At 48.1% G+C, this 137,372-nt stretch overlaps 8 protein-coding genes and 1 long non-coding RNA gene across 29 annotated transcripts; 3 read left to right on the forward strand and 6 right to left on the reverse strand.

Annotated features, from left to right (window-relative positions):
• Window positions 1–21,261: 21,261 nt before the first annotated feature.
• Window positions 21,262–29,714, reverse strand: PNPLA1 (patatin like domain 1, omega-hydroxyceramide transacylase). Its single transcript, XM_074893678.1, has 9 exons — window positions 29,431–29,714; window positions 26,333–26,565; window positions 25,176–25,241; window positions 23,620–23,832; window positions 23,186–23,246; window positions 22,960–23,100; window positions 22,559–22,658; window positions 21,959–22,069; window positions 21,262–21,830 (listed from the first exon to the last, which is right to left on the reverse strand). Exons 1-9 carry the CDS (start codon window positions 29,630–29,632, stop codon window positions 21,827–21,829), a joined length of 1,131 nt encoding a protein of 376 aa, XP_074749779.1. The 5' UTR covers window positions 29,633–29,714; the 3' UTR covers window positions 21,262–21,826.
• Window positions 29,715–36,491: 6,777 nt separating this feature from the next.
• Window positions 36,492–45,830, reverse strand: LOC141954314 (uncharacterized). Of its 3 annotated transcripts, none has more exons than XM_074893700.1 (8): window positions 45,621–45,830; window positions 42,665–43,142; window positions 41,055–41,288; window positions 39,177–39,898; window positions 38,340–38,474; window positions 37,901–37,962; window positions 37,358–37,621; window positions 36,492–36,965 (listed from the first exon to the last, which is right to left on the reverse strand). In XM_074893700.1, the coding sequence occupies exons 3-8, from the start codon at window positions 41,084–41,086 to the stop codon at window positions 36,918–36,920; spliced, it is 1,263 nt and encodes a 420-aa protein (XP_074749801.1). In that variant the 5' UTR covers window positions 41,087–41,288; window positions 42,665–43,142; window positions 45,621–45,830; the 3' UTR covers window positions 36,492–36,917. The 3 variants fall into 3 exon arrangements, with proteins under 3 accessions (XP_074749801.1, XP_074749800.1, XP_074749802.1); XM_074893699.1 differs by having other exon boundaries at window positions 38,340–38,477; XM_074893701.1 differs by lacking the exon at window positions 41,055–41,288 and having other exon boundaries at window positions 38,340–38,477.
• A 45-nt stretch (window positions 45,831–45,875) lies between these two features.
• On the reverse strand, window positions 45,876–52,811 carry ETV7 (ETS variant transcription factor 7). Of its 2 annotated transcripts, none has more exons than XM_074893704.1 (8): window positions 52,389–52,811; window positions 50,268–50,385; window positions 49,820–49,984; window positions 49,432–49,539; window positions 48,382–48,573; window positions 47,928–48,070; window positions 47,472–47,572; window positions 45,876–46,857 (listed from the first exon to the last, which is right to left on the reverse strand). In XM_074893704.1, the coding sequence occupies exons 1-8, from the start codon at window positions 52,392–52,394 to the stop codon at window positions 46,746–46,748; spliced, it is 945 nt and encodes a 314-aa protein (XP_074749805.1). In that variant the 5' UTR covers window positions 52,395–52,811; the 3' UTR covers window positions 45,876–46,745. The 2 variants fall into 2 exon arrangements, with proteins under 2 accessions (XP_074749805.1, XP_074749804.1); XM_074893703.1 differs by having other exon boundaries at window positions 49,820–50,035; window positions 52,389–52,808.
• A 236-nt stretch (window positions 52,812–53,047) lies between these two features.
• On the forward strand, window positions 53,048–83,863 carry KCTD20 (potassium channel tetramerization domain containing 20). Of its 9 annotated transcripts, none has more exons than XM_074893733.1 (10): window positions 53,048–53,115; window positions 56,776–56,849; window positions 57,154–57,380; window positions 75,038–75,237; window positions 75,961–76,240; window positions 77,131–77,233; window positions 77,757–77,877; window positions 78,823–79,020; window positions 79,838–79,948; window positions 80,572–83,863. In XM_074893733.1, the coding sequence occupies exons 4-10, from the start codon at window positions 75,087–75,089 to the stop codon at window positions 80,862–80,864; spliced, it is 1,257 nt and encodes a 418-aa protein (XP_074749834.1). In that variant the 5' UTR covers window positions 53,048–53,115; window positions 56,776–56,849; window positions 57,154–57,380; window positions 75,038–75,086; the 3' UTR covers window positions 80,865–83,863. The 9 variants fall into 9 exon arrangements, with proteins under 9 accessions (XP_074749834.1, XP_074749835.1, XP_074749833.1 ...); XM_074893734.1 differs by having other exon boundaries at window positions 57,289–57,380; XM_074893732.1 differs by lacking the exon at window positions 57,154–57,380.
• A 994-nt stretch (window positions 83,864–84,857) lies between these two features.
• Window positions 84,858–101,626, reverse strand: STK38 (serine/threonine kinase 38). Of its 9 annotated transcripts, none has more exons than XM_074893724.1 (16): window positions 101,381–101,473; window positions 100,437–100,761; window positions 99,838–99,996; window positions 99,393–99,525; window positions 97,058–97,109; window positions 96,788–96,910; window positions 96,128–96,211; window positions 94,156–94,279; window positions 93,110–93,264; window positions 91,885–91,987; window positions 90,884–90,945; window positions 90,227–90,344; window positions 89,905–90,028; window positions 89,088–89,183; window positions 88,741–88,835; window positions 84,858–88,117 (listed from the first exon to the last, which is right to left on the reverse strand). In XM_074893724.1, exons 3-16 carry the CDS (start codon window positions 99,878–99,880, stop codon window positions 87,987–87,989), a joined length of 1,443 nt encoding a protein of 480 aa, XP_074749825.1. In that variant the 5' UTR covers window positions 99,881–99,996; window positions 100,437–100,761; window positions 101,381–101,473; the 3' UTR covers window positions 84,858–87,986. The 9 variants fall into 9 exon arrangements, with proteins under 9 accessions (XP_074749825.1, XP_074749824.1, XP_074749822.1 ...); XM_074893723.1 differs by having other exon boundaries at window positions 100,376–100,761; XM_074893721.1 differs by lacking the exon at window positions 99,838–99,996 and having other exon boundaries at window positions 100,710–100,761; window positions 101,381–101,626.
• A 2,390-nt stretch (window positions 101,627–104,016) lies between these two features.
• Window positions 104,017–105,587, reverse strand: LOC141954151 (parathyroid hormone 4-like). The gene is made up of 2 exons (XM_074893393.1): window positions 105,499–105,587; window positions 104,017–104,413 (listed from the first exon to the last, which is right to left on the reverse strand). The coding sequence occupies exons 1-2, from the start codon at window positions 105,585–105,587 to the stop codon at window positions 104,017–104,019; spliced, it is 486 nt and encodes a 161-aa protein (XP_074749494.1).
• Window positions 105,588–107,109: 1,522 nt separating this feature from the next.
• Window positions 107,110–108,867, reverse strand: LOC141954456 (uncharacterized). The gene is made up of 3 exons (XR_012632187.1): window positions 108,569–108,867; window positions 107,342–107,432; window positions 107,110–107,243 (listed from the first exon to the last, which is right to left on the reverse strand). It is a non-coding gene; the product is annotated as an uncharacterized LOC141954456 (long non-coding RNA).
• Window positions 108,868–114,282: 5,415 nt separating this feature from the next.
• On the forward strand, window positions 114,283–120,261 carry SRSF3 (serine and arginine rich splicing factor 3). 2 transcript variants are annotated; one of them, XM_074893602.1, is made up of 6 exons: window positions 114,283–114,412; window positions 115,213–115,420; window positions 115,950–116,084; window positions 118,275–118,313; window positions 119,066–119,152; window positions 119,431–120,261. In XM_074893602.1, the coding sequence occupies exons 2-6, from the start codon at window positions 115,215–115,217 to the stop codon at window positions 119,456–119,458; spliced, it is 495 nt and encodes a 164-aa protein (XP_074749703.1). In that variant the 5' UTR covers window positions 114,283–114,412; window positions 115,213–115,214; the 3' UTR covers window positions 119,459–120,261. The 2 variants fall into 2 exon arrangements, 1 of the variants encoding a protein (XP_074749703.1); XR_012632138.1 differs by lacking the exon at window positions 114,283–114,412 and adding an exon at window positions 116,934–117,390 and having other exon boundaries at window positions 115,338–115,420.
• An 11,154-nt stretch (window positions 120,262–131,415) lies between these two features.
• Window positions 131,416–136,106, forward strand: CDKN1A (cyclin dependent kinase inhibitor 1A). The gene is made up of 3 exons (XM_074893739.1): window positions 131,416–131,487; window positions 133,741–134,142; window positions 134,655–136,106. Exons 2-3 carry the CDS (start codon window positions 133,749–133,751, stop codon window positions 134,732–134,734), a joined length of 474 nt encoding a protein of 157 aa, XP_074749840.1. The 5' UTR covers window positions 131,416–131,487; window positions 133,741–133,748; the 3' UTR covers window positions 134,735–136,106.
• The last annotated feature ends 1,266 nt before the right edge of the window (window positions 136,107–137,372 follow it).

The following is a 137,372-nucleotide window of genomic DNA, read 5'->3' on the forward strand; positions in this document are numbered from 1 at the left end:
CTGTGTAAACCACCTCAAGGCAGAGCTGAGCTCCACCATGCACCACTCGAGACCCTCGCAGAGCGGGGCCTGGGACACGCCCGGGGCAGTTGCGGGCTCATCCCTGAATGCAGCTGGATTATGCGGATTATGGGTCAGCTGAGACTCTGCTTCACGTCTCCCTACGGGTCCTTCAGAAAGGTCCTTGACCAGTTGCTTGCTTGAATCCTTGCTCTGCATCCTCACACCATCTCTCCCAGAGTCCTTTCTGATTGCCTAGATCTGTCCTTTCACAGAACACCAGTACACTGTCCTTGCTGCCTCCGGCAGCGCTCTGCCCTCACCACGGAACGCAGCCAGGCAACACCACCGTCTCTCGCCTCCCGAAGTGCTGTCTGTCACCGCCTGACTTCAATCACTGTCATCCACAACTTGCACTAACGGGGCAGGCTGTGAACCAGGGCAGCGGGCTGCGGACACGTGTGAGCACTAAGCTGTCCCTCTGCAGGAACAGTCACCTCCAGGCAGATGGAAAGGTAGCTCCTTCCAGAGCACCAGCAAGACTCAGCTGAGCTGGGCTGTCAAAGTCTTTAAGCCCTGGAGATCACAGCTGCTCCACATAGGTTCACTGATGTCTCCTTAAACCACCGTGTGCATAACTCACAGGGAAAACTGCAGCATCCTTCCTGGGGGTCACAAACACCCATTGCTTTGGCTGCAAGGAGTTGACTTTGACAGATAGCGAGCGGGGAGGCCGTGCCCGACAGCACATCACTTGGGTCACTGCTCTCCATTTCCATGGCTGCTCTGTCCACCCTCTCCAGCAGCCCCAAAAATGGCTGAGATGTGATTTTAATGACACATTGCTGGCCCCACTCTGTGTCCAACTGCAGGCAAGAGGCAGAGAGCCAAATGTCAGCACTAACAGTCCTTCCAAATGGGAAATTTGGGGTCTTTGTAGTCAAAGAGCAGACGATGGACCCCGTGCAGCATGAAACCCATGAGCAACTTCTGAAGCTGCCGTGCTGGTAACATCCTCCTCCTCTCTCAGCTCCAGCCCCAGGGAGGAGAGCTGCAAAAGGGGGAGCAGAGAGGAGTGCAGGAGCCAAACCAGCTCACAGCAGCTTTGGAGATGAGTATTTGAGTGAGTTTCCCCATTTAACCCCTCAAAAACAGGCTTGCATAGCCAAAGAATGAGGCATAAATCTAATCCCTACTGACAGTTCACACTACACAGTGCTTATGACACCACAGTGCCAGAGATTGCACGAAGAGACAAAAAATAGTCCCTGGCTTAAAACCTCCTTACACAGGTCTCATTCAGGAGCACCTAGAATTGATGGATCCCAAACCTTCTTTCACCAGGCTGGCCAAAACCTTGTATCTGCTTGAGAGAGCACGCGACGCTACACAGTCAGAGAGCCAAAAGCAATACTTCTAATCCTGCATTAACAAACATGACTCACCCATTTATTTTCACTGGTATGTTCATGGTTATTTTAAGCTTTGTCTAAAGAATGCCAGCTACTGTATAATAACTGGATGAAAGATGGCAGTGTTTTTATTTTGCTTTACAACTAAAGATTTATTTTTAGTTCCTTTAAAAAAAAAATAAAACCAAACTGAAGAGTGAAACTGGCCTGTAAATTATTTTAAACACTTTAGTGCTGATTTCCTAAAGCAGATCCACACAAGCAAGTCCCACCTCCAGTCACCACTAGAGAAAACTGGTGGCCCAGGTGCCACCAATCCTGGACCCAGCTCTGCACTTCCCTGGGAGTCAGCCTGGCTGCCAGGACATCCCAGGCAAATCCCACCTCACAGATGAGGGCTTAAGGGTTAAGACTTCGCTTTGCAAAATGTTTAGTTCAAGCCCAGGTCCAAACAGCCCTGCTGCGTTTCCCCAGCCTCTTCCCAGCACTTAAGCAGGGTAAGATTAATTCTTGGCACACTGGATCCGTCCTTGCTCTGCTCCCCGTGGTGCCGGTTTGCAACCTGGAGCACTCCCCACCCAGGGGCTGGCCGGTGCTGCCGTGCGGGGTTACACCATAAGCTGGTTTCGGGCAGCCGTCTGCTCAGCGCGGTTCACCATCTGCTCCCGCGGTGAGTGGGTGGGGGGGTGTTGTCTAGGGGTTGTGGGCGGCGGGGAGGATGCGAGTCAGGACTCCGGGGCTCTATTCCTATACACAAATCAATGGAGGGGAGCGTAAATATCCAAGGTTGTCCTCTCTGCTTCAGAAGTGGGGAAAAAAGGAAACCAACACACAGCACCCATCCCAGCCCTGGAGAAACATTACTGAGTAGTTAAAGCCCAATGTTCAATGAGCTTGTTAGGAAAAGAGCAGGAGTGAAAAGTCAGCACTCCCAGCTTCCTTCTCCTTGTCAAGATTCAGACACTCATTTGATCCCCAGCGCTGGGAGAAGGGCTGCCTGCGGCTCAGCTGGAGTCTGTAGAAAAGGACAAGCTGGGACTGCTGGCTGCTTCTCCCTGTGGTGTCAGACACACGGCTTGTCTCAAAACGCCCTGGATACCCTGACAGGAGCTGGAGAAGTGCGGGTTCAGTGCCTGTTTGCATGGGTGATGACTTTAGTTTTGCACATAGAAATTCTTCTTACAGCTTCCTCGATGCTGGCAAACACAGAGCGCCCTCGGGCCAAGGCCGGTTGCTTGGACCCAGCCACAGCCGGGTTTTCCCTAGGCTAGATCTAAGCAAAGCAAAGAGCAGCTCTGCCCCGAGAGCCACCGTGCACACTCAAGGCGATGGGTCTCCCTGGACATTCCACCATGCATGTCTGGTGATGGTTGGCAGTTTGCACGCTCCAGGGAGAACATGTATCTTCTCCCTCCATCACACCAATTTCCAGGCCAGTGTAAACCATAATTCCTGTTTGGGAACTGCTGGAAACAGGAGAAGCAGTGTGTTTAGGACAAGAGGGATGTAACTTTAGCCATACAACAGTGTCAAACAATCCCTTCTCCAACCTCCCATAACCCTGAGTAAACACCCTTCCATCTCCTCCCATAGCTTCATTTCTCCTTCCCAATTTCCCCATCCCCTTTGCCCTCCGCAGGGGACAGAGGGATGAGGATAGCTGTGACTCTCATATGAAATGCACAACTGTTCACACAGGGTGCTTACGGCAGGGATGCTTCTCTTGTTTTTCCTTTTGCTACATGTTTACGCCAGCTCTCTTGGCAAATCCGCAATATGCTTCTGCCTCAGAGCAGATCAGAGCGTCCCTAAGAATTTTCCATCAGAAAGTCACTGTCAGGCTCCCAGAGTCACACGCGTTTCCGCAGCCGTTTTCTGCCCTCTTGTGAAGCTCTGCAGAAATCCACTAGAGCTCTGCAAACCCATGTTCCCGTGCTACCTTGTTTCCCGGGTGGAGACATGAAGAGATGGTGACTGTCCCCAAATCACATCACTAAAGATTTCCTGAGTGTGAATGAAGGGCTTTACGGACCACCACCTCTCCCCAAAAAAGAGCACTGCTACCAGTTCTGCAACAACTCGCACTGGGCTCAACCCTAATTCATCCTGCGATCGATCTCTTTTTAAAGCCCTGAGCCAGGAGATTCCCCCTTGCACTGCTGGCCTTGGCTGAGACAAAGCTCTCGCTCTCTCCACCCAGCCCAGCTCAGCCCAGGGCTTCCCCAGGATCCCGGGGGAGTAAAGGCTGATCAATCTATTGATTATAAAAAGCCCGAGCGTGTCTGTGTGCTCTTCCTACCAACTGCTCCCCAGATGCACCGGCCAGCATGTTGCAGTGTTCATCTCTCCCTCCCCTTTTCACAACCTTATTTTGGGTATTACCTCCATGGGACACCAGGATTTAGTGGTCTATCCCGTGAGATAATGCTGGGAAAAGGCAGGGATACAGTAGGCAGCCTGGGGCTCAGCATGTTCCTGCCTGATGAAGACAAAAGTTTTTTGTCCAGAAGGAGCAGGAACCTTTGGCTCTAATCCACACTTGGTGCCAGTGTGGACCAGACCAGCATGGCCCAAATTTCCACTTCAATCCCATCTCTCTCTGTTGGCTGTGTGTAGGGACAGAAGGGATGTGACTCATCCAGAAAAGAGACAGACTGGGGACAGAAGGGGAGGTCTGCTGCCTTGCTGTGCACATTGCCCTCCAAGCACACCCCCCTCCACCTGAAACCCCGCCGCCCCACCATCTGATCAACAAGTCATTTTCTTGTTCAGAGAAAACGGTACATCTTGCACCAGCCCAGCCCAGCCAGATGGGTCCCTCTATAAATCCGTAGCTGCAACTCCCCCTGTGCCTACAACCTGCAAAGCCCCTCGTTTACAACAGCAAAACTGAAGCATAAAAAGGGCCGTGACTCAAAAATACCTAGCCCTGTTAGTGACCAGAAGATTCACCCGCACGCCCTGGCTATGAGAGCCACTCCAGGTCAAACTCTGCACAGCAATCAGTATTCTCCTCCTTCCCAAAAGTGACGGTGACAGATGCCAAAGGCTCCCTGGGGTCCCTTTCATCTTCCCAAGACACTTAATGCTCTCCTGTAGATTGTTACTGGTCCCATCAATTACTTGACTTTGGCATGATGACGCAATACAAAATCCATGCTGCACAGCCCGCTGGCTTTTAAACACCATGGACATAAGGAGAACAAACTCCATTTGGTCCTCCAGTCATTTGTCACAGCCATTGCAGGGCTGTTCCCTTAAAATGTAGGGGTTTATTCTGGATTGTGTGATTGCATCCACAGCACACCACCACCACACTGAGCCTTTTTCCTACCAAAAGCAGCTTTCATCACTTGGGCTCTGAATCACGCAGGTGCTGCCAGGGAGCTGCTTGTATTGATGCCGGATCCATCCCAAAAGCTGACAGTCAGCGCGATCCAGCACGTCCGGAGACACACGCCAGATGGCATGGCCACCCCGCTCCGCTCCCAGACAAACACTCAGCGACTCACAGCCCAACCTGCTCTGACAAGTAAGACAGGAGGAAGGTCAAACCATCTGCTTGCCGAGAGCTCAGTGCCATATTTAAGTACAAAGCAGTTAAAGACTGGAAAGCTGATCTTAAGACTTCCCCATTATACAATTGCTTTAGTCTTGCTTCTACCTAGTCCCCGAGAGCTTGCAATCGCTTTGGGTGCTAAAGCTGAACAGCCAGAACAGACACCCAACACCTACAAGAAGCAGCAGGACAGTTGTCCTTCTCAAACTGATGCTCCCTCAGCATCAGCATTGTGCCACAAGACAGTGCCAGACCTGACTGTCTGCCCAGAACAGGGAAAAAAAAAAAAAAAAAAAGACTCAGTTATTTTTCACTATTTGAGTTTCTGAAGCCCTTATTGCTAAAATATTTTGAATTCTCCCTACAGTTTCCATCCCTTCCCAGTGCAAAGCAGCTGGTGCCTTTCATCACAAGCAGCTGCATTTCATGAGACTGTAACTATTGCCAAGTGTTTGGGGGAGCCCTGAGACACATGGCCCATCTACTGAGGCTTATTAATTCCTCCTGCAAACAAGGAGACTTTTTTTTTGAAATCTAGCACTTCTACACACCTAAACCATACCCTGAGTCCCCTGGTTTGAACTCCTGGCTCCTAGTGCTTTGAACAGCACAGCTGGACTGTATTGACTTGCGGAAACACGACCCCACAACCTATGAGGTTATAAAGTAGGGATGTTTATTCAGCGCTGAGGCGCACGGGGGATCGCTCCACCACAAACGTGCGCCCCTCTCATGGCACCTTGTCTTGGCTTTATGCTACAAAGCATCACATATTCATAACACACCTATACATAGGCATGACCTATCCCTGCTTCGTATTATAACGAGCCTGAAAGTCTTTTTCATATGTTCCGCCCCGGTCTCCTCCTAGTCATGTCTGCGCAGTGTGTCCCGGTGGCCGTGGGCTGGGGTCACAGAGATGAAGTAGCTCCTCTTCCTCACTGTTGAACTTTTTATCTCTCCGTTCCTTCCGTAGTCTCTGTCGCCTCCTGGACTCAGGCCGGACCATAGGGTTGGTTTTGACCAGTTTTTAGGGCTATCTTCCTATTCCATCAGGAAGCGTTCCCTCACAGCTTCCATTAATCAATGTTTCCATATTGTTCTGCTCTCTGGCCCATCAACTATGATCTATTACCCTATTCAATCTTAGTTATCTTTTAACTAATGGGCCTCTAGCCCCCAGCCTGATCTCTAAGTCTTCCATCTTTATCTCTAAACTAAGTTATACCTTCATTTCTTGAGTGCCTAATTCCTATATCCTATTTTAATTTCCTAGCTCCTCATCTCAGTATGACCTTCTTCTGTGCCCTCTCAAGTTGAGTTTTCAGGGTATCTAACTCTAAATAGGGAAAACCCAAAGAAGCTGGTTTAAACCCATTAGTCTGTTTGCTCATTTGCCTTCAAGGAAAGCAGCTGTAACACACAGAGAAGGCTCAGGGAAGGTTTCCTTCACTCCCCCAGGCCCTGCAAGCCCCTTGGTGTCCCTGGGACCCTCCAAGGTCTGGTGAACACCCCTGGCCTACAGTTTGCCCTAACAGCACCTGCTGCAGGTGCTTCAGACTATGGATTTCACCCCACCTACAATATCACAGAATCATCTCAGTTGGAAGGGACCTTGAAGATCATCCAGTCCAACCATTAACCCAGCACTGACAGATCCCAACTCCACCAGATCCCTCAGCGCTGGCTCAACCCCACTCTTCAACCCCTCCAGGGATGGGGACTCCCCCCCTGCCCTGGGCAGCCCATTCCAACGCCCAACAACCCCTTCTGCAAAGAAATCCTTCCTAAGAGCCAGTCTGACCCTGCCCTGGCGCAGCTTGAGGCCATTCCCTCTTGTCCTGGCGCTGGTTCCTTGGCTCAAGAGACTCCTCCCCCCTCTCTGCACCCTCCTTTCAGGGAGTTGCAGAGGGCCATGAGGTCTCCCCTCAGCCTCCTCTTCTCCAGACTAAACAACCCCAGTTCCCTGAGCCACTCCTCGTACGACACGTGCTCCAGACCCTACACCAGCTACACAAAGTGGTCTAAGAGTGAAAACTAACGTAGCAAAAAAACAATTAAAGAAAGACGCCGCGCCCAGCCCTCCCTCAGCGAGGCGTGGGGGCCCCCGCCCGGCATTTTATAGCCGCGCGGCGGGGCGGGGCCTCCCGCCCTCACTCTTGCCCTTCTCCAACATGGCGGGCGCGGCAAACGCCGGCCTTGCGCATGCGCGCGCCGGGAGCATTTAAAAATGCGAAGGGAGGCCCTATCGCGGTTCTTGTTTGCCACGAATGGGTTTTTTTGGCGTCATATTTAAATCTCTCTGTGGGTTGATATGGAGTGGGGAAAGGAGGGGGGTGGTGGTTGTGTGACGACAGCGCGGCGGGAGTGAGGCTGGGCGGGCGATGTGTGAGGGAGGGACGGACAGAAGGATGGAGGGAAAGAGGGAGGGAGGGTGGTCCCGTCTCGGCCGCTCCTCGGCAGGGCCGTGGGGCTGCCCAGCCCCTCCTGGGGCAGGCCGGGCCCAGGGCTGGCTCCACACCGGGGCCTCTGTCAGTGGTGCTGAGGGGGGGCCCTCACCCCCACCCGGCTGTGCCGCCGGGCCGCGCCCGAGGGTCCCCTCAGCGGCCTCGGCCATTGGGGGTGGGGGGAACGGTCAGAGTAACCCCTCAGGCAACCCCGGGCTGGTGGTTCTGACGTGCCCGCAGGTGCCAGGCCCTTCCTAGACCTTCCCATGGTCTCAGCTAGACGGTGTCTGAGGCAAAGGTTGGAGCAAACGGAGCCAGTTGTCATGCTCACTATGTGTTGGCGCTCCCAAATAGTGGAGTTCGGGTGTCCTGGTTTTTTGGCTTCTTAAACGGCTGCCATTATTGGTAAAAAAATGTTAAGTGCCCCTGTAAAGATTAGGAGGGTTTTCAGCAAGTTGTGGTTTGTAGAGTGAGAGAGCCCTTTTTGTTATTCTGCCTCAGGGCCTGGAGATTTCTGCATCCTTGCACTGATGAGGGTCTTAAAACTTTTAAGAGGCAAAGTCTACCTTTTCCTTGGATTTTTCTCTTTCTAGAATGTGTTATGTAGCTGTTAACTTGCTGTCCTGGGTGGCAACACCAATCCTACAGCCAAGAGCAGTGAAAAGCTCCTTAGCGGTGTGGGCGAAGTGCAGATGATAAACAACACGTCAGAAAGGTTGAGTGTGACTCTGGCTGCCTTTTGCTGGGGAAGCAGCTCTTCCCAGGGCTTCTCCCTAAAAAGGGGGATGATGTAAATTTGATACCAAAGGTACCTTACTAGTATAACAGGGTGATCTTAAGGGTCTGGTAAAGCTAAAGAATGTCTGCTAGCCTGCAGTGAAGTAGTGCCTGCCCTAACTTCTTCAGATTGGGGGTGGATATCTGCTTCAAACCTCTTGTCCTCAAAGCCCCATGTGTGCGGCTGTCAGCAGGAATGCAGCTATGGCAGAGAGACCCGGTGTCACTGCGGTGGTTTGTGAGCACCGTTTGCTACTTCCTTCACCTGTAAAGTCAGTGGTTTTCATCACCACTGGGACAGTTCATCTGACTGCTGTAGACAGTGACATCATGTCATGTGCCTGGATGAGATACTTGTCACATGAGCAAGGGCAGGGTTTCTCTAATGCTAAACATAGAGACTGGAGGTTTGTATGCCACATTTCTGTTATAAGGAAAAGAAAAAAAGTATGTTGGGACACATTCTGGGAGCTGATAAAGTACAGAAATACCAATTTATAAGGCAAGGTCTAGGATGAATCATTAATCCCCCCCTTTTTTTTTTCTTTCCTACTTATGATAAAGGTTGTCAGTGAAATCAGTGACAAAAATGTTGATCATGTCAGCTCTGTCAAAATCAGTGTTTTGGAAGGAGGGCAGGCAGATGGGAGCATGCTCTCTGGGACTAGTGTCAGCCTTTTCTGGCAGGGAGGTGGTGAGCACTTAGGGATATGGTGGAGTTGAGAACGGTCAGTGTGAGGTTCACGGTTGGACTGGAGGAGCTTCAAGGTCTTTTCCAACCGAGATGATTCTGGGATTTGTGATATAACACTTGAGCTGGCTAAGAGGTTGCACGGGGTGAGCACAGCACACGTTGCCGAGCTGGGAGAGACAGCGTTTCTCCCGGCACAGGCAAGTTCAGACTACTGCCAGAGCCACACCTTTATTCATGCTCCTGTTTCAGTGCACTAAGCTGGGGAGGTGCCAAGGAAACTCCTTGATTAATCACTTTATGAACTGTTTAGACACAAACAAACAAATGTTCAGCTTCCATGAAGGTGAAAGAGACATGAACTGAGTTTTACTAAGATTAGACTCTTACGTGAGAAGATTTCAACCCAAAGTAAAACTCTTATCTTGAATTTCTACAGTGACTTCTTTCTCCCCCCAATCCTTTTTTTTTTTTTCTCTCCTGCTGTAGGGAACGCCTCATTTCCCTGTTTTGGACCTTGCAGCATCACGGGTTGCTTCCAATTATTCGCAGAAGCAGCAGGACAGTGAGGCTTCTATGTGGGGAAACAGGACATGGGCTGATGGCTCCTTCAGTGTTGGGATGGTCTTGCTAACATAAATGTGAAGCCAAATCCAGAACTTGCACCCTTTTGTTCCAGAGTGTGTGGCAGAGGATACAGCCGGAGCTAATCCCTGCTGACCCTGAGAGATGGAAGCAGACTCCTAACAGCAAGGGGTAGTCTGTCCCTGTTCTGAAAATCTCCCAGGAGCTTTGCTTTTCTGGCAAGATGTAAACCCTCTCCATCTTGACATCTTGCAGTCAGTAACTTTTTTTCAAGTGCCTTTTGCATCAGCAGCTTCAGAGTTCAACATTCTTCCTGGTCCTGAATAGGGTTTGTCCCTACCAGGGTTCTTCCAACTGTCATGGAGCTTTTAGATCAGTGTTGGGCACTGCTACAAGTAGAGCTGGATTAGGAAATTCTGGGAGGTGACTCAGCGCACAGCTTGGGTGAGCTCAGCCCCTCCTGACCTCTGCCTCTTGCCCTGGACCTCCTGCCTAGCTAAAAGCTTCCTCATCCAGGGTGATGCATTTAGAGTAGCCAGACGCTGCTGTCTAAGGGGAATGAATTTGTGTTATATGTGGCTGAGTGAAAGTGTGGGCAGCAGGTCGAAGGGGGGGATTCTGTCCCTCTGCTCCACTCTGAGACCCCCCTGCAGTACTGAGTCCAGCTCTGGGGGCACCAACATCAGAAGGACAGGGACCTGCTCGAGTGGGTCCAGAGTGGGTCATGAAGATGCTCGGGGGGCTGGAGCACCCCCCATGTGAGGACAGGCTGAGAGAGTTGGGGGGGTTCAGCTGGAGAAGAGAAGGCTCCGGGGAGGCCTTAGAGCGGCCTCCCAGGACTGAAAGGGGCTACAGGAAAGGGGGGAGGGACTCTTGATCAGGAGGGTAGGGATAGGATGAGGGGTAATGTTTCAAACTGAAAGAGGAGAAATTTAGATCAGATGTAAGGCAGAAATTCTTCCCTGTGAGGGTGATGAGGCCCTGGCACAGGTTGCCCAGAGCAGCTGTGGCTGCCCCCTCCCTGGAAGGGTTCAAGGCCAGGTTGGACAGGGCTTTGGGCAACCTGGGCTAGTGGAAGGTGTCCCTACCCATGGCAGGGGGGTGGACTAGATGGTCCTTAAGGTCCCTTCCAACCCAAATCATTCTATGAAAAAACATTCAGGACATGACTTTCCCTTTTTTTTCTCAGTTGCAGGAGATGATATTTGTGGACATCCAGTGGTCTGCATGGGAAGCAACACACCTGCAGCTCACAGCTAGTTAAATCCTGCAAGGCACAGCAGTACCAGCTCATCCGCTGTACATTTAATGTACTTGTTGAGGTATGTGCTAGTGCTTGAAGTCTGACAAACTGCACAGCTGATTCAAAGTGATGAGGTGATTCATTGTCCCACAGAAATTAATTCCTCAAAGCCTTTCTCTTGAAATGACTTGCACATCAGAAACCATATGTGGGTTAGGAACACCACTGGATTCCCAGAACAGTGCAGCCCTGAGGTCACAGTTTTGTTGTTGCAGAAGATCTGTGAAAGAAACGTCTTGGTCTGGCGTCAGCTCAATGCTAAAATATGCCACCTTGGGGAGCCAAGATACCCTCTTGGCATCTGTCAGCCTGTTCCCTGCTGTGTCCTGACTAGGCTGCTGGGTTAGCTGCTGGTTCATTTTAATGCCGTAGGAGGAAAATCCTATTTTGGGTATTGCCCTGTATTGTCAGTTATTTTGTGAATGTGCATGGATTCCTTTGTTTCATTTGGCTACCTGAAGTGGTGCTTCAAACTGGCCTACCCTGAATGGTCAGTTTGCTCAAGGCCAAGCTTGGCTTTGTCCCCAAAGCTGGCATGAAGAAATGAGAGACAAACGAGCAGGGTCCCTCTGCTAGGAGCTGTTTCAGACCCAGTGATGGAGACATGACACACGCTAAAGAGCATGAGGGTGTTTGACCTGGTTAAACAGACCTAAAACTCAGGGCATCATGCAGGCATACACACAGTCTGTGTCCCATCCTGGTGCAGGGCAGAGAGGGGCCAAAAAACAGCTTCTGCCTTTCCACATCAGGATTTCTCAGTTACTGTTTATGCCATCTGGGTCACTACTATTCAGATGACTTGGATTTCTTCTACATTGCAGGCTCCGCTGTGGAGGCCTGGGTACCTCTCACTCTGACCCAAAGCCCACCCAGCGCTGTGTAAACAGGTTTGCAATTTTATTTTTTCACTCCTTGCTCCTTTTGAAAGACACCAGGGACAGTTCGAGGGTTTGAAAGACAGGGAGAGATGGCAGTACCTGCTAGTGATGAAGTAAGCAGGTGGAGACTTGGCTTCCCTTGATTTTTCCACTATAAACACTATTTACTACTTAGTGCTGCAAGATTGGGTAAGAAGTTAAAACAAATGGATTTACCAACTAGCTCAATAATACAGACATGCGATTAAAACATGGCCTGAGTGGCCTGATCTGTGGGTTTGGATTGCGATTTGAGTAATACAGTTGTCCAGCTGTGTTTGGAAAGCAGTGCAATAATGTGTCACATTTCTAGCTCCCTGCCCATGCTGCTGACTTAGGGGAGGAGGGCTTGCACCCAATGCTTGGAGCAGTGAGAGTGGTGTTGCTTCTGCAAGGCTGGCTCTATTTTCTTGCCCTTGTCCTGGAGTTGGGCATCAAAATTTCCCTTAATCTCAAGAGCCTCCTTTGCATGGCTCACTAGTGGGTTTCAAGTGCCACATCCCTCTTGCACCAATAAAACAGCACTAAGCAGCTTCTGGAATTGACTCTTCTCATTGAAGTTAACTCTTAAGGGTCCTTACACTAAAGAATAGATGGAAAATTATTTCCAGTGCATTTGTTCTCTTGACTAGGCGTGGAAAATATTCCTCTCTTCTTGAGTTTTCTTCAGTTTTTCTTTGCTCTTTTTCCTTTGCAGTTCAGCTGTGGGATCTGCAATGCTCATGCAAGGTGTGTGCAAGGAGCTCAGTGGCTCCTGGATGGGGCACGGGGTGCTCCCATGCAGAATTGGGGCTGGGTTAACACTGTGCTGATAGTGCTTGGACAACAAGAGTTTGGGGTTTAGTGGAGATCACAGCTGCTGTGCTATCACCAGAGTTGCTTTGCAGCCCCCTTGCATAGATCAGGGCTGCATCCAGCCACAAAACTCACCCAGCACTGCCCCAGCACACAGCAAGAGGGAGAGAAGCATCTCCTAAGCAGTTTTGGAAGCTTTTTTACTTGAAGAGACTGGGTGGATTTCCATGTATCTCAGAGAAATATGTCCAAGTTCTTGTTATTGCTTGTGTTGGGCAGCTGCTTCTGCTCCTGCCCAGCTTTCAGCGCTGCTTTTCCCTGTAGGAGTTTCCCAATGTCTTGCCTAGCTGCAAGGCTAAGGAGACTTTGCATTTCTGGATGGATAATCAACACATCACTGTGTTTGTCAGACTTTTCTCACCCCTCTTTACTTCTTTATTGACCTGTTGCTCTGCTGAAACCTCAGCCATTTAGGAGTCAGATTAAGCCAGGAGTTGTTACCTGGACTCTGTGTTTTTACCCTTTTGTAAGCAAACTCCAGCCCTGAAATTGTGAAACTAGGAGAACAACTTGGGTTGTGATTTCTTTAGTAATCCAATCACTTTCTCCAACCTCTCCACTCCCTGGGGTGGGGTTTAGTAACTTGTTACAAATGGGGCAAGACAGTTTTGAGCAGCACCTTGCAAGACTCTTGTATACCAGGGAATATTTGCTGATTCCTACCTCCCAAGAGGCTGAAAACTTAGGCTGGGACCCCAGGGTACCACTAAAGCAATCCACCACCTGGGGGAAGCAGCTTTATTCTCTGGTGGGCTGACTTTTGAGGTCCTACTGACTTCCCCTGGGCTGCTTGCCCAACACATCAGTGTGCCATGTGGCCCTCCACATCGCCTGGGGCTTTCACCCAGCAGCAACGTGCACACCTTAGAAACATATTGCAATGTAGTAATTTTATTTTAATGAGTGGTCTTAGGTATTAAGATGTCACGTCATCCACTTCTGCCCACTGCTATTGTTTCACTGGACATTTGGCTTAAAGATCTACGTCAAACAGAGAGATATAAGACAGGAAGAGTGTGGTCAGATGCAGAAGCAGGTTGGGAAGAGCCACAGCTAAGTATTGGCTGACTGTAGAAAAAAAGCCCAAACCTGTCCTGGGTAGCTGCTTTCTTGTGGCTTGAGTGCTTGGTGTTAGCAGAGGTGATGAAGATAAATGAAAATGAGGGAAGACCTTTCTCTATACTGTTTAGAGGCTGCAGTTTCTTGCTGGCATATCAAGGTGGAGTGTTATCTGCTTTGCGGGAATTGTCACCTGACGTACTGAAATCTGCATCCAGGATCTATGGGGCATCTTCAGGATCAATTGTAGCTACGGCTGCATTGTGTGAGTGCGATATAGGTAAGGGCTATCCCCTTCCATTTATTCTCTGTCTAAAGAGATTGCATTTTGGAGTTGCAAAAGATTATTTTTTTTTTAATTATCCTTGATCAGTGGTTAATTCCTCAGAATTTTACTTCACTGACTTCTTTAAGAGTGGAAAACATGACTAAATTAGCCAGCTCAGAGAAAATAGACTTGATATTGTTATTAAATAAGTCATTGCATCTTACTAATTTGAATTAACAGTAAGCATATCTAATATAAGAAACAGAAGCGCCCTCCCTAATAAGGCATTTGGGGTTGTTGGTAGATTCTCAAAACACAGAGATGACAGAAAATATTGAATATGGAGAGGATCAGTACTGCTGTTGCATGAATAAAAAGCAAGTTGTAGTCACAAAGCTGAGAAATACATTAGGGGGCATAGATGAAGAGCCACCAGGAGGAAATGTTATGCAAAGGCTTCCTGTCAATTTTCTCCCATATCTCAAAAAAAAAATTAAGATGTAATATGGAGGAAATTGAGAGAAATGGGGAAAGAAAACAAAATACTACTTCTTGCAGTATTGGAGGTCCTTGGAAAGTCTGGCTCTACTCATGAGAGCTTCAGCCCCAATGAAAATAATGGCTCTTTATGAGCTTTTACCAGCATGGTAAAATGCCCCCTTACCAGGTGACTGTGCAACCCAGAAAGTACATAAAATAACAATATAAGGCATGTGGAATGATTGCTTTGCTTTGCTTTAGAGGAGCTAAAGCAGTCCTTCCTGAATGCTTTGAAAACCTTTTCCTGGTGGTGTGTTCCTGGAGAAGGCGGCCTTCAAATCTTAAAGAATATCTTAAACAAACATCTGCCTACGAACGCCCACCAGCTGGTCTCTGGGAAGCTGCATATCATCCTCACCCGTCTGCATGACTGGAGGTGTGTGGTGGTTTCTGAGTTTGCCTCGAGGGAGGACATCATTCAGGTGAGAGCAGCCACAGCCAACCTGCGAGGGGATGAGATTTACTGCCTGTCCCTGCCCCACAGCACCCCCGGGGGCAGCCTGGGGCCTCACAGGAGTCCATGACTTCTGCCCTTGCCAGCCTCTGAAGCCAGACAGGGTCACAAGCTGAAAATAATAAAAAATCAGCCCTTTTGAATGCTGGCTGAATTATCTACAGGGCCCTGAGTATACAGGGAGAAAAATGAGGCATTTCACAGGTTGCCTTCCTACTTCTCCAACCCTGGCTGTGGATATCAGACATTGTCTGGTCCGCAGTCGTCAGTGGTGCCCAGTAACCCAGTGAGTCCCCGTTTGGGGGGGATATAGTATACTTCACATTTGCTGGTAGCCATGGTTAATGATTATGCTAGTAGGTATAGTTACCATATGGAAACAATTTCAAGGTCAAGCAAGAAGAACAAACTCCAGTCTCCAAACCCTAGAAAATAGGTAGAACGTCCTGGGCCATAAAGACAATATCTGGGATTGTTCTGAGGATGAATTATTTGACAACTTGGCAAAGTGACTATTCGCTTACTCAACTTGGCAACGAAACTAACTTTTGAGTGTCTTAAAGTGAACTACCTTCATTATAACACTAAAAATCACGCCCACAGGTCAAAAAGACCCCTGCCCAGGTTAAGACCCTTCCCCTGAGCAGGCATAGTAGTAGAAGCATTAGGTAAGCCGTATTATGATTGTATGTTAATTACTCACCAATCAGTATCTAATAGGCAGTTTCTGGAAAAGTACTAATCTCTTGGTTTTGTGTATAAAAAGAGCATGAAAACCTGCTGCTGATGTGCTTAATTTGTGGAAAAGTCCACCGAGCACCCAGGCCTGAAGAAATACAGTATCTCTCCTGAGCGTGTTAAGATTGGGTTATTGCACGCCAGGCACGAATCCGCTCTTCGGGTAACAAGATGAGTTTCCATTCCCAAGGCAACAGGTTTTCGTGGCTCTTTGCTCACCTCTGTACTTTGCATCTCATCTACCCACAGGCTGTAGTATGCAGCTGCTTCGTCCCTGTGTATTTTGGATTTTCATTGCCTGTGTACCATGGGGTGGTAAGTAGCCTTGTGGTCTGGAGATCCCATCCTGGGTCAGGCCAAAGGTCCTTCTAACCTGCATCATTTCTCCAGTCATGGCATTAAGCCTGTGTATACCCGAGTTTGCCACCAAAATTGGTGCTGTGTTCACACAGCGTCTGCAGAGGGAAGAACTCAACTCTGTGCCCCACAGTCTGATCTCACTGCAGATGGAACTGCCCTTCTCACAGCACCATCCACCCTCAGCCATGGGTGTTAACCCCTCCTGGGGTTAGCTCAACTCCTTTTTGCTGTGCTTTCCCCCAGTTTCATTAAGGGCTAATTTTTCAGCTGGGAAGGGAGGAGGTGGTGGGTGTAGACCTGGAGCACATGGGACAGTGGTCAGGGCTGTTCCCTGGAAGGGGATCTCTGTAGCCCCAGTACCTCAGTCTAGTTTGGGACTGGGTAGGGAAGAAACCCCAAATGCATGCACGTGTGACACAGCACTCTTCTCCCTGAAAAGAGCAAGGCTCAGGGTTCCTTGTTTTCTCTCCTAGCGTTACATTGATGGGGAGCTCAGCATGTGGCGGGCCAACTTCGTGACCCGGACCACGATCACCGTGTCTGGTTTCGCCGGCGAATACGACATCTGTCCCAAAGATTGCCCAGCTGCCTTCTTCAATTTCCAAATCTCTGATTGCATTTTACAGATATCAAAAAGAAACATCCACCGCTTACAGAGTATTTTTCTGCTTCCCACACAGCAAGTGAGCTGCTTCTACAGGTACCCAGAGCCATGAGACCCCTATAACTGGCCCATCTGCCCTAACTGCCACCTCCCCCCTGCAGGTTCTGGACCAGCTTTTTACCCATGGCTACCAGGACACAGTCTCCTTCTTAAAAAGACTGAGTAAGTGATTGGGAGTGAGAAGCAGGTAGGTCAGGTGCTTCTCCTACAACGCTGGTTTGCTGACAGAAGGTAAGAGATGGTGCCAGTGCACCTAGAGTGACCGGGTCGGAGAGATCCCTGCAACCCTGGCATTGCCAGGATTACTTCAGTCCCATCCTCTCTGTGGCCTCTCCTGAATCTCCCTTCCCCTCTGATGATGTTAGGTCCCCTCTTCTCTGCCACACTGGGCATGGTAGAACTTTCCAGGGAATGCAAGTCCCCAAGACTTCAACAGGAGAAGTGTAGGCTTGGGTGCCCTGTCTGGTGTTGGACTGATAACCCACTGATGCACAAGCAGCAATGTTTGGTGATCCCTGACCCAGGAACCCAACTCAGATTAGCCAGGCACTGTGGTCACCAGTCCCCCCGTTTTCCAGTCAACCCTGGTCATGCTGGAGATCTGGTAGTTGAGCAACAAGCAGTGAGAGCTGGATTCTCTTCTCACCAGGTGCATTTGGTATAAATTACCTTGATGAGGACTTTATGCTTTCATTGGCATCATGTCATAAAGATGAAGACACTGTGTACTGGAAGCCAGAAACAAGAGTACTTTCCTCCAGAGCCACAGACCCTGAGGATGTCACTGAAGAGAATCCAGGGACCATCATGGCAGAAGATGAAGAGGAAGCCTCACTCCACCTTCACCACCAGAAAGGTAGAGGACCAGCACTTCCTTTACCCCATCAGTTTTCATTTGCTAAGTGACACTTGCCCAGGGCTCTCGCTGCCAAAAGAGTCTGTCGGGGTTTTTGCAGTCTCCAGTAGGTGAGAATGTCAGGAATGGGAGAGAGTCCCCTCTTGGGTCAGTGATTATTAGTGAAGCCTCATGCTGAACTTATTTTGGGTGAGGATTGAGGACTTTGGCTGTGACCAGGTCAGAAGGGCTCTTCAGAGAAGTAGCTCTATGAAGAAAGCCATTTACTCACCTTGCAAGGTAGTAACAGGTTCTGCCCACACATCATTGCATTGAGGGTGAGGGAAGGAGCAGTGTCTCAACAATTAGAGCTGGGTTTGCTGTGCCCATCAAATCAGAATTTCTATTTAGTAACTCTGGTGTGCAGCCATGTGTAAATACTTAAGTGCGAGAAAAGCTTATTAGAGCTGCAGGTAAACCTCTACCTGTATCATTTTTAGGCAACAGAAGGCAGGTTTAAATCCAGAACTTCTAGTTTTCTGCAATCCTAGGCAAAATAATGCCCTCTCCCATTTCAGTTTTGACATGGAAAACCGGTGAACCCTCAGCACTTCAGATTCCAGTTTGTCTTATTGTTATTAGCAGAATACAAAGAAGTATGTGCTGGAGGTGCAACATTTCTTGCAATTTTATTATTTCTTTTCTTTTTCTTTCTGACTCTTTCAACATTTTAGAATTTGTTAGGAAAAATTACACAGCTTTTCCAACATGATGATAATTTAAAATGTTGCCACATAAATAAAAAGTGAAAAAAGATCCAAATATTGTTCTGCTATATCTAGGAGGATCACACCAAATGAGGAATATAAGAGGGAAAAAACAGGACCATTACCATTCCAGATCTAAAAATAAAAGCCTGAAAAACATAAAATGAAAGCAAAGAAGAGATTTCCATTGATAGCAAGACAACTCTACTTATGGGAAGAGACCCACTCTAGGAATGAAGGACACTGTTAGGCTGTACATTTTCCTTCCATACTTGCTTTTTTAAAGGCTTCATCAGTCTGAACTACATGGGGCTTTTGAGAGCAACATAGTAGGAACCAGGTTCCTTTGGAGGTTGGGCAGGCTCTAGGCTATCGGGAGTCTCAGTGTCTGGTTTGCAGCTCGGCTGCAACATGTTTCACCAACCTAAGGTCACCTGTGGAAGGAATCAAGACCCATCTGTTAGGCCAGAGAGCAGCCAAGAGGTAAGCCAGTGCTCTCAGTCTCCAGAGGAGAAGCACATCAAATTTTTCAGTTCTGGGAAGGAAAAGCCTTGATGATTTAGGCCAGGAAAAAGCTATTTTACTGTTTATCTGCACAATACTATAATATCATTGGTGTTACCAAATAAGCAAGGGTATAAAACTGGGAACAACTCGCACCTGTTTTCCTGAATAAGTCAGAATATTTCCAAAGGACTGCTGCTGTGGTAGAACCTGCACACCAGCAAGGCTCAGGCTGGATTAGTAGATTAACCACAAGGTTAATCTTTATCCAGTGCCCACCAGGACGGCTGCACAAGGAGTTGCACCCTCCTTAGTATCTAGACTAGAAGCAGAGTCTGGCATAAAGCACCTGCAGCCAACAGCCAGAGACACAGGCGGGATTGGACAGAGGTTTGTTTTCATTTGGGTTGGTTGTGTGGATCGGGCCCCAGAACTCCCATTCCCGCTGGTGGGATCTAGCTTTAGAGAGGGCTGCTGCTGACTTGGGTTGTCTCCAAACTCTCAGCCCATCCACCTCAGGCTTCACAACTCTGCTGAGTTCAGGGCAGACCAGGGCAAGCAACAGGATAAGGTATGAGGGCAATATTTTAAGGATATCAAAACCTACTTGTCCTATTACCCTCTAGACAACAGGAGGGAGAGAAGCAGCCCTGATCAGATATTTGACTCCAGTTTGTTTCACCAGAACTGCCAGAAGTGTCTGTCAGATTGACCAATATGATTTTACTCCCTTTAGGGCCATGCCAGCCACAGAAGAGCATTTTTGACCCCACTGCTGCCTTTGGCCCCAGTTCACATTTTAAAGAGAGAATGAGCAACTTGCAACCCAGCCTGCAGTCAGACACGGAGAGGCACTGAAGAGCACACTGTGACAGCAGTGTCACCAGCACAGGCAGGGCCACAACCCCCACAGACCCCAGGTGATTCCCATCACCCACCTTTAAAGGAGGCATTTCAGGCTTGAAAACAGCATCTAGTGCAGCTGGTTTGAGCTGGGTGCAGTTGGGTTTCCCAACTTGCTTCTCTAAGGGTGAAACCAGCTCCTGCACAAGGTGATTCAAAGAGGTACCAAACTTTGCCTCTATCCATTGCCTCTGGCAAAGCCTCCTCTTGCCATTAGGTCCAAGTTCATACAGAGGAGACAGCACCAGGGTGCTTGGTTGGAAAGATGGGGGATTAAAAAGGCAAAAGACAGTGATTTGAATGATGGGTCATTAAACACCTATATCTTAGCACACCTCTGCAGGTTTGGAGCAGGAGAGTTTGGTGCTATGACCATTTTGGTTTGGGTGTTCCTTGTAGGCTGTTTTTTGTTAAAAGTTCTCAAAGTTTCACTAGCTTCTAATGATCAAGCACCGTGCCATGTAGGGGCAGGTGGGATGCGCTGGGTAGTTCAAATTATGTTCCTGCTTGTGGTTGAGATTTTCAGGCAAATTTAGTGGATTTGGATGACCAATTCCTGTATGAGAATTTTATTTTGGGGATTTTAATTCCCATTCGAATAGGGATAGCGTAACTGCCTGAGGCTGACTGAGATGGTTATATCCTGCCTGGAGGTGGTGGTGCTTGCTAGGAAGACCAGGAGCCTGGTAGAAGCGCTGTTGCAGAAGTGAGGCTGTCTGCCTGGGAGGGAAAGCAGAGTGCAGCATGAGCAAAAGCAAGTGAGGGCTGACTAGCCCTGCTCCTGCCTGGGGAGTGGTGGGTGTCTCTGCTCTCTCCACTTTGGTCCGTGGCAGGAACATAGTCACGGTTCATGAGCTGGTTTTGGCTGCAGGGGTTGAGATGTGAGTAAATCCATCCAGGGTGGAAGGAAGACAGGGGTAGGTTTTGATAGATCCAATGCAAATAAGCATCCTGGTCTCTCTTAGCAAGCTCATTGCAGAGATAATATTCCCAGGTCACTGATTTCAACCAGAGATAGCAGAACATATTATATTAATCTTTCACCAAGCATTAATAGTTAACTTTGAATCTGTTTACATCAATGCAGCCTTCAGCTATTCCCCACATTCATGCCTGCAGTCTCCAGGGCACTTTGGATGAAACTTTCCTCTGTACCATTTCCCTTTGTGCAGTTATACAAGCTGTTTATTCAAATAAACAGCTTGTGCTGTTGTGATCCATTTGCCCATCGGGAACCAACAAACGGGGGAGACTCAGCTGGGGTAAAGCCAACCCATCAGCCTCTGATGTGCAAAATGCATTTGGGATGGTTAAGAGTGCTGCCGATTCATTCTATGTACAGACCAGCAACACGGGGTGAGTTTGCCTGGACTGTTTGTACACTGGTTTGTAGCAGCGAGTTACAGAAAACTGCATGAAAAGAACTAATGTATTTGTGAAATGTCAGCTCTCTTGGTGCAATAGGAATTGCAGTCTGCAAGACTGTGGTACTTTGGAGGAGGAGGAGGTTAATCTAGGTTTCTCCATCATTCTCCACAGCTGCAATTTCAGAGGGATCCAAGTGTGTACCTACCTCTGCTGGCAGGAGAAGCAGGCCTGCGAGGGTGCAGGAAGCTCAAGAATAGGTAATTGGTAAAATAACTTCAGGGAACTGGACAGAAATTAGTCTCTGCCCACTGTGACGCTCCCTAAGGCTTCTCCCTCTCTCTGTTTTCTGTTTGATGAATCTCTCTGAAAGTTTTTGAGTGGGAGGAAAACACTTAAAATGTGACATTTCCTGGCAAATGCCCGCCATGTAATCTGCATTAAAGCAGGGGGAGGGATGCTGCTGGTGATCAGCAAGTGGGGAAACTGGTGGCTGGGCTGTACACATGTGCAAGTGAAGATGCCCAGTCTCCCCTGGGCAGGCTGGGGTCTGGTCACAGATGCAGCACTGCAGTGCTTTTCCTCGGCCATCATGGTAAAACAGCTCAGGCCTTGGCACGGAGACTGCAGCAGCAGCACTGGAAACAAAATCAGCCGATTTTCCCAAGTGAAAAAAAAAAAAAAAAAAACCACCTCAAAAAAAAACTCCATAAAAAACCAGCAGCCGTGCTGCTGTCTGAAATGAGCTCTGGTGTCACCCACCGCTTCCCGGGGCAGCAGAACCGCTGGTGTCAGAGAGCCCAGGGCCCATCCAGGGTGGTTACCTGAGGGAACAAGCTGGTGGTTAGTTGAGTCAGGGGTGATGAACCAGCAGGGTGAGGTCCCCTGGGGTTTCCCTGCTCTGTACCCTGCCCTCCCTCTGCTGAGGGTTTGCATCCCCCGAGCACCTCACCTCCTGGCCATGGCTTTCTTAAGCAAATCAGGCACCATGGTTTGGAGGAGCTTCTGGAACCGTTCTACCATGGAGCTAATACCTTCCAGCAGCCCCCACAGCTTCTCCAGCCTGCAAAACCAAAATAAACAGGCTGAGTTTAATGACTGGTAAATGCAGTAAAAGCAGGGGGGGTGCTAATGGTGAATGCACACTGTAATACTCTTTCGTAACGGAGCAATCCTCTGGTGTTCCTGCTAGCCATGCCCACTCTCCCCGAGAGCTTGCCTTCAGGGAACACCAAATCCCCCTGCGGAGGAAGGGAATGTCACTAAGCCTATTTATGCAGTAGATGTGCAGCAGCTTGCCCTGGTCTGTAGAAAAGGAGGGACTCGCTGCCAGCCCATGCTGCCCCAGCAGCTCCCCGTGCGTTTCCCACGGACCTGCCGTGTGAAGGATGCTCCAGCCCCTGGCACAACCCGTCGCTGGGCTTGCAGGGACACCTGCATGCCTCCTGCTAAGCTCGTACTGTGTCCCTCCAGCTGTCTCGCCCTGCTGAAGGCGCAACCACTGGTTTCTGTATCACTCTCAGCTTCGATGCCTCTATCAAGATGTTCTTACCCCTTCCTGACAAGAGCTGGCAGCCTGTATGGCTGCAACAGGACCTTTGACAGTGGATTCTGCAGTCCGGTCACCTGCTCCTTCCTCCACAGAGCCAAGCCTGGGCCCATGAATGACAACACAGAAGTAAATAAAGACCAGTAATTAGAAATAACCCAATAAATGCAATAATTCCTCTTGTCCAGCAACTCTTGCTGCAGCTCAGCCTGTAGGTACTGAAGGCCAGGCCAGAATCCAGCCTGAGCTGCTCTTACAAAGCCTCTTTGCAAACAGCTACTGCAGATCTAGAAATATTTACCATAATAAATAACTCAATAATAAATATGATACTACTTCTCTCAGCAGCCCTCAGTGGTCCCAGCCACCCCCAAAACCCAAGATCTGTACCCCAAATCCTCTACCTGGCAGGAAGTAAGGAGTCAGGCGCTGCGGTACCCTTTTGCATAGGCCAGTGCTTCTCCCATTGGATTGTGAAAAGTCATTTTTCCCACACATGCTGGCGAAGCGAAAATTGCCATCGAAGTAGTTAAAGCCAAAGGCATCTGCGAGACATGGAAAGAAAGGGATGATGTTTGCATGTGCATCACGTTTCTCGGCTGCACGTCAGGTCTTGGGGTAACACTTAACTGTTCCTGTACAGGAAAAGGGCAGTGTCCTGGTACCCTTGGGAGAAAATGTCATTCAACACCTGCAAGGAGAAACACTTGAGGTCACTAAAGAGCCCTCCATCCAGGCACTGGCAGGATCTATCCGAGGCTGTTTGACTGTGCAGGGTTGGGGTGGCCCATTTGGGAAGGCAACAAGCACAGGTTGGTTTCCAACCACCAAAGCGCCGATCCGTTGCAGATTGTCAAACCAGGGTGGACCCCATCCCAGATTGGGCCACTCATCAGCAGTGCCCACCAAAAAAAGCACTGCAAAAGCAGTGGGCAATGCCTCCTCGCCTTGAAATCTGATTAATTAATGATGGGATCGAGCTGCACCTTAAAGCTGGGAGGGCAGGTCCAGCATTAATTTGTTTTAACCAAAATAAAGCTGGGAAGAAGACCTGATGTGCTTACCATGGTGCTAGGTGGAAAGAGAGCATAGCTAATCCTGCAGAGGTTTTCTATCGAGATCTGAATGCTGCCGTTGAAGATCTGGTAACAGAAGAAGATAGCAGGGCAATCCCGCGGACAGATATCGAGCTCTCCCGTGAATGGGGACACAGTGATCACGGCTTCCTCCAAGCTGGAAACAGGCTGCAGGCCAGTGAATCCTCCATCAACGTATCGCTGAGGGCGAAGAGCAGAGGGAGAGTTTGTCTTGAGGACTGTTACAGCGTGTGTGCGAGGGCAGCGTCATGGAGAGGAAGGCAAGAAACTGCAAAACCAACATCTCCTGCCATGAACCAGTCCTGGAATGTCCTCTCTTCCCACTTGCAACTGCACCTCTTCCCACCCCTTGCTCTTTATCCTGGCCTTTGCCAGCTCCTTCTGCTGCCCTGCCCATGGCACCCAGCCACCTCCTCAACCAGGTGCTATAATTCACAGCAGTTATTAAAATAGAAATATAATTATTTTAATTCACAAAGCTTTACCAAGTTGTGTAAAGCAGTCATTAGCCAATTCAAACATCACTGAATTTACAGCATCGGATAAATTTCAAGTCCTGAGCTCAAGCAGTAGGGCTCCCGCATTTAATAATTGCCTGCAAATCCCTGGAGGATTATTCACTGGGCAAGGAAAATGTCACTTGCTGTATTCCAAAACGAATCTGAATTTACCACCCACCTCAGTGGGTTTTGAGGTTGCAAGGACTGCAGCTGATCGAATTAAATGCTCGTGAAATAACAGTGCAGAGGAGCTTCATGCAGCAACACTGCTGAGTTCCGGGTTGTGCAAACTTCATGCAAAGCCCTGCAGTCTGGGGTAAGCTGGAGACCTGACCTACCAGCCAGGTACAGGCATCCAAGGACTAAATAGGCTCAATCAGTGCAGCCCAACAAGAGTTAAAGAAAGGTCCTGGCTCTACACCAGCTGCAAATGTGGTATCGGGGCTTTGTGGGCTTTGAAACACCACCAGGTCACGGTGCATCAGCTGCTCTGTGGTCCATCTGCACACACTTCCCCCCCACGCTGCTGTGCTCCTCCTTCACTGAGGGTTAGCCACAAGCCAGCCCAAATTTGTTGACTTCACCACGGTGTTTCGCAGAATATGAGTGTGCACGTGGTTGGGAGAGGATCCTCCCATGAACTTTTGATATTTCAGCCATGCAAGTCTGCACCTGAGCTAATGGAATCATCTGCGCTGCGGACAGGTCCTGCCCAGGGTAACGGGGTTGTCTGTCAAAGTCCCGAGTGTGGGCATCCCCTCATCTCACTTTGGTGATCTGCAAGGCGAGGTTTAGTCATCCAGGCTCTGTCTGTAGGCAAAGCAGGAGAGGGCTCTCCAGATGGAAATTCCGCCCAGCTACCATCTTTGGATGGGGTGAAGAACAAGCTAAAAGGCTTTATCATCCTCCATTAACTAAAGAAGCAGCCTAGACATATCTATCCCTCTCTGCTCAAGGGCATGTAAAGTTCAAACCCAAGAACGTACTGCTGGGAGTATATATTTTATTGGAAATATCACTCACCACACCTCGGTAGGATGGAGGGATGAATCCGCAGTAGATAGGAAGAAAGCAGCTGCAGAGGAGAGCCTGGGGAAGGAGAGGGATTGCAGAAGTAAGTGTTCCCAAAGTTCTCCTGGACAAAAGCTGTTGACTGGGTGCCTGCAAATTCAGCCTTGACAAATCATCTGGAGCCAGGCTGCCAGTACCACCTGGACTTTGCACTCGACTGTGTCAAGAAGAAAGGTTTCAAGAAGGGGGAAACATCTCATTTCAATAAAGTTGAAACACTTCTCCTGAGAAGGACATAGCACTTCATTTTTTATTTTTATAGCTGCCAGCAGCATTAGAGTTGTGTATCTATATATCACTGTCTAAACACTGCCCTTTGATGGTGGCAAGGAGAAGCTTTGGCTTCATTTTTCATATTTGTGGGGTTTTGGACAAAACCAAGACATCCTCCCAATGCATTTTCATTCTGCTGGGTTTTGTCAATGATAAAGCCACTGCTGGGCTGTTTGCAACCATTTTCCACCAATCTCATCAGCTGAGAATGAACATCCAGGCTCCCGGGTTGACCTCGGGCTGGCACCACGGGGTGAACTCCAACATCTCCATGGACTTGTCATCCTCTACTGATTCCCTGGGACAAGCCCATGACCTTATGGGCATCTCTGTTAGGGTTCTACCCTGGGATTTTTTCCCCAGCATCTAATTTACTGGTTAATCAGCTGCTTGTTGTTTGGCAGCACAGACACTTTGTCCAGCTCTTTCCTCCCAGGAAGGTGCTGAGGCAACGAGGAAGATTATTGCCAGTGGGACTTGGCTGAGGAGAGACCTGTCCAGAAAGCTGAGAGGTCATGTCAGCGTTAACACCGCTCTTTGCAAAGAGCCATTAGCACTTATTAGATGTGGACAACATGTCGACATCTGCTTTTTGAGGCTGGAAACAAACCTGCTGCTTTTTTAGCATGATTTATTCCTGCCTGACTCTGGACCTAACATCTTCCTCCCTCCCTCATGGAGCTCACTGTGATGGGACCACGGCTCTGGCAGAGCTTCCTGACACTCTCCCCATCTTGGGTAGAAAACAGTGCGGTTAAAGTCATCAGTGCTTCGGTACCTCCATCCCAAGCAGTAGGTAGAGATCTTCCTACGGCATCAGCGGAAGGTCCCTTTACCTGAATGAGCTCCTCTTTCGAGCTGAACTCAGAGGCTATGACATTTTGGCCGTCCACCACCCGCGTGAGCGAGATGTGCAGCCGCCCTGAAGCCAGCTGGTAGGAGTCCTCTGGTAGTGTCCGCTGCAGAATAGTCTTGATGTTCGCCAGCAAGCTGCACTTGGGAGAGAGAGGGCCCAGGAGGGTTTTCCTGACTTCCTTTGCCATGGCAAATAGAGATTCCTTTATGTCATCTGACACAGAGAGGGGGGGTGAAGACAGAGAGAAAGTCAATATCGCTGCTGCCCTAAGAGTTAGATTTTTAATCCTATTTTTAACACTCCCCAGCATGTGTACAACCCCAGGATGATACCGCTGCTATAACGGGGGATGTGGTGGCAGGGCAGAAAATGGGAAATCACCCCCAGAATGTCCTCAAAGGACAGTGTATTGCTGAGCATGGCCCCACTCGTGAAATCCCTGTCTGTACCGGTGATGGGTGCTCAGGATGTGCCTGGCCAGGGACTAGGGAAAGGCTGCAAAGAGCCCCGGGAAGGGGGTTATCGGTGCCAATGGGACTTGCACAATATGTTCCTGCCTTCCACCTCTGATTTTGCATGTGGGCCACCCCAGGCTTCACGGGGGAGCTGGGATGGCTCAAAGGTGAGGACAAGGGGCAGACCCCCACCTCCTCTGCTTAGGGCTTTCCTGCAAGCCGAGCACCCTGGCTCCACCATCCCGGGACTCCCTGTTCCCCTGAGCTTCCCCAGTGACCCCCCAGCTGGTGTTAATAGTCATTACATGCACCTGCACGTCCCAAAAGCTGGATTAAAGGAGCAGAACTGCAGAGCCCCAGCTGAGGGCTCAGGAGACACTGAGTTTTAGAGTCTGTGCTGTGATGGGAGAGAAGAGGGGTGCAGCAAATTCCACAGTCAGCCTGACCCCAGGGAGGGAGCTTGGTCGTTTTGCTGAAATGGGCAGATAGCTTGGGGGAATACCCCACCCTGGGCAGTTAAACTCTTGCAGCAAAAAACTTATTTGGCTCCCCAGTGCTGCAAAGAACCATCCTTGCGCCCGGGTGGTGTCCCAGCCCTGCACCGGCATGAAGCTGTGGGTTTGCTTTAGCACCATGGCTTTGTAGGGGCAAAGATTTCAAGGCTGCCTTGTGAGATTTCTTTACAAGCATGGACAGACAGATGGTTTAGGTGGAGTGTCCCAGAGGCAACTGGAACAACACAGGTATTAAGAGGAGTTCTAAATGTTTGAGTGGATGTTCAGGCAGTGTGGTGTGATGGTTAATGCTCGGTGGACTCACGCAGGGTCCTCAGGGATCCTGAAAGAGCCAGAGACACCCCAGGCAGGTGATGTATCTACTAGGCACTGACTGCTCTGTGTCCTGGAAATGGGAGAAAGCCTGGGAAAACCGCCCGCAAGCTGCCGGGTAGGAGGCAAGAGCAGACTCCAGCTTTGAGGGCTTTGACTCTGGACAAGGCTTTGACTTGGGATGAGCGAGGGATGGTTCTGGCATGCAATACTCTTACTGTCCCGCCTGCACCAGCTCACTGGTGACAAGCCTGTGCCCAGGAGGTGACCTGTGGGATGGCAGAGGACAGCCTGGCTCAGAGAGCTTCTCACCCAGCTCAGGGCAGGGCAGGGGCAGGGTACACGACCGCAGCCACCCCATGGGACACCCCATCAGGAGCCAAGCACACCTTTAACCCTCTTTTTGCCCCAGTCCTCCCTAGTGTGAATTTGTGACCAAGTTTGTGCCACATTCATTTTCCTTATGAGAAACCCAACCAGAGTCATCACTACCCAAAATGTCTTACCCTGGGCAAGATGTTCTGGGCACAAGATCATCTCAGCACCTCTAAGTGGATGGTGCCTACCACCCCCAGTAAAGCAGACCCCCATTTCAGCACTGGTGTCCACAGCAAGAGCAGTTACCAAACAGATACCAGCTCCATCCAATTACACCAGGATGAGGAATCAGAGAGGAAAATTTTGGGGCCCTTGCTGATTTGTAGAGGAGTTCATTCCCATTTGGGCAGAAAGGTTCCTTTCTGCTTTGTCTAAATGTGTTTGCCAAAGTGTTGAGTTGGTTTTAGCTCCAGCAGAGTGGTTGTAGCATCCACCGGAGGTTTCAGGAACTGCGTGTTTCCTCCCTGCTTCCTCCATCATTATTTGGACCCTAAAACCCCTGCTCCTCCTAAAAGTCCCCATTGCTTGAAGCAGGGCTTGGATCAGCCTTTGAAGATTAAGTCTTGTATACAGTTGTTTACACATGGACACTAATTGGAAATATGGGAGGATGTGATTATTAAAAGTGGATTAACTGCTTTGAATTAATTCTACACATAGATAATCTTATGGCTAGGGGTTCCTGTTTCCACACTGTCTAAAGAGGTTTGGAGTAAAACCTCTTCTGCAGAAGTAAGAGAAGGCCCAGCCCTGGACTGGAGTGGGGACTGCTGTTGCCCCGGGTATGTCCTGCTGACGCGCCCTTGAGCTTTTGCTGGGGCGAAAGGTGCTCTGCTGTCTGGGAACAGGAATCACACCACATCTTCCTTTGTGCTGGGAAGGTTGAGTGGGATAACCCAAAGCAACACGCAGACAGGGATGTCAGCTCTATGGATATGTATGTGACTGCCACTCCTGTCCCTTTGTAGCTAAGGATGACAAGGGACCTGATCCGTAGGGGACAAGGGGGCTTTACATGGGCGTATCTACCCACTGTGGCCACGTAGACTTGCTTTGGGACACATCTCAGAACTCCTTAGACCTCATAGCAGAAGAGAAGGAGATCTGCTCCTTCATCAGGAGCAGGCAAATGAGCCAGTGAAATACAGGTACATCCAGATTTACCTGTGCAGTATCTACATGACCATCTGAAATAATATTCAGACAGTAATAACAGGCTTTTTCAGCTTACACCGCCCAAAATTGCTTCAGGGTGTCTGCCAAAGGTGACAACATCCGCAGGTTTCTTTGATGCCTTGTGAGTGATGTAAGTTACACCAGTATCGCATCCCCAGTGGTGCTTTAAGGCATTAGCTCCTCTATTTCTATTCTGAAATAAAAAAACTATAGTAAGGAAATCTAGGCAATAATTGTCTTACCGAGGCCGACGCCGCACACCACAGCAGCAGCGATGATCGAGCCGGCGGACGACCCATAGACCTTGCACGCAGACTTGAGGAGTTTGGGAGCCAGCTCCAGGAGGGACTGCACCACCCCAACCTGGTACAGGACGAGGAAGCCGCTGCCCGAAAAGGAGAGCGAGAAACGGGTGCTCGAACCCTGGAGATCCTCCTCAGCCATCTCAAGATCAAATCGGCGTATCTGGCTCAATGTCTTGAGTTGTCCTTCTTCACCAGAACCTCAAGCTCTCTTCTCTGCTTTCTCCAGGCTCATCTCTGGCTGCAGAGGAGTCCAGAAGATGGATCTTCTACCTCCTTTTATGACAGCTCCCCGAGGTGTTTAGATTCACGAGCTATTTTAATTGCTGCCTGTGCTAAAAACAGAAATTTTCCCCTGATCAAAACAGCTCTTGTAATCCTCGACCACAGCCAACTCACATGCTCAGTGCTGAATCAAGGCTCCCCTTTTATATCAAGTGATCTGAAGTGCCCCAGGAGCCCTCCTGGAGATGGTCCCCGCATTACTGTGCCCGTCACACTTGGAAACATCCATGCAAAATTTCTTCTTTGCTTTATGCTTTCTTTATCAAGGGTGTTTTCATAAATAGGATTCTCCGTCAATCCCGGCTTAGGCACAGCTCAGTACTGAGTGAGTAAAGGCTTGTGTAAGGCACTTAAAGCCAGAGGGTGTTACACAAGGGGTGGATGCAGGGCGTTACGTTGGGTTAGGTTTGGAAATACTGCTTATATTTGTTCCATATTGGAAGAGATTTGTCCTTGCCTGGTTCTTGGATATCCTCGGGGCAGGGGGAGGGGTGGGGGGGGAGGAAACAGGGAGATGGATTTGCTTTTCTCTGCACCCCGTCTAGCACTGTGCTCTATACGGCCCCAGAAAGATGCCCACAGCAGCACCGTGTTCCCCAAATCTGGGGTTACTGAACCAAAACCAAACTGCCTTTGGGCTGTCTTCACTGGCTGGGTGACAGTTAAAAAAAATAGGGAAAAATTCAGTAGATTTCTAGTGTCTTTTCAGCCTTAATAACCTAATGCTGCTGCCAACATGCAGAATAAAAATTGCCATTTTAAACAGATGTATTTATTAAATATTGCTAAATACTGTGTTGCTTATCTTGTCCAAATGCCGACAGCGTGCACACTATATAATGAATATTACATATGTTACCTTCGAGGTTGTACATACATGCCTCACGTGAGCACGTGTGTAGTAACAGAGAGGCTGAAGGAGGGAGCTTCCATTCCCCGTGTTGGTGCACCAGGGCGCTGGGTTTGTGTGTGGTGGGGTTGGTGGTAGCAGGGGAGGGGGCTACAGCGATGGCCCCTGTGAGAAACCTCTTGAAGCTCCCCCACTCCAAATCAAGGGCCAAGGTCGAGCCAATTGGCGGTGGTGGCTGTGCCTCTGTGATAATGTATTTCAGAAGGGGAATCTGGGAGGGGGGTGGGACTGGTGAGGAGGAGTTACGAGAAGGACACCTGCGAACACCGAGGGCAGCGGAAGGAAGGACGAGGAAGGGTGTGAGAGACGACTTGTGAAAACAGGCCCTGAAAGAAACAGGCCTGCGAGAAATGAGGACTGAGAAAAACCAGCCTGAGAAAGAGATGAAAGTCAGCAGGGGGAGTGGAGGCCCTCCGAGCTAAGGAATGTCTCAAACACTCGCAAGTAACGAAACTACCCTCACGCAGTGGATGGTGTGGAGGTCGAAGCTGATAAGGCTGCCCCAATAACACAGGAGGCAGCTGGAGGGGGGAGCCCTGTGGGGACAGGACAGCTCTGCTCTGGGGCACCTGGTCAAAATTCAAGGGCCATCTGTCCAGTGAATGACCTTTGCTTCATTATCCACGAAAAGCATATTAAAGTTAACACCCCTCAATATGCTAACGAGGACTAACAAGATCATGCTAATTACATCATCCCATGAAACACCTTACCCCTCCCCATCCATGGGGTACGTAGGTAAGTGGGTCAACCCAGGGGATGGAGGACCCAAGGAAAGTGTGTTTAAATTGAGCGGGGGCAAAGGGGAGGGGGGGGCCCGGAGAGTGAAGTGAAGTGAAGAAGACAGATGCCTCCTGGAACCCGCGCTGGCGGGAACGACACAGGAACCCAGACCGGTGATCTCTATTCCCTTCATCTCCCTCCTTTCCTTTTTCCCTTTTTCCTTCACTACCACTAACACAAGGCATACTGTATTGCTTGCCACAACTCATTATATACTCAGCCAATTATCATGTATCCAATTAGTACGTTGTGGGAAGTTAATAAATGTTTGGACTTTGAGACTTCTCTCACCATTGTCCACTCCGTTGGGGATTTACGAATCTGAGTCACTTGTCTCTGTCGTCTGAGCGGGATGTGACAAAGGCGGGGAGGTGCACTGGAGCAGACCCCCCTGTATTCTGTGGTGAGACATCAGGGACACCCCCCTGCCACCCATGGAGGTCCACGGTGGAGCAGAGGCCGACCGGTGGCCTGGGGAGGACCCCACACTGGAGCAGGCAGCTGTGCCTGAAAATGTCCGGGGCTCTGAGGGGAGAAGCAGCCCCTGCTGTTGTAGTTCAGCGCTGGGAGGGCTGCAACATGCGGGGGTGACCCACACCGGAGCAGCCCGGGAATGGCTGCGGCCCGTGGGGAGGACTCATGATGGAAAAAGTTCATGAAGGACTGTCTCCCATGAGAGGGGAACCAAATGGAGCAGAGGGAAGAATGCGGAAGGGTGCTCCCCCCTTGGAGGAAGAAGTGGGAACTGACTGCAACCCCCGATCCCCTGCCCCTGCACCGCTGGGAGGAGGAGGTAGAGATATCGGAAACAAAACTGAGCCCAGGAAGAAGGGAGGGATGGGGGGAGATGTTTTTCAGATGTGGTAACACTTGGGCACGTCAATACGAGAGAGATCTCGAGGGGCTGGAGCGAGGGCAGAGGAGGGCAACGAGGCTGGGGAAGGGCCTGGAGAATAAATCCTGTGAGGAGCCATTGAAGGAGCTGGGACTGTTCAGTGTGAGGAGGAGAAGGTGAGGGGAGACTCATCACTCTCTGCAGCTCCCTGAAAGGACGTTGTGGAGAGGTTGGTGCTGGTCTCTTCTCCCAGGGAATTAGTGACAGAACAAGAGGGAACGGCTTTAAACTGCAACAGGGGAGGTTCAGACTGGACATGAGGAACAAATGTTTCCCAGAAAGAGTGGTCAGAGAGTGGAATAGGCTGCCCAGGGAGGGGGTGGAGTCCCCATCCCTGGGTGTGTTTAAGGGCCATTTGGATGAGCTGTGGGGGGATGTGGGGTAGGGGAGAACTTTGTAGAGTCGGGCTGAGGGTTGGACTCGATGATCCCGAGGGGCTTTTCCAACCTGAGTGATTCTGGGATTCTGTGATTCTCACTGTCCCATTCTGTCTGTTAAGTGTTGTTGTTGTCAGCGTTTTGAATTAAAGTGATGTTCTTTTTCCTCCCTTAACGAGTCTGCCTTTTGCCTGTGACCATAATGGCTGAGACACCCCTCCCTATCCTTATCTCAATTCCCGAGCCTTTTGCTTCATTTTCCCTTCCCAGAGCTGGGGGGCCAAGGGGTGAGTGAACAGCTGCGTGATGCTCAGTTGCCCTCTGGGCTCAAACCACCACAACCAGTCTGGCCAGAACAGTACAAGAAAATAGAGGACGGTGCCAGCATCCTGATGCAACCTTTGCCATGCTGTTTCACCCCAAATTTTCATACCTTTTTCCTTGGCCTCTCCAGCCATCACTGGGTCCCCATGACAAGAGTTGTGTCCTGTGCGATACCTGGGGGCAGAGCCCCCCACCTCGATGGGAAATATGTCCCTGGGTTGGCATTTCACTGGTCGCTGCCCATCAGGTGAACGTGGCCTGCAAACCCCCCAGATAAATGTCACTCAGCGTGGCCAAGGCCGTCCTCGGCAGCCGCTGCCTGGACAACAGGACAAGCAGGAGCAAGTTGTCAGCTCAAAAATATATTGAAACGGGATCTGGACTATCCTGGAGGTGAAAAACTGCTTGAATTAGGGCATTTGCATGTGACCACCTCCTGCTGTAGATATCCTTACTGGATTTGGTCATCTCATTTCTTGTCTTTCCGGTGTTTGATGTTGGTTTTACATTATCCCTTTGCTGGGTGAGTCTCCCACATGTTCCACCCTTTCTACCAGCCTTCTAGTGATACCTGAGCTTGGATCTGTGTGATTCCTGCCACTGTCTCCATTAGCCCTTGGCAAAGCCAATTCCTTCATTTAAAGGACTTTCTTCCAGCACTGGCAAACATCCGCAGGTAGAAGAAAAGTAAAAAGTATCATCTCTCATTGCCACACATCCAAACGTGCAAGTGCATCACAAGTGCGTGAGTTTTTGCACACTGAAAGAAATTGGTTCCGTGTTCTCTGTGCCTTAATTCTGCCAATTATGTGTGTCAGGCCCCGGGGAATTCAACAGACACTGCCTGGAAGAGGCGTAGGATGCTCCTGCTTCACTCAGCACTTGCACCTCCCAGGTGGAGTCCAGCCCCAGTTGCCAAGCTTCAGGAAAGCTGTAAACAATCCACGGGACCTGCGGGAACACACTCCTCCATCCAGTGCAGAGGACGGTTTCCTTGTAGGAGCTGGACTTGCGAGGACTTCACAGCGTGCTCAGGTACCCCAGGCTCCCCTGGGGATCCTCAAAGCCCAAGAGGAGCTGGGCTCTGGGGACACACCTTGGGGGTCTGCCGGCCGAGGGGGTGCACAGCCACATCACAGCATTTCCCACAAATCGCCCTGTCCTGCAGTGAATTAAGGGGGGCTTCTCAAGGCAGGGGGAGATGCAAAATCTGCCCTGCACCCTCACCCACTGCGAACACCGAGGCCCTGGGACAGCATCCCAGGAGACAGCATCCTCCCTGGCCCAGTGCCACACTCCTGTGAGATGAAACCTTGTCATCATCCTCCTAATGACAGAGAATTTTACATTAATTGGCTCATTAAGTGCCAGGCTGATTTTCTAAGCTGCCCTCCCCCACCTGGCATTTGGTAAAACAGGATTAGCAGGGACTAACGACTTCGGAGACACAAGATCACAGAAGCAGCCTGAGATGTTTTCAGGAGATGGCCCCTCGGCTCGCATTGAGCGTGGGGCGGGCAGGGGGCTGTGCAGGCTGCAGCACATTCCCCGGGCAGGATCAGTGCCCAGATGGCTGGTGTCTGTGATCCCAGGGATTTTCAGGCAAGGCAATTGCTTTAGCTGTTTGAAGCCGCAGCAGGGCGTCTAGGGAAGGATGAAGGTAATACCAAAAGTTGGAAACCGTTCAAAACCCTGGGGCTAATAACTTGCCCTTCTTTAATACCTTCTTAATATCTTCAGTGGCCACAGGCAATCAGGGTCTCAATTTTATAACCAGGAGATTAAGCCAAGATGCTGGAGTCGCTCACAAGAAGAGAGCTGGGCTCCGAGAGCCACCAGCCCTGGGGTGCTGCACTAACACCAGCCATGGCCGCTCCCATCCTCATCCCACTGTGCCAGGCTGGAGCAGCATCCGTGCTTCGGGTTAGGTTATTTGGGACCAGGGGCCCATTGTGCAAAGGGTTGTGAAGGTTTTTCTTCTTGTTTCTCCAGCACCGCTGCCCCGATGGGTGGGGAAAGGTCCAGCAACGACAGAAGGAGAATATTTGGTTCAGAAAAAGTGAAGGAGAAGGAAACAGGAGAGATGAGTTGTTTTTCTCACTGGTGTTTTGCCTGGCAGGCATGTTCCAAGTGCGGAGGGAAGATGATGTCCTCTGGGAAGTCAGCGAGGAGACAAAAGCCTTTTCTGCTCCATGCAAATCCCAACCCACACCTGGCACCGCATGAGCTCAGATGCAAAACAAAAGGGCGTCGCGTGATCCTCCCACTGGGTCCCCAGCATGTCCCCAGCATGTCCCCAGCACCAGCTCGCCCTGCCCCAGTCACAGCCCCGGCACAATCCCCCGGGCAGGGGACAGGAACGTTGTGATGGTTGCAAACACGCGACAGTGGTTTCAGTTTCTCCTGCAGTAAAAGTCTCCCAGCTTTGGATCCCGGCCAAAAGGAAACACGGTGCTGGCGCTGTGCTTGTTGCTGGCATTGCTGGGCAGGACACAGGAGCTGAGTTGGATGTTTTTCACAGTCCTAATTACACTGGGCTAAATTAGATGGAGCCCCTGCAAGGTAACCCCGCTCCTTGGGGCTTTTTGGCATCTGGTGATTCAACCCTCTGCAGCTCTATCAAATGTTCCCTTAATGGCTTCGCGAGAGGGGGATGTTGATCTGCGTGGGCAAGGGCTGTTTCCTTCCTACATGGGCTCTGCTTCCCCATTTTGTTTTACTTTGGGTTTTAAAAGGACTGAAACAATCCGATCCTCCAGCAGAGGAGGTGCTGGGCAGACACGAGCTGTCACCGGTGGCCCATGGTGGACTGTCACCCCAGGCACAGCACAGACCCAGACCCGCAGGTTTGTTTGCCACCATCATCACCTTCAACCCACTAGATCATCCCGCCTCTTGCATGCTGCAAACCCCCAAATTTTGTCCCCTTCACCCCAGGCTGGGTCTGACCCTGGCAAGGGAGATGCTCCTGCTGGTACCACCACTCTGAGCGCTGGCAATCCCCCCAGCCCCAGGCTGCCTTAATCCATGGCCCTACTTAGGGGTCTGGGCAAAGATTAGCTGGGAACATTCCCAGTGATTAGGGTTTAACCGCTTTGACATTCCACATCTTCTTAGACCTTGTAGGTGAGACCCTGGCAGCTGTAAATCCCCTCGGCCCTTGAGGGAGCAACAGCAAGGGCAGCTCCTGCACCACAGGAACAAGCTTTACCCAGTTCTTGGTGTCAGATCAAGCTGCTTTGGCTAATAAATCTCCTTCTGATGGAAAGGGAACAGCTATAAATAGTACAAAATGGCAGGGCTGCACCATGTATCTGCTGTAAGACTCCCTTTGTGCCACTTTGCATTAGGCTTGAAAGGAGCAGCCCACAACAGCTGTAGCAAAGCAAACGTTATTCCATGTATAACATCACCCATTAGACAAGCCTGGCTGTCATTTAGGGACCAATTTATTTGAGTTTTAGGGGTTTTTTTTCCTGAACTGGACACTTGGCTAACAGCAGAAGCTACAAAAATTACATTGTACATTCACAGATACATATAGAAAAGCAGGTAAATAAATACACATACACAAACACAAACAGTGAGGTTCAACAATGCACCTGGTGAGAGCTAAAATGCAAATATAAGGTGAAAGTTGGGTGTTGCTTAATTTACAGACTCTTTGCCCCAGCCAGGTGGGTTTTCAGCATTCCACGCTGTTGTGGCTATCGCTGTGGTTTTCCTTAGATTTTAAATCCACAGCTCAGAAAATCACCCCCCAACTGGGTCACCAACAGGGACTGTCCCCCCCCATCAGTAAATCCGCATCCTTGGGTTCCCAGGCAGCACAGGCCCTTCAGAGCAGCTGATGTCAGTCCGGGCTCTCGCAGTTGTCTGTGCTGAACTTTTCTCTGTCCTGCTGAAATAGAAGGAAACATCTGTGAGGTCCCTTCCCAAACGGAGCTGATGCTATTGGTCTTCCAGATGGGTTTAGGAGGAAATTCTCCCCAGGGAAAGCTGCAGTTACACCAGGTTGCAGCAATGCCGTGCGCTACAGGGCATCTCCTGGCTGTGGAGACGCAGCGGGCAGGGAGCAAAGTTCTGCTCCTTGTGGGTACATGGGCCATGCTCATGTTGGAGGAAGGCAAAGGCAGCCCAAACAGGACGGGGCAAGATCCAGCACCCAGTCTCCCCCCCAGTATAAGCCAGCATGACTGCTACCCACCCAGGTCTGTCGATCACCCCAAAATTACACCACTTGCCCTAACTTGCTGCTGGAAGCTCAACCCCAGACTCAGTCCTCCACCCTACCTGGAGAATTTTGCTGTAGGACAAGGGTGCAAACGAATCTTCCAGGTAGCGGGTGCCGAAGCCCATGATCCTGTTCACCGCCTGGTTGCAGATACCCGCCACCTTGGCGGTGAGGTGCACTGCGAAGGCAAACTGGATCTCTTGGGGGTTCACATCAGGTCTACTGGTCGTCATTTCCTTGTGGACGTACGCATCAGCCAAGTTCTTGAAGGAGCTGTAGGACATGTCTCTGAAGAACATCCGTAGCCGGACATCTTCCTTCACCTGGTTAAGAAGCAAGTGAATACACACATTATGAGTGAATAACTCGGTGTGTCATCCTTGTGTTGATGCCTTCACTCCACACTAGGATGGCATCTGAGGGAGGACAGACAGACAGCCGTGATCACACCCAGTCGGGGAATTAAAAGATGCCATTTCCTTGATTTTACTGAGTGTTCCCCTGCACCGGGGAAATCAATGGTGTTGCTGTATTTTAGAGCAGTACAGAGCTTGGCCAAAATTCCCTCGACCCCATCCAGCTGCCCACAACTCTCCTCTCACCTGCCTGTCCAGCTCATCTCCTGCAATCTGGAGCAGGGCGACGATTCTCCTGATGGCTTCATCTGCAGAGAGAGATCCCACATTATCTCCAGCCCTTTCTCCAAGCTTTACACCCAGATGCTCTGTTTAGTCCCCAGGAAAAATTCCCTGAAAAATGTTTATCCACCTCCATCCCTCCAAAACCCATTTCAGCTCATTGTCTTGTTATCCTCAGGAGCAAAACCACCCTCCTGCCTTTGAATTTCTCTCTCCCCAAATCAAGCCCTGATGCTGAAAATCTCCCCCAAAGTCTTCATATGACTTTTCAGGTCATGTAAGCCCCTGGGTCAGGGTTGAAGCAGGTTTGGGTCCCGTGTAGGCTCTTACATGGGGACAAGTCTCGTGCATGTAGGTTTTCTATATGTGCCAGCGATGAAGCACTTGCAAAGGCAACACTCACCAACCCCATCAGTGCTGGCCGGCCGTGGTGGCTCCCCGCATCCACGTGCTCTGCTCCCCTGGCTCTCACTGCCCTGCACGATCAGCCCGATCTCTTCTGAGACTCGTGCGTAGTAACCGTCGGGCTGCTCCGCATCTGCTGGAAGGAAAACGTGTATTCAGAAGTGTGGATTTATTTTTTGTTGGCCATTGATTGAAAAAAAAAAAAAAGCAGCCGCAGCAGTGACTGCATCCACGTGGTGCTCGTGCCCACCCTGGATTAGTGCATACCGCCGGGAAACGATGGGGCTGTGCTCTCTGAACCGTGACCGAGCAGTTGCAACTTGCCTCGAATATGCTGAAGCTTCATAGAAATCCCCTTGCCAGCTTTTCTACAGGGGAAGGGCTGGGGCGTGGACAGGGGTGTCCCATGGGCTCTGGCTGCCGTGCCACGGTGGCTGGCTGCCTGCACCCTTCCCCACAGCAAATCGAAAGCAGCTTAACATTGGCCCTAGAGTGGCTTAAGATTTAATCTCAGGTCTCAAATGCAGGTTTAAACTAAACCACTATATCCCTCATTTGCCAGAGGGGGAAAACCTGTGCCTGGATGGTGCTTGGGGTAACTTGCTGTGCTCAGAAGTCAGAGCAACAATGTGTGCTCAAAGAATGGGCAGATTGACCCTTTCCTGGGGCAGAAGGTTGAGATCACAGTCCCCAAAACCTATCCCAGACCCCAGAAAGCAATGGGAGGGTGATGCGTAGGGTTAGGAACCAGCACTAAGCACTACTGCTTTCCTAAAAGATGCCTAACGGAGGTCCTGTTGGCCGTAAGGTTGGGTTAGGGTGGTGGGGGTCCCACCTGGTGTGGTCGGCGCCCGGACATGCTGCAGCGGGAGGCAGCTGGGTCGCTTGGCCCTTGCCCCGGCTGCCGCCTCTCCCCGCTCCTCCTCCACGTGCTTCTTGAAAGAGAAAACCCTCTTGAGGCTGGATCTCCTCTTCGGGGCTCTGCCCAGCGGCGGGGACGTGCTCGAGTCCCCTCCAGATCTTTTAGCCCCTTCTGGTTTGGAGCTGTGAGGAGCTTTGACATCTTTTTCTTTTGCTTTTTGCCCTGTATTTTCCTTCTGCTCCTCAGGGCTCTTCTTGAAAAGGAAATTTAAGAAACTTTTGAACCAGGTGCGTTGGGTTTTGCCCTGGGAAGAGTTTTTTGTGCTTTTCCTCTTGGGTTCCAACTCCTCTTTAGAGCCCTCCTTGGGAGCTTTGCTCTCATCATCCAGAGCTTTGTCCGGGTCCTGTGCTTTGGGTTCCTCCTCCTGGTCCTTCTTGGGGCTGAATTTGGCACACGAATACTTGCTGAAGTCGCTTTTCGACCGTTGCAGCCCATCTGCCTTCCTCCCTCGCCTTCTGGCTCCCTCCTGAAGCGTCTTCTTGGCCACCAGCGAGTTTTCACAACAGCTTAGCGAGCGCCTGACGTAGATCTCCAGCACTTTCTTGGCCCCTTGCCTGTCCAGTGAGAGAATCTTGCCCGACGGCTGCCTCCCCACGTCCCACTGAGGCTTCTCCACAGCCAGAGCCTGCATGTTGCTGCAGAGAAAAACAACGTTTTCAGCCCGATTTTTGCTTTCCCTGGGATGCTGCGTGGTCAGATTGGGCATGATAGAAATCAGCCCCATTTTGGCACCCAGGGGTGCTGTGGGTGTCCAAGACTGTTTATGTTCCCAGTAAATGATCAACCCCTTTTATAGTTGTTATCTGAGTGCTCCTTATGCAGACTGCACACGCGAGGTTTTACGATGGGCTATCGACACTGCTGATAAAGGAAGTGAAACTGTGGGGAGGAGGGAGACGAACTGGTCCCATCTCAGGGAGAGAGCCTGGTTATTACCCAGAGGGTTTAATCCAGCAAGGGTATCATCCAGGTACCGTGGTGCTGTATCTTCCCATTGCGATGTGTTCCCATACTACGATGAAAAACTATGCACCAGGAGCACCATCCCCCCAATGAATTGCACAACCCAGATTTTTTATTGTCTCCCCTTAAAGTACTGGCTGCTAAAAAAAACCAAAAAACAAAAAACAAACAACATTCCCCAACAAGGCTGGGTCCTTCCAGCCCTTGGAGAGGCCAAGGGCAATGTGGGCACTTGCAAATGTCCTCAGTCACTGACAATATTGGCCGAGCACCTTGCAATGACGTAGCCCCTCTGCGAGCTCTCACCAGTATAGGGCTGTGAACAGAACTCAGAGCACCTGGTGCCTGACTTTCCCATCACCCTTTTTCTCTACATTTACAAGCAAAACTAAACAGAAGATGCTGCTATTGAAAAAACGGAGAGCTGTGCCTGTGCCTCGTGTTGGCTCTGCTTCCAAAACCAATTTCACCCTTCAGAGAACCAGACCCAAACCAGACTTTCTTTACCACTGAACAGTACATGGGAAGCCGACACCAAAATCCGACACGCTCGGCTGTACAACCGCCCTGCAGCCAGGCATCAGCCTCTGCTCAGTCTAGATGAGCCTCATCAGAAGGCATAAGCACACCCACCCACCCCAACCTGGCCTTTTTTTTGGATCAAGAAGGCAAGTTTCCTTCATCCAATCCAACACTAAAGCCACCCGACCACCCAATAATAAATCATTGAACTAGATTTAATCACAGCAAAGCAACAACCCCCATCCTACTTTGATTGATTCCAGTACATTGGCCACATCATTCTTTATTTGCTCTTTTGGTATTTACCTTTCCATTAGTATTTCTGCCCTTCTGGACATCTGTCAAGAGAAGCTCCTCAGCCACGGGCACTAAGGGTTGTCAGGCTCTCCTGAGAGGTGCCTTTTTTATACCCAGGGCTGGCAGCTGGCTGAGTAAGTCCTATTTTTAGCAGCCATTCAGGTAGGAGAGCGGCAAATGCTTCCGCCTGGGATCCCCGCTATCACCTCCCTCGTGGCGGAAAACCAGCGGGCGTGAGTTTCGCTGGAGGAGAAAACAATTTCCTTATGACAAATAGCAGCAGCACAGCATAAAAATCACCTGTCACCTGGTGTAAGCGCTGGCCTTTGAAACCAGCTATCTAACCCATCTGTTTGGCATTTGGTTTTGGTTTGTTGTTTGTTTTTTTTTTTTAATGGGTGTGATGCCATGTATGGGCTTTTCCGAGTTGTTTTTGTAAGAAGAAGTCATAACTTTCTCAGATAAATGGGGTTTCAATGCAATAAGCAGATTATCCCGCTCACATCCCAGGAGCTTCCAGGAAATTGGATGCTGGGGGCTGTTGTGGCACCGCAGACACTCTGGAGCATGGTGCTATCAAACTGCTGCCTAACAGCCAGCATGGCTGGGCTACAACATGTTTGACACCCACCCTGGGGTCCTTCAGACAGCCCGTGCACCCACCCTAAAACATGAACCAGGATGGGCTTCATGACCCGAATCCTTTGCACCCACGTGGCTCCCACTCAGCCTTGCCCAGGGGCAGAGCATCTCCCGGGGCCGAACTCGCAAGACAGATCTGCACATCCCAACATCTACAATCTGCCCCTTGGGCCCAACAAATCCTCATATGCCTTTCTTACACCAAAGGTCCATTTGGCCCCACAAGCCACCTCAGAATCACAGAATTACAGAATCACAGAATCATCCAGGTTGGAAAAGCCCTTGAAGCTCCTCCAGTCCAACCATGAATCTCACATTAACTGTTCCCAACTCCACCAGATCCCTCAGCGCTGGGTCAACCCGACTCTTCAACCCCTCCAGGGATGGGGACTCCCCCCCTGCCCTGGGCAGCCCATTCCAACGCCCAACAACCCCTTCTGCAAAGAAATCCTTCCTAAGAGCCAGTCTGACCCTGCCCTGGTGCAGCTTGAGGCCATTCCCTCTTGTGCTGGCGCTTGTTACTTCGTTAAAGAGACTCATCGCCTTGCACCCCAGTGCTTGTGCAAGTTCCCGCAGGCTGCTGCTCACCATCCTCATTGCTATTTTGCCATCTGATGGCAATATTTCGCACTGCACCTTGCAGGGACGGTGCTGGATGCGGATGCATTTGCTGGGCAGCAGCTGCCGGCACGCCGGCTTTGGAAAACCCCTCGGCAACATTTCCACCTGAGCAATGCTGCATTTTCTCTAGTTTTCAGCTGGGATGATGTGCTGCCCAGGTCCCTCCCAGATAAAAATGGTCTTCTCCTGTTAATGGGTTCAGCTTGCAATTGAAACAATCCAGGATTATTTTCTTTCTGTTTGTACAAACTTTCTGGGTCGTAATTTCCTATAATTAGGAGAGATCCAGCCCATTTCCCTCCACTTCTCCTGAGCCTACACTGATGAATCAGAGTCTGGTATTGATTAAGAATTACCTGGCTTTGTTTTTCAGCATCCCCATCTACTTCTGATAAATAATTAAACCGTCCGTGAGGAGCTCCGTGCTGCTAACTCGCATATGACCATGTCCATTCATAAGCAAGTCGATTCCAGTGGGTGAGAAGAGTTTCACAATCAATTTTGTTGTTTTCTTGATCTGCAACATCCATAAAACAAAAAGCCACATCCCCTCTGGCAATGGGGCACAGTCTGGCCATTTCCAGTTTGGAAATCTTGCTCCCTGAGTCCAAACACCATCCCTGCTCATGGGAGACTTCTCATGATTAAACTGGGAATCAGTGTTGACTTATGACCTCTTGCAGGCTTTTCATCTTTGTAGTAGCATTTCCGGATACAGCCTGAAGACGGGATACCCAAAGTGACTCCAGAAAAAGTCTTGACCTGAATTGTGATTCTGAGTCCAGATCTTTATCCAAGTTCAGATCCTTTCTGGGCTTTGGGACACGTTCAGACCTAATGGGAGAGAGGCATAAGAGAAAGATGTTTGCAAGAGACCCAAGACAAACCAAAAGCCCATTACCAGAGTTGGAAGAAGAGATTTACATCCAAATTTGTCTGCTTTTCTCATCAATACTGGGAGAGAATGAGGAAGCTGCCTGGAAATGTGGTCACATGGAGGGAGCACACAAAGCCAAGGTTGGTATCTTCAGGCCAGCAACATTGGAGGGAAAAGCAGAACTAAAAGCATGGGGACACAGCAGTGGATAACTGGCTTTTTTACAGGAACTTGCTCCAGAAGATGGAAAGAAACAAGGGAAAGGTATTCCCTGCATGGAGCTGTGAGGTGTGGAGGGTTACAATGGGCTCAGGAGAAGGCAGGAGTCAAGTCACCCACATTTCTTGGGAACAAGACAGACAGACCACAGGCTGGTGGCTTTTGGACATCAGAAAAAGCCTCCTCTGCAGAAGGGTAGGTCAACCTCAAATGGGTGTCCAGAGGGGCTGGGGATCACCATCTGTGGAGCTCCTCAAGATTTGGCTAGCCAAAGCCACAGTGAACCTGACTGGGTGTTGGAGGCAGTTGTGTTTTAAGTGGACCAGAAAGGTGCCTCCAAGCCAACACCAGCCACAAAAATACCCGCAGTTTCAGATCTGAACCACATCAGGGGTGTTGAGGGCAACCACTGCTCCCTGCACGGTTTGGACAGACAGCACAGCCAACACATGGCTCGGTGGAAAACTCTTAGCCTGTTTGTGCAGTGCCTCTGATTCAAGATGGTGACGGGCACCAGCCCCCAAAGCAAATCCTCTTTTCTTTCAGCCCTGGGACTGATTTTAGCTGCTTTCCTCAGCAGATGAACAGTGCGAGACAGCCATGGGCACGCATGGGCGTTTGCATTTGCTGCTGTGCAACACCCTGTCCCAACCACCACCAGACCTGGGGCCGCTGAAGCAGGGATGATGACCTCCGGGGAACAAAGCACCTGCAAACCTTCAGGAAAGCCCACATGGGACACCTGCCTGCATGCCACCGCACCTGGACTTCAGCCACGGCAAAAGTCACCAACTGCTGCGTGCTCTCCCTCCCACACACCCACACCAACCACACTGGCACAAGTGGTGGTTACTCGGCTGTTTACCAAAAGGGATGGGTCCCCATTCCAGGAAAGCAGCAGGTTTACAGCCTTCCCGCCTCCGTTTACCACAAGAAAAAGAGACACATCGCTCCAGGAAGGACATGAGGGCTTCCTGGGAGCGTGGAAAGAGCTCGTCATTGCAGCCCATCTTTGTGAAGGTGCCCTTTGACTTTCACCCTCCAAGATCCTCCGGAGACACGGCGGCATAGCACAGCACAAGGAGAGTTGAGTGCTTTTGGCAGCTTCCCAACCAGGAGAGGAAACCCCCGTCCAAGTCCAGCAGGAGCCTTAGTCATCACAAGAAAAAAAAGGTGAAGAGCGGGCATCTCGCACAATCCCTGTGAGCATCGCACGAACACTGGGGTCACCGACTGCCGCCTGCTCCAACAAAACAAACCACGCAGGCTGGAGAAGTGATGGGATGTTCAGGAATCATCGGGGCTGTTTCCATGGCAAGAAAACCAGGGGGATGTCTTGTTAGGAGAAGGTCTGGAAAAATGCACCCATGGGTGTGTATCCCAAGAAGGACACACGGCCAAGATGGGACAGTTGCCGAGGAAGGAGGTCTGCTTTGCCACCAAAGCTGTCCCTCAGGGCTGGGCAGGACTTACACTGACTCTCTGCCAGGTATCACCCCAAGAAAGATCTGGCTTTAGTCTTCTCTGGGACAAAAAGCACCCTTTGTAGAAGGAAGGATGAGGTCTGGGTGCTTCACTGCACCTTCCTGGTATGGTGCATCCCCAGGCTGCAGCTTGGCTGGGAGCTGGGTAACCTCCAGCCCCCTCTCCTAGCAGAGATTTTCGCCTCTCTTCCCAGCTAGGGCCTCCCAAAGGCTGTGGGTGACGTTATGCTCATTTACCCCACCAGAGCTTCTCATTTCCTTCTCCTCCCTCACTTGACTTGTCAAGCACTTGCGTTTTGCCAACAAGCTGATGATTTTTTCTGGAAGTGAAACTTCTCAGCCAGCATTTCCGGAGATGTTGTACTGTTGAGATTTTGCCCACCAGCCACCATGTGTTCCACCACCATCTCTTGCTGGTTAGAGCCCACCAGCATCTCCAGGCTTCAGTTAATGGGTGTAAAGTAGTTTTGGAGGAGCAACACCAGTTACAGTGAAAGGGACTGTAGTTTCAGGTTGGCAACAACCAGTTTTGGTGGAAACAGTCACCAACCCTTGCCAAAGTTTTTCACAAGACTGACAGTTCCCCAGACCCATTCACAGCATTGCTGCCCCAAAAGTGGTGCCGATGCAGCTCTGAGACAACAGCTTGGGCTTGGAAAAGGGTCCGGAGCGAAAATAGGAGACAGCAGGATAATTTCTGCTGTGGAAAAACCCAGGTTGGAAGAAACTCACCTTTTCCTGTCAGCCATGAAACACGAGGCTGCTTCATGACCTGTATCTGTGCTTGCCCACGTAGCTACAAAACACCGTGTGTTTGCACAGCATTCACCCATCAGCTGCTGAGCAGCTTGGACTCTTGCACTCTGGTTTAGGGGCTGCTGAGCTTGGGGACAAGATCTGGGTGCTCACAGGAGCTGGTTTGAAATGAGAAAGGCTTGTATTTCCTAGTTTCAGACCTTCGACCAGCAAGAAGTGAGATTTTCAACCTTACACAGTCACAGGATTTTATTTCCTCAATGAAAAGCAAATGTTAGTGGATATTTTCGGAGTTAAAAAACACACACAGGTTGTTCCTTCCAGGTCACTAACAGTGCCTGGGGTTACACATATTCCTGCTTTGGACTCAAAGCAAATAACCACGTATCTGACTATGAGTGTGGTCATATTCATTACTGGCTTTGTTTCTTTTCACATTATTTAGTCAACTAATTACAAAAAGCATTACATGGAGGGAAAGGAGTTAAAATGAGACCCAGCTTAGGGCATCTGTGCAGCCTGGAGCTCCAGCCAGGCCTGATCCAGGCAGATATTTCAGCACACTCCCACCCTTAAGCACAGGAGCAACCCCACAGGAGACAGTGACATTACAGTGTACAGTATCTCTGCAATATAAGTCCATTCTCAAATGGAGGAAATGGCTCGAATTCAGGGCAGTACGTTTGTGCTCAGGGCCACCGATTGCTGCAAAAGCGCTTCGGTAGATGCTCAGCCTGGAGCATGTGCTCTCTGCACGTCTCACTGTAAGCGCAGAGCCGTCTTTACCAGCAAGTTTGAACCTTAAAGACAAGCATCAAAATCTACAGAGCAAAAATATCACATTCACTCCCTGAGGACAGAAGAGAAGCAAGCAGAAGACCATCCCACACGTTCACCTGTGCTTCTGGGGCTGGGGGGCAGTTTCTGGATGTGTTTTGCTAAGGAAGCCCCAGAGATGTCACAGCTTTGGCTCAGAGCAGGTTTTGAAACCCAGGACCAGTTCTGTGGCCTTCTGTCCAGGAGATGCAAGAGATGCCAGCACTTCCCAGCAGAGCACAAGTCTGTCTACGATGCACTGCAAGTGCCACCTTCAAAGACTTCCTACGGTGAAACCTCCAGTGGGTCTTCTTTCAAATCTTCATGGTCCTCGTTCTCCAGCTGCTCCAGTTTGCTGGATTTCTCATGGATGATCTCCCCAGGAGTCTTCAAAAACCTGCAATACATTTTTAAATGGCTTTAAGGGCATGTCCAAACACAGCCCCAAACCAGGCTGTAAAAGCTGGAGCCCTTGACCTCATCAGCTGAGCCTGGAGCTTGCCAGAGCGTATCTGCCATTCCTGGGCTTTGCTAAGAATCCCAGCTCCTGCTTTGCACCCAGGATGCACCGAGCCTGGGGAGATAAAGCTCAGCACTCATCAGCTGGCATCTGAAGTCCAAACTAGTCCCAAGGAAGCAGCCAGCACTGGAAACAGGAGGCTCCTGACTTATTTCCACCCTTTCCCCTGTCCAGAGGTGGACTTCTGACCTGATGTCACTGGGGAACAGGAGGGACCTGTCCAGCTTGGGCGGGCTCAGAGGCATTTCCTCCAGCACCCACCAGACTCCATGCAGGAGAGGAGATGGATGCTGGCCCCGGGGCAGGTTGCTGGCCCACAGCCCTGGAAAGCACATCGGATGGGACCAGGAGCCTGGACACAAAACCATTGGGGTGTTGCATTTGCTGGAGAGGATCTCGCTGGATGCTGCCAACATCTGGAGCCCACCACCTTCCCATGCTCCATCTGCACTGTCCCAGGCAGCTGGTTTCTCTGATCTGCTTCATCTCACCTGAACAACAGCTTCTGCCCTGGCTCCTTTTTGATGATGTTGAGTTTGTAGTAATGTCTGAGCGCCCGTGACATCTTCTCGTATGTCATGTTCATCCGGTTCTGGAAAGAAAAAAGAAGGGGTGGGGGGGGGAGTAAAAGCAAGCACCAACACCTGGTTTAGGTCCATCTGCAGTGGGACCACGTGCGGGACATTCGAGGTGGTTCTTCAGCGTTGCAGGCTGCAGCGTGGGTGTCTAACCCAGACTTGCTTCTGGGTCCACAGCCATCATGGTTTGCTTTCCAGGGGATGAGAAAGCCTCCCTCTTTAATCACCAGGAGACTGGCACCTCTCAGTAGCCCTGCTCCCACTCTGTCTCACCCTTCCCAGTCCCTGTGCCATCAGCTCTGGGGAACAGGTCATGAAGCCGACGTGCAGAAGCCCAGGAATGAGAAATTTGTTCTCAACTGCGTTTACCTTGTGGTTCCCCCAGAGCTGGGCAAGTCCATTTGGGTTAACGACCCGGAAGACCTTGGCTTCCTTGTCTTCCCACTTGATGTAAGGCTCATAGCGGCTGTCGGAGAGGAGCTGGTACACATAATCCCACAGCAACCTGCAGTCTGAGCATTGGTGGATGATAAATATTCACAGAGCTCCCACTAAGGCACCTATGCTCCAGTGAGGGTCAATCAGCAACAGGATTGCTCATGTTAGCAACGATAATAAATATAAGAAGAGCCCAGAGCTCATGCACAGCACTTTTATTGCTAGACCTCAAAACACTAGAAGGAACTACAGTTTTTCAGATGGGGAAACTGAGGCGAGGAAGCACACACTGATGCATGGAATAAATGGAAGGGAGACAGATGGGCAGACAGGACAAGGCACAGTCTCATTTCCCCAAGGAACCAGGCTATAAATTCATAGTTACCCGCAATTTTCCCATCCACTGGGGCTGATGGGGTCGTAGGAAAAGAGCAGATGGCATCTACCCTGCAGCTGCCCTCCAAGCTATGATGGGAGAGGTTCAGTGGCTCTGCACGGCTGCGGGACACAGGCTGTTCTGCACAACCCAAGCAGGAAGAAACAGCAACTGGGGCAGCCTCAGCACTACAGTCTGTCCCTGAGAAAGAAAAAAAAACAAAACCAAAGCCTGTGGTGTATTATGACAGGTCCCAGGAGATGTTCCAAAGTCCTGAAACAGGTGGGGAGGGACAGCTGAGGTTGGTTAAGAGCATAGGACTGGCCCAGCCAGAAGAGGCAGGTGCTGAGGAAACCCTGGGACTTTCCTAAGGTAGGAGCAGCAGAAGGTCTAAGGGGGGTTGGAGGAGATGCCAAGTACAGTGAGGATCGGATACAGAAGAACAGCTGGAATAGGAGAATGTAGCAGAGTACAGGCACTCCCTTGTAAATTGTCGTGGGGGCTTAAGATGTTCATCACCCTACAGCTGAGCCAGCAGAAGAGCTCAGGAAAGCACTCCCAGATCCACCTCCACGCAAAGCCAGCCACTGATACCAACCGATTCCCCACCCCCCCCCCAAGTCCTACCTAGGTACCTGAGGGCACTAACGAGCCTCACTGGCCCTGACCTCACCTGGGGCCTCTCCCCACTCCACCCACTGGCCCAGAAGCTTTATTTAAGCACAGCCCTGGCTGCTCTGCCTGGCTATTTTCCCTCCCTGTTCCAGATCTCAATCTGTAGACAGACTTCCTAGTGTGCCCCTAGTCTTGCCTGGTCACCATGGACCCATCTGATGCTGTCTAGGCCTGGTTCTGACCAGACCTGCTTCATCACTACAAGATTCCTTGATGACCTGGGCTTTGTTAGACCTGGCTGCCATCCTCAGGATTGTCCTGCTTGCCTCACTAAGGTAGTGTGGGATGGGTTCAGCTGGTTGAGCTTCAAACACCAGATGTATGCAACCCACTGCAGCTGAGGGCTGGCTCTGCTTGATGGACAGCTGCCATTCTCCATCATACCTTCCTCTGTGCTCCTGGCTTCCCTGAAGGGTGAGTTCAGCAAAGGGCTGCACACCAGAGCTCTTCTTTCAGTCTTAATGTACTGGAGTATTTCATATAACACATCACCTGCAGGGAAGGAAAGTCTGCTCAGATTGTAGTCTCTCTCAGGTGATGGTGTTGCTTAGACTTTGGTGCTAGAGAGTAAAAGGTTATTCCCCATCCCAAAGCATTCGCAGCCCAGATGTTAGGACTAAAGGAAGGAAGGGGGATGATCTTGTCTCCAGCACCCACTGGCCAGAGCTAAAGCCTGGTCTGCTGGGACCCATCCAGCCCCTCTCAGCAGACCAGACCACAGCTTGTGCTGTACTGGAATGGTCCTCGGAAACACCCTTGCACTCGGTCTAACCTGAGCTCGGAGCTCGGTATCTGAAGTCATCCTTGGTGAGGATGCACAGGGCTTTGCCGTTCATTTCAAACTTGCTTTCATCAGTTTGCCGAAGGGAATACTCTCTCTCAGCCCATCTTAGCCAGTGGATCACGTCGTCCTTGCTCCACAGTGAGGGCTGGATTCCTGAAACCAGGGGCAGCCTCTGAAACAACTCAGTCTCCATCTTCAACGCTGCTGAAGGGCAGGGTGGGATACTAGTCTCCTCCATCACCAAATTTTCCCTCTATATTAAGCACTCACAGGTCAAAATGCCCCAAAGAGAGAAAATTAACCCTAATGACTGGTCCAGCTTGTCCCACTTGACAGCAGGGAATGGTCCCTGGGTGGGACACCACAGTACCCACCATGTCCCACCCTGTGGCAGCTCCTTTTTTAAGCAGCATTGACTTGCTTAACATCTACTCACTCAGCCTGCCTGGAAGCTTGAAGATGTCCCCCTCGCTGCTGGGTGTGTGTCTGGCCTGGGATGGGGGCGGTAACAAAGCTGTGACAAGGGAGCTGGAAGAGCTGACTGCCACTTTACCCTGGGGAAAAGAGATCAAACACATCAGTGGGGGAAAATTCCCAGCTCTGGTTCTGCCTTTGCTTTGGAGACACCTCCACTGCAGTAAACACTGCTCAAATATTTTCTAAGTGGCTTCTCATAGCAGCAGGATATGCTGTCGGATGTTCTTCCACACTGGCTCTAGGTCCTTTAACACCCCCTGGATGAATCTCTGGTTGCCCAAGACAGCATTAGTAGCCAGAGATCCCCCTCTCTTTCTTCAGCTCTTTTCCTTAGCAGAGGTACCTGCCCCCATGCAGGCTCTGGGTGTGGGTTATCCATCCCCACTGCCCCATGACTCCAGGGAAGTAGAAGATGGACCCAAGATTGGCAGAGCCTGCAGTGCCTATGCTGGCTCCTGCTTCCTGCAGGATCCTCAGATGCTCGTTGGATGCCCAGGGTTTTAGGCCAGTCCTTCAATTCTTTAGAGCTGTGAAAATACAGCTGGCAATAGTGCTGAGATTTTGTCTTAAAAACACTGTATGAAGAGATCTCTCTAACTTTTTCCCTAGTGATCATTCGGACAGAAGTGGAAATAGCCATCCCACGGTTTAGGGAGGTGTCCACTCATCTTGCTCACCTGCCATTAAGTCCCAGCCCCTCAAGAACTACTCCTCCCCCTCACCAAATGGGTGAGATGGTCAGTGCTGGGAGGAGAGGCAGCCCCAGCACCTCTGCTGGGCTGGGGGGTCAGCATGCCCCCCCCTCTGCCTCTGGGCTCCCATCCTGAGCACGTGAGCCAGGAGGGAGCTCAGATCCTGCTTTCAGCCCCATCGAGATCTTGAAATATTACTGGCAGCCAAGCAGATAACATTCCCCTTAAAAATCTATTAACTTGAATCCCAGCAATTTCTCAGCTTCATTCTCTGGAAAATTAACAATTTTGCCTACAAATAGTATTTTCCTAAGCGGTTGTCAACCCTGGGTGCTTCAATACACCCTCAGGCGGATTTTCAGAGGTGGTTAGAGCAGCCAGCACTCCTCAACTGCGTGTGGGGGTAGAGGAGCTGAGCCCCCACTGAAAATCAGCAGTGAAGAAAATCACAGCGTGCACTGACAGAGCAGGTGGTGGCTGGACACATTTTAAATTAAAAGCTGGTGTCCCCAAAACCAGGAGGGTGGGAGATGGGAGCAAAGCGCTTCATCCCTCCTGGAGCAAATGCTTCCCTGTGATCCAGGGGAGTTAGAGCAGGAGAACGGCAGCAGTGTGGGGAGGGGTGAGGGGTTTTCTTTCTTCAGCAGAAGCATGAGTGGTAACAATTTGCCTGCTAGTGGTGTCATGATTGCTGGTGGTCTTGGGGTCGTTGGTTTTAGCAAAACAAGCAGCTGCATAATATTGCATGAGTAAACCAGAGAAACTCCAGTATAAACCCTGAACAGGCTTGGTAGCAATGCAATCTGTCTTTCAGATTCATTCTAAGCAATAAGCTACAGAAAAAATAAAAGTGAAAGAAATTAGCAGCGTATTTTGTCTCCTCTAAAAAAGGTATTTCAGTTTTTTCTCATTGGTATGAGATTTCTCCCAACGAGATTTACAGTAAAAACAGACCAAAGGTTTGATTATTTTTCTTGCTCCTAAAGATTTCTAGGGCACGAGAGACATTCTGAATTTTTATTACTTTGTACCGATTTTATGGGTTTGTTTTTTTTTTTTTTTTCCCTGCTTAGCTGCTTTCACACACGTTTCTGAGATGGCATTTCCTTGCTCCAAGAAGAAATACCGTCCGTGGAGGGGTTCGAGTGGGACAACGAGAAAAGGGGGATGAAAATGAAAGCCCGGATATGTGAGAGCAGCTTTCGGCTCAGTCCCAAGTGGGGGGGGACGGAGCCCCCCGGCTGCTCCGTGAGGCCGTTTGGAGGTGGATGGGGGGGTCACACCCCCAAAACTCCCCCTGCGGAGAATCAAATTCCGGCTCCTCATCGAGGGGGGGGACGAGCAGGGACGGGGGGGACGGGGCCAGGCTGGGGGCGGGCGGCTCTTACCTGCATCCCCAGTGGCGGTGGGGGGCCGCTCTCCGCAGCGGTACGGCCCAGTGCCCGGCGCGGGCGGGTCCCGTCCCCGCGACCGCTGCGGCTTCGGCGCGATCCTTCTGGGAAACGAAACCGAAACAAGCCGGAGCCCCGGGAGGCCGGAGAGCGGCGGGAGGGGCGGGGGGGTCAGCGCCCAGGCCCGTGCCGCGACCTGTCCCGTCCCTCCCCTCCCCGTGCCGTGGCCGCCGCCCGCTGCCGACACCGGGACAGCGCCCTGTTCTCCCTGGGGGCACCGTCCCGCCGCGGACTGGAGCACGGCCCCGGGGGCGGACACGCTGCCGAAGGAGGGAGAGATCCTGGGACACACCGGGGGCGGGAGGGGGGCGGACACCACAGCTCGAATAACTGGTTTTGTCCTTTTTTTTCTCCGCCGGGTGCGGCCGGGACAGGACGGCGCTGCTGCAAGCGGGGCCGGGGGAGCCCGGGAGAGCCCGGGGTAGGGGGGTGCGGGGGGAGCCCGGAGCCCCGGCGGAGCGGGGGAGGGCACTCGCCGGGACGCACCGGGACGCACACACCGACCCACGCGCGCGCCGCGCCCCGCCCCTCCCGCTCCCTCGCTCCCCATTGGCCAACCGGCTCTGAGCGCGGGGCCAATCGGGTAGCGGCGCGGACGGGGCGGGGCTTAGCGGCGGGACCCCGCCCACCGCCCGCCTGAGGGAGCGGCCTCGGCGGGGACGCGGTGAGTGAGGCCTAAGGGCGGCGGGGGGACGGCCGGGGGCCCCTCCTCGCCTTTCGTGGGGTCTGGGATGGCCTGTGGGGCCTTCCCGGCCCTTCGTGGGGCTTGAGGAGGTTGTGGGGACCCTTTCCGGCCCTCCTGGAGCCATGGCGGGGCTTTAGGGGCCTTCCCGGCCCTCTCTGTGCTTTAAGGGCGACTCACGGGCCTGGGGGCGCCCGTTGTACGCTGTGTGCTCGAGCAAGGGGCGGCGTTCGGCGTTCGGGGGAGGCCTTCCCTGCTCCCTGCGGGCACTGAGGAGGGTGTCTGTGGGGTCACAGTAGGCTCCGTTGTTGTGTGTGGGCGTTGGGGGGGCCGCCCTTCTCCTGTGGGCGCCTGGGGAGGTGCGCCTGGGGCCGCCTTTGTGTGCACTGAGGGAGGGCCAGCTCTGGGGCTGGCAGAGCCTCCACCTGGCCCGTGTTTACTTGGCGAGGGGGCCTTTGGGGCCTCTCCTACACTCTGTGTTTGGCAGGGAGCTGGGACTGTTGTCCCTTGTGTTAGTGCTGCATCCCTACATCTTTGACATGCTGCCCCTTTCCCCTGTAACATGTGGGAGGCCTCGGGGCTGGACTGTGCCCAGTGCCCTTTGGTGAGGCTGCTGCTTGTGACCACCACCTCGGAGCAGGAAACATCCTCTTGTGCTGGTGCTGGTTGGTCACACTGTCCTCCTACGCATGTTCTGGGGTTGTAGGCTGGTGCATTATTATTCTTAAGCATGTTTTAGGCTTGATTCTACCTTTCCTCCCTCTTTTCTGTCCCCACTGTGCTTTGAAAGGGAGCAGGAGTTTCTAAGCAGGATTTTCCTGTAAACGGGTGCAGGAGGTGAGACCTCAGCCTGCCTCTGTTTGTCGGAACCTTTTTGTGTCATGACTTTCCCCATCTTCAATCCTGCTCTCTCTATTTCTGTACTGCCTTCTCAGTGACCTTAGGCTTTTCGGGGAAGGTTATATTGCTAACAATCTTGGGTATAAACCTGGGAGGCTGAGAACACACCTCTGTAGGGAGAGTGTTTTGAATTACTTTGCCAGGGTTACTGCAAACCTGAATCCTGTTGTAGTAGTAGGTTATGGCTTTCAGGCAGAAAATTCACCTGTGCTCCCTGTGCCTGCCTTATCCTCACCACAAGGTCACAGTCCTTCCTGCTGGCATTAGCAGAAAACGGGAATTCTTAATTGGAAGGAAGTTGTGTCTGGACAGTCAACAGAAAGGCTCAGCTCTCCCTTTTGAGGTGTGTCCTTGTTTACCCCAGTGCCTGGGAGGCTGCACTGCTGACAGTCACCTGGATTTAAGGGTTATAAATACTTCTGCCCTCAGTTCACAGAAGCATTTTCAGTGCTGTAAACATCAAAACAGTGAGTTACTGGGCCCAAAAATTGTGGGCTACTCTGTAGGCAAAGCTGCTTGTAAGAGTTGTTATTATTCTTCAGACTGGATTTGCACATGCCTTTATTACAGTGGAGCAATTTTATTTAGGCAAACAGTCACCTTTTACTGAAATAAATACACTGATACTGTTTACAACCTCTGTGTACTTAAGTCACTAAAAAAAATGCTCTTTTGCCAAACAGCCTGTACAACAATTGCTTTTACTGGCACAACTGTCTCTATTTTCTACAATAACATCCACGTTAGAGGGTCTTCTGTGGTCTGATCTTATGGTTGAAATAGAGCAAGTTCATGTAGACTAATCCTAAGTGAAACCTGTGCAGAAGACTGTCCAGACTTTTTTCAGCTTGTCTTAAAGCAATTAAGAACAGGTTAAAGTAATCTGTGCTGTTATGGAAATAGGTGTGTACTGAGCTAAATTGGTGTTTGTTTCAAGACAGGCTTATTTGCAGCACCTGAAATGCTTTTTGATCTCTTTCAGTGCTGTGTTTTGCTGCTAGAGTTGAAGGGGATGAGTTTTCGGTTTGATTTGGGCTTAAAAGGAGTGATCTTTCTGGTAGGAGTTCATCACATAATTTTATTTTTTGGGAGCTTTCTGTTTTGTAGTTACTCTGTATAAAGTTGAGTGGATTTCAGTGAGCCCAGTCAAGCTGTGGGTGTCTGCCTGGAAGAAGTTGTTGTAGTGGAAAGGACCAAACTGCTGATTTATATGCTTTTCAACAGTGGTGAGAGACAAGTTATAGCAAAGACAGTTGAGCTGTTTGATGTAGATTGCATGTACCTGTACGCAGAGAGAGTGGTTGGGTTTTCTGGGGGTTGTGTTTTTTTCTGGAAAGGTTTTGTGACAGGTAAGATAGTAATTCCAGGGCCTCAAAAACAGGAACCCTCGTCGCTGGTCATAATTGTGCAAACAGGAATGTATCATCTAAGATCCTTCCCCAAAGTATTTTTAACCATCAGAATTGAGAAACCCTCTTACTTTAGCTGTTTTGATATAAATCTGATCTTACCTCAGTCTTTTTGAGGTGCCTTCATATCTTGGCATGTTCAGTCTTGCCTTCTCAGAATCCAGGAGGTTTCATAACCACCCGCTTAGAGTTTTCTGTTCAGGATATTGTAACTTTTTTTTGTGTGGTGATTCAGTCTGTCTTTACAGGTCATGAGAAGTAAGAATCATGCCTCGTTTTATTAGTTGTTGCTTTCAGCACAGTTTGGGGCATGCTAGGATATGTTTGTCACTTGACCTGATCTTGAACTCATTCCATGTGCCCATGACAAGGCAGCCAAGTGTTAAGCTCACAGTTCAGCAGCATAGTCAAAGGAAGCGGAGTATAATATTGTTTACAAGTAATGCTATTAACTCCACTTTAAATACCTGAAAACCCATAAGTAGAAAATTTGTGTGTAGAGAAAGGTAAATAATACTTCACCCTTTGTAATGAGTTTGCTGTAAGACTTCAGTGCTGTATAGCAATTAACAACACCTTTGTCTCCTTTTGCCAAAAGCTATGATCATAAAGGAATACTGGCCAAGCAGTAGGTTGTAGTGGTACTGTATTAATAATTGCATCACAAAGTTGCAGTCCTGTTACGAAAGTCACTGTGTGATGACAGGCCAACTCAGCAGCCAAATAACTTATGAAAGGAGCCTTGCGGAGCTCCCTGAAATAGCACGTACCTGTGCAAGTCTCTCTTAGTTACATGTTCTTGCCAAAGCTGATGTCAGAAACTCTTCCTCCTACTAGAAAGTAAAATCCTGTTTAATAAATGCAAAGTGAGCCTCCCTAATACATTAGCTTGGGAACGGACTCTGGAACTGCTGCATTCTGCGTAGAGATCCCCGAGGAGTATGTGGATAATGAGCTCTTTCTTTACAGGAAAAATGCTGAATTGGTGCCTGCTGATAAAGGCCACTTCAGCTGTCTAAAGGATCTCCTGATTTTTAAATGAATTGCTTAATAGAAAGTAAATTTAGGGGATGGGTTCATTACTGGGTAATTTAACCCATATCCAGACAAGCAGCATAATAAATACTTTTTCTGTGGGGAAATGTAAAGAGATGGGGAGCCACCACCATTTTTTCTTCCACTTTATTCATAAATAGTGTAACCAGAGCTAATGATGAGTTCAGAAAACACCAATTTGGTAAAATTAACATTTTCTGTAGAAGCAATGTGATTGCAATATCTGGTTTTTGGGGGGACTTGGCCAGACTGCTGATGACAGCCCCTCTGATTTCAGGTTCCTGATCCCAGCATCCCCTCAGATTCCAACATGACAGTCAGCTAGAGTGTGTTGGACCATCTTTTGCCAAGGTTAGTACAATTTTGGGTCCCTGGCTTTTGAATGGCCTTGCCATGTGAATTGTTGTCTACTGAACAGCCTCCCAGTTCTGAAAAATTCCCAAATTTCATCTTCTGCCCTGTAACCCAGCCCGATCCCATCTGCGTTCTGGGGAGCTAAATCACCTTCCAGTGCTTGTTTCTTACTCGTGTCTGTGTAGGAAAGCTGGGACTCGTGCTCTAGGCAGCTCGGGTGGGATGAATCCAACCCCTTGTGCTCCAGGGTGAACAGGGAGTGCTGAAGATTATTCTTCCCCCCCCCCCCCCGCCCGTGCAGCCCTGCTTTATCCTGGGGAGAAGGAAGGCGACCACTGCTGCATATGAGGGGGACCCGCAGGAGGGACTCCAGCCAGACTGCGGCAGGGAGGAAGGCAGGTTAGCAGGGTGAATATCAAAACTGTTGTTTTCTGAGGTGAGACTGGCAACTGGCTGATCTCTGCTACCGAGTCTGCCATCCTGAGTTTGCTGCCGCACGTTCCCCAGAGAGGCCCGGGCAGCTCACAGGTAAGATGGAGCCCTGGATCTGTCTGTGCATGGCAGGAGGAGAGGCCAAGGGTGAGTGGTTTTGAGGGTCAAAGGACATCCTGCTTTCCAGAGAAGGGGGTTATAACACGAGGGCAGAGATGAGGAATATGTCCTGTAATCTCAGGTCTAGAAGTACTGGGAGATTTTTTTTTTATCAAGACCTTGTTAGCACATACCCATGGAACTGGTGATTGGAATTCCTTTGCAGCAGACTGGTGACCAAACCTGGCTGGGTTGTAATGTAGCAGAACCCCAAAGGCAAAGTGGGCTTTCACATGGGTGTGTTTCAGAAGTCTATTACAGGGAAATAATTACAGATGCTGTAAGTAACTGAAGTCCTGGGACTTGCCTTCCTTATGTCTCATTTCATCAGCTTTTGTGGCTGTTTCTCCTCCTGTCGCTTGTTCCAGTTCTAATTTGTGGTCATTATGTGTCCTCTGACCTGAGCAGAGACTGTATGCTGGCCTGTGTGGTCTTTGGCTCCACTTGTCAGAGCAGAAAAGAGAGCTGGGACTTCTGAAGGGCAGCTGTTTCATGAGCACAGAAATTGAGAAGTAAAATCAATGGCTGTTAGTCTTAGAAGAAACATTGAACATGGGCTGTAGTCGCTGAAGTTCAACATTCAGTAATTTTGTCTGCAATGGCTGGAATTGTTTTTTCCCTGGCTTTTGCCCTCAGAACAACCTCAAATGTGTTACGTACAGCTATCAAAAATGGTGTAAATCCTTTGATTGCTTCTGAGCGTGGGAATGTTCAGTCCCTGCTTCAGTTTTGCTACTGAACACGCCGATATAGTAATACCCTTGTGAACTGTAAATTGGAACAGGTTGTACGTATCCCACTGTCAGAGTGACTAGAGAACTAGTCAGCAGTTTACTCTGAGAATAAAAAAACTGCCTGGGATCCAATACTGAAATAGCTAAAAGAAGCAAAAAAAGGGGCGAGAGAAATTGAATAAAGATAGAGGAATGAGAGCATAGCTCTGTGTGTGTCAGGTCTGCCTCTGCAATTTGTGGACAAATAATATGGATTAAAATTTATTAGTCATACTTTCAGTGGCACAAGCGTGTATTACAAGAACTGGGAAACGAATGCAGCTACTAACTAGCTCTCATAAAACAGTGCTACGTCCCTGACCCGTGTGTTGGGATGTTGTAGTTTAGCTCATTGATTCAGAGTTTTCAGAAGGAAGTAGAGCTTGGCAGCCATAAAAGTGACAGAACTGAACCTTGTGCCTAATGCTCATCTCCACGGAGTGGCGCGAGAACGTGCAAGTCTAGTGGCAGTTGCTGTTGTGACAGCAATAAAAAACGGTGTGTAATAATTAGTAATCACTGCTGCCAGGTAATGTTTCTTGTATGTAAAGTTTGGGTAATGTAGCTTTGAAAAACAGATTAGGCAGACAAAAATAGTGAGGCCATATTTAGTAAAAGAAGGGTTTCCTCAATAAATATAATTCTGGGTCTAGAAAGTGTAGCTGGATCTCTTAGAGCCCAGCCCAGTGGCTCACTCTGCTGGACAACAGCTGGTCAAGTTTCCTGAAATTCGTCTGTGAGTCCACATGATGCTGTAGGATGTCCTGTTGATTAAGCATATGCCCCAACTTTAGTGATTTTCTCAGTTTAATAATGATTGACATTATTTGGTATTTGTTTTATAACTTGAATGACTGCAGTTCTCGCTCGGTGTGTTCTGACAGCTTGGAGAAACTGAGTGAAGGGTCCACAGAGGAGGTGAGTAGGGAAAAGCAGGAAGAGAGAAACCCTTCCCAGCCACTGTGTTGCAGCAGCTGAAGGAACAGTTTCTAGTAGGACTGGAAATGAGCTGAGTGGATTTTGCAAATCCCCCAGTTCATGTACGGTTGATGTCATCTGCTAGTTCATCATAACTGGTACAAATAACGGAGGAAAACAGAATAAGGAAGCTTTAGCCCATGTGAAAGATGGCTAATTTCTTCTTCATCTGGGTGACTGGATTAAAAATCATGGCGTTGCATAACCTCTAGCCATGGAAAAGGTTACGTCTGTCTGGAATGTTATCTGCTGCAGCACTTGGTAGTTATGAATGAGTTCCCTAATCCCTTGACATAAATGTTCTGGCAGGCACTTGCAAACCTTCTTGTGATCTAATGCTTTTTGAGAAGACTGCCCTTCATCGGGTGTTAGTGACTGGTACAGGCTTGGGAGATGGACATTTACACTAGCAAAGGCCTTTTCTACAAATACAGCTTTTAGAAAAAGACTTTACTGCATGTGTTGAGGAGGAGTCTTTGGGGATTTAAAAAAAATTTGCTTTATTTCTTGTAGTTGTTCAGGAGGCCAACTAAGGAATACAAAAGAAATAAAGATTCTTTAAATTTCAGGAAGCGCTGACTTGCTGTTATGATTTGATATGATGGAGTTTCTCATATATATATAAGCACAATCTTTTTTCTTCAGGCTGTTTTCTATAGGATCTACTTTGCTCTTTTTCCTTTCAGACTAAGTTGCAAGTATGAAATATCATAAGAATTCAATGATCTTCAAATCAGATGATTCAGGTATATTTGTGAAATGGTTTAGCTTTAATATAAAGAACCTCAAAACCTCAAGTTTTTGCTCATATCCACAGTTTCTGAGATCCATTCTTACGGTGTGTAAATTATCTAATGTTTGAGTCATTTTGGACTAGATGGGTTTTAGCTTTTACCCTTAATGCTGCTTATCTCTGGATTAAGCTGTACTGCACAGCAATTTAAACCCTTCTTTTTGAGTATGATCAAAAGCCATTGACTGGGATGCTCCACTAAAGGAGGAAAATACTGATCATGTGCATTTCTTGGACGTGTGGGAGAGGAGCTTTCTCATGATCGCCTCCCAGAACAGTCCCGCCTTTTTGGATCCTGTAACGGGGCCTGAGCCTGTGTGTGCCCCCCTCCCTGCAGCAACCTGTCCGTGTTCAAATGCACACGTGAGGCTGGGGTCAGACGTGCTGTTCTGGCTGCTGGTGAGTGGTATGAAAAGGTTGCTGTGACTCAGCTCTGTGGCGCTGCTCGCAGCCTGCAGGAGATGGCAGTTCCCCTCGCAGGGCTGTATGATGTGGCACTCTCAGAAAGACCTAAATGAACGTGTTTGATAGCGAGGAAATGTGGTTACGTGCAGTTTTGCTGTCAGACTTGAGGAGCAGTGATAAACAGCTGGTTTTGAGATGGTTAGCTTTGAACGTGCTGCACAAGATACTGAAGTGAAACCAGTCGAATAATGTCTGTTTCCTAGTTTTGGATGAGCAAGGGGAAACTGGATTTCTGTTTACTGGTAATTATAAAGCCATGGAGAGCTCAGTGCATTAGGGCTGTGCTATATTTAAATGGTACCCTGTCTGTCAGATGTTCCTATTACAAAATGTTCTTTGCCAAGATCATGGGGTGAGCCTCTCCTTTTAAAAGGTGTTTTTGAAACTCTTAGTTGTTTTCAGAAAATTGGTAAATGTGCCATGGCTGTGACATCTGTATCTGTCTTCACTTTGTGCTATTAAGTCATTCCAAGACCATTTTAAAGGTGTTGTAGACAACTACGGGAAATGCCATTTCACCACTTGTACAGTGGATTTATTGCATTTCTGAAAGATGAAACTATTATTAATGCAAAAAATAGACTCTTCTCCAGTCTCTCACCCCGTGCGTCGCAGTCACTTAGTGCTATCTTTAATTAGGAGACTGTCACAGCTGAATTAAAAATAACAATTCAAAAAAAACCCAACCCCCTGTGAACTCGGGCCAGTGTGATTGACAGTCATGAGACTTAAAGGTTTTACTTATCCCTAGAGGAGCTGGAGCCCTGACAATGAGCATACCAGCACCCTCGTGCTGCCCCGGCGGTGTCCCGCGCACAGGATGGGAAGAAGCATTCACCCGCTGGTGTGGGGTGTGCTGAGACTTCTGCCCATGTGGGTTTTGGTCAGGGTTTGCCACCAAGAGGTTCACTTAGTGATGGTGGTTTCTTGTAAGTGTCTTGTCTAGTTGACAGTTAGATTGACAATAGCAAAGTCATTTCACGCAGTTCATGTTAAGAGCTCTAAAATGTCACGGTTTTGGTCATGTCTGGGATTGAGTTGAAATCCTAGGGCTAGAGAGAGCTGCTTTGTACATTAATAGACCCTTTAATTAGCAGCCTGCGCAGTAAGACCTATCTTCTTGTTAAGGATTTATTAAAATCATGCATAAGATCTGCTACTGGAATATGCTAATTTATTTGTGAATCTCTTGGATTATTCAGCAGAGGAGTTGAATGTTCCTCACAAGGACAGCCTTTGAAGACTGTTTCCTTTAAATAAATAAATTTTAAAAAATCCTAGCCCTTCATTTGCTTGTCGTCTTTGAGATAAACGCTCATGAAACCAGCTGCAATTTTGACAAGAATATTGATGGGTTTGCTTGCTTGTCAAATTAAAAATGAGCTGGAGTGGACTGTTCTGGAATAGACTTCAATTTTAGAACTTTCCACTTTCAAGAGCGACCTCATTCAGTGCCCAAATGGTCACCTTTCCTCTGCACAAACACCTCATTATGTGTGCTGAAATAGGTATCATCTCTGCTTCTTCAATTTTGTATTTTTTTTTAAGTGGTATTTTCCCTTTTTTAAACTTCCACAAAATATGGCTACAGTTCCTGGCTAATTTTGCTGAAACGTGACACTAGCCAAATATTTTTGTGAAAGAATTATTAGTCATATAAGAAAGAATGTAATGGCATATTCTTAGAAAGTGTTATAACTATGCTTGACATGTAAAATATTTATCCAGACATGTAAACAAAGCAAGAAGTGTCTTGCCAATGTACCATCATAAACCTTAGTTATTTTGAAATCTTGAGCAAGATGTTTTTCAATTCTTGAAAATAAGGTATCAAGTTCTCTGCTGACATAAATTGACAGAGTGCTAATGGTTGGCTTTACCTAGCTGAAATTTTAGCCCCTGCTTTTGCGTCCCTAAAAATAAATCAAGATGTGTTTTCCTGAAGAGCTGCAATTGTGCTAAATAGAACTCCTCTGTTCGTTTTGGGTTTGGATCAGTTTAGTATTACTTGCAGAGTTCACTAATGCGGCTGCGCTCTAAGAGGTAGGCCTTGTGTTTGGTTTGCTTTTTGTTATTGTCTGTATCTTAGTGTGAATTAAACAACTCGTTTGGTTCAGAGAACTCGGTTGTTTCTGCAGACAACGCTGATAGCCTTTGCTTTGCTCATAAGGGGTATGTCAGCCCTTTGGCTGGACGGGGCTGTAGCTGGCTTCCAGCGACTTGCCCTCCTGAAGGTTGTGGCCTCATGGGGATGCCAGGTAGTTACCCTGGCAGGGACCCCATGCCAGCCTGTCTCGTACCAAAGTTAGGTAAAGAACTCCTGTGCTGGGTTTTGACACTCGAGTTTTGCCAAGCCTGGTTCTGCTCTTCCACACTGGACACAAGCTGCTGGTGGACCTTTATTCAGAGCCAGGCCCAGAGCACCAGAGCCCTGTGCTGCGGCTGCAGGGGCTGGCTGCTGGGCTCTGCCCTCTTCCCATTCCCATCCCCCTTGTGCAGCCTCTTCAGGCCCTGAAACGCTGACAGGGGCGTACAGCAGATCAGAGCTTATTCAGGTACATCAGTAGGCACTGAGCTCCTCCTGACTGTAGTACGAATGAACCGCTTTTTCAAGATGGGAATATTTACTTTCAAATTTGATTGCATTTCATGCTGCTTCCCTGGTTTTGGTTTGTTTTCTTTTTTTTGATGCTGTATGCTCTGTTACTCTGAAATCTCTTTGGTGAAGAGCTACTGTAACTGCATTCAGCTTTCAAAAATCTGCCATCTATTGTTTGGTTTTCAAGCTGCTGCCATGTAATTGGTTAAAAATGAATGGCAGTTGGAGTTGTAGCAGATGAGCTGGGAGTGAGTGAGCAGTTACTTGTTGGGATCCCTTCCAGAGAAGGAAGGTGGAGTTTGAAGCTGCTCACAGCCTTTCTAAAATAAGAGTCAAAGCAAGTAGGTGCGTTTTGCCATGGATGAAACAACTAACTTTTTTTGTAGGAAACTAAAAGTTCAGTAAGTGAGGAGAGGGATTTTTAGTCTGAATATTCTTTCTACCAATATTCTGCTGTAAAATAATTCACTCCTATTAAAACTGTTGTGTATTTCAACATACTCTGATTCTTAATACACCGATCCTCATCTCAGGAGGATCCCCACTGGCTAGTTGCTATGCCAAGAGCAAAGAGAGCAGTTTATCTGTTACGGTTCTGCAGGTTGATGTTGGGACCCTGCGCTGCAGGTCAGAATTGCAGGTGGTTGTGGTAGCAACAGCTCCAAGTACTGGGCTTCAGGTGGTGTCTGCAGCTCCTGGCTCTCCTAAGGCCACTGTGGTGAAGGAGACAGGAGGGGGTTATGGTGTGTTCAGCCCGTCAGTTGTGAGCTGGTGTTAATTTGTCCCCTGCTGTTGTCATCTTGCTGATTTGGGGGTGAATGCTCTTCTGCATGCTTTGAAAGTGCAACAAGCTGCATGGCTCTTGAGCATTGTGTGCTCTAGGTGGAGTTTTCACAATCCTGAATGATGGTAACCCACCTCACCTTCTGTGGGACAATATGCCTTAGTGATTAGAGGCTGTTGCTCTTCCTTTACATCCCCCCAATCTCCTTAACAGGCTACAGGTACGTTCTTGCACCTACATCTGGCTAGACTAGATAATTGGGCATTAAAGAATTAAAAGCTTGCACCCAAATCAAAAGTAATAACAAGTGCTTGCAATACCTTGTATGTATGTACAGTAAAAACATGAGTTACTTAGTAAATTAGTGACAACTTGGTTTTATTACATTGGCTTGATTGATTTAAGTGAGATATCTCTTAAGGCATCTTTCATTAATCAGGTGCTATGTAACGATCAGGCTTTAAAACTCATCAGTACACACACGTGCTTTATCATTGGTATGAGTCAGAACAAAAATAGTTTCTTAAGGTTCTATTGCATTAAAAATGATATATTATTGATGACATGTGGCTGATGTCATCTACCTGGACTTGTGCACAGCATTTGACATTGTCCCACACAACATCCTTGTCTCTAAATTGGATAGACATGGATGTGACAGATGGACCACTTAGAGGATAAGGAATTGGCTGGATGGTTGTGCTCAGGATTGTGGTCAATGGCTCGGTGACCAAGTGGAGAGTGGTGACCAGTGACGTTCCTCAGGGGTCAGCACTGGCACTGTTTAACATCTTTGGTGCCATGGAGAGCGGGATCGAGGCCCCCTCAGCAAGCTCCCTGCTGACACCGAGCTGTGTGGTGCGGCTGACGCGCTGGAGGGAAGGGATCCATCCGGAGGGAGCTGGGCGGGCTGGAGAGGGGGGACGTGCAAACCTCATAGAGTTCAACAAGGCCAAGTGCAAGGTCCTGCCATGGGTCGAGGCAATCCCAAGCACAAACACAGGCTGGGCAAGGAGTGGGCTGAGAGCAGCCCTGAGGAGAATCACTTGGGGGTGTTGGTTGACAAGAAGCTCAACATGAGCCAGCAATATGCGCTCACAGCCCAGAAAGCCAACTGTGTCCTGGGCTGCAGGGAGAGAAGTGTGGCCAGCAGGTCGGAGGGGGGGATTCTCCCTCTCTGCTCCGCTCTCGTGAGACCCCCCTGCAGTGCCGTGGCCAGCTCTGGGGGCACCAGCATCAGAAGGACACAGACCTGCTTGAGTGGGTCCAGAGGAGGCCACAAAGATGCTCGGGGGGCTGGAGCACCCCCCTGTGAGGACAAGCTGAGAGAGTTGGGGGGGTTCAGCTGGAGAAGAGAAGGCTCCGGGGAGGCCTTAGAGCGGCCTCCCAGGACTGAAAGGGGCTACAGGAAAGGGGGGAGGGACTCTTGATCAGGGGTGTGGGAATAGGGTAAGGGATAATGGTTTCAAACTGAAAGAGGATAGATTTAGATGAGATGTAAGGAAGAAATTCTTCCCAGTGAGGGTGGTGAGGCCCTGGCACAGGTTGCCAGAGCAGCTGTGGCTGCTCCCTCCCTGGAAGGGTTCAAGGCCAGGTTGGACGGGGCTTTGGGCAACCTGGGCTAGTGGAAGGTGTCCCTGCCTGGGGCAGGGGGGATTTAATTTCCCTTCCAACCCAAACCATTCAGTGATCTTTAATTCTGTTGTTCTGTGAAATTGTGTTTGGAGCAGTCTCTGAGCAATCCAGATATATCTTAGGGGAAAACATTAAGAACAACGGAATAGATTGATTTAATATTTGAACTGGTAGAGGGTAACATTTCCAGGTGACGTAAACGTGTAATGCCTGTGCAATGCTGTGCATAGGCACCCAGGCTCTGGGGGAAGAAGGTACTTACTGGGGCTGGTTAGCAATACATCTTAGGGGGAGTTAATGTATCAAAATATCCTCAGTTACTGTAAATTTGTTTGGGCCCAAGTCCAAGGGCCTCTGGACTCAGGAATCCGTATGCACACGGTTGTGTACGTACTCAGAAATTCTGGTAGTTAATTCCTTTCTGCCTGCATAAGGGATGTGTGGCAGATGAGTGGCAGGAGTGTATTTAACCATATGGCATCAAGGGTTTAATAAAACCTCGCCTTTTCTACCATGTAATTCCTGCAAAAACAGGCTGAACCAGGCATCTGGGGGGCTTTTGCTGAAAATAGGAGGCTTAAAATAAAGCTGTTTGCTACCATACAGTTTTTTCTATTCAAACTTTTCAAGAATCAGCTGGGGGGAGACGGGGACTTTTAAATTGAAATATTTACATGAATCAGACATCTGGGCTTTGGGGGAGTGACCATTGCTGCACAAACAGTTTAAACTCTGAAGCTTTGCTGTGACTTAGTGCTTCCCTCTATTAAAGAAGGATTTCAGGACATTGGTGCTGGTAGCACTGAGAACACATGAGCCGCCAGTAAGTAAGGAGCTGTGTTATTTGAGAGGGGGTGCTTGGCAGAGGGTTTACTCCGGAGTTACAGTAGAAACGTGGGTGATTATTTCTGTTCAGAAGTTCTAGTTGCTGCAAGTATATCGGGCTTGGGGTTAGAGCCTTCTCAGAAATACTGTTGTCCTTATGCTTTTTTGTATAGTTCATAATTGAGAAGCTTGACTTCTCGTAGTGTAGATGTAGGAATTGGTGTGATTTGAAACCAGTTTAAATTTAACTGCCGAAGAAGAAAAACTGAGAAAGAAAATAGCATTTTAAAATCTAAACAGTAGGTCTTGCTTTTATGTTTTGTTAAAACGTGGTTTTTTTTCTGAAAGCTTTGTAAGTAGTTTTGCAGAAAATGGTGGAGCGGAGAGGACAGGGCAAAACTCTGTCTGCTGCTATTGCTCCTGTTCAAGACTTTTACAGAAGTGTATGTGGCTTAACCTAGTACAGGTGAAGACAAAGTGTAACTCATAGGTGTCCCCTGGCTTAAAACTTTATTTAGCTCAGTATTATGTATTTTAGCAGGGGAACATTTGTTTTTCCTGCCTCTAGAGAAGATGATCCTGCTTAGATTTGCAACAGCTCATCTTTCCCCCGGGGTTTTCCCCCTTACCCTGGTCAGATCTGCATACTCCAACCTTCTGTCTAGAATGCAGATACATATTCTGTATTAGCCAGCTTTATTTAAATTGCTGACTGAATTTAATCACATAGCACTAGCACAGCTGCCATTACCATAGCGTTAAGAAGCTCTTTATGAGGGTCGAATACAAGAATTACAATTTTTCAGATGACTGTCTTAAACCCAATAGTGTGAAGAGTGGGAATAGCCTTTATAAGTTGCTTGGTTGCACTCTTTAACGCTAGTACCTTTGAGGCTCACGGGGCAGAAGTAGCCCTAGCAAAGCATTAACCTGTTGCCTTATTCAAAATTGTGTTCCCTTCCGAGACACCCGGTGGTGGGACGTTATTGGATGCACTTCATCTGTTCCAGTTGGTGAGGCTGCCACGGTATGACTTCACTATTTTGGAAAAGCCTGTAAGAGGTTACTTTGAGTTAATAAATCTCAGTGAGTTTTCTGCATGTATTGGTCTTGGTGATTATAGGTTGGCAAAAGAAACGCTGCTGTCGGAGGGGGGCACTGATGGGGGTCAGCGCTGTCAGCAGCAATGTGAACTTTCCGTGTGTAAACCAGGTGCTGGCAGTTACGGGAGGACCTGGTGAACCACAGGTCTTCAGTCAGGGTGTGGATGTGCAGTGTTAAACCATCAAAACCGTATTGCAGACTGGAGTTTTGAATTGCATTTGTAGAAACAGTGGATTTTTGTTAAAGACTCAAGTAAACGAGTAAGTCTGTAAACTTTGCTAACAGTGAAGCACTATGCACAGAATAGGAGAAAACAATCGAGCATTTCATCAGCCTTCTTGCTGTCTCTTGCCAGAATTTGCAGGCTGTCCTGCATTGCATCAGTCCTGCTGGACATTATTTTCCATCTATATTTCAAAGCCAGATGGAAAATGATTCCTCTGTATATTGATAGAGTTATTTCATAACAAGGGAAAAGCCTTTTGTAATGTGCCTGTGCTAGTTCAACCTATAAATCATCCTTTTATTGTCTGGTTATGTTTGTGTCTATAGCAGAAAATGAAACGATCATTAGTAGGTATGAGAAAAGCATGTTAAAGGCTCCAGGTAGATTTTCTATCTGATGCAATCTGGGTGAATGCACCTTTATGTTGTTCTCCTGTGGTACAGGCATATCTACAGGTGCCAGTGAATGGCCAGCCTCGGACCTGCCGAGTCTCACGTTGCCTTGAGCGTCCCTTGTTTGGTTCAGTGCCCAGGGCAGCGCCTGGGGCTCGGACCCTTGTGCTTGTCCAGGGCAGCCTGGTGACAGCAGCTTCCCTGCTTATGTGAGACTTCATGCATGGCCCCTCGCCTTCTGGAATAGGAGAAAAACTGCTCTCCTAGACAAGTCTTATGCTTGAAACAGAAATAGTAAGTGAGGAACCACGTTTGTACTTGACAGCTGGAAAAATGCTTTTTAAAAAACCACCTGCTATGAGAATGAGAGACCCTCTGAATCTTAAAATGTTTAAAGACTGTAAAATTTGGCCGAAAGCAGGGAGTAGGATTTAAAAGCAGGATGTGTCATTGCTTTAGAAGTGCCTTTATATTCTACTGTAACTGCAGTACTGACAACGTGGGCCCATCACTCGCCTTTATTTTTGAGTAGGTAAAGAACTGATAGTCTTGTGTTCACTCCAAGCAACTTGCATTTTAAACTCTAGAGGAGTTTTATACAATTTATACTGAAGATGTGTTTTAACAGGCAGGTTTTGTCCTTATTTTGTCTTTTCCGATTTCCTAACGGTGCTGTTTCCCACTTACTGGGAATGCAGAAGGGAACAAAGCAGAGCATAAGACAGGAGGCTCTGTAGAGGAGGCACAGCCTGGCAGGTTTTTTGCCAGTGCCCTTCTGGGCTGTTTCCTTTTCATACTTTCTCCATTTTATTTTTTAAAGCCTTCGGGGACTCCCAAGTTACAGGTGTGGGAATGAACAGAAGCTGGGGCCAAAATTCCTAGCGTTAGACTCCAGTCACATTCGTTCAAATTCAAACCTGCTGTTTTCAGTGGATTTCCTTCATATTTACAGAATGAGACCCCAGATCTGATCTCAATCTTCAATAGAGCAGAAAGTTTTACTTTTTGCCTTTCTTTCTAATGGTTGGATTTCTCATTCAGCACAGGCCTCTGGAACGCGTCCCTGCGACTGGGGAATTTTTATTGCCACTGAACTGAGCTGACAAGCAGTATGATTATTTTTCTCTTCCTTTCTCTGGGGAAGTATGTAGCTGATGATGAAAAGCAAATAGTTTTTATGAAAATTAGAAAGTTGGATTGCTGCCTAATTGCCAGTGTGATATTTTTTTCATAGCAAGTTTGATTGCTTTTTTTTTTGTTTTTTTACTTAACCCAATTCCAAAATTGTGTAGGGTGCACAAGAGCAGACCAGCTGAGAGAAGATGGATGTGAGTGGTTACTCCATGAGAGAGGCCAGGTTTACAAACTCAGCGTGGTACAGGACTGGCACAGCTGGACTGCATGTGGCCTCCAGCTGAGAAATCCGCACCTTGCGTACTGCCCAGGGAGGCCTTGGCCAGCAGATCTCTCCTGGTTTGGGTATCTCTGTGCTGCACTCCCGTTGGGGGTTAGACATACCCTATACTGATTCGCTAACCCTTATGTACAGGAAATGCTTCTTGTTATTTATCTTAAGCATGTGAGATTTCCCTTTTTTCTTTCCAGAGGAGGAATTCAGTCATTGCGAAGTTGTTTTTCTGCTTTTATGTTTAGAGGAACTTTTGCCATGTTCCAAGGATATCTTTTAAGAAATTAAAGCAAGGCTAAACTTTTTTGAAAGACGTGCAATTGTATTAGAAATACATCTTGTTCTAAAGTAGTAGACTGTAGAATTAGGTCAGGCACACCCTGCATACGCGTGTTTCCTGCTTGCTCATATTTCTGAGAATAATTGTACATGGGAATGTTTTTGTAGATTTAAAGGAGTGTTGTCACCTTAAAAATGAGTTGTTTGGAGTTTTATTTAAGTCATTGTGGTTACGCTGTGGTTTAGGAAGAGTGGAAGATTGCTAACTGTCTGATTCACTTGCTCAATGTGCTGCTGGTCCTTCTTCGCCATTCGCAAATGGAGTGGTGAAGTAAGGTTACTCACTTCTACTATTTTTACTCTCATACAACTTCCTTCTTGTCATGCCAGATGATGGTGAAGCAGTGCATAAGCAGTTGGATGTTAACAGTAAAGGGCTTTACTTTTCAATGGATTTTGACAGCTCAGCTTTTCATTATTTTTCTTTGAAGTTTCTGTGATGTTCTGCGAACTTGATACCTAAAATGTTTTATAATGGCTCTTAAAAAAAAAAAAAAAATCCCAAGGGTAAGGATAAGGAACAAGTAATACAATAAAAAATTAAGAACCAGCAAGTCTGTACTGATCTGTTATCTTTTTGCTTAATAAAATGTCCTGTATCTAAATGGGTTTTCTCTGCTGGACATGTTACTGCGTTTGAGTTTCTTTTCTTTGCACACATCACCTATGTGCTGTTCACATTGGTCTGTACAAGTTAAGCCATTCAGCTCCTTCCGGTAGCTGGATGAGAGCTGTATGCTTTGGGAAGTGGGTTTGGATGTGCCTCAGATCCTTTAGGATGGGGAAGGATAATGTGCTGAAGATCAGCCCAGGCCTTTTTACTTTCCAGTACACTTCCCTTTTTTCTTAATTACATAGAGCAAGGATCAGCCTCTTTATCTCTGCAAAGGGTTTGTAGCATGAATTGTTTGTGCCAAATATGCATTGCTAAATAAAACTGTTTCCAATTTGTGTTTAAAAAAAAAATTAAATATCACTTCCATATTTTTCTGTCAACAGTGTTGGCTCTAAACAAGTTCAGATAAAGAGGACTTCACCGTGACCATCAGCACGTGATGCTTGTTCCGTTGCACGGCTCATTCTTAACACTGTGTTCTGGAGGCAGGAGGGACTTACATGCTCTAAACCAGCAGCTGCAGTCAGATGTGAATTTTGATTTTTTGACTGTGATACCGATTTCCTTTAAAAAAACAAACACAAAACAAAAACCCCAACACAGCCTATTTAGGAGTGTTTTCTCTGATCTTTAGTGCTGGGCTTTTGATATTCATGGATCCCAGCTCCCAGAATCCAGCTGTCCACAAGCTGTGAGTCTTCACCTCCTCTGCAGACTGGTCCCTACCTGGTCCTTCAGGATCTGAACATACAAACAAGTTACTGTGAAGTGAGCTAAGAAGTCAGGGTGCTTGTTTACTGCTCATGATCAATTCTGGGGTACCAGCCAGTTTATGCTTACCAGAGGGTAGGAACGTGCATAGAAACAGACCTCAGAAGAAGATGGTAACCTGTTAGTATTTGTCCTGCTAACCACAGGGTGATTGCTGGTGCAGGGCCAGGGAGCTTGAGTAGTGAACGTGCTAAAAGTCAGCATAACACCTAGTTAGTGGGCCTGAAACTTTGGCTGGTCCTGAAGATTATGTCTCTTTTTCTGTGTCCCTGTTCTCTCATAAAAGACTTCCCTGCAGTGCTTCCCAGGGCTGGTAGGAGGAATGAGCAGTTAATATTTGTAAAAAGCTTTGAAGATGAATAGTGCTAATTATTATTTATAGGTATTCATTCTCACCATGGGTAGTTCACCTTGATCCTGGGCATGAAAGGAAACCAGGACATTTGTAAGCTGGTCAGGCATGAGTATGGCCTTCTGAAGTCTTTATGTACTAGTTTCCCTACTGGGTTGTGTGTGTGATTGCATTATATTTGTCATGTTAAATGACTAGTTTGGCTATTTCTTGTCCCAGGCAGATGTGTTAAAGGAACCTTACTCATTTGCCTCAATTCTGCTGACACATAATGTGTAGGATTTGGGCATGCCAAGAGGGGACAGAAGACAGGAAAATGCCATTAGCCTGGTCCAAGTCGGATTATCAGCAGGGTTGGACATTCAGTTGCCTGTAGATTTAAGGAGGAAAGTCAGATCTGGTGCTTGTAAGAGCCACTGCAATTGTGAAGAGCATCTGTTTCTGAATGTTCCCATCTCTGCAGTTTTTAGCACCTTTCATTGGTGCTAAAGTTGGTGTAATAGGAAAGAATGAGGAGAAGGGTGTCAACAGCTGGGGCTATTTAGTAGATTAAGCAGCGAAGGGTGGGGAAAAGATCAAGGAAAACTAGTGTAATGTAGTTCCTGTGTATCTGATAATATTTCTATAAATAGTTGCTGATATATTGTAGTAGAGGACTCTGCTGAATGGTATGCAGACTCTCTTGAACTGTGTGTGCATAATTCAAAGCTTAAGGTGATGAAAAATGATTGTCAAGTTAGAGATGCTGCATTCATCAAACCCAGTTTGACTGTTGTGAAAATTCAGTCTGTAGGCATTTCATGCTATTTGACATCACTTAAATATGGCTTATAAGGCAGACCTCTTGTGAAGTTATGGAATGTAAGTGTCCCTTGATAAAGCTGCTGTTTGCCTGGATATAAACTGTTTATTGATCTGACTCCCTGCTTAAATTTTCCTCTCTGCTAAGTAATGTATTAAATAATTAAGAGATTGTTCAGACAGTGCAAGGGGAGCTTATTGACAGAACTGCTGCAGTGGAACACTCTTGAAAGAAAGAGGCCTAAGAAGTAAATTTTATGCTTATCAGGTTTTCTTAATAGAGTTCTTGTCAGCTCACAGAGCAAAGTCTGTTCCAAGCAAGTGTGTTAGCATCTCAGTTTTATCAGGGAGCTTGTTTCTATATGGAAGAATTGGGGGGGGAAAAAAAGAGTTCCTGAGACACAGCCCAGTATGTTGTTTGTGTTCCTCCCAGCGATTAGCCAGTCTCAAGAACAACTCCTCTTAAGGGTTTTCCCAAGATGATTGCATATCCTCTCAACAAGGATTTTTATTTTCCCCATCTCAAAACACTTTTGCACAAGTAAATCAAACTACAGTTTTAAAAAATATGTTTTGGCTTTCAGTGCAGGTACCAAGTTTTAAAGCATCTTGGTCAAAAGGTATAAGCATAATTACAATGTATGGAATGCACCGAATATGTTTGAATCAACACTATTAGTTGTATAAATAGTTTAACATTTGCAGTCTAGGAAACTCCATTTCCTCACAATAATTACAATAGGCTGCATGAAATAGAGGAATAATTGACTTTTTATTGTTCCATTTGACATTGTCAGTTGAGGAATTGATTTAAAAGCTTTTTTTTTTCCCCCCTCTAGGGTGTTGTACAGTATGTGGGTTTGCGTAGTTAGGTTTACTTTAAACAGTATTTTCTACATATTCTGTATGTTTACTCATTTATATAGAACATTCCTGGGGTAGTAGATTTGTCCTGAAGTTGTATGAGTAGGGCAGTTGGTATGTTCTGCTTGGGGGGGCTCCCCACACCCATGTCCCACTGCCCAGCAGCCTGCTGGCCTTTCTTACACCCCTTTGCTGGTCTGATGCACGAGAGAAGAGGGCAGAAGATTGCAGAGGTTTATTTACGAGGAGTTTGGGTTGCCCTTTGCTCAGGCAAAAGGGGGTGGATTTGTTCATGTATGACCACAGGGCAGCATTCACGGGGACTGTTGGGTGTCTGGTGGGACTGAGGAGGGGATCTCTCCAGGGTCCAGGCAACCAGTGCAGTGGGTCCTAGAAAACAGCCTGGAAAGTGTCAGGAGAGGGAGTTTCCTGAGCCAACGATGGGTGTCTGGTGAGAGGAGAGGTGGATAGCGATGCACTGTGTGCTGTTAAGTTTGCTGGAACCAAGGTGGCCCTCATAGGCTCCTTGTGTTGCTGTTCCTACCAGCCAGCCAGAGCCCTTAAAAAAAAGAAAAAACACAGTAGCTTTTTACATGGCTTTGCTGTTGCCAAAAATCTTCTTTCTGATTAATATCACATGATGCGTAAGCAACAGATATTCTAAAAATATACAGATATAATAATACTGGCAACTTAGTATTTGTTTTACAGAACAAGAGGAAGGATTTGTTATTCCTTTTCTAAATTTCTAATTAAGAGTGAAATGCTTGCACTGACTGCCGGTAACGATGGGCTTGAAACCCACCACTGAACTGCTCATTAAAGCCTTCATCCTCAGCAGGTCCTGACCAGAAAATTCGCCAACTCTTATTTGGCATTTTGTGGTTTTATTAGTGCTGTATTTTATCTGGTTTGTATCTAGCTGTGTCCATGTTCTGCCATGCTTTATAGATGGCATCCGTGGGCCCTGGAGTCTTAATTCAGCCAAGAAAAAGACACAGGACAATTGTTCTGCAGGGGGGAAACTGGGAAAATTCATTAATGAGGAAATTGGTGTTTTATGTTTGAGTGAAAGGAAAACTCTTCAAGCCAAGAAAGGAGAGCTGTTTCTTGTCCAAGGCAATAGCAGGACAAAATACATGCCAAAGAGAGAAGGAGGGAAAGAGGCAGCAAAAGAGAGCTGTTAGGAGATACAGAGGGGTAAAGTGGGACTTAAAGATAGGAACAGGGAAGAAAAATTTCACTTAAGGGTGAAATCTCCAAACAGGAATAATGGAAGATGTCTCTGTGCGTATGCTGAAAGAACATTGGAGATTTGAATGGCCAGTGGATGCGAGGCTGCTGCAGTCATGGCTATGCTATGTGATACGAGTATTTGTTGTAGGACTATAATAGTGGGGTGAGCACTGTATGACAGGAGGGGGCTAAATCAAGAAAGAGGAAAACTAAAAAAACAATGACTGGGAATAGGGAACCTCCTAGTCAAACCTTGGAGTGATTAAGAGGCAGTGCCTGAGGTGTTAACTGGGAAGATGTTGTGTATGGGGCTATTGCCAGGTTACAGACCTCATTTTGCCAGTGCTGGGAATCCAGAGGTATGTAAACGTTTTTGAAGGGCTCTACTGGTCTAGATCACACATGTGATCCAAAGACATCAGTGGCTTTAGACTTACTTTTAAAAAAGCAAAGGTTTATAGATGAAATAGACCCCTGGTTACTTTAAAACCCTTTTTTCCCCCCAAAGCCCCATATCTGAAGAAATGCCTCTTGAGCCTGAGGGGCTTTGCTTGCAGTATCAAGTAGAGGGATTTGAACTTCACTGCTTGGGAGTTTCTTCCAAAACTAACAACCTGGTATTTTCTCTCCTAGCTCTTCCCTTAGGAAACGCAACCACCTCCTCGCATCACGGAGGCCCAGCATGAATGTTAACTGTGCTGGTGGGACAGACTGGTCAAGAAGTCTGGAGTCCAGTTGCTCTGTGGAAAACATAACTGTAGCAGTCCATGAGTCAGAAGAAAGTAATGTGGTGCTAGGAGGTCACAGCCCTGCTGCAGTTCCCAGGACTGAGGGTAAGGATAATATCTTTACATTATAGTAATCTTTAAGGGAGATTTATTGGTTTTTTTGAGAGGTGTTGTTTTGGAAAAATTCCAGTATCCCAAGGCAGCTTGCCCTGGGGAATATGTACCCTGCCTTTGCCAGGCTGGTCTGAAGAACAACAGTCCACAGCAGAGTTTAGGGTCTTGCTGTCTTGGCAGGATTACCGCATGGGTATGTCCTGGCTGGCCAACTTGCAGCTCCTCCTGAGGTGGTCCTGAGGTTGAACAGATTAACTGAAAGTAGCTGGACAGTCTGATGAGCTGGGTGCCCACCATGGACCGGGCATCAAGCGCTGCTGGCTTAAACCACCTCCAGTGTGGTGTGTGCTTCTGCTCCAGCTTTCCTGTGAGAGTACTGGTCAGTGCTGGCAATCCGTGTCCGTATTTCTGGCCTTGTCTAATTCCTGTGCTCCTGCTCTTAACACACTGAATCTGTCTTGCTTTATCAAGGAGTATTAAGCATTGTGGTTCATTGGAAAATTTTTTATCCAAAATCTGCTGGCTCAGTTTGAAAATACAGTTTAGTTTTATGTCAGATAACATATATCGACATCCTTTGTTATTGTGTGACTCCGTTTTCTCATTACTGTAGGAAGTGTTACTATCAAATGATGTTTTTCAATAAATTATATTTTCAATAAATTATTTTTTCAATAAATTATTTCTTACCCTTGCAATATTTGTGTGTCTCAGGTTTAGATTCTGAATGTCGACACACTGCTTATCCAGTAAGTCCCCAGATCAGTAGCATGTTGTCTGCTCCCGAAGACACGCACAGTTGTCATTTCCAAGATGGAAATAAGAGACAGTCAGAATATTTTAATACCCAGGAACGCCATGGATGCTGCGCTTTGTCTTCAAGCAACAATTCACAAACAGTGGCTCCAGAGAAAGTGACGCTTGTGGTAGATGGCACTCGCTTTGCAGTGAATCCACAGATTTTCACTGCTCACCCTGATACTATGCTGGGAAGGTGGGTGATTTCCACTATTTTCAAGATATCTCAAGGGGGTCAAATGTTTGCTAAAATGGAACAAACTCCTAGTGTTTGTTTTGCAATCTCATCTGTATGCACAAATGAAGCAAGGTTGACCTCATTCAGAGCTTGACTGTGAGGCCTTGAAAACATGACCAGACGTAGAGAGAGTTGGTAGGTCTCTAGATAACATTCTCCCTTTCATCAACTTCCTTCAAACAATGTGCACTTTTAACTAGACATGGTCTCCTTTTGCCTTCTCTCCAAGTGTTTGCCTTGTTTGTAAGTAGTACATCTGTTCAGAGCTGATAACCTCAGTTCCAGAATGAGGAAAATGATAATGCTTCATCCCCCTCCTGCTCTTATCTTTTGATACTCTACTGAAAGAGAAGTTACTCAGCTCCCTGTAACATGGCCCAAAGGTTGGAGCCTATTGGTGCGGCAAGAAGCACTCATGTTTCTGTATTGCCAGCACTTTCACCCATCTCTGACCAAAGGGAGACAGGTTCTGTTGGGTTACTGACCCTTGCACGGGTCATTGTGTAAAACAAGGGGTCACAAGGCGTGCGGCGGTTATCTTGTGTAGCCTCAGCAAAAGGGCTTTATTGCCAGAGTATTTTCTGACCCAGGCTTGAATGATCTGTTCCTTTGAGCTGTGCCTTGCTCCATACAACGCAGCTATAGCGACAGACAGAGTCCAGCTATAGGAGGACTTAGCTGAGACAGCTCTTGTGCTTATTTACTGTGTAAGAGATTTGAGTATAGGTTTCCAGTTACTGTATATAAGTGTCACTGCTGGTTTTGTTTAACCTCAATGCACCTACTGGTCTCTAGAATAAATGCATTTAAATATACTTGTGCACTCACCTGGATTTTTATTTGTTCAGAATGTTTGGACCAGGAAGAGAATATAATTTCACCAGGCCAAATGAAAAGGGAGAATATGAAATCGCAGAAGGAATTAGCTCAGCTGTATTCCGGACTGTGCTGGTAAGGAGATGTTTGAGATTGAAAAGAAACCGATCTGTTTGTCACATGTGCAGAGCTGAGCCATCTCCCAGGCAGCTGCACACCCCCTGGGACATATTCTTTTATTACTGTTTTGCATTGTGATTTTTTTTTTTTTAAAAAAATTATAGTAGACTTTGGTATGAGTCAACATTTCAGCTATTTGCTAATGTTGCCTTTTACCTTTCATGTGTCATGCCGTTGTAGTTCCTGAGCTGTGTCCTGACCTTGTGGTTGCATATAAATGCATATTGCATATGAGATGTTATGAAACCCAATGCCATGGGAAAAGTTTTAACTGGAGCTCACCGTTTATCAGACCCAAGAGGATCTGCAGAGAGACGTAGATTCTCGGACAGGCAGGGCTGGTTTTACTGTTCACAGAGCTATATATAGCCTCTGTAACTCTCAGATGTTGGTTAAGAAAACAAAGAGCTAATTAAAAATTACCAGTGTCCAAGATATTCTTAGTTTTTCTCTCCAAAAACTGTCCTTTTATTTGCAGGATTATTACAAAACCGGAATCATTAACTGTCCTGATGGGATTTCCATCCCAGACCTTCGAGACACATGTGATTACCTCTGCATAAACTTTGATTTCAACACAATCAAATGTCAAGATTTAAGTAAGTATGGAGAGAAATCAGCTCGTAGGAGATCATCTGCATGATGTTGAGCACTCTGGTCCTGATTCGGTGCAGTTCTTAATTGTGTGCTTTAATTTAAGTGTGAAGGTGTGGACCCTGGTAGGACTCACGTATGCGTTGTGTTTGAACAGCTTCCTTTTTTGCTGCATCAATCTGAAGTGATTGAATCTTGCAGAATGCAGACACCTTGCTCAAAAAAGCAAATTGAAATTATAAAAATTCTAGTCTCCTCTTGTAACAGAAGCTGAGAAGAAGAGCTTGCTACTACAGCCAAACAAAATGAAGGCTAAAAACAGGGTTATAACTCCTGTCTAAAATTTACCAGAGATTTAAGAATAATTTAAGCTAAAGGGTGATGGGCAGAGCAGGAACCAAAGATACCAGAGTTGGAAAGTAGTAGAGAGTTCCTAGTCATGAAGGGATCTGATTGGGAGCAGCTTTTTGGTGGGTATGCTGGCAAAAAAGTACTTTTAACATAGGTAAACCTGTGAAAGGCCCTATAATGAAATGGGGTATATGGTATCATAGCACAGCTGTGGGTGGAATTTCCTATCCTGTCCTCTGAGTGATCACAGAGAAGGCAGAAAATGTGCTTTCAAGGACAGAGGTTGTTGCTGAAAATTCAAGTTAAGTATCATAATGAATTAATTATTCAGTCTATTACTGTTTCACTGTATTGATTGGACCTTGGTGGTTTTTTAATGGTAATGGAATGGTTCTACAGTGTAATTTGCATCCCATTTGAAATGCAGTCTCATATATCTGATTTTGCCATTTCTGGAGCTGGAGACTATTGATGTATCTGAACATATGTTAAGGAGTTTGTCTAAAGAATGTGGGCTGTGCTCTTGAATGTATCTGGAAAATGTAGACATATTTTCATACTGTGTAAAAAAGCTCATCCTCTGATTTATGTCTCGTTAGGTGCTCTGTTACATGAGCTCTCCAATGATGGTGCTCACAAGCAGTTTGATAGCTACCTGGAGGAGCTAATTCTGCCTATAATGGTGGATAGCGCAAGGAAAGGCGAACGTGAATGCCACATTGTCGTGCTGACAGACGAAGACACCGTGGACTGGGATGAAGATCATCCACCTCCGATGGGAGAGGAGTACTCACAAAGTAAGGGCTCTACACTGGGGCTCCTGGCTCTGTGTTCAGTGCCCACCCAGACACCTGGCCATTAGGAAAGGACCCGTTGCCCAAACAGCAGTCTTCCTCCAGGAAGAGGTGTTGGCACGTGGAGTCCTGTTTTGTACGTTCCTTCTACAACTCCCTGAAAGGAGGGTGCAGAGAGGGGGGGATGAGTCTCTTGAACCAAGGAACAAGCGCCAGGACAAGAGGGAATGGCCTCAAGCTGCACCAGGGCAGGGTCAGACTGGCTCTTAGGAAGGATTTCTTTGCAGAAGGGGTTGTTGGGCGTTGGAATGGGCTGCCCAGGGCAGGGGGGGAGTCCCCATCCCTGGAGGGGTTGAAGAGTCGGGTTGACCCAGCGCTGAGGGATCTGGTGGAGTTGGGAACGGTCAGGGTGAGGTTCATGGTTGGACTGGAGGAGCTTCAAGGGCTTTTCCAACCGAGATGATTCTGCAATTCTGAACTGGCTGCTGCTAGAGGCAGGATAGCTGGCTAGTTAGAGCTTGCATCGGTAGTGACAGCACACACTGCATCTTTTCCTTTTGTTTGTTGCTTCCCCCTCAGCCTTTTCGTTACTCCCTAGTGAATGAATATTCTGCTTTCCCCACCCATCACCACCCATTCTACCCAGACTGTAATGTGTATCACTGCCCTCTCACCACGGAAGTGCAGCTAACCCCAGTGATGAGAACACACACCTGAAGTAGTTCTTGGAAACCAGACCTGGCACCCCGGCGGCTGAACATGTCAAAACGGGGAGAAGATCCCTCCTTGCAGATTCTAATCACCCTTTTTATTTCTCAAGTCCTTTACAGTTCCAAGCTGTACAGATTCTTCAAGTACATTGAGAACCGTGATGTTGCAAAAGCTGTATTAAAGGAACGGGGCCTGAAAAATATTCGCATTGGCATTGAAGGTAAAATATTTCTTCAACAAAGGAAATTCTAAAACAGGTGACTCCGTAGTCAGTAAAGCCTGGTTTCCTCTGGACTCTAGGCATTTCCTGTTTTGCTCTGGTTTAGTAAGCATTTATTTTCATGAAACTCGTAGAAGCTGGGCATGTTCCTTCACCTCTATCATGTTACACTGAAATTGGCCAGGAGGCCTAGAAGTTAAAGGAAAGTGGAAGATATGTAGCACGTACTAGCAAGTGCCTTGTCTCTTCAGGACTGAGTAAACAGGAAACGGGAGTCAAACACTTCAGCCTGCTGATCTGAGCATTCCCTTAGGGAGCTCAGAGAACGTTGTGCTGGGTCCTGGGAGACTGTTTTATTTTTACAGGAGCTGTGTTTGCTCACAAAATGGCTAACGCTGTGCAGCCACTGATCGTATGACTACACACAATGCTGCACCCTCTTTTCAGGGGAAAAGAGAACAGTCTTTTGCAAGCTAATAATGATAAATGTGGAATGTGAGCATTTGTCTGCTGTCCCCCCAACCCCACAGTCACTCCTACCTGGCTGTTGCTCTGGGATCCTGTTGTCCTTTTGTACAAGTCAGAGGTGTGTAGTGCAACTGACTGGCTGTCTGTGTTTTCAGGATATCCCACCTGTAAAGAGAAGGTGAAGAGGAGGCCTGGTGGCCGGTCAGAAGTGATCTACAACTACGTTCAGCGGCCGTTCATCCAGATGTCGTGGGAGAAGGAAGAGGGCAAAAGCCGTCATGTTGATTTCCAGTGTGTTCGGAGCAAATCTCTAACAAACCTAGTCACTGTGGGGGATGACGTTTCAGAGGACCATGAGGTTATAATGCATCACCCTCCACAAGTAGATGAACTCGACAGGCTAAACTCACCGTTCTCCCAGATGGCTGTTAACGATCTACCAGATTAGTCCTGGCTCAGGGTGGATAGTCCTGCTTGATGTGGGAACCTCTCAGCATAGTTTCATCCCAGGTGATGGAACACAGACTCCTGCAAGGTGCTTTATCCTCATTGATGCTCTTACTACGTTGTCATATTTCAAGCATGTTAATAAAGAGCCACACTCCATAGTCTAATTGTGCAATCAAAAGCAATGTCTCCTCAAACAAAAAGAAATTATGCTGTTTGTTTCTACTACAAAGGCTTCCAGATTGGTGGGTGCTGAATATTTTACCTAACCAACTAAAAGAGGACCAGAAGTATTTAGAAACATCTTGTTTGACATGAGAGAGGAAATTCTGGGCCTGTCAAGACAAAGCTTTCCTTTACCATTAGGCACTTAGCTTTGCTTTTGTGATAATCAGTTACAAAGGACTGAACGCCAAAGCAGGACAGATGATCCTCTTTCATCAACCAGCAGAAATGTAGCACAGTTGTGATAGCAAAACACTGAGTGTGGAGGAATGACAGCAAAATCCTAAGTGTGGAGGAATCTGTTTACACTGCCACCTGGCTTTGCATCCAGCATGTTGTACTGCTGTTCTAGGGAAGGAGGAACTAGCTCAATAGGAAGCATATGCCTGTTCACAGGAATTTCCCATATATATTTCTCTATGAGGTGGAATCACTGTTTTTAGGGATGTTGCCTGTTCAGTAAAACAAGTAGATCATGCTGAAGGAAAAAGCAAAACAGAAGAGACTGTAGTTGATATTTTACCCACAAAGTAAATCTGTTTAGTACCCTAGTAGATGTAAGAAGCTTTCTAGAGGTGACTGTGCATGCTAAAGACTTTCAGTTGTCTCCTCCATCTCCCTGCTAAGACAAAGAAAGCCAGTGGAGGAGCACCCAGTACAGACTGAGTAAAATCCTTGGTCTCATCAACCTTAGTCAGTCAGAATTCCTGTAGACTCTCCAAGGAGCACTCTACTGTTGCAGCTTTAAAAGGTCGGCTACTTTCTTCCCAAATTGGAACTGACTTTACCATTTTGCTGTCAGGCAGGTGAGAAATACCAATAGTAAACCAGCTTTCAGTAGAGAAAAATAGACGTACCTGGGAACAACTCTGCTTTGCTGCTCTGAGTATATTATCCTTGTCTGTGGTTAAGGCACTCTGTTCATTTTGGATCCAGGGCCAACAAAGCTGTGACTGTAAGTATAGACACACTCCGGGCTGGCTTAGCTCGGTTATGTTAGAGCCTAGCTGGTCCTGTTCCTGCTGCATGGACTTACCTGTAGGCTTGCTTAACCCCCTGATTAGCCCAGCGTGAGCTCAGTACTGCCGCAGCCAAGCTGCACGTCAGCCAGAACGGACCTGCCTTACAAAGCCGTCGTTTCTGACAGCTGTGTAGAGGTTTTACAAACCCAAAGCAGAGTTCTTAAACGTGGTGCTGGTGCAAAGAAAAGCTGAAGCCTGTTCAAAAAGAAAGAGAGGGAAATTGTTCCCTTGCAATGTTGTTAAGTTCAGGTCAGTTCTGCTCTTGCAGTTGGCTGCTGTTGAGCCTGTACCACTTACGCATTGAGTTACCTGGTCGTACTTGGCAAAGTAAAGGTATGTATCAGCCTGCCCCTAGAAGGTTTAATCCTTTGTTGTCAGGGTTGCATCATGAAGCAAATTTTTACTATTCTCCATCTGCCTGGTAGACTTAGCATTGAAGATTACTGTTTGCTGCTAAGGATGTTTGGTTTTTTCAGGGTAAGTAATGATGACGATATCAAGCACAAATTTTCCTGAAAGTTTATGAGTGTCATTTTAGTTACGAGTAACAAAATCTCTGCCAAGGCATGTACTTGCTGATATATTTAGCTCCCATTTGTATGGATACAGGTTCCATTCTTTGCAGTATTTCTGTTCTTGGCTTCTTTCCTAAGTGCAGCAAATAGCTTTCTTCTTTTTGTAAGTGCCTATGGGAAGATTTCCAGAAGTGCTTCAGGACCTCCTGAGAGTCCCAGGGGTTCAGATGCCCAGGTCCACCTGACTACTTTTGAAAAATCCTCCCTGTGTGTCATTGGATCAGTATAGAGAAGTGTCCTTCAGCATCTGCACAGAGATGGTGTGCAATCACTTTCCATTATTGCTCTAGATTAATTTCTATTTTTGTAGTAGAGAAAGGAAGACATATGGACCATTAACCTTCCAGCTAAGGGCCAGACCACCCATTACCTGCCTTGGTAACGAGCTGTTCCCACAAGTCAAGCAAAGGTACTGGTGAGACTGTCTCCCTGGCAATGATGAGGCTTGCCCCCAGGCCCTATGCATTTTTTTTTTTAAAATGTGTATTTATTTTTACAGCAGTGTAAGTTTTAAGTAAATGTATATTGGTATTGACCAGCTGGCTTGGAATTGGGAGTTGACACATGTCCTGCTCCAAGGCCCTGAAGTGTTGTGGTGTTGAGTGCTACCCCGCAGGACTGTGTCAGGGCATCAGAGACTGAGCATCTGCCATTGACGGCACCTCATGGGATCTGACAGCTCAGCCAAACCTAACCCCACCAGTGCCTGGCCCTGAGCCCTGTGTTAGCTTGGCCCCTTGAAGGATTCAGCCAGTTTATTAGAAAGGGTGACCGCGGGTACTTAACTGCAACTGGCCCTTGCCTGAGGGTTAGAGACTGTTGGTGCCTTGTAGGAGCTTGTTGGGACTCTGTAATCAATTGGACCTTCAGCATGGGATGGAGATACCCAGCTGCCATGATTTCCATGCAGTTTTTATCACTTTGCAAAGCCTGATGTAGTTTATTGGCTTTCCCAAGTAATTAAAGATTAATTTTGAATTTTATTTTTTTGTGAAGTGAGTTCCACTGGAACTACATCAAATTGAAAAAGTATGCATTTGCTTTTCCTCCATTTCTCATGGTCTCCTACTTCAGGTACAGTGTCAAGTTTTGTCTTATTCTAGTTATACTGAAGTGTTACCTGTGGTGTGTATGAACTACAGATGTGTGGTTTTTTCTGTATTAAAGTATAAATTATATGTGGCTTGTTTGGCTCTTTCAAAAATTGTTTTAAATGTGGAGTAAAAGAATGGGCAGGGGATTTTGTTTCCTTGCATCATAAAGTGTGGCTTGTGACCCCAGTCTTAAAAGTACTTTTGCATCAGACAGAACCTGGTTGTTTTGGCAGGGACCCTCTAGAAGTGTTGCCACCATTTGTGCTGAGAGCACCTCAAAGTTCAGCTCACTGCAGTGATGTTCCAAAAGCATCACAGAGCACAGGTATGAGACAACACTATTTAACACACAAACTGCAGCATCTGTAACAAGCCCTAGGGCTATTTTTGGTTGGTATGCTGTGAAAGATGCTTTCTGCTTATACCTACTTCTGTCTTTTGAAGAAAACAGCTTTGGAATGGGTCTGGCTTTTGTTTCCATCTTCAGTGTTGGATGTATTTAAAGGGTTTTCATGATGAAGCTTGAGAAAGGCATTAAGAGTTTGAACAAGGTAGAATTCAGTAATTCCCCTAAAGTGATAAAAACTTGTACTCACAAGTGGAGCTGTCACAAATCTGAAGCTATGAAATAAGAACTTCAACTTGACTTTGTCCTGTTACAAACTGGTAGTAAAAAAATGAAGGGTCATAGCTTTGCTTCCAATGCCACTTGCTCACTGCTTATTATCCCTTCTAAAAATAGAAAAAGATTAAAAACAACTTGCCCTGAAGTTGGTAAACTGAAGTGACACTTACACAATACAGACTCCTAGGCCTGAGTAAGGCCAGGCTCATCCACCCTTGCCAGGAGGCCAGGCACATTCTGCCAGAAAGGTTTAATTCTTCTGAAGATCAGCCCTGTCTTTCACCTTTAACAGGGTGCTCCTCTCTTCATGGCTGCTCTGTGCCTTTTGGAAATGCAGCCTTCAGCCCCTGAGTTACCACTGCATTCTCATACCCAAGCAACTGATCCTGGAATCACTTTCAAGTCTGGAAAAAAAACCAACCAGTTCATAAAAACAAAACATGCTAGCAAACCTGTGTTTACTAAGAGGATTTTATTTACACAACACAATGCAAAGATCATTCCATAAAAAGTTGGCTCCCCTAGCAACACACAATACACCTGCCAAATTTTACAGTGCAATTTAGTAACAGCTTTTAAATATTTACAGAACACTTTTTCAGCTTACAGGTTAAGGCAGAGTCAGGGCACAGTGATAAGAAACACTTAGTGCAGTTTTGTGCTAGGCATGATACAGAGATGACCTGGCAGCATAACTCATGTTCAGATCCATTGGAAATTCAGTTTGGAATTACTGCTAGAAGTCCAGCAACTGCTTGCAGCTTAAAAAAAAGAGTTAAAAGATACATACAACCTCAATACACAAGCCAGCAGCTAAGAAAACGTGTTTGGCTAACATGGGAGATGGAACAGGCATACAAAAAAAAGATCTTAATCTGTTAGCAGTGAAGTGTGGATCCTGGAAAGAAGACACTGTATTTTTCCTAGTATTGGTGAAGAGCTGTAGTAGAAAGCAGGCTTACAATGCAACTGTGACACGAAAGGTGTGTCCAAGAGGACTTAAAACATCCAACTTCTACCGAAAGACAACAGGAGTGAGGTACCCAGCTGCTCCTTGTGCCTTTGAAAAACTTCACCTTTAACTCAAAAAGTGAACAGTCTGAGGTGTCAGAAGACTTTAAAACACATGCACTAAAAATGCACACTACATATTACTATATAGTTTTTTTCACAGCAAGTTATCACAACTTGTAATTGTTTCAGCTTCTTCATCTTTGGTATTTATAAATAAAAATGCCAGTCCCTTTTGGAAAAGGGTTTATAATGCAGCTACTATCTTAAAATCATTTATTCCTAATCCACAGCAGCTTTAAAGGACTTTGATTTTTTTATTATTATTTTAAGGCAGTAACTAAGCTGTTTGGAATTTAAAAAAAAAAAAAAGTTTTGATATTAATACCTCTTAGTTTTCCACTGGTTTATAAGGCAACATTTTCAAATGGCTAGAAGAAACTGCAGGATAAGGAGATGGAGCATCTGAGAAGTTGGTATCAGTCCTTCATAAAAAGTAAAAAGGGAGCAGAGGGTGATATTGCTGACTAGTTGATGACAAGCCTGATCCTATAAATCATGACTTCAGTTAGCCCTTACTGGTCTGAGTAAGCCCTACTGACTACAGTGATCCTGGTACTTCTAGTTAAGGCTATTTTTGCATTTCAGCTTTGTAGGATCCAACTGGTGTCTAAACTGCTTATGGCAATTCATTAAGTGTCCAGGACACATACAAAAAGCACAAGGGATGGTTAGGGAGAGGATGCTAACGAGTTATCACCCAGTTTTAGCTATATACGGTACTTTCAATCCCCCAATCCTTCACGATGGCACTCAATTCAGAAGACATCTAAGTAAAAATTCCCTAAAAGCACCTATTAAAAAAAAGTTTCACTACAAACCCATTTTGGTTTATTTCCTAATTAGAAAGTTAGGACTAAATATAACTGAAAGCCTTCCTTTTACTTTGGAAACACAGCTCTAACTTTGTTCCTAAACAGCTATTTTTTTGTCTGTGCTATGTAGTTAGTGTTCAGCACCAATAAAAGTTTGCAAGTATCCAAGACAGTTAAAATTGAGACATTATTTTTAGAAACCTCATTAAATTTATATTTTTTTTAAAAATCTAATTGAAGACTGGAACCAGGCAGGCCCAAAGGTTAACACCACCTGCCCCTGAAAGTGCAGAGTTAACTACAAAACAGGTGCGAAGTGGAGCTCATGGTTACAAAAAGGAATTAGCAAAAGCTCAGCCGAGGGAGAATCCTCCTTCCCAAAATGCAGTCATGCTCTGAGAGATGCTTAGGCAAGGAAAGGCACTTTGGGGCTCTCCTGGAGAGCATCCTTGATCATAACTGAATATACTTTTATAAATTACATTAGGCAATAATCAGAGTGGACAGCGTGGGTTCCACTGCCCCAAAAGTGACCCCACGAGGCACTGTCTTTTTGGAAGACTACAGGGACAGATGGTTCAGCCATGACAGCAAGAGGAGCTCTGTAAGGAAAAGCCAGGGAGGCCTCCATCATCAGGACTCACGAATCTGATGCTCTTCTGCTCAAAACCAAAAGCAAAAAGGCCACAGAAGATGGTTTTGTTTTTAAACCGATGAACATGCAGCAGCTCTTAGAAGTGGCCAAAAGATGGCAGCAGCAGGACTGGGAAGCCTCAGGGCTGACCCAGCTGTACACAAGGTGCCCACCGAGGATCAGGTTAAATGAATTTCCCTCCCTCTCTGCCCTAATTCCAGATTCACTTGTGTTACCTGCATTATCATCTTGTTATTATCTGCATTGTTTATAGATCCATCCTTTCATACAGTAACTGAAAACTGTTGGCGCTTGGTGGAGGAAGTGGCCGTTTCTCCTATCGCTGGCTAGAAAAGAAAAAAAAAAAAAAGTGTTGCACAATTTTTTAATTTAGAAAAAATACTAAATGGCTTGAGGGTCACTGTCTTAGTACCAAAAGTAAAGTGCACCGCAACTGGAGGCCACTGCGACAGAGTTGAGAAATGCTATTAAAGAGGCTTCCAAGTAGCATTATAAAAACCAGCACTACAAACTAAGGTTAAGGCAATACAAGTTGTGTCCTTCTACTAGTTTACTGGAGAGTTGTCTATCTCAAGCTTTAATTATTGCTTTGATTCCTCTGTACTGAAGTCCTTAGCCACTGGGAAAACAGTGCTGGCAGAATTGGCAGATTGAGTTTGTCACTTAATGCAGGACTGGCAAAACAGTCCCTATGAACACCACGTGCTTTGCAATGTCAGAGTGAAGGCTTGCTCTCATCTCCTGATGGACTGTACAATCTGGCAAAGAATTTAAAAAGAAAACAAACTCTTGCTCCTGAAGCGGCAAAACGTGCTTCAGCGGGGACGATGCAAACACCTCGTGGAATTTTTCAATGGCGCATAAAGAATAAATCCTTAGTAACAACCAGGGTGTGTAACAAAACAGGGTCCTGAAGTCTTCTCCAAGAGTTGATAGCCCTCGAGTTTTCTTTAAAAAAAGAAAAAAGTTCTTTTATGGGTAGAAACCCGAAGTACAGGAACAGAATTCCACGTCTCAGAAGTAGTCCCAGGTGAAGATTTATTACTTTCCTGCTTTCATATAGGATGGTATTGCTCCTCGGGCTGTCAGACCTTCAAAACGCTTGTAGGTGTAATTGATAAAAACCCAGTCTTTGTTCTTGTAGTCAGTCTCTGGATGGTTGCTTGTTGCCACTGATAAGACACAAAAAACAATAAAATTACCCTCTGAAGACTGAAAAGTTTATTGTCATACAAAACAATGGACGTGGAGCAGGGGAGAATGCTTCTAAAGCAAGAAATACATATCTAGGTTTCATTCTGCAATCCCAGTCAAGAACTGCTGTAATGTTGGTTTTTTTTAAACACACAGAGCAAATGTGTGACTATGCTTTGACACATAAATACAAGGATCCTCTAGAGATTTACACCCAAACATATCATCCCCTTCTGTGCCACCCTCCCCTCTATACTGTGTTAGACACTCTAGCAAGAACTAGCCAGTACCAAGGGGTACTCGCAGTGTTGGGCTCACAGGTCCTGCTGAGATTTGAACCTGCCGGGAGCTCTGCTGCCTCTTAGAGATGCCCTTCCTCAGACAGCTCCTGCATCCTTCACAAGTCTGCATCCCAGCTCCTGAAACCCAAACTACAGCTTGCACACCCCTGCACCACAAGGCTACCAGCTAACAATCTGATCGTGATCAAAAATAACCAACCTTAGCATCTAGCAAGATCCTTTCTTTGATTAACTGGAAAGTTACATTATTCTACTGGAGAAGAGGAAGGGTTGTTTACATGCAGAATCAGAGCATTTACCTGTTGGTTTAAGGATATCAGATTCTGGAAATTCATCAAAGTTTGAGGTGTCATCGATGCTTTTAATTTCTATTGAAATTGCAGCAGGTCTCTCTCTGCCAAGAAGAGCAGTTTCAGCATTAAGATTTCAAAGGCAGAAGAAAGCAGGATTCAGCCACTTTCCATTTCTTAACAGAATCAAAGACTGAAGGTACCTAAACCTTAGCGAGCTTCAGATAAGGAACAAAACACTCTCACCCACACCTAGATATAATAAATGCCAGTCAAGCTGCTCCCTTCTGTTGAACAGGACTAGCTTTAAACAGTCCACAGAGAAGAGCAGCTTGCTTTTCTGCAAAGCATCTTACCTGATATGCTCCCAATCAACCCCTTCAAAGAATGGGTTACTCTTTATTTCCTCCACACCAGATGCACCAATTCTGTGCTCCCATTCACAGCAAAATCTGGGATGGAAGGAAGAATGAAAATGAAGGAAGAATGAAAATGAAAGCGTTCCATGCAGAAATGGAACAGCTTTCTGAACTGATACTACTACAGTTTCTTAACATATAAATGGAGAAGGTTAAGAACTCCCACTGCAAAACCAACACACAAAGTTATGCTTGGGAATGTCATGTCAAATGCTACAATTAAGATGTGGTATTCTTTCACAACAGGATAATGTGCCCTTTCTATTTCAGGACCAGTGTAGAGCAGGAGAACATATAAAGCCTAAAAAGCTAGACATTTATATTTCTGTCCTGAGAATAGATAAGTGATTGAAAATATAAATGAAAGAGGAAGAATCAGCACACACTGGGATACATTTGTATGCTGCAGTGCATACAATGTCAAAACCATTGCTACTGTAAGAAGCTAGCTCTGGCAAAATGATTAAGTTGCTTCCACAAGAAGCTCCCAGACAAAATAAAGAGCAGAAATATTTGTATTTTGCCAGACTAGCAGCACTTACATGGGAGCTCCTTTTTAGCACAGTTCTGTTGGGGCCCCACTAAACGACCTCCGAGAGACAAATGTATTTGACTAGGGAGTTCACTTGATGCGTGTGCCTAAGAGTATGTAGCTGTCACAAGCATCAGGTTTTTTTCATGCGAAGCAAGCTATGAGAGACACATAGTACAGCCTGCAAGTACTATATTAACTGGCAAACCATATGGCTGGCACCTCAATATAAGATCCTTTGCTTTATCAGATATTGGAACTTCTGGAGGAAATGTCAGAGTCTCTTTCCAATTCATTACTTTCTTATATGTTTCTTGAGGAGTCTCAGAACAGAACGGTGGATAACCTGAAAACAAATAAAAATACAATCTTGTATAAAGCAAAAATAGTTCCTGTAGTTACTGAAGTCTACACTGCACCAGAACACACCTCACAAACCATGCAAGGAGTGGATGCTTTGAGAACCTGACCCCAAGCACATCAATACAGCTGATGTCCTACACCACAATTCCTGCGTAAGCCTTGTGCACTGCCCGTTTCTTACCGATCAACATCTCGTACATGATGACCCCAAGAGACCACCAGTCACAAAGCTTGTTGTATCCAGTCTGCATGAAAACTTCAGGAGCAATGTAATCTGGAGTACCCACAGTAGAAAAAGCCTGGAACAAACACCATCAGTTATGTATCTTTAGAGAAAACTGCCTGATATGGAAGTGGGAACTTACGCAACAACGGTTATTTTGAGGAACACACCAGATTGTCTCTAAAATCCTTTAGCAAAGTTGTTTAAAGCCTTTATTTCAAGATATGTAGAGATAAAATCAACATGTTCATGTAAAAGAGTCTTTAAAATATCATCAGGGAAAGGTACCACTGTCTATACACACCTTGGAATGTGTCATTAGCCCTGTGTTATATTAAAAGTGGCAAGAACTGTTAGTTTTAGCTGGGAGGCATCAGATATCAATGTAAGTAATTATGGCAGAGCTATCTCAGGCACATATGTCACCAGCTGTTCAGCAGATGGATGAAGGACAAGCTAGAGTCGTTCCTCTTTTTAGAAGAAAAAGCATGAACCTTTTTATTTCAGCATTGTTCAGAACTCTGAAATGGATTCACGCCTGGCATTTAACTACGTGTGCCATTTGAATGCAACAGCTCAGCACAGAACATTTCCAAGCAGGTGAAACGTACTCACCAACTGCCGCCTGTTTCTCTTCCAAGTCTCTGCTTTCCTTTTGGAATTCATGTTCTGGAAAGCTAAAGGAGATTGGAATATACGTGACCGGTTACCCAACATACACTTTTACCCCAAAACCATTACACTAAAAATCTCCTTTACGACATCAAAAAAGGTAGCCAGGGCCTGGACAGCCACCCACTTTGGATTCAGCTGTCCTGGGAAGAGGTTACAGTCCCCAGGTGCTCATCACTGGCCCCTGTTGCCAAAGTTTACCACCACGGTGAAGCTGGAGCTATTTGTGGAAGCACGCCTTAATTCACCTCGCTGAAGATAAGCCACACCAGCAGAGATGAACTAGTTAACCCGCCTCAGCCTTGCCCTCCTCAGCTTAGCTGACACAGTCTAAGGGGTTGCGATCTGCGATGCAGATCAGAGTGGTCAGCAGCCTCTAGCAGGCAGTGGCAGGCAACAGTCACAGGCAAAGCAGGGGATGTAACCTCTTCCACCGGTACAGATGGCTGCAAAAAGCACATCTGTCAATACCCTAAACCCATCAGCAACTTCCAGACCTATGTAATACTGATAAAATTTTACCAAGCCGTTCATTAGCAATCCATGCTTTCGGGGTTTTTTTAACTCCATGATCAAAGTTATTCCCTTTGAGAAAATTACTGAATATTCAGAGACTGTGTGCTGACTGATTAATTTAAATAACACATGAGATACAGCCAGCATCTACCAAGTCACACTGAGTTTTCATTCAAGGTTCATTACACAGATGAAGAAGGGCTACAGCAGAGTCTATTTCAAAGACAAACTTCTGGAAATGAAGATTTTTGTACATTACAGTAACTGAAGTTACTTTTATTAAGACGTTTTACAGAAAACCAAAATTACACCTCAAGATGAATGTTGATTATTAGACCCCCACCGTGGCCTTCAAGCCTCACATTGGAACAAGTTATGTCAGGCACTGAGAGCGAGTACAGATACCCCTCTGAAACCAAATAACTTACTGAAGTCACTAGGAAGACTGTGGTTCAAATTTCTATAAAATTCTGTTCTGTGAGCTTTCTTTAGTCCAGTACATAGACCAAAATCTGAGAGTTTCACGTGGCCCTAGAAACAAAAAAAAATTTAAAAACCTACTATAAAACCAGTATGAGACATTATCATAGCAAATAAACTTTTCTACTCCTTCCCCTCCCTTTATTTTGTATAAAATAGATGCACTCTTTTTGCATTCCTTTCAGCCTAAGAGTAGATGTGTACACAGAATCAAGCTATTAATACCTCTATCACTACTACACAGAGAAAGACCAGTAGCTATTTACTTCAAGAAAGCTCTCCTCCTGCAAGCTCCTGACCGCTTCAGAGTGAAAGCAAACATCTCCAGAGGGAGCTGTAATCCCTGGAGTGTGCGTTGACTCCAACAGATAAGAAGAAACACCTTAAATTCAGTGATTGGATCTGTCCTAGCGCGTAACACGCGACCACGCTGACTAGGTGCAATTTTTAGATGTGTATCTAAAATGTACATCCTTTGCAAAGTCCTGGATTTGTCTACGTCTAGATGCAGACATACTGAGTCACATTGGAAATTCCAGAAGCGCATTATTAGCTGGCTAGTGGTAAAGTATAATTATTTACCGTTGGCAAACTTTTTCCAGACAAGCTAAATTTTAAGCAAACGTGTAGTGAGCAATAGAATAGTGAAACAATCAAGCTTTCTGCAACCTGCCTGCAATAAGCATCTAGAAGCAATGAGGTAGCCTGGCCAGCCTGCAGAAATACGTCTTGGTTCTGAGGGAGATGCTATCTCCATTTCCAGTCTCGCTAATGGAACAGCTCCATTCTTCACATTTGATACGATCATCTACCCAAGTTTGCAAGCGTGAGCACAACAGATGTGAGAGCAAAAGGAAACATCTTTGACTAAGAGGGGAGAACTGAAACTGTTTTAAATTGCAGCTGAAATAACCAAAAATAGCTTAAACAACTGTCAGGAGAGCTCCTGAGGGAGATATGGATACAGCTGGAGGTGGAGGAGAGGCCCTTCTTGGCTTGTTTTCCTTTCCCTAGCAGTACAGCAGATACGCCCTCAAAGCTAGAAGGAACAGGGCTAAGAAAGAAGCTCCATCTTCTTTCACAATTGTCCCCACTGGTTCAGGTCAATATTAAAAGTGACAGGACTTACTACACCCCCATTTACCCAGCCACGGGCCAGTAGTTAGTGCATACCTTGCTATCCAGAAGCAGGTTGTCTGGTTTTATGTCCCGATGGATAAAACCCAGCTGATGAATAGAATCAATGGCTAGCACGGTCTCGGCTATATAGAACTGTGTCTCTTCTTCTGTGAGAGTGTCTTTTTTCATCAACAGTGTCATCATATCACCTAGAAGCCACCCCGCAAATAACAAAGGTAAATACAAGCGAACCACAACTCCACTCTCACTAATTTTGAGGACATTTACAAAGAAAAAAACTAAGCTATTTAAAACCTCAGGAAATCCATATTGATTTCATATAAAATAATACAGTTCCCCAGCACCTCCGTGCCAAGCTTTTGTATTTTCCCTTGTATCACCGTATGTGGAAAGGCTTGTGCTGTAGTTGCATTAAACTTCCCGAGACAGCTCAATAGCATAAAGATGAGATAGCAGCGTAGAAGCATCCTAAAACGAGACTCAGCTATGGACTGCCACTCTTGCCTACCCATCTGAATCACAGATTAAAATAGATACTTTCAGCTACCGAGCTGTTACAAAAAACAGATTGCATTTGTGCAGTGTCATCTCAGCATTCCTGTGGTTTCATTAGTCACATATATTACAGGCTTTCAGTATAACTTTCTTCTTAGGTGAATTACAGCAGCATTATCATTCAAGGACAAACATCATAAACCTCTGAAAAAAAGGATCTTAAAAGTTACTCTTGCTGCAAGCCAGCAAAAACAAAAGATTAGAAGATCAAAAGCTGGTTCTGTTATGGATCTATAGATAGCCAGGGCACGGTAAGGATAAAAACCAGCAGAACATTAAGGCCAAGTTTCAAACATCTGCAGCTAGAAGGCCCAAGCAGATAACCTCAGTCTGACCCAAAGACCTCTACCCTAACTCCTGAGAGCAGAAAGCTGCACAATGACTTATTTCCTCACCACGTAACGTCCAGCACAAACACCACTGTACACTAACCACGTACACTCTCATCCCAGACTACATTTGTAATGAAGAAGTTAGAAATCCACAAACAAAAGGAAAGCAGCCTTTTGATTTCAGGTAGTTACCTCCAGGCAGGAACTCCATGATAAGGTAGAGGTTTAGCTTGTCCTGAAAACTATAGAACATTTTCACAACCCACAAACTGTCTGCCTCCACTAGAATGTCCCGCTCTGCACGAATATGGCCAACCTGGGGATACACATATGCATCTGATTAATTACAAGTCTTTTATTACGTGTGTTTATTTCACAGACAATTCAAGTATTATATTGAAAAGCATCAGAAAAGCATCAAATATTGCAAAGACAGCAGGCAAGCTTCTGCACAAGGGCAGAAACACCATCAAAATTTCAATAGTTATACCCCTCAATATTTTCAGGTAATAAAATAGCATAACATGTTCTAAATCAAATCCAAAAGTCACACTTCTGACAGCAAAAAGGTGAGAAGCTTTCGTTAAACTGCTATATTTTTCCAGAATGTTTGTTTTTGGGTTTGTTTTTTTTTTTTTCCCCCTTCTTCTATCTGGTAAAGCCCATTGAACACCAACTCCATTTTACTCCTCAGCATGAAGATGTGAAAGACCCTTTTAGATTCGAAAGTTTCCACTGGAAAGTTTATGGGGACTTTTGCCTTTGGACATTTACATTTGAGTAACATTTATACTTAGTGCATGACTTCTGCTGCCATAAACTGAGACATGCATTGGAGGGCACGAGAGCACTAACCTCGTTCTTTTAAGTAAAAACTCAAGCTAGAGAAATTTAAACCACCCTCCTGAACAACAAGGTTCCATACAGAAAGATAACTCACATTTTTATTTTTATTCTTTCAATTTTTATGGCATTTGGTGCGCTTCGAATCAGAACTGTACAAGGGATATGGGACACTATGAAAACACTTATGTTAAAACCACTTCAATAACAGACCACTCCAAAACACAATTTATTACTGTGGGAAGATTCAGGAGGAGAAACATATGGTTGATTATAAGAACAGGTTAATCCTATACACAAAAATTTCTCAATTTTTTACAAAAATATCTAACAATTAGATCCCTACAAACCTAGCTCTTCTCTAAACAGTTAGCACACCCTTCGATATGGCTTCAGCCTAGTCCTGCAGGTTTAGACCAAAGCTCTAATTTAGCAGTGCTGCATAAATCTTGTGCGTGAACACACCACTGTTTGTTTTTTTTAAAAACAAGAACTTTCAGAAATGAAAACCAGTTCCTCATTTTATGAACACACACACATGCACAGCGCTTCCCAGATTTATCCCAGTGCTGAACAAGAAATTATTTTCTCAGACCATTATATTCCCAGAAGTCCCAGCAGAGAAAAGCCTTAAAAATGTTTAACGCTGCTACTTTATGTCTTTCCAAGTCAGAATTCCAGCAGTCATATCACTTTGATATTTATATCTGATTCCACAAATCAGAAATGCAGTAAAACACAGATCTTGACAGCTACACCGAATCATTTGCACATGTAACACACATAAAACGAGGAGGAGGAACATAAATCAGATACATAGGACCGTCTTCCTCTTTCACTGGAGAAAGACAAACATAGTCCTTAGAAAAATGTTCTTCTTCCCGTGTTTTCAAGTAGAGAGTTCAGTCCTACCTTGCTTCACGCTGAAGAGCCTCTTAGAAAAGTGTTACAACTTCTTTAAGACTAAGCAAGGCATTAGAGGTTGTTTGAAACACTGTTTGGAGCATTCAGTTACATACAGTAGCCTGTAACTACTACCATAACCCTATACATATATTCCTCAACCTTTTGCATTACTGTAAGGAATGTTTAAAAAAAAATATATACTTGAAGAGCCCACTAGAAGACAGATCCTTATGAATTCATACAAGATTCTTCTGAACCATTTCTTCCATAAAAAATGAAGGGAAAAAACCATATAATATTTTAGCTAGCAAACCTAGACCACAGATGCTTATTACTCCTCTCCACACATCACAATTACCTCCCAAAGTCATCTAAAACACGGATGGTAGCATGGCTACTCAAGGTGGCTATTCACCTGCTCTTTTTCAAGCATATCAGCTTTACGCAGGATTTTCATTGCATAAACATGCCCCGTATCTTTCTTCTGGACAAGTCGCACCTAGGAAGTATGCAAAAATTTGAGTCAAATACAGCATTACCACCACAACTCTTGACAAATCTGGATATCAAGCCCTTGGCTTCCATTTAATAAAATCATATCAGATTATAAAAACAAAAAGCATTACACAGCGCACAGTAATGGTAAACAAGTTCTGCTAATTCTGACAGATTACATAATTTTAACGGCGTTGACACACTGAGCAATCATTCACCTAAAGCAGAGAAGACTAAAGCCACTTTCTCTGAAGAAGGCCACCAGAAGAGGCTACTGCGAGTGGCTCTCCAGCTCTCCCTGTCTGTAGGCCAGCCCCAGGAGGTCACACTCCAGGTACACTGCTACCTTGTATTTAGCTTGGCCCCCAAGTCCTTTTCCACAGGGTTCAGGTTCCCATAAAGCACGTTTTGTTTTTAAACCAGCAGTTATTAGGCACAGACACAGGTGCAGGGGACTGTTAAGCTAAAAATCAATCTGCGGTTGTTACAACATTTATCTTTCACTTGTATAAACTATGCAACTTTTTAACAAACACCAGTGCCATTTAAAAATACGTTTAGTCCTGGTTTTTGGACTCACCTCTCCAAATGCTCCTCTGCCTATTACTTTTAAAGACTCAAAGTCTTCCAAACCAAGTCTTGTTCTCTTTAGGCGAAGAAACTCTGTTTCCTTTTGTGCATGTGCCGACCTCCTGATTCTTTTCTAGTGTTGAGAAAAAAAAAAAAAACACAGTCAGAGTTCTGCAGGTGGGCTCCACAGAGATCACAGCAATTCCAAGTAAAGATCCCAGATCTCCATTTATTAATCACTTGTGTTTAACTATTAAGATAATTTTCCCATATTCATTACCTCTTCATCTTTCAAGCCTTCTTCTTCCATCATTTGTTCCAGCTTCTTTTGTCTATAGCAGAGACAAATTTAAAAAAATAAAGGTTGAATCATTGTTTCTTAATCACACGTACATAGCCAACACCTCTGGACCATGCTTGCTGTGAAAGGAGGATGTAATGCCAGCAATTAACAAGTGTAAATGATATATAAGGGAGACTCAGGCATGAGATTAATTTTGAAGAATCTAATATTATGGCTTTACCATTCTAGCTTTGTCCTCTCTAATTTTGACAACCTAAACCCGCCTCATTTCACATCTTATTCAAGTGTATGTTTTCATTGTATACAAATGCAGATTGAGGAGATCTGGGTTCAATTCTTGTCTCTCTCTTTGAAAGCTGGGCAAGGCACTCAGGGCTAGAGCCATAATAAATATTTAAACACTAAACTCTCGCTTATTCCAGGGAGAACTGGCTGTCTAAACACATACCTGCGCTGTAATTTCTCTGCATCTCAGACTCATCATATGCAAAATGAGAAAAGTTATTTTATATTTCCTGAGATACTCAAAGTATTTGGGAAGAGGAAACTTGTCCATACACATTCTGCCCCTTAAAGAATCAGAAATATTTACAGCCTTAGTGCAAAATGGTTATCTGAGAGAAAAAAAAAAAAAAAATGAAGCAAGACTTCAGAGGGGGGATGGCTTCAGGGGACATTTGGTTACCCTCTGGGAACTTCTTCCCAATACTGATCATATTAATAGCTGGCTGGACTGGGATTAGGGGTTTGTTTGGGTTTTGGTTTTGTTTTTTTTTTTCCTCTCCATGTGTGTGTTTATTGGTATAACATTACAAATGTACTAAAAAATTCCTTCTCTTTATGCAAGTCATTCTTCGCAAGATCCTCTTCCGGCCTCCTGCGCCACTACGCAGCTGCTGCAACATGATAATATTTTGGGTTATCGCTTCCACTATTAGGCACATTTAAATCGCTTTGCCCTTATTTAGGTACCCAGTGAGCCCTGTCCAGTCATCTCATTTAGCACTCAAAGCAGTGACTCCAGCAGCAAGACAACTGCTGCGATATGCAGAATTAAATAGCTCAGCATGACTGAGCAATGCTGAAATTCCCCCAAATATCCTTAATAGGTCCTATCTGCACCCTAGTGTACATTTGTGAACATCATTTAAACGCCAAATTGCACATCCACAGACACATCTATTGTTAAAAAAACCACAGAACTTGTAAAGTCCAGTATGGTTGTTCAAACAATGTCTTGATCCTAAACAGAAAAAACCCTGTCATTGAGGTTTTGGGATTAGACAATAGCACTTATAATAAAAAGCAAGAGCTATGCAAAGAGAAAGAAAGGAATTAAATCAGTGATATTTTCCGTTTGGATTAGACCTCAATCTCTCATTACTAATTTGAAGCTTTGAAGAAAATATGTACTCAAGTTAGTATTTATTTCTAAATTGCTTCCTCATTTCTGCAGTTAGTCGTTAGCAGGCATTCCTCTTGGATCTAGTTAGGTTTCTGGCAGCAAGTCTGCAAGCAAACGAACACTAAACCTTTTTGAAAATTCTGATTACAGACTGCATGGCAAGTTGGGAGAACATCAGAAGTCCCAGTGCTACAACTTGAGGGTATTCAGAAAATTAGAGGGTTCCAGCCAAAGGAAAGTAAAAGTAATACTTCTCAGTAAATCGCTTGTTACATTTTGACCAATATATTTAAAGAGATTCCATAGGTTCAGCTAACTCACAGACAAGAAATTAGCATCAAGTGACAGTCCTTACAGCAATCCCTCATTGTCTCTAAAAAGATTATCTTCCTTTATCAGCTGACTTGATCACACATTATATAATCCAAACAAACTGATGCTCTAGAATGAGTTTTAAATATTCCAACCAGAGACATAAAATGGGAAGAGGCAACAGGACAGACACAAGCAGGATAAACATTTGTAAACACTGGCTTTCTACTTCAGAATTGTGCTTGAATCACCCCAAGCACATCCCAAAATCAGTTTCTACTTAGTCACACAATCAAATATAGGGGTTTTTTAAAAACTTGGTCACAGTCATATCACTTTTGCATTTGCAAGAATGTTTCAATTCATTTCAGAAGGAACTTGAAAAGCTCCAGCCTAAACTACCGCAGGATGCAGAAACCCAGCGGCCACCTCCGGACGCTCGTGCCAAGCCCCATCCAGGTGCCCATCTCAGGAGCCGAGGTACACGCTCAGCAAAGATGCTCTATTTTTGCTTTGGCTCCAGAAAACTAAATGCAGTTAATATATATTTTTGGCTCTTACCCAGTTTGGAAAGGATGCAAGAAAGATTTTTACCTCATCTCTCGCTCTTCGTGCTGTGCAATGAGATTGCTGTAGAAGTTTTCTAATGTCACCTTTGTCATCGTAACTCGCTCCTTGGTGTGGTTACTCATGGACGAGCACGGTGTTGGGCCTGTCATTGCCATGGCTATTGGGAAAGAAAAAGGGAGGAAACCTTTAACATTATAAATGAGAAATGACCTTCAAACACGAGCTGAAATCAATTAAGTGATGCTGAATCACAGAGTTAAGATTTTAACAACAAACACTAACAGCCCAGTGCTCTAAACTAAAACTAAGTGGGAAAAAGTCTTACAAAATAAAAGGTACAAGTCAAACTTCCTGTTTTGAACATTTTTGATCTGAAAATAAGAGGGAAGGAAACTTAAGAAACACGATGCCTCAGAAACCACAATTTCAGGCAGTACTGCAAATGTTTATTTCTCCAAATATATTCTACCTTTCATAAATGTTAAAAATTCAGAAATATCCCCCTGAAACATCTAATCCAGAAGTAGTTCTTCCTATGACCCTTGCAGAAATAACTCCATCTCTCTCTGCTGTCTCTTCTGCTGTCAAATTTATCAAAATCCTGAAAGCCATCCCAATAACGGAGCAACTGAGGAGGAAGGAAAAAGGCATTTAGTTACTTTTAAGCACTCTCGCTTTTACTAGATGCTTTCACACAGAAATCTGGCAAAATCCAGAGGAGCACTGCCTCTGAACAAGTTGTAGTTCAGACAAAAAAAAGCCTAGCGTAAGTATCCTACATTGACATACTGGATTCTCTTAAGAAATAAATATATCAGAGCGTGCCACTTCCAGCACAGCATCGGGGCGTACGTGACAACCCAGCTCTACTACGTCAAATGCATGAAAACGCAAAGATTTCAGGTGTAAAACCACCTCAGTCTAGTTCTGGTCACAACGTAACTCGCGGTAACTGAGTTTTGCAACTATTACTAGAAATTGCACACAAATATAGGTTAGACACACACTTCCCGTTTTTACAACGCCTGGGCGCTGGCAAGGTTTTACGAGTTACTCTTTTCTGTTTACGTTTTGCTGATCTTTACAGGGAATCATCCCTGTGCCTCTGCAAATCGCCTCCTTTACAGACACCAACTATTTTGTTTGCTGCGTTTACAGGTTCGTCCGCACAAACGATAACAACGTGGGAGCCGGTAAGAACCTCCAGCTGGATGTTTTTTGAGATGGAGCTATGTTTTTTTGAGGTGGAACTCTGTCTTTATGGCAGAGCAGCTCCGAGTGACCACGCCAGTGGCAGGTCACGTTCTCTGCGCAGCCCCGAGGAGATGGCACGTTACATCCCTGCGCGCTGGGAGCAGGTAGGTGTGACAGCCATGCCTCTGGTTTTCACTTCCTAGAGAACAGAACGTGAAAATTGTCTGACAGAAACAGGTTACGGGGAGGTGCAGACAAAAAAAAAAGGGAAGAAAAGTAACCGGCTGGAAAGGGCCAAACCACTTGTTGGTCCCCGTTCTACCCGGGGCTGGTGCTCGGAGACAACCAACACCCACCACAGCGAGGGGATGGTGACGGGGCAGGATGCTCCCGGCACCGGGGCTCGACCGGAGCCGGTCGAGGCCGACGCAGCCACCGGGGGCGGCGGCTCCGCGGCCCTTCGTGCGGCCCGACCCGCCGCGCTGGCCGAGGGGCCCGACAGCATCACCGGGAGCGGACAAAAGGGGCCCAAGCCCCCCAAACCGAGCGGGGGGAGGGTGCCCTCACCGCCCTCGAGCCCGCAGCGCGGCCACCCCCGGGAGGAGGCGGGACCTCGCCGCGGGAGGGACCCCAGCCCCAGCGCCCCCGCTCCCAGCCCCACCGGACCCGGGGGTTTCGGGGGGCCGCCCCCTGCTCCCACCCCCAGGAGCGGCAAAGGGCCCCGGGGTGTGGGGGGAGGATGGTGGGGAGGGGATGCGGAGCACCGGGCGGGGGGGGAACACAGGGGTCGCTATGGCAACGAGGAGGGAGCGGCTTACCGGAGCCCCCCGGGAAGGGGGCGGTGAGGAGCTGAAGGAGACAGCGAGGTCCCGGCGCCGCCAAGTCAGGCGAAGCGGCTGCGGAGAGACGGGACGAGATGGAACTGGCGGGTGGGGGGACGGGACGGGACCGGGGCAACCGAACCCCCGCGCCGCTACCGCCACCCCCCGCACCGACGGCGACCCGGCCGGGACAAGCACCCCAGGGACCGCTACGGCAGCGCGCATGCGCCAGCATCCCCCCGCCACGCCCCCTGCCCGGGGCGGGGCTGCCGCGGCCGCGCATGCGCACGGAGGCTTCGCGCCAGCCCGGGGGCGGGGCGGGGCGCGCCCTGGCGCATGCGCAGGGTGCTGCGGGCCCAGGCCCAGCGGGGGGCGGCGGTGACGGCCACGCGCTGTGTCTCAAATCAGCCCTCTTTCTCCGTTGGGTCCAGGCAGAGTTACGAGCGCTTCAAGCTGTTGGGCACCAGCCTGCCCGCAGGGCTCCTGGGGAGCCCAGTCCTGCTTCCTTCCCTCCTCCCCACAATGGCGGGGGGCCCTGCGGCTGCACAGTGCATCCTCACCTCAGCGTCCAGCCCGCGACGGAGGGGAGGCCGGTTTTTCCCCATCCCTAGAGGGGTGGCACGCAGTGGGTCACCCAGTGGTGACCCCAGGAGTGAGGTGTACCCCGGGCCAGGTGCCACTGAGACACCGATGATCACCTCAGCCTCCCAGAGCTCAGGAAACAGTCCCCCAGTCTGGGAGGACAGCACATCCGCAGGGGCAGAGGGACTGACCCGCCGAGCGGGACACGGCGACTGCCGAGAGGTTTGAGCTGTTCACAGCCAGGTCCCCTGGGTTTCAGTCCCCAGCTCTTAAGTTGAAGGGTCTGGAGCACATGTACGAGGAGCGGCTGAGGGAACTGGCGGGGTTTAGTCTGGAGAAGAGGAGGCTGAGGGGAGACCTCATGGCCCTCTGCAACTCCCTGAAAGGAGGGTGCAGAGAGGGGGGATGAGTCTCTTGAGCCAAGGACCCAGCACCAGGACAAGAGGGAATGGCCTCAAGCTGCGCCAGGGAAGGTTTAGACTAGATATTAGGAAGTATTTCTTTACAGAACGGGTAGTCAGGCGTTGGAATGGGCTGCCCAGGGAGGTGGTGGAGTCCCCATCCCTGGAGGTGTTCAAGAGGCGGGTTGACATAGCACTGAAGGATATGGTGTGGTTGGGATCTGTCAGTGCTGGGTTAACGGTTGGACTAGATGATCTTCAAGGTCCCTTCCAACCGAGATGATTCTGTGATTCTGTCTGGCCCAGCCCTGAGGTTGGTTTGGGGCAGGCAAGGCTCCCACGTCCCAGCTCAGCAAACTCACTGCTTGGGTGCTACAACCAGTTTGCATCTTGGCCCTTTCAGCTCTTCAGGAACATCTGAAACCATCTGCTTCGGTAATGGTTTGATTGGCCTTGGGAATCTAACAGGGAGCCCTGAGGAACGGCATGATAAAAAAAAATGTGATTCCGTACTCATCCCTAATGTGCAGAGATGCTGGCAAAAGAGGATTTTGCTTCATTTTATTTACATTTCTACCAAAAAAAAAAGCAAGTGCAATCCAGAGGGTGAAAAGGGGTTTTATTATTGGCAACATCAAGGAGTTCCTGGGTTTTAATGATTGAGAAATACCTTCTGCACATGCAGTTGAAGTCTATCAGCAACAGGAGAATTTCAGGATTTAAAACAGCGTGTATAGTCCCGACATGATGGAAAGGCTGATGTATTTGTATCACACGTGACAGATTGAATCTCTGAAAGACTAATTTTGCAATTAAACTGGACCTTGCTTTGCTTAGACAAAGCTGGTCCGTTTGATATTAAAGGTGAATAGCAAAATCATGTGCTACCTCTCAGGAAACACCAGCAGCCTCGTGAAGCTGTCTTTCTGCCAAGAAAACATCGTGGGAGCTCTTGGAGAGGATTTCACATGAACAAAAAAAATGTGGGAAGTCTTGAAATAAAAGGCTCAAATATGGACCCTGGAAGCTGATTCTCATCTTTTCCACCAGCAGAGAGAGGTGAAAGTCTAGGGCTTTGGCTGGGAGGGTGGGAATCACTGCCAGCTTCTACCTCTCTGGCCTGGCAAAAGTTTGCCACCCTGAAGGAAAACTTGAAAGATGAGAGACTTAAACCATTCTATGTGCTGGAGAAGCAGGAAAAAAACAAACATTTGGACCTAAAGTATAAGGGAAGTTATTACTACTGCAGAGCAGGGCAGAACTGCAGGCAGGTGTGAGAGAATCTGTATTGGGATGTAACTGCTTCTCCATGAGTCAAATCATTAGAGCAAGTGAGCCTGTGAATATGCAGATTAATGAACCAAACTTCCTGCTGCAAAGAGCTGCTGCAGCCCTAAGATATCAGTAACAGACAGGGAGGGCCCTGCCATGGCAAGGGCCTGTGACAAATGACCCCGACTCACAGTGACAGTACTCAGATTGCCTGCTAGGGAGAGAGCCTGGGTCCTTACAAGGGTCTCTACTCAACATCTAGGAGTAATTAATGGAACAAAGGGACATTATTATTCTTCTGCGGTTCACCTTTGCGCTAGAGCTTTTCCTTACAACGTTACATGTCTGAAGCAATGGACGGACTGAGCTGGGTTGAGGCTAGTGGGAAAAGTTCTGTGGCTGGGTGCTAGGATTGCTCTTGCTGCCCAGCTCTTTGATTTGAAGGAGGTCGAAAAGGTCTTGTGGGTTCCAGTTTCCCTTCGGGCTCTTCACACACAAATCCAGCTGCTTTAACGGGGGGAAGCCCTGCTCCTTCTCCGTCAGTTCCAGCAGCTGCTTCAGCAGGCTTGAAGTCTCGTCTCTGTTGGTGCTGCTGTAGAGATCTGAGGGATCTTGGCTCTTCTGCGAATCCCACATGGCATTCGAAAGCGAAATATCCCTGCTGCTGGCTGTGTGCACACTGCCTAGGGCATTGTGGAGCCACATCAGGCGCTTCAGCCCTTGAAATGCCCTCCCTTTGTCATGCATGAGCTGATGCTCCGTCACTGCTCTTTTACTGCAACAACGGGAAGAAAGAGTTAGGTTAGGAACCAAGCACGGCCAGATCTAAGCTACTGTTTCAAACGTGGCAGATTTGCAGCCGTCAGTTTTAGATGCTTCTCTAAACTGAGGAAGGAGCGTTGGTGGAGTCCACCCAGGATGTGGAGGACAGCCCCGAGGCGAGGCTCGTAGGGCTGGTGCTCGCAGCCAGCCTGGCCCTTGCAGAGCCCGCGGCGTGAGCACTCCCCTGCAGGCGAGCTCGGGCAGGCCGGGAGGCAGCCAGTTCCTGAAGATGGGAAGCTGAAAAACTGTGCCATTCCCAAAAGGTATTCCTTGGATCACCTTTTTTTTAAAAAAATAAACAACACCCCCCCCCCAAAAAAAAAAAACAAAACAACCAACCAACCAACCAACCCCACCAGACTGGGGAGACAGCGACAAAATTACCTTAGCAGGCTTTAAAAGCTCTTAGAGAGATCTGGTCTTTCCCTAATTTGGGTTCTTTTCAGCGGTTTAAACACCAGAATAAAATTCCCTTTTCATGACCTTAGTGTTCTAGGATTGTTGGGTTTGTTTCTTTCTTTCCAGAGCTGTAAATCAGGAGTAATTTAACTGAAGTCAGTGTCCATGAAATTAAAAAACCCCTTATCTTTCTCCCGATACACCAAAAATTTTGAGCCAAATATTGAGTGGGGAGGGCAGGCTAATTCTGGGATGCAATATTTCTGAATTTCAGGCTGTTTAGATAAACACCTCACTGCAGCTATAGGCTCTCACTGCAGATTTGGATCTGAATGGGAACCTAAATACAGAATTGTAGTGTGTGCCATTTCCACAGCTTGCATTGAACATCCTGACGTGGTTTGCTGCGCTGTGCTTAAAAGCATCAACTGAAATGTGGTGTATGTTACGCATCTAAAAACGCAATCGGTCTGATTTTGTACTGCATAGAGGGCGATGTAAAATGTTGCCATATCAGATGTAAGAGGATTTTCCTTCCACCATGCTCTGGAGTAAATGCCAGCGGTGGGGAATACAGCCCATTAAATCGAAGGCAAGCAGTCTTCTAATGGTATTAAGTAAAAGGATGATATTGCTTACTTTTCAGTGTCTTGACATGTTGCGAAACAGGCAAAAAAAAGAATTGCCAAAAATGTAACCATCTGCAGAGATCTCTGGGGCAGGAACATTTTCTCTCTTCTTTAAATCTGCTCCACAGGACAAGAAGCCGGCAGTATGATCAAAAATCTTTTTTCCTCTGTTCTTTCTTTCACCTGACAAAATGAATTTCAGCCTTTAAGCACTGGGAAAAGTGGAGCATTGTACTATGTTACATCATCCCTGGACCGCCCAGAACATCAGGCCTGTGGATTTGTAATATATACCAGTAAAAGATTAATAGATTTCATAGTATATTTCTACATTTCCTTCCTAAGAGTCCTAAATCTCCTTTTCCACTATTGCCTCCCAATATACTACTTCCCACTCTTGTACATTTGCAAGCACAGGAGATTATTTCATTCAGAACTGGCAAGAGACCTTCCTAATAAAAACTTAGCAGAAATTTAACAAAAAGATCAGGATTGGTGCCTAAGAAATCTGTCGCAAAACTCAAAAAGAGTTTAAGACTGGACCATGCAGATCAAGTTAAAAAGTGTAAACAGCCCTGGGACTTGACCTTTAACAACACAACCTCTTCCATGAGCAATACAAGCGCTGACACCCAAATCTGCCACTGCACAAGGAGGGTATTAGGCTGCTACCGGATTTCTTTTCTGTAAAGAAGTGGATTTCTGCTTAGGGAAGTGATAACTAGAAAATGTAATTCTACAGTGATTATTTTCATCTAAGTTATAACTGCATTCAGTTCTGTGTCTGCTCTTGGCATCGGTACACCTCTGCCTGCCCATCCTTCCAACCCCACCACTCTTTTATCGCCAGGTCTGTCACTAAAATTTCTGCATTCTTTTACACTAATGACTGCACCCTGCTTTTAGGATCAGCTTCAGCCTGTCTCTTTAGTTATTTACCAGCAAAACCTGTATTAATTGTTACATCAAAACTTAGATGGACAACAAAACAGAAGTTGCAGCATTTAAACTTGTGTAAGAATAGTAAAGATATGTTCCTGTATAATGAGGCTACTATTTTTTTTAAGAAATACTTCTTTTTGTGCTGAAGCAGTTTGGGTTAATAAAAAACGCAGCATCTCCTCAAATTACTTTTCTTTATACTAACTTGAGTGTTGAATTGTCAGTGACTGGATAGAAAGGCAAATTATACATTTGGCAGTAAAAATTAAGCTTGTTCTTAATAAGTCTACTCCACTAATTTGTGAATAATTTCCTTGGACAATGTGTTCAAGAGAAGCTAGACATAAAATAACAAATGGGTATTAGTTATGATTTTAAAATATCTGTATTAAATACAGATACATACACATAAATATACATATAGATGTGTGTATATTTACATGCTGTATATTTTGTTATGCTGATGTAGAACTCCTGCTCATATAATAGATAAGCTCTACTTTTCTATTGTGATCAACACTAAACTATGTATTAATGAAAAAGCATCTTCCAGTTACAAAAGTAACGTTATCTACTTACTGATGAACTTGTAGATATCACAGTTCTGATCTGCCAGTCTTGGCGTGACGTTCCAGTCGCAATGCCAACGAGTGCCTTTCACCTTCTTTTATACCAGCACAGAAACCACAGAAACAATAGAAATGATCTCTACAGCACTTTGTGACTAAGACCTTTCCTCTCGTGTCAGTGAGACAGCTCCCTGTTTCCAGCGATAATAAATCTTGGATTCTGAAGTGTTCTGTTCAGCCGTGACTAAAGAAAAGATCACGTTTGTGAACAGTTTTCTTATTCCTTTGCCATCTCTCCTGTTTTGTGAGAACTTTAAGATGATGCAAAAGGGATATTCAAACCTGTTTTTCCAGGGTTGATCAGGAGAAATGTCTCTGGTATGCAGAAGAGATCTCCCTCCTCTGCTGTCCTCATGGACTCACGTACAGGACACTGAAGTTGCATAGGAGGAAGCAAATCAACAATACTGATGAACTCTGTGATGCCAGTTATCATACAAACAGCAAAATGGGACCGTTCACAGCAAATCTAACTGAGGAGTTGGTAAATAAGATGCCACTCGATTTTAATGTTCAGTACAAATTTCATTTAAATCGTTGATTTTACAGTACAGTAAACATTTGTTTTAAATCTTGGAAACTGGGGACATACAGAGAAGACTTATTAACTGATTAAACAATAAAACTGCAAGTGGTAGCTTAGGCAAAAAGCCAAATTCTGATCTGCTTTGGAACCCTACAAGTTGATGCCGTGTGAGGTTTGATACTCACTTCACGATCTCTGACCAGGTAATTTCAACAGAATTTGGATACTCAGGATGTGGCCGGACCAGTAGGCTGAAACACTAGTCTAGAGAACAAGTTCCTATTTCTCAAAGTGAAAGAAAGTGAATGTATTTGTCACCTCTGAGGAAAAATTCCCTGGAAGGATTGAAAAGATAATTTTCTTAGTGTTATCAGAAGCTACTGATTCCTTTTAGCCAAGCCATAGGCACAGCCATACGTTCCCATTACACCCAGTCTCGGGTGAATGCAAACACATTGTCCAAACGGAGACAGGCCCTATTAGCAGTGCTCGCACGACCTCATCTATTCTCGTGGCTTCTACGGACATCAAATTGCTTTTTATTACAGTCCTCATGACAGCTTATTTTGAGCCCCGCTATTTCAGAGCAATCAAATAAGTGTTTCTGATTTCATTACGTGAGTCCCAATTGTTAAGGAGAGTGTCACTCATTAAAGAGAACAAAGTGTACCACCAATTAAAGATGACATTTGTTAAATATTGGTGACACAGGGGCCTGCTTCATATCTTAGTTTCCAGGGTAGCAGTTACACTGCAGTTACACTGAATTATCTGCCTCTGAAACCAAGGTTTCTTAGTTACATCTTCAAGGATTAATAAGCACTGGCCAAAGTCATGTCCAGAACATCTGGTCTAATTCATCCATGAACTTTTTGAGTCTCCATTATATAATGGGTTTTCACTGAACGTGGTTACCGGCATCTCCACTGAAAGAACTAATATGCCATTAATCTGAGTGACTACAGACAGCCAGAGACACTGACCTGGGATCAGTAACCGGGCACTTGAAGCATTCTGTGATGGCCAAACCGCATTGCCGTGGCTACGCTCTTCCACTGGGTATTTCTTTCCACCCAAGAACTTAGAAGAAGTCAAAATAACTCTGGACGTGACTTTGTTACATCTCCCTGAGATGTGAGGACAGACTGCGGTGAAGTTACGATCTATCTTGGAGAAGCATCCGGCGCAGTAGGGAAAAGACGCTTGCAGGGATTTGTTTGCAATATTTCTAAAGAAAATATAAAATGTGTTGATTGAACAGTTTATACCACAGCCACACACATAGCAGTTAGTATTTCTAACCATGATGGGGACATTGATAATTTCACAAGGAGAAATGCACAAACAGCACTACCAGGTGATATTTTTAGCTGATATAAATGAATCTCTGCAAGAGCTCTGAACAGTGTAGAGGAGACTAAGAGCTGCCAGGGAAGTAACCAGCAAACCCAGCTGACTGGAGTTTGGTTACCTCGGGGCCTCCCTCCGAGCACACTTGGAGCCATCAAAGGTTTTAGCCTTGGCTTCAAAGCCTTCGCTCACACCCTCCGGCTTTTCCTGGTCCTAAGGCCTGACCTCATTAGAGGGTGCCTTTGCTCTTCAATCACCTTTTTCAGTGGGAGCGGCTGAGCGAGGAGGGCTGTGCAAATTACGGTTTCCCAGCCAGTGATTCTGTTGTTTTGCTTTCCAGTCCTCTCCCCAGGGAGCCAGGTGGGGGAGGAAGGGAATATGGCTTGCTGCAGAGCATGAAAGAAAAAAGCAAGAGAAAGCCTGGAGGCCCAGTTGAGGGGGAAGAAGGAATGGGGGAGGGAACAGAAAGCAAAGCAAATGTGCAAATAACCTCGTTAGGGCAAGGGGGATCCTCTTGCCTGGGATTTGAAAACTTAATTAAACAAAGACTGTACTGCATCAAAGGGATCCTCTATCTGCAGGGAGATGGACAGACAGATCTGATGAATTTTTTCCACATGCTGTTCTCTGTTATTCACCAGTAACAGGAGTGTGGGCTCCGGCAGGCTTCACGCTTCTCTAATGTAAAAATCGACTTTGCTTTTTCGGATTGTTTTTTTTTTTTTTTTGTCCCCTAACTGCTCTTAGCCTCACAGAGTAAAATTCATATGAGCTGTTCAGTACGGTGTGTGGAAAGAAAGACACCGCCCTGTTGAGAGGAAACTGTTTGACCACACTTGGATGGTAAATATAGTTCCCCTGAGCTGCTGGTGAAGCAGCTGCTAATGAATGGCTGCTCTCCCTTCCTGGCCTCCCTAATTGAGAGATCAGAGGAAATGACACCTCGAAGCAAACCCGGAGGCCACGAAGACTTCTGCACCACTACACCCACATCTCTGGGCACTACGGGGGCCATCACCAGCCCTCAGCCCCGGGAGGAAGGAGCCAGCAGCAGCATCGCCTCAGTAACCATTTAAAGGAGATGAAATTCTGCTCCTAGAGAGCAGGCTCCAGGCTTCCCCTCGGCTTGGGTGCTTATAGCTCTGCTGTATCACCTTCCTACTGCTGGGGGGACAGTCTTGTGCGATCCGGAGAGGCGTATGTAATCGCATTTGTGGGGGGTAGGCTCCAGGGCCAGCGTCTGGCCTGCGTGGGCAGTTTTAAATCCTGGCCCCTAATCCACTACATACTGCATCATCCCAGAGAGAACTCCCATCTTCCAGGGGATTAAAATTGGAGTGGAACAGCAGTGAGTCAGGCTCACTGGTTTAATTTTCCGTTTACTGATTTCAAGTCAGATTTACAGAAGTGCCTGAGCCTCACAGCTCTATCTGAATAGGGTAGCAAGAGTGTTTTGTCCTCCAAAACCTGCCCCGGAGCCAAGCCTGGGGCTGATTCTTTTTCCCTCCCAAAACAGTCTCCAGATGGAATATTTTCTGTGTGCAAAACAAATTCAGGTGACGCTGAGACAAAGCCACCGGTCTCTTGTGCTGCTTCTGTAACACCTGCTGGGCTTCTCTAAACTTATCCCTGGTTCGACAGGGCTGCAGTAAACCTGGAGAATTCCACCGAGAACCTCGACTGAGCAAAAACAAAATACAGGGAGGGGTGTCTCCCCTGGAAGGAGCCGGGATGCGCCCTGCGAGAGGCGAATGCCGCCATCTGGTGCCCGCAGCTCGGTGTGGCCGGGCCGGGCGAGGGGGGGCGGGCAGGGGCTGGCCCCAGCTGGGGGAGAAAGAGGTGCTGCGGCTCAGGGGCACCCCAAATCCTGCCGGAGGAGTCCCGAGGTTACCTGGGAATCAGCTGTCTTGTCCCCAGATTAGAGGGCTTTGTGCTAGAGGGGGTGCCCAGTCGCTAATGTCTGTAGGACCAAAAAGAGGGTTCTTAAAGGACTAAATTGGCCAAGGGCTGGTCTGGGTTTCTTATTTATCAGTGACAGCAAATGTTCCTGAGGGAGAGTGGTGCGTCAGTGTGCCACCATGCAGGGGTCATAGGGCTGCCAGCAGTGGGGTCTGGCGTTGTAATCGACACCCCGCCCGCAGGTGTAAAAGATGCAGAAGGAGGTGGAACCCCAGCAGTGGCAGAAGGCTCACGCCTGGGAGGATGGGGTGAAGGTTGGGGAGCTAAGAGTCTCCAAATGACTTGGCACTCAAGTAAACGGACGTCCTGCTAACTAATCCCCAGGTGCTGAGGCTTGGGGACGTGCTGCGCCCCTGCGCGGGATGCGGGGTGTGTCTTAGTTTAGGTCTATGATGTAGAGATTATAGTCTGTTGCTTCACTCTCCCTTTACTTGAGGACTGAGGCACAGCTAAAAGCTTTAACAGTGAAAAAAATCATATACTTTAGAAGTGGGGGGGTAAGAAACAGGGACTTGCACCCTGTAAACGGAAGAGCAGTTGTGGTAGGAATAAGCTTACGGAAGCTGGTTGTAATATATGTAAAAATCAGGCAAGTGTAAATCACTGTTTCTTTAGAAAATAGCCTTCATCAAGATTAGTCTATTAGCAGGATGTGAAAATGGGTTGAATCCACAAGAACTTCACAACCTGCTAGCTGAGGTATGACTATGTGCAGTCAGCTTTCTGACTGAAGTAAAGGCCTGTCCCGTCAGACCAGTTCCTGTTGTGTTTGTGTCATGACATTTCCTAGAAGACCTTTCTGTAGGTAGAATAATGCCAGTAAATAAGTATTTTTGCTAATGTTGTCTAGGTTCGCTTGAGGAGCAACTCTAAGAGATCCTATTGCTGATATAAGTATTCTTCAGTAAATATTGTCTGTCTCCTGAAGTATCCCTTAAATTTGGCTCACATGGCTGAGGTTTCTTCCAAATCATAATGGCTAGAATATGTTCATTTTCTTATGAGATTTAAATCTCAGAAACAATGATAGCAGCTTGAATAGAACACCTTACTTCTTGTCAGTCTGGTCATGGATTCTGATCTGGCCATGTTATAAAATAGAGAACTCTGTAATTGTGCAGGTGTTAGGTGCCTTTTCAGTCCAGCCCACCTCATTAAAGTAGATCTGATCTTGTTTGTAAGGTCAGTGTTCTCTCCTTCCTTTTGTGGAAGATCCGATGAATGTAAAAGTTCTGTACATCTCACAAATATTGGACCCGAGTGGTATTTTCTCACTGCAAAAGGGAGAGAGGTGCAATTGCAGCAGGATTTTTCAAACACTTATAAACTTGGAATAAGGCAGAAAGTAACGTAACACAGTGCAGCGTTCATATATGTATGTACATATACAGTGCTGCTCAGAGCTCTTTCAGGGGATCATCTTTTGGAGGACAATCAAAACGCTGACTTTTGAATTACTGAAGTGCTGTGTGGCTGTGTTGGGGCGTCCTGAAACCGACTGTGGAAATAGGTTGGGTTTTTGGCTGAATACAGTTGCCTGTGTTCTGACCCCTGCCTTTTGTCACAGTTATGTGCCACATTTAGTTTCTTTATAATGCCAAAAGCAAACTGAAAATGGATTATGTTTGGATGACGTGCTTTTTATGGCATGTGATTTATAAAGCATGGTGATGGGCCTAAGCCCACCTAAGAAGTGTCTTGAATAAAGCAGGTAGTATGTCCTAGATGAGTGCTGGATGCTGTGTTTATTTTGCAGGAGGTGAACTTACTTCTCAATAAATCCTTTGTTGCCAAGCGTGTCATCTGTAACTATTTTCATATGTCATGTGTAACTCTGGTACGAAGTTAAAAGATCTGTTAAGATTACAAGATTGTCCGAGTTGCTCTCTAACTAATGTTTGGTGTGGTTTGGTTTCTTTTTTTTTTTTTTTGATATTGATTATTGCAAAACTTAAATCATGTTTCAAACGTACATTATGTTGATATGAAGCAGCATCTAGTTAATGTTGTAAACCCCAGTTGAGAAGGGAGGTGAGCATGGGAAATCACCATCTCAGAGGAGTCATAAAGTGAAATGGCTGAACAGCCCCAAGTAAACTTCGAATTATTTCCTTTATGTTGCCTCAGGAAATTAACCGTCAACTAATTTAGATTACAGAATATTAGATTTCTTTAATTAAATGTGGGTGACTGTCAGATAACTGTACACATTATAAAGTTACTTTAGAGCATCAGTTACCTCAAAATCCTTTGTTTTTCTGTCCCTTGGCCAATTTTGACTCTCAGAAGGATTTTACTGAAAAGAGGTTTTTAAAAATAATGAGGGATGCTGTAAAAGATTTTGGAAAATTCTACTGGTTGTCATTAATTCCAATAATTTTTTTTTACATGCTGGTACAATTCTAGCAGACTGAGGATGCCCCATCCTCTGCATAGTTCCTGTTTGGAAAACACAGTACATGTGCATTAATTTGTACTGAAAATGCCTTATCACATATAATATTACTCAAAGTATTACTAATTATACTTGTACCAGATAAATTTGTCTTGTCTGGTCCGAGTCAAAAAGGTAAAGTCTGGATTGAACACAGCCTACAGATATGACTTTTGAAAGTTACTGCAGCAACAGCCCTGGGTGGGTTTCTCACGTTATTTGATAACCTGAAACAAGAGGTTTGTTATCTAAGGCAACCCCTCTAGAGCAAGTTATTTTTTTAACTGATATGTCCTGGCTAAATGAATCAGAGTTTAGTAAAGCACGTCAACACCACTTAACAATGCCCTCTGTAACAAATTTATCGGTTTCAAATCCTCTTGTTTTCTTGAGCGCTGAAAAAAAAAAAAATCACTTCCCTCTTTTGTGCCTCAGTAGGCAGAAGCCCGGGCATAAATTTTACCAAAAACTATTGAGTTAACATCGGTTTGCTCAACACATTTATTTAAAGCTACTGCCCATGGGGAGAAGTTATTATTAGCGAATCCTAGCTTTTATAGATGTAAAACACTAATGACAAGGGGACGATGCTTAAAAAACCCACGGCCTGAATGTACCCCACCGGGTCAGAGAGACACGAGAAATGAAAACCTTCTTTCTCTTTGTAGCCAGCAAAACAGCCTCCCTGGGTGTGTTGTCATTTCCTGATTTCCGAGACTTGAAGTCTCTCCTCGATAATCAGTTTCTAAAGCGAAATTTTGTGCGAGAGGAGGGGAAGGGCTCGGCCTGCGGAGCCGCCTCAGGACTCCCGCCGCTGGCGGGGAGGAGGAGCCCGCCCGCCGCCGCTCGGGGCCGCGCGGAGGCGGCGGGATGAGGCGAGCTGTCAATCAGAGGAACGGCGCCCTCTGATTTGCTGTCGCGTGGAGTCACGTGGGAGCAGACTGCCAGTATATAATGGCGGGCGGGGTAGGTATCCGCCGCCATTTTGTCCAGTGAAGAAAAGCGGAGCGGGAGTCTCGTTGAGGGTCGAGTCGGCTACGAATTTAGCGCGGGCTCCCTTCGCGCGCCCTCCCTCTTAGCATCGGTGAGGATCTTCACCTCGGAGGGCGGGGGGGAGGTGGCACCCGCGGTCTCGGTCCTCGGCAGGGCGGATGGAAGCGGCGGGGCCCGGTGGCGGCAAACAAAGAGCAGCCGCCATTTTGTAAAGCTGGGCCGCGGGCGGTGGCTGCCGCTGCGCTGAGGAAAGCCGGGCGGGGAGAAGGCGGGTAGGCCACGGGTTGCCTTAAAGAGCCCGCTCGCCGCCGTTTCTCTGCGGCTGTGGCCAGTGAGGCGAGTTACGGCTGGGCGGGGGGTGGTGCGGCGCCTTTCCCGCCCGCTCCGGGGGAGCGCCGCTTCCTCACGTCGCGTATGCAGCGCTGAGGAGACGCTAGGGAGGGATTCCCCGAGCGCTCCCGGCGTGGTCTCCGCCGGAGGTGGCGCTGCTTTTCCCCCCGGCCTGTGCAGTTTCCCCTGAGTCCCGCTCCGAGAACAATGGAGCCCCGCTCCGGCGCAGCGCTCCCCCTGCAGGCCCGGCCCCCGCAGCAGCCCAGGGGCAGAGGGGCGCAGAGAAACAGCCCCATGCAAAGTTGGGGGCCTTAAAAGTAAACGAAATTCCCTGAAGCGGTGAATTTTAATCACGGTTACGAGATAGTAGATAGCTTTTCTGTTCGTTTTTAAAACACACTCTTGCACACCCTCCACCCCTTCCACACAGGTAAATGTTTATCATGTCAGATCATATCACTGTTGTCGTTTCTGGGAAAAGGAACCAACAGAATTGCTTCCTTTGTAAATGAATAAACACTTGCTGTCTGTTAAGTATACATGAGCTTTTTTTTGTCCTAGCAATGCATCGTGACTCTTGTCCGCTGGACTGCAAGGTTTATGTGGGTAACCTTGGAAACAATGGCAACAAAACTGAATTAGAGCGAGCTTTTGGCTACTACGGACCACTGCGCAGCGTATGGGTGGCAAGAAATCCTCCTGGTTTTGCCTTTGTGGAATTTGAAGATCCACGAGATGCAGCTGATGCAGTAAGAGAACTAGATGGAAGGTAAAACGTGCTTCTTGTGTGTTTGGCTTGCCTGGTGAAAATAAGAGAAATTGTGGGTAGTGGTATAGTTTAAATTGGGAAGCTTCAACTGGCAAAACCAGGGACTTGACACATTTGTTACACAATACTTATTTGTATGGTGATATAAGGCCTTTCTTAATAGTACAGGAATAGCACTGGGACAGTTAATTTTACAATTAAGAGTTGGACTCCCAAGTTAGTCATGACTTGGACCCCTTGGTGCGTATTAGTTAAATTCAAGATGGTGTTACTATAAAGAGGAGAGAGACACTCCTTGGTTCCTTCTCTGCTCGCTTTAATAGCTTGGCAAGCTTTCAGAAGCGGCCAAACCTTTTGTCTGTCCTGCTGGGGTCTGCTTTTGTCGACTGAATACTGTGTACTTTAATGTGTTTAGCTAGAATGTTTTTCCCCCTTGTTGCCTCTTCCTTTTCACCCTTGATTCTGTAGGCTTTCTTCTGCACGCAGCCTTTCCCGGGAAACGCTAACTGATGTCGATCTCTTTTCCCAGAACCCTCTGTGGGTGTCGTGTCAGAGTGGAGCTCTCCAATGGTGAGAAACGGAGTCGGAACCGTGGGCCACCTCCATCCTGGGGCAGGCGTCCTCGAGATGACTATCGCAGAAGAAGTCCTCCTCCTCGTCGCAGGTACCCTAGGTCCAAGTACACTCATAGAGCTGTTGGCACTGTTACCACTTAGCGTCCTAGAAGCAGGCTTTTTAAAAGCATGTTGATGGATAACGTTCATCTATCTGATCACAATTTGGAGATGGCAAATGCTAAAAAAAAGAAAAAAAAAAAACAAACCCCAAAACCCCACAAAATCGAGGTGAACTTAAGTTGTGTTGAATGTTGGCTTTTGTCCTTAGGTCACTGTGCAAGTTGGTAGTCAGTGCCCTCTATCCTGGACTTACCCTCGTTCCTCCTAAAATCTGCTCATCTTCTAGTCACACTTTCCCTTTCTTCCCCATACTTCAACTTAGGCTGTTCCTTTCCTTTATTCCATAATGGCAAAACATGACATACAGCAGCTTAGCATTTCCATACAGATGTGTTTCTCCGCTTTGTTTGCACAATTGAAATACTTTCCAAGCAGGCAGCTGTTTAATAATAGATCAAGTAACAGTTGCTCTAAACATCTAGAATCTTTACACTTCAGTGTTAGTTTGGAATTAAACCATCGTGTGACGATCCTGTCACTTGAGGTTTGCAAACCCAGCTCTAAAATATAGCAGGATTTTTGGTAACTGACACGTTCTTGGACCCAGACTAGCTTGTCTGGCGGTTTAAGTCTGCAACGTGGTTTTTGCAGGACTGAATTTACCTGTTGCAGGTGAGTGAAGTCCTCACAAGTCAGGGTTTCAAGCTTACCCTTTTGCTGTTGAAAATAACACATTAGGAGTATTTGTTAGCTAATAGATGGTTGTACTGATGGCTTGTTTTTCATTTTTTTTATGCTTTTTGGTCCATCTATTAATAAAAATGAACCCGTTACAGAGTCACCATCATGTCTCTTCTCACCACCCTCTGAGTCTGCATTAGCCAGTCAACTAGCCCTTTCAGCGTCATGTGACCAGCGCGCCCCATGCAGCTTGGCTGGTGTCGTTTCACATGACCCAGGCATGGCCAGTCGTCAGGTTGCACCGCCCTTTGGTTCCCGAGCATGCTGTTTTCTCTCAGCCTTCTCTCCAACCTTAACCAAATCGGCAGCAGCCACCTCGACCGCCCACACATTCCCGGCCAATCAGCTCAGCTGTTTATTTACCAAATGTCTTCACAACAACTACAGCAGCAGCCTTCGGCTAACAAAAAAGCAGGAAAAATCCACAACACCCCCTTCGCCAACCAACTAAATACAACGCAACATCTGGCAAAACCTTTTCAGCAAATTCTTCTTGGCAGTCAGTCCGGCAGCCTCACCTCACCATTTCTAGCTTGTTGAAACCAAAAACTAGTAAGTTTTTCCTGCTTATACAGTTTACTGCTGGTTAAAATAAGGAGTAAGCGGCTTATAAGTAATTACTTTTCTCAATCAAAGGCTGGCTGTGCATAATTGAGTGGTAACGTACATATGTTGCTTGAGAAAACTTTTAAGGGTGATACGGAAGCTCTTACACTGTGAATAACGTAAAAACCAGTATATTTGCATGTGAGATGCCAAACTAAATTTTTAATAAAGCTCTAACAAACTTAGCTTTTCCTTGCCAGAAAAGTCCTATCACCTTTAAATGGTTTTACTAACAGTTTTCAAAACTTAAAACAATTACTTTTTGGGATGAACTGGGCCGAGCTAAGGTTATTTTTTTTTATTTTTTATTTTTTTAAGAAAATAGTCTAAACACACTCTATGGCATTAAAAATGACAATCACAGATATGCAGTTCTAATGTAGCACTTAATGGCATTATCAATATTTACACTGAGCGCATTTTCACTTTTTTTCCACTTGGTATCTCTTATGTCTTGTTATGGACCTTTTTGGCTTGCATGGGTTCCAAAACATTTGGTCTGTGCTATTTTTTTTTTTTTTGGAACCACTTGTGGGACTTTGGTGTGGTGTTCTGGGCAGTGTATTTAGTTGAAATGGAAAGTGTTGCTTTGGACAAGTCTGCTATGAAGCATTCTTAGTTAAAGTGAATTCGTGGTTGGAAACGTGCTGTTCACACTGAGCTTTGTTTTACTGCCTAATCTTTCCATGCCTTTTACTGGATGATGGATGCCAGTTATTCTTGGCACGTTCCCTGGGCCCAACAGTGAGTTTGACAAGTTGGGAAATGCCTCACCCCATTAATGCTAAAAGAATTGATAAAAAGCCTCACATTTCTTTTTCTGGTTCTAGATCACCGCGAAGGAGAAGCTTTTCTCGCAGCCGCAGCAGGTACGCAGCAGTTCATGACAGCATGGGCCGTTTTGTCGGGGAGGTTTGAAAAGAAAGAAACCAAAGCAGCGTGACGTTTGGGCTGCGTGGCGTCCAGGGGAGGCGTTGTAACTCGGTAAAAGGGAGAAACGGGCTTGCTGCTGTCACGTTGCTTGCCTTGGAGTTAATTTACACAGCTATTTGAGATTCCGGGGTTAGCAGTTGAAGGATATTAAGAATGGCAGTAATAGTTTTTCTGTTCTGCAGCTGTCCAAGGTTCCTGCCAGTTTTTCTTAAAATTTCTGTGTTCACATGCTACTCTCCTCCACATCCCGAGAGCCACGACACAGGGGATAAAAAACCCATCGTGAACATGTTCTGCTGTCGCGTACTGCAGAGCGTTAGGTGGTGGTGATGCAGTTTGTGTTGGGAGCTTTGAAGCTTCCTGAGCTCACGTGCGATTTTTGTTCTTGTAGCACAGGGAGCTGCATTGCTGTGAGGGATGTGTAAGTCCACGTGGACACGCCAGGTTAGCTGAGGCACCGATTTAAACTGTGGTTGCCTGTTCACAGTGTGACTTAAGCAGTGTTGTACGGCTCAAGCTGATTATTCTTACCTGAAGGAAAGGCTAATACAATAATCATTAACAGGTTTCCCCTGGTTGAATAGTTAAAAACCTTAAGGTGCTGAAGGGAAGCTCTTCAGATCGCATGCTTCGCCTCATTCAGCTTTGATTTGATGCTGCAATCATCTTGTATTGTTGTCTTTAACAGGTCCCTCTCCAGAGACAGAAGAAGAGAGAGATCACTCTCACGGGAGAGGAATCACAAGCCTTCTCGTTCCTTCTCCAGGTCTCGCAGGTAGGATGAGTCTTGCCATGGTTATGCAGTTTGAGTAAATCTGTAAAGATGATCCTTGCCGTGGTTTGGTAATACTGAAGAGAGTTGTGGTGGAGAATCTGTAGTGTCCTACGAGGTTCTTCACCTTGAATTCAATACTCAGTTTATTAAATGACCACTATTCTTAAAATGCTTAAATATCATCTACTTAATGTCATCTAAAGGTCACTGGGGTTGGGGGGATTTAAAGCGAAATCTGCTCTTGGCCTCTGGATACTAACGTGTCTCTTCTTCCTCAGTCGCTCCAGGTCAAATGAGAGGAAATAGGACTGTGAGCAGGAGCTGTGTACAGGAACTCATTAGATCTGAGGACAGGAGGAGTATGTACAGAACATTGTTTTGTTTTGAAACTTCATAAAGCTTGGTGCATTTTTAAAATGTTTTAGCTGTTGAACTTGCTTTGTTCCTTGTATCTTGTAACAGGTGGCAAATGTAAAGATGTGAATCTGTATATGGTTCTGAGCAGATCATATGATTTGTAATATTAATCGCTTCACAATGTACCGTTACGCACAGTTGTTTGTGTTGAATGGGAAGCAGTTTGTCTTGCGTAGGTAGAAGAGTGCGTCTGGTCTTGACCCGCTGGGCTCTGTTTTGCTGGGACTCTGCGCAATGGCGACGTGTTCATGGCGGAGGCGTTGGTCTGTGCAGAGCGGGGCGCCGACGCTTCCCGGCGCGGTTCTTGGAAACAGCCAGGAACGCCGAGGGTGGCCTGGGGGGGGGAATGGCTGAGCTGCAGTGGCATCCCGAGCTCTAGTTCTGACTTCCATTACCTGGAACCGAGCTACTTTATATTACGTGGAATATAAATTTTTAGCCGTATGGTCAGTTAATTTTGTACTTTCATGTGACTAGAGTACTAAAATAGATGATTGTTGGTTGACCATCTATTCCAGAACCTCTGAATAGACCAAATACACAGCAGAACTGACAGCTGGAGTGGGTGTGTTGCGTGCGTAATGGTACATTGTAAAAGTTAGGAATTAAACATTTCTTTACTGTACAAGAATTTTCATGTCACTTGTAAAATGTCTTTTGTGAGATCCTTGGGATTAAAGTTTTGGTTACAACTTGTTGTTCAGTATTTCACTTGAGTACCTGTTTGTACATTCACATCGCGGAATGTGGCGCAATGTGGTTTAAATTCAGTGTGGGCTTGGGGTAAGATGGTGCTTGTGACATCCCGCTGGGACGCGCCTGGGAAGGGTCGGGCGCTGCTCTACGTCGTGGGTCCTTCCCTGTCGCTGCTCCGCACCCTCGGCCGGGGCTTTCATTCTCCCTCACATGAGTGCCCCGAGAGAGGAGGGGCTGTATCAGTTGTGTGTGTTTAGATTAAATCCATTGTACTGAACAATTGTTTAATTTCCTTCACTTGTGCTGCCCAGGTGAGGACAAGATGAGGGCAAGGCTGCAGTGGAAAAATTCTGCAGCTTCACAGGCTACACCAGTACAGGCGCAGCAGTCGGGTGTTGCCACCTTGGTTGTCTTGATGCATTTATTTTTTTTTAACTGCTCAGACAAGGAGTTTGGCAGCCCCTGGCCCAAACCCCACTGTGGTGTGAGCAGAACTGACCTGTTTGCTGAAAAGCAGGAAGGCTGCAGAGGGTGTGAAAGGCCCCCCCAGCCCTAAATGGTCTTAAACTGGGAGCACCCTGAGTTTGAAAGACAAACCGGGCTTGGCCTGGGGAATTTACTTCTGTGTGAGGGTCAGTACCGCTGCCCGGGGGTTTGTTGCTGGGAGAGCAGCGTAGGGAGGGTCAGGCCCCTGGTGCGGTGGCTCCCGGTGTGGTGGCCCCTGGTGCGGTGGCTCCCGGTGTGGTGGCCCCTGGTGCGGTGACTCCGGGGCGGGCGCTGTGGCCGCGCACTGTCGCGCTTCCCCGGCAGAGGTCGGGGTGGCCCCGTCAGCCGGGTCGGGGCTCCCGTCCTGCTGATTCCGGGTCAGGTTCAGCCTCTGCATGTGTGTGTTGGATGAAAGGCAGCCAAGGCCCCAGATGGTATCATGCGCCACACACGGCCGCCTTCCCTTTTTTAAGACGTGCTTCTGCCCGGGTTTGATTTGTGGAAGGATTGCCGACGTGTTGCCTGGGAGCCGGCCTCTCTGCTGGTTCCTCTTGCGGTTACGCCGAGGGGAGGCGGCGGCGGGGGTACAAGTACCCTTCAGTAGTTTCATCTACCGCCGGGAAAGGAGGGAGAGAAATGTGAAGTGCCAGAGCCAGCGTACGCTGCGGGGAAAGGCGTTGTGGTTTTCGTGTGCAGGGCAGTCTGCAGAAGGGGGAATGTTCACTGGTTTCAGGTTTCTGACTTGGTACTTTACTCCTGAGCTGAATGAAGAAGTTGGCCCTTAGGCTGGATCGGAACTGCTGCCTCGCAGCAGAATACTGGTTTTATGTAATCAGGTGGGTTCTTGATGGGGAACAAAATTAGTAACTTGTAGAGAAGGATGGGAAATATATAAATACTGACTGCGAACAGCCCTTCTGCCAGGGTATAATTAACAAGAGTTATTTTTAATGCAGCAACGCGCTCATGGATTTCAGTCTTCCAGTTTGCTTCTGTGAGAGGGTAACCAGCCTGGGAGCGCCACTTACAGCATTGTGGCTCCTGGTTAGAAAGTCGACTCTGAAATTAAATTGACAAGGAAATGTTTTGTGTTGACCTTCTAAGGCCAGGAACATCCCTGAGCAGTTCTTAAACCAGGAAGCGCCGCCAAGTGATCTGTCCTGGCCAGAAGAGGACAGACGGACGCTCTCCGGGGGTTCCTCGGCAGAACTGGGTGACTCTCACCCCACCCTTGGCAACAGCCCAGCTCTGAAGACTCCCGGGGGACGGGGGAATCTGCTGTCTGCTGCTTTCAGAGTTGTTTCCGGGCCCGGTTTCATGGTACTCAGGCTGGCGTGTTAAGCCACGTTTAGTCTGGGGAGAGGTTTCTCTGCCCCTGCTTTTGCCTGGCCGAGGCTTCCCGAGGTCAGTCCTGCCGGGGCTCCTCGGCTGCCCGTCGGCGCGGGGCCTCAGCACATCCCAGAAGCGCATTAAACGACAGAACTACCCTCTGATGATGAGCGGTTTGTTCTTTTCTCACACTCTCCCTAGGGAGAGTATTGTGTGCAAATGGTTTTGCGAAGAAAGGGATTTTTTTTTTTTTTTTCTTTTTATGTACATGCCACTCTTTGCTCATGGCAGAGAAGATCATTTTAAGAATGCGCCTCACACTTAGAGAGGTGAAATTTGTTCTTTGTTTCAATGGGACGTGTTCCACCGACCCGCAGACAGGTTCAGCTCACCAGGGCCCTGCGTGGGTGAGAAGCTGCAATCTGACAGAACCCCGACAGTCTTTTAGTTTAAAAAACCATGTTTCAGCTACCTTTGGGGAGCCGCTGCAGTTACCTCCAAAGGATCACACTTCTGGAGCTGGGCTGTACTCCGCTCCAGTCACACCAAGAACTAAAATATATTCCTGATAGACGATCGCTTGCATCTCACGCTCTGTCTGTGCATTTCTTTTTGTTTGAAGTTCAAAGGAGACACGAGAGAAGCTGCACCAGCCCCTTGGCTCTTCCCGCAGCAGCCGGTGCTGCCTGCAGGGGCAGGTTCTGCCTCTCATCTCCGTGGTGCTTCGGGGGGGACCTGTCAGCACAACTCACCGCTGCTGTTAACGTGACCTCTTTTCAGTTTCCAGTTTTACTTTCTTTTACTCGTGATCCCATCACCACAAGATGTCACAACCTGACATAAAGATCCGCGAAGCAGCTGAACATTCAACAAACTTTCTCCCATTTCTGCTGGTTGTAATCCCTGTCCCCATACCCACGTTCACACCACACCCCAGAAACACTGTCCCAAAACCTGAGCTACAGCCACCATCATGAATCATCCTGCTCTGGTGCTGATGGAACTTAACTAGAAAAGAAACAAGTGAAAAAAACTGGAGCATCAACCCCTTTGGCAAACAGGAGGGCGAAGGGCGGAAGCGCAGTTCCAGTCGCTCCGGTTCGACCTTAGACCCCGCGCAGCGAGGCGATAGCACAGCACCAGACCTGCTGGAAAGAGGCAGGTCTCGGTTTCCCGGCTGCTGAGATGCAGCTAGCTTCCATTTCACACCTCGACCTGCCAAAAATAGGCAAGATAAAGACAGTTTTCACTTGGCAACTCTTGCAGTCCCTTAGTGAAGCCGTTGCTGAAGCCGAAGCAGCATCCCAGCCTGCCAGCCCACGCAAGAAGTGTTCTGGCTTCCTAGAAATACTGTCGCTGTCTTGGTTTTCTGTTTCATTTCTGAAGTTTCACTGAGGGTCTTCTCCTGGGTGACTGAGGCACCACCATCAGTTCCATTCTGTGAGTGCCCTTCAAACAAATACTGTTGTGGCCTAAAATAAACACGAGACCCAGACAAATATAAAATAGACTATGCAATAGGAACGCTATGTTCTCAAGTGATTCATTCATCTATTATTTAATAATTTAGTAGCTGACATAACTCTTAGTTGAACAAATCTTCACATTGATTCAAGTGGTGTTTCTGCTCAGCCCTCAAAGTAATTTTAGCTGTCAGATTTTCTGAGGGAGTCATCCCAATCAGAAGAGGGAAACGTACCTCCTTCCCAGCTAGATTCTACCACCGATTTCAGTGGTGTTACTCCACAATCTGCCTGTGGTACCCCAGGATTCATCCTGCTACAGTCAGAGCCAGACTGTGCTGTCCCCGGGCTCTTCGCTGGACAACACACGAACGCACCCATGGGTTGGGATGTCCCGATAGCACGTGCAGACCCCGCGCTCTGCCCGCCGCCGCCAGGCACGAAGCCGTGGTGTGAAAGACTCTTGGCAAGCTGCAGCCTCCGTCGGAGCCGCGGTATCAGGGTGGAGCAGCAGTATCAGGGTGAGGCACCCATGTCACCCTGGGTGTCACTTTGGAGCCGGCTGGCAGATCGCTACAGCCAGCTGTGAGAGAGAAGCATTATCTCCGCCGCGCGCAGAGGCCGCTTTGCCCGTGAATATTCAGCAATATTCAGCGGTGTCTCTGCGGGGGAAGCCCCGCTGCTCCACCCAGCCTTTCCCCCAGCGCCGCCGACGGAGGGCTCACGCTTGGTCTTTGCTATAAAATGTTTGCAGTCGCTCGTTTCTGACTAATACCGACGTTATTTGCCGTCGCATTAAAACGCGGTCGGTCACTGCAGAGCGCCCGCCGGCTGGACCGGGTGCCGTGCTTCCTGCTGCTAGGAAATGGTGGATTGATCAGCTTTTCATGCAGTCTGTTATAAGCTTTTTGGGAGGAGGTTGCCCCAGCCACAGAGATAGGCTTCAGGTGTGGTTCACTGCTGCTCCTGCCAATAGTAATTCTTCTGGCTGCCTGCTTGACATGTCCCACTCAGGAACTCGCGGCTGAATGTTCCCCAGATTTGGAGTCAGGAGTTCCCCTGCACAGGCCCGGTTCGATAGGGACCGGTGGGGTATTTTTTGATCTACATTTTCAGGTTTTCATGTTTCACAACCTCCGTCTCCCTCTTTGTCTCCTTCCTGCTCTCTTTGTGGCAGCTTACAGTTGGTCATCTGTAAATCTTTTGGTCTTCTGCAAAGCCCAAGTTTGTTACGGGAGGATGAGAAGGGCTCTGGTGCAGCATCGCTGCTGGCGGGTGACGTACAGGACGTTTTTAACCCGTTTCCAGCCTCTGTTACATTACTGACAGCAGCTCCAAGATTCAGCAAATCTCCTTTCCCTGGTGTATTGTGCATTCTCACAAGCGAGGCAGAGAAACCGGTGAGGGTGGTGGAAACCAAAAGAAAAAGGTTTTCGATTGGCACCTGCAAGTCCCCAACTCAGAGCCCGGTTGGGTGGAACCGAGCGGAGCTGCACCGCGGCGCATGGGCCGTGTCTGAACCCGTGGGCAGCTCTGGCACCGCTTGGTGTCAAGGCCGGTGGAGGTTCAGCGCAGGGTGAAAGCTGCTCCTTCCCCCCCGCTGCAGGAACTCCTGCTGCGCGTGACCGACACGTGGAAAGGAAAGTGCAATTGACCCTTACCCCGGCGTCTGGGCGGCGGCTGTCGTGTCATCACCGATGGCTTTACTGGGAGTTGTACGCACACGGCTGTCCCCTCCCACCGCCTCTGCCCCGCACAGGGCTGTGCACCGGCGTGAGACACCGTGCGAGACCGCCGTCCGTCCATCTGTCTGTCTGTGGCGCGTGGCCTGGGTGCTGCCCTCCTGCAGATGCTGTTTCAGGCATCTCTCAACTCGCCGCGCCACGGGGCCGATCCATCCCTGGCTCTGCCCCTTCCCCCTCCTCTGCCCCACACCCAGCCCCACTCCTCGCCCCCCAGCACAAGGACGAAGTGAATCACGACCCCATGCCCGCCCTCCCCGGGGGTGACAGGATTCCTGAAACGTGTGACATGAGCGGGGAGATCCCAGGAGATGCTGACACGGGGTGAGCCACCACCTGGCAGTGCCGGGATGGGCGGGCGGGCCGGCACCTGTCCCGGGTTTGGTGTCGCTGCCTCCGTGAGACGGGACACATCCTGGTGTCTGCTCTGGGCGGAGGGTGCTCCGCAGAATCGGGGATTATTTTTAAAGCTTACAATCGTGAGCAAGCGTTAGTCAACAGCTCTCCATAGTCACCTCCTTCTCACGCGTGGCTATAAAGGGCCAGATTGTGCTCCCAATGGAGTTGAGGCAACGCCGTGGCTTGGGGAGCAGCAAATCAGGTTGACCCAGCGCTGAGGGATCTGGTGGAGCTGGGAATGGTCAGGGTGAGGTTCATGGTTGGACTGGAGGAGCTTCAAGGGCTTTTCCAACCTGGATGATCCTGTGATTCTGTGAAATCCCTCCCCAGCAGCACGGTGCACACGTGTCATCCGTTGGGAAGAAGTTACGTCAGTCGGCAGCTTCCCCTGGGCCTGGCTGCACCAAGATCCGCCGAGGGCCGGGGAATTGTACACCGCAGGGACGGCAGCAGTTCTGCCCCACGCTCCGCTTGCTTGTTCCCACCCACGGTGAATCCTGCTGTGGAAGGTCCCGGTGGGGCCTGGAGCTGTCCCTGTCCCCCCCCTGCCCACTGCCACCCGCCCGGGAACTCTTCCCCTGCCCTCACTGAGATGCCTGCGGGGAAGAGCTGGCTGCAAAAAAGAAAAACCTGCGACGTTTCGGATGGACCTTATTCCCCACAGGGAGCTTTGCAAAAGGCTGGAGCCGTTCACCCCAGTTCCCAGCGAGGTGTCCGTGCCCCTCGGTGGGTGCCGGCCGTCTGCACATCCCTGCCTTGCTCTCGGGTCGTAGTCAATGAGGTGAAGCAGCAAGTAAATAAACAGGCAAACAAGCCCGAGGTTCGAAGCCAGGTACTCCCTGCCGCCCTCGCCGGGCTCTGAACAATGAGGTCCTTTGCTGCCAGCAAAAAAAAAAAAAAAACCCACAAAGCTTCCAAGCTGCTCATGGAAAGTCAGTGAAGCAATTACGTTAATGACTATGAATGGGGCTAAAAACAATCTTGGATGAAAATGAGTGAGGGGCTGAATGAAGCGACCAATTCATAGCCCAGCTCCCGCATCCAGGAATATTTCCAGTAAGCAAAGGCCTTGTTTTAGGGACTGTCTCATCCCCCATTTGTGCTTGGTGGGACTCTATTTCCACTCTGCTGGGTCCGGTGTCTCATCAAAATGCCTTCATAAATGGAGCAAACAAGGGCTGTATATGGCAGGGAAACAGTCAATTAACACGATCCGAGTTCTTTTAGGGGCAGAGTTAATCAAGCATTCAGCGTTTTGTCATTCTTGTCTTTCTTTCCTGGGAAAATCCTATTAGTATAAAATCACTTAATTGGGCACTTCAAAGAGCTGATGGGAAAACAGTCTTCGCTGGGATATAAACGCCATTCAGCCGAACACTGGGTTCATTTAGACTTTTGCTGGAGCGTGAGTGTTTCATTAAGAGCCTTCACGTTTCCCACTTAAAAGAAAAAAGCTTGTTAGTAGAGATAATAAAAAAAAAAAAAATCTTGGGGATTTGAATCTTGCTGAAGAGGGTTTTTACTGCCTGAATATGCGGAGCTTTGTTTTGGGGCTTTGTCCCCAGCAGAGCCTCTTACACCTCGAGTGAGTGCCTGTCACTCTGCTTTCCTGAGCCGGGCGGTTTCACACCTGCCTGGGGTGCTCTTGCCAGTAAAGGCGGTTTGAGGAGGGAAAGAGCCACCCCTGTGCCCCAGGAGAGGTGGGTGACAGCCCTGCTCAGACCTTTGGGGTGTAGGATGGTGCGTTTCGCAGGACCGAACCCCAAACCCCGTGTGCTCATCCCTGCTTTCCATGCTGGGTTGGAGGTTCCATGGTAGTTCCAACGTTCTCAGGTTGTTTCCCTGAGCAGAAATTCAGGTTTTTGCAGAGCTTATGTTTATCCCAGCTTGAAAAATCACACAGTGTGCCCTGATCTGTCATTGCCAACTCCAGCCCGAAAGACCTGAGGGATGTCCATCTGCCAACTGTTGGCTGTTCCTTCTCCCTACATTGGTTGATCTAACAGGAATATTACGTTCCCCCCCCAAAAAACCCACTTCACGTACACCTTTAACCACCAAATCTCCAAACCTTCCTCGCTGCCGGGGAGGGCTGGGTGAGGAACCACGCAGATCGCTTCATTTCTGCGGTCGCCACTGGCAGGCTTATGTCTGGGAAAACATTTCCAGATCAACCACGTGCTTATATATTAATGACATTTTGTATTCAGCCTTTATAAAATCCTTACATGTAGGTGTTCATGTGCATTTAAAACAGTTGTTATGAGCATGGGTTGGACCTCAGCGTGTGATTCCCATCCAACGCGCCGAGATCCTTCCCTGGCACGTTTGGTGCTTCGCTTTGGGGTCAGGATTACCTGTTTGCCCATTCTCCACCTCCTCACCCGAGGCTGGGGCATGCGAACCCTGATTTCTTCACCCAGCTCAAACCATTCCCCCGCTCTGAGCTGAAGCTCCCACCTACATCCCCTTTGGCTTTTCAGGGTGCTGCTCCCCACGTCCCCAGAGAGGATGAAACGTGGTGTCAGAGGTGATGTGCCTGGGCACGTTCCCCTGACGAGGCCCTGGCCGTGCCGGTGCTGAGGACAGGCTGAGTCACACCCCAACTCTGCCCGCTATGAATAATGTATTTGCATCCATGTCTGCAGTGGCTTCCTCACCCCTCGGCGTCTGCGGGACCCACCTGGGGAGATTCCCCCGGGAGGGAAACGCTTCCGAGGGTCCCCGGCCGAGGCAGCGACTGCCGCGTGGTATTTAGGTGCTCCTGGTGCTGGGAAGAAGGTTGCTTTGAAGGCTATGAAATACACATTCATTTAATATATTCTTTTTGCTTCCAGGCGTTAGGATGGGTTTTTCAAGCAAATTACAAGGGCGGATTCTCCCACGATCACACCCCTCCCGGGTGGGCGTTTGGGACACCCCTCAGGGAGGGCGAGCCTGGGATGAGAGGGGTGACAGCACCCCCGCGGTGCCTCTAAATGGTGAGAAGGAAACGCGCCGATCCTGGTCGCCAGCCCCGCGCCTCTGACCTCCTCCTACTACATCTTGTTGGGGCTGAACATCATGAGTCACCTTTGGGTTTGTTTTTTTTTTTTTTCCAAAGTTCCTGTACCGCCTTCTGTATTAATCACACTTTTTTTTCCCCCTTTTTTTGTGGTGATGCCACTGCAGACTTGACCATGGACTCTCTGACCCAGACCCTGACACTGTTCCTCTCCCCACTTCCCATTTCCAGTAACCCACTTTGCTGAGGTCTCCTCCGATGCTGGTGCCACCGTGGAGCTGGAGCTCCCCAGCTCCCAGCACGAGGAAGGGGAACACGAGTGGAGTTTGCAACAGCCAGAAACCTGCCCCCCCCCAACCCCGGGGTGCAAGGAGCACACCCCCACCCCACCAAAAAAATCACAGAGATAAGTATAGAGCTACTTCCCTAAGGGAAAAATCTTCATCTGATTTATTTTCTGGCTGGTTTTGCGCTGGAGCACATCCCCTGTGTAACTGGGGATGTTCGCGTCAGCCCGGCTGGTCTGTTGTCTCGTGTCACTTTGCTTTTTTAATCCCTTGCCTTTCATCAGCGGTTACTGGAGTTTGCTGCGGGTTGCACAAGCAAGGCCACTGCTTCCTCTGCCACTTTGGGGGCTAATTTGAAAAACTGCCGGTTTTGACAGTCCTATTCCCTTTTGTGTATTCGGGAATGGGGGCTTTCATGAAAAAAAAAAAAGAAAAAAGAGCTGGTTTAAGCGGTGAGCAGCCTCTCAGTAAATGCTGCTTCATCCGAGAGCCCCAGCTCGCGGCTGGAGGCTGCGCTGGCTGGGGGAGGAAGCCCACGGCGCCGCGGCTGAGACGGCGTTGGGCTTCGCTTCGGTGCCGATCGCATCTTCCTCGCGCCCAGAGGGAGCGAACCAGCACCCTGCAGCTGGAGCAGAGCTGGCGGTTGGCGAGGAAATGAGCCGCTACCGCACAGCGACGCATGCAGCCCTCCGCACTGCGGCTCTCAGAGCTGCTCCTTGCAACCGGGAGCAAAAAAACATTCCCACGTGGAAACAGCTTCCCTGCGAGGAAGGGCTGTTCCAGCTCGCCCCCTCCTTTCCCTGCGTGTTATGAACAGAAAGGCTGAATTCGGGAGCATCCGCAATTTGCCAGGATGGATTTTCTGCAGTGTGTAGTATTCATTTAGGATGCTTTCACATTCCCCATCCTCCTTTCACCTTTCCTCTCCATCCCACTGTGCCCGCCCGGAGGCAGCCGAGGGGCCGAGCAGCTGACCATGACCCAAGCACCAAGGCCCAGCGCCACGGAGCGGGGACCGGTGATGGCAAACGCTGCTGTGGCGTGTGGCAGCCTCCAGCCAAACATGCCCAAACATATTCTCCAGCTGCTCGGGCCGGTGGGAAGCTGCTGGTCCAGCCAGGAAACGCTCGAGCATTTTGCACACCGAGGGGCTTGCTCAGCACCCCAGCACCCGCCAGCTCCAGGGGCCTTCAAGGGTGCCTGGCGCTGCCAAGGGACCACTTTAACATGGTCTTTGTCACTCGGAAGAGTGCTCCCACCTTCTTGTGCCCCACGGGAGTTCACCACAATCACACCCTTGCTTGCTGCCCAAGTTGTGGTGCCCGGGGTGCCTGGGCAGCTTACACCACGCTGGGAGGGTGCTGCAGCATACGCCCCCCCCCCCCCCCCCCCGGACACCAGGTAAGCGACCCTGGGGGCATCAGCTCTCGCACTGTGGGGCAGAATCAGACCCACTGACCCAGCTCCTTCCGCAGCACAGGGGTAGGTGCCCTCCGGCCTTGCAGTTTAACCCCGGCAGAAGCTGCCCTGGGCTCGGACCTTTCCTGCCTGTGGACTTGGATGGATTTTCCAGATAAGCCACAGATCCCTCCAAATCCTCCCCGCAGGTTCCTGCAGGACATGCACAGACTTGTTCCTCCTCCTCATCCCTGCCCGGGAGCCTGCAGGACTCAGACCAGCAGTTCCTTCCCAAAACGCTTTTCTCCGGTCGCAGCTGGTGCCGAGGGGTTCAGAGGGCAGAGGGGAGCCAGGCCTGGGGGAGAAAATCCATCAGGAGAGGCCAGGAGCAGCCTGCGCGGGCCAGGAGGGGGTCGGGCAGTGCCTGTGGATTCGGGGAGCATCATCCTGCCATGGGTCCGAGGGGGCCACCCCGAGGGGCTCAGTCACCCCTTCCTTCATCCATTATCCCCCTTCCTATGGTGACCTGGGGGGCAGGAAAGCCCAGGTGGGATGGGGACACCCTCCCTGCAGCCTGGCTGGGCCGGGGTGCCGGGGCACCCCTGTATCCGTTGATGGGGGGGTCCCTGCATCCCCGGGGAAGGGGGTCCCTCTTATCCTCCACAGGGAGGTCCCCGCACCCCTAATGGGGGGTCTCTCCATCCCCTGATGGGAGGGTCCATGGACTCCCCCCTGGAAAGGGGTTCCCTGCATCCCTGATGGGGGGTCCCTCCATCCCCTACTGGGGGGGTGTCCCTGCACCCCCTCTAGGAAGTGGGTCCCTGTATCTCCTAACGGGGGGACCCCTCCACCCCCTAGGAAGGGGGTCCCTGCGCCCGGTAACCGGGGTCCCGGCACGCCCCGCTCCCCGTCGGGACCGCGCACACTGCCGGGAACGGGGTCCGGGATTGGGGGGGGGACAGAACGGCGGCAGCTGCCTCGGGGCCGGGCCCGGGGCGGGGCGGGGGCGGGAGGGAAATCCCGGGCGACGCGGTGAGCAGCGGCGAGGCCCCGCCCCGCCCCGGTATAAAGCGAGACGCGACGGGCACCGGCCGCCGGGAGACGCGACGCGACGGTGAGTGCGGCAGCTTCGGGAGGGGCTCTGGTCGGTGGCTCCGGTCCCTCCCTGCCCGTGAGCCGGGGGGTGTCACCGCGAGGGGGGTCCGGTGCTCGGCTCGGGGGTGGGGAGCGGGGAAAGCGCCGCAGCGACCGGGGAGGGGGGGGGCGGCTCCGCCCCGGCGGTCGCGGCCCCGGCGCTGCGGGGGGAGCGGGGCCGCTCCCGGTGGCTGGGTCTGGGGGGGGGGGGGGGGCGGTGGGGAGCCCCCGGCCTCCCACCCCCGGTTCCCGGGCGGGTGGGGAGCCCCGGTCCGGGCTGCGCTCGCCCCCCGGCGGTGGCGGGGCGCGGTGCGGGGCGCGGCCGCGGAGCATCCCTGCTGGAATCCGCTGGGATCCGGACACCTTCCCCCGAGGGCTCCGGTGGAGCCCCCGCGGCTGGCAAAGCCCCAGCGGCTCAGCGGTGTCATGAGCGGGGCGTTCTCTGCGCCTTCCCCCGGGCTCACACCGGCCGCCGGCTCCATCCCCTGCCCCGGGGGCGGGTGCTCCCGGCCCCTCCTGCTCCTCAGGCCTTCCCCCGACTGGTGTAACTGGTCCTGAGTGTCGCAGGTGCCCGTGGGGCTGGTGGGGGGGGAGTGTGGGGTGTGTCCCAGGAGCGCCTTCAGCTCCCAGCCCGCCTGGGTGAGGCTTTGATGCAGCCGTGCACCTGCATCACCCCGTTGCCTGAGTTTTGGGGTTCTCCAGCTGAGTTGCAGGAAGCTGCGAAGCTTTTCTTGCTTTGCAGAGGCTGCCAAAAGCAGCGCCACCCCCATGGGAGGGGACGGTGACCCGGCCCTGGTCCTTCCCTCTCCGGTGGCTCCAGCAATCTGTGATCATGAGTCAGGGCGAAGCTTTATCTGGAGGTGCGGAGCTCCAGGGTGGCCCCTGGGCCGTGGCAGTGGGGTGAGGATGGGGCGATGGGCGCCTGACCCCGGCGGGGAGGGCTGGAGGGTGGCCCGGTCAGGGTGTCGAAACACATCCCCCGCCTGCTACCTGCCACGGCTTGCCTGGACATGCTGGGACTTGCCGTGCGGTGAGGTCACCCTGTTTATGTGCTCTGACTGCCAGGAGGTAGGAAGCTGGATTTCTATTTTTACTCAGGGATGCCCAGGCTGGGTTGGGAGCGGGGCCAGGCTGGGGCAGGGCAGAGGGTCAGGGTGGCGCCGGGGATGGAGGGTGCCCCCCCACCCCCAACCCCCCTGGCCTGGAGGCTCTCCAGCAGTCCGCTGGCACGCCGTGCTGGTGGTGTGTCTGGTATTGCAGCACAGACGATCCAGGGGGGCTGGGAGAGCTCAATTTGGGCAGAAATCTTCCCTGCAGGAGGCTGAGCACCCCATCCCTGGGGGTGTTTTGGGGTGCAAGCCTGGGGGTCTGTTGTAGTCCCAGATTGGGTGGGCAATGAGCAAGCTGTCTTACCACAGGGATTTTATTTCTGTGAATCTTGTTTTTTTTAAAGCAGATTTAATGAGCACAGCTATCCAAGCGGGGTCAAGCCTTCGCTCCAAAAGCAGTCAAATCCCAGAGCGCTCTTTGCTTTGCTCTGATAACGAGGTTCCTCACAACCGTGGGTGGCGTGAGGGATCCGTTAACCCCACGCATGTGTAAGGGGGAGGACTGCTTGGAAGGAAAGGCTTTGCCACTTACTGTGAAGGTCAAGGCTTTTGGCACCGATTTGAAAAAAAACAAACAAACAGGGTCTTGTCTCTGGTTACCCAACAGCTTCTTGCAGATAACAGGGGTGGTTAACTAAGCGGTCAGGCTTGTGGCATGTTCTTGCAGTTGCTTAAAAGGCTTCCTTGCCACCGGCCCTGGGTTCTTGAGATGAAGAAACTGGCCAGAAAAACATCCTGTTGCTTCACTTGCCCGTGTGCCAACTTGCCTTGTGCCTGTGTGGAAGTGGGAACGCAGCGGGGTTGTGGATGGAACCAGTGGCAGCATCAAGGTGACGGATGCTCTGCCCTGGTGGGGCTTTGCCCGCTGGGGGAGGAATGGGGAACGTCAACATGTGCACCTTCCCCTTCCTTCTGCATTGCACCAGGCTCAGGCCTCTGCCCAAGACACCGCTAAAATCCCAAATGTCTGAGTCTTAAGATGGGCGCTGGCAGACGGTCTCCTCTGGGCTGTCTTGTTCCCACCTTGGCTACTGTGTGCTTTTCTCTGGTAGCAAATGTGCTGGCCCTTGGGCTTGCTTGTGGCTTGCCCAACACCCCAGTAACTTGCTCTGCTTTCCTCCCAGCTGCCACGATGCCCCTGTCTCAGAGCAGGGCTGGGCAGATGCCATGCAGCAGCAAGTTGTGCAGGAGCCTCTTTGGCCCCGTGGACCACCATGAGCTCCAGAATGAATTTGAGGGCATGTTGAAGCAACACCTGGAAGAAGCTCGGCAGCGCTGGAACTTTGACTTTGAGACGGAGACTCCCTTGGAAGGACAGTTCAAGTGGGAGAGGGTCTTCCAGGCTGAGCAGCCTCCCCAGGAGGTCCACAGCCTGGCCAAGGCCACCAGCAGTGAGAACTCCTTGGTCCACAAGGTCCCTGCCAAGATCCATCGCAGCAGGATTTCCCCTGAGTATCAGCAGAGCTTGGAGCTTTACAGGGCTGCTTCCCCGCTGAGCCTGAAACGGGGGCTGACCACCATGAAAGGTGAGTGCTGGAGGCTTGGTGTCACTTGTGGTGGCATTGCTGGTGTCGTGGCTTTCTGGTAGGGACAGGTGGAGGGGACTTGGGTGCAAGAGCCCTGCCTGGCTCCTGGACATGGGGAGGGGACCACCCTTCATGCATCTCTCCTGGGGGAGCAGAACCCATCTTCCAAGGGGAAAAGGCCACAAACTGGGTGACTTTTGGTTGCTGGGGGTTAGGCAGGGGGCTTACATCGGGTCTGTGGGTTTTATAGCTGAAGATGCCCCAAAATACTTCATCCCCTTCAGGTCTCATGGCCTGAGACTCCTCTAAGATCAGGGCCTGGAGTGGATATGCAGGTGAGACCAAACAGAAGAGATGGTGGAGACCTACAGGCTCTTCTCTCCAGGAACTTTGGGTGGGTGGTTCTAAGACGGAGCCCACCTGGGCTGGGTTTCGGGATGCTTCTGTGAGGACACCTCCCTCTTCCTCCCCCTGCTGCAGGCACTTCCCAACCCTGTCTTTCTACCTTCCAGACTTCTACAGCGCTAAGCGGAGGACCATCCATGACAAGCCTAAGCCTGACAAGCCCAAGCCTGACAAACCCAGGCTGTGACATTGTGGAGCTCAGCTCCTCTGCCACTGGGGACAGCTGCTGATGCTGATGTGCCCTGGGGGTGTCGGTGGTTCTTTTCCCTCACCCTGTACTGTGTAAGCTGTCTGTATGAAGCGATGTAGAATCTGTAGTTTCCTATTTATGAGTAGCTCTGGGGTCCTGAGGGACCTTCACCGTGTGCAATGTATAGGAGTAGTTGATGTTGAGGCTTGTAGCCCCATGGAGGGGGTGGAGGAGGACTGAAATGGCCTGGTGGGACTAAGGCATTGCCTTGCCTGCTGAGAAGAAAGTGTGTCCTCTGTCCTGTGGTGGTGGGGCCAAGCATCATCCTTGCACCATCCTGCTGTCCAGCTGTGGTCCTTCCCCTCCCTGATGGCTGGCTGTGGAGGACGCTTGTCCCAGCCAGCTGGTGGCACCAGATATCCTTTAAGAAAGGGTCACAGCTATGGATTGTAGAGTGCTGGGACAGCTTGGCTCTGAGGACACCCCAGCTGCTGGCACATGGTGGTGGCCCCCTTCCCAGCAGGACAGACCCAGCAGTAGCAAGCCCTTGGCCGTGCCTGGAAGCAGAGTGACTCAGGGGCTGCTCCTTCCCATGGCTGCTTGGGAGAGGAAATGCTGTTCCCTGGACAGCCCTTCCTTTGGGTGACTCACCGGTGCTGTCACCTGTCAGACAGGCTGCAGATGGTGACAAACCTGCTGGAGGTCCCCAGGGCTGAGCTCATTGTGGGACCAATGCTGCCTGGGAGGCTTTGGGGTCCCCTAGACTCTGCTGACCCAAAACCCCACTTTCTTACCTTGTTGGTGGTGCTGTTTGCCTCCGTGTTCCTGCCTCCTCCAACACTGACACCAGGCTGGGGAGCTGCCTGCTCTGCCTCTCTCGGACTGCTCCAGGAAAGTTCTGCTCACCAACAAGGATGACATTGAAAGACAAAATTGTTGCTTTTTTCCTGGACTACTTCTTTGGGGCTGAGGGGGAGAAAGGACCCTCACTTGGCTCTGAGTGAGTGGCTTTGGTCACCTCTGGGATCGAGGGATGTCCTGGAGTGAAGGCTGCTCGGTCCCAGCGCTGAAGGATGAGTCTCCCTGCTCTTGAAGGACTCAACACTGTCAGATCTCAGCACTTTCATGGGGCTCATCTCCTGCTCTGCTGGATTTGGACTCTGGAAACCGGTGCAAGATGGTCCCAGGCAGAAAAGGGATGGGGTCAACCTCCTGCCTTGCACCGTGATGCACTTTGCTGTCAGTGAAGCTGGCAAGCTCCCAGCACTAAATGTTTATTTATAAAAAAAATGCTATTAAGTCTGTGTGGGGGGAAGGGAAAATATCTGTCTATAAATGTTAACTCTGAATAAACACTTGTGTAAAGGAATTGCTGTCTCTGGGTTAATGGAAATAATTGTGCTGGGAGCAGGGTCTGGCTGTGGGGAGGAGGGTGCTCTGGTCTGGGGGCTTGGGGGTCCCTCTGGGGGTGCAGCCCTGAGCTGGGAGGTGCCTTTGGGCTGGCTGGGAGCAGGGCTGGCTGCAGCACAGACCCAGCTGTGCTCTCAGCTGAGCTGCTGTGGGAAGCGGCTGTCGCAGCCCTGACTGACAACTCTGCAGGGTGAGACATCAGAGCAGGGGGCTGGGGAGCTGCGCAAGGGCTGGGAGGGGCAAAACCTCACCACAACCCCTGTGCTTTACTCTGCTCCCTTGGGACAGCTGTCTGCTGCGGACCTGGGTGCAGGATTGGTGCTGCCACCATGTCCCCAGCAGAAGCCACTGCTCTCTGTGTGGATGCAGGCTCCTCTGCTGCCTGTGTTGTGAGCCCAGGCCTCTACTCTGAACCCCAGTGCCACTACCTTGTGGGGCCAGTGGCCATTAGCCAGGGGCAAGCTGGTTGCATCTCCATTCCTCCTTTAAAGAGGTTCTGGGTGCCCGGGTGTGACCCATGCTGTGGGACAGGGACATATAAGAGCATGTGGTGGCACTGCTGATGAAAACATGCAGCAGCAAGTCCCAGGTGGGGCTGGGATGAGCTGCTGGATGCCAGGGCTGCCATTCCCTGGGGGTCAGGGATGCCTCCACCAGGCAGAGGCTGCTTCCTCTGATTTGTATGTGGACTGTGAGCTCAGGTTCTGGTTAATGTGATAAATGACCCAATTTGCAGAGGATCTGGGTGAAAATAAAGTTTTGATGGTGACAACCTTGTGTTGTCGTTCAACCGAGGATCCCTAAAGCCTCTGCCTGTCACCGTAGGGTTGGGTGACGCACACTGATGCCGCTAGAAATGCTTGCAGAGCACAATCATGCAGCCTTTTAGCTGCTGCTGAGCCAAGCCTTACAGATTTAGCCCTTTTAATCTTTCCCCTTGTGTCAGGCCTTCCAGCCCCCTTGGCTGCTGCCAGCTGCTCCCCCCTGCTGTCACCTCCTGTTTGTCAGGAGTGGTGGCAATGGAGGAAGCAAGAAATAAATCAGCAAATACCCCCTTGTCCCTGCTTGCGGGGCCCTGAGGACACCCAGGGTCTGGCTCTGCTGTGCAGGAGGGACCTTGGCACGTGGGCTTGAGTTTTGCAACTCCCTGGGAGACCCCAGCCCTGCGCCACCTCTCCTGAGTGGGGGGAAACTGTGTCCCCCCCAGCTTTGGGGACACAAAATG

Source organism: Strix uralensis, chromosome 24, assembly GCF_047716275.1.
Source record: "Strix uralensis isolate ZFMK-TIS-50842 chromosome 24, bStrUra1, whole genome shotgun sequence".
In the NCBI taxonomy this organism is placed as follows: Eukaryota; Metazoa; Chordata; class Aves; order Strigiformes; family Strigidae; genus Strix; species Strix uralensis.

What these genes read in the sequence shown, in the direction of transcription:
- LOC141954314 (XM_074893699.1), bottom strand. Translation starts at nt 41,086, where the DNA reads ATGTCCAGAAGGGCAGAAATACTAATGGAAAG. An exon ending in CCGGGCGCCGACCACACCAG is followed by an intron (nt 38,478 to 39,176) that starts GTGGGACCCCCA and finishes TTTTCCTTCCAG; the next exon opens with CAGATGCGGAGCAGCCCGAC. An exon ending in GAGATGAGCTGGACAGGCAG is followed by an intron (nt 37,622 to 37,900) that starts GTGAGAGGAGAG and finishes CTTCTTAACCAG; the next exon opens with GTGAAGGAAGATGTCCGGCT.
- KCTD20 (XM_074893730.1), top strand. An exon ending in CTGTATTCCGGACTGTGCTG is followed by an intron (nt 77,234 to 77,756) that starts GTAAGGAGATGT and finishes TTTTATTTGCAG; the next exon opens with GATTATTACAAAACCGGAAT. An exon ending in TATTCGCATTGGCATTGAAG is followed by an intron (nt 79,949 to 80,571) that starts GTAAAATATTTC and finishes CTGTGTTTTCAG; the next exon opens with GATATCCCACCTGTAAAGAG.
- CDKN1A (XM_074893739.1), top strand. Translation starts at nt 133,749, where the DNA reads ATGCCCCTGTCTCAGAGCAGGGCTGGGCAGATGCCATGCAGCAGCAAG. An exon ending in GGGGCTGACCACCATGAAAG is followed by an intron (nt 134,143 to 134,654) that starts GTGAGTGCTGGA and finishes TCTACCTTCCAG; the next exon opens with ACTTCTACAGCGCTAAGCGG.
- LOC141954151 (XM_074893393.1), bottom strand. Translation starts at nt 105,587, where the DNA reads ATGTTCCTGCCCCAGAGATCTCTGCAGATGGTTACATTTTTGGCAATT. An exon ending in ACATGTCAAGACACTGAAAA is followed by an intron (nt 104,414 to 105,498) that starts GTAAGCAATATC and finishes CCGTTGTTGCAG; the next exon opens with TAAAAGAGCAGTGACGGAGC.
- PNPLA1 (XM_074893678.1), bottom strand. Translation starts at nt 29,632, where the DNA reads ATGGCTGAGGAGGATCTCCAGGGTTCGAGCACCCGTTTCTCGCTCTCC. An exon ending in TCTTTCCACCTAGCACCATG is followed by an intron (nt 23,247 to 23,619) that starts GTAAGCACATCA and finishes TTCTCCTTGCAG; the next exon opens with GTGTTGAATGACATTTTCTC. An exon ending in CCTTTTCCTGTACAGGAACA is followed by an intron (nt 23,101 to 23,185) that starts GTTAAGTGTTAC and finishes CATGTCTCGCAG; the next exon opens with ATGCCTTTGGCTTTAACTAC.
- SRSF3 (XM_074893602.1), top strand. Translation starts at nt 115,215, where the DNA reads ATGCATCGTGACTCTTGTCCGCTGGACTGCAAGGTTTATGTGGGTAAC. An exon ending in TTTTCTCGCAGCCGCAGCAG is followed by an intron (nt 118,314 to 119,065) that starts GTACGCAGCAGT and finishes TGTCTTTAACAG; the next exon opens with GTCCCTCTCCAGAGACAGAA. An exon ending in TCCTTCTCCAGGTCTCGCAG is followed by an intron (nt 119,153 to 119,430) that starts GTAGGATGAGTC and finishes CTTCTTCCTCAG; the next exon opens with TCGCTCCAGGTCAAATGAGA.
- ETV7 (XM_074893703.1), bottom strand. An exon ending in CAAGCTTCCAGGCAGGCTGA is followed by an intron (nt 50,036 to 50,267) that starts GTGAGTAGATGT and finishes CCTGCCCTTCAG; the next exon opens with CAGCGTTGAAGATGGAGACT. An exon ending in ATACCGAGCTCCGAGCTCAG is followed by an intron (nt 49,540 to 49,819) that starts GTTAGACCGAGT and finishes CCTTCCCTGCAG; the next exon opens with GTGATGTGTTATATGAAATA.
- STK38 (XM_074893721.1), bottom strand. Translation starts at nt 101,608, where the DNA reads ATGCGCGCTGCCGTAGCGGTCCCTGGGGTGCTTGTCCCGGCCGGGTCG. An exon ending in CACGAAGAGCGAGAGATGAG is followed by an intron (nt 97,110 to 99,392) that starts GTAAAAATCTTT and finishes TCTCTGCTATAG; the next exon opens with ACAAAAGAAGCTGGAACAAA. An exon ending in CATGGAGTTCCTGCCTGGAG is followed by an intron (nt 93,265 to 94,155) that starts GTAACTACCTGA and finishes GGTGGCTTCTAG; the next exon opens with GTGATATGATGACACTGTTG.